Source organism: Labrus mixtus, chromosome 6 (genome assembly GCF_963584025.1).
Source record: "Labrus mixtus chromosome 6, fLabMix1.1, whole genome shotgun sequence".
In the NCBI taxonomy this organism is placed as follows: domain Eukaryota; kingdom Metazoa; phylum Chordata; class Actinopteri; order Labriformes; family Labridae; genus Labrus; species Labrus mixtus.
The window spans coordinates 21,105,596-21,249,774 of NC_083617.1; the positions used below are offsets into that span (position 1 = coordinate 21,105,596).

General features: G+C 40.2%; 4 protein-coding genes and 2 long non-coding RNA genes across 10 annotated transcripts in view; 3 read left to right on the forward strand and 3 right to left on the reverse strand.

Annotated features, from left to right (window-relative positions):
• Positions 1-28,340, reverse strand: part of opn4a (opsin 4a (melanopsin)) — a 42,686-nt gene extending 14,346 nt beyond the window's left edge. Inside the window, exons 1-2 of the mRNA XM_061040452.1 lie at positions 28,132-28,340; positions 511-653 (exon numbers count right to left, since the gene is read on the reverse strand). Of these exons, the coding sequence (XP_060896435.1) occupies positions 511-653; positions 28,132-28,317 (329 nt within the window). The 5' untranslated portion in view covers positions 28,318-28,340. The remainder of the gene's footprint in view (positions 1-510; positions 654-28,131) is intronic.
• An 18,350-nt stretch (positions 28,341-46,690) lies between these two features.
• Positions 46,691-50,856, forward strand: LOC132975707 (prolyl-tRNA synthetase associated domain-containing protein 1-like). Its single transcript, XM_061040455.1, has 4 exons — positions 46,691-46,913; positions 48,122-48,247; positions 48,354-48,443; positions 50,331-50,856. The coding sequence occupies exons 1-4, from the start codon at positions 46,833-46,835 to the stop codon at positions 50,541-50,543; spliced, it is 510 nt and encodes a 169-aa protein (XP_060896438.1). The 5' UTR covers positions 46,691-46,832; the 3' UTR covers positions 50,544-50,856.
• A 7,526-nt stretch (positions 50,857-58,382) lies between these two features.
• LOC132975710 (uncharacterized) lies at positions 58,383-84,854 on the forward strand. Of its 2 annotated transcripts, none has more exons than XR_009673294.1 (2): positions 58,383-58,671; positions 84,597-84,854. It is a non-coding gene; the product is annotated as an uncharacterized LOC132975710 (long non-coding RNA). The 2 variants fall into 2 exon arrangements; XR_009673295.1 differs by lacking the exon at positions 58,383-58,671 and adding an exon at positions 72,754-73,255.
• Positions 84,855-84,950: 96 nt separating this feature from the next.
• usp54a (ubiquitin specific peptidase 54a) lies at positions 84,951-120,460 on the forward strand. Of its 3 annotated transcripts, XM_061040434.1 has the most exons (21): positions 84,951-85,484; positions 94,057-94,149; positions 94,237-94,371; positions 94,569-94,682; positions 95,491-95,573; positions 96,868-96,970; positions 97,093-97,239; positions 99,146-99,295; positions 101,865-102,033; positions 102,355-102,546; positions 103,514-103,648; positions 104,809-105,493; positions 106,062-106,186; positions 106,436-106,600; positions 108,072-108,191; positions 112,050-112,233; positions 112,750-113,639; positions 114,095-114,192; positions 114,556-114,669; positions 116,327-116,603; positions 117,664-120,460. In XM_061040434.1, the coding sequence occupies exons 1-21, from the start codon at positions 85,305-85,307 to the stop codon at positions 118,269-118,271; spliced, it is 4,767 nt and encodes a 1,588-aa protein (XP_060896417.1). In that variant the 5' UTR covers positions 84,951-85,304; the 3' UTR covers positions 118,272-120,460. The 3 variants fall into 3 exon arrangements, with proteins under 3 accessions (XP_060896417.1, XP_060896419.1, XP_060896420.1); XM_061040436.1 differs by lacking the exon at positions 103,514-103,648; XM_061040437.1 differs by lacking the exon at positions 116,327-116,603 and having other exon boundaries at positions 117,664-117,885.
• Positions 120,461-122,885: 2,425 nt separating this feature from the next.
• Positions 122,886-144,179, reverse strand: part of LOC132975709 (uncharacterized) — a 106,480-nt gene continuing 85,186 nt past the window's right edge. Inside the window, exon 2 of the long non-coding RNA XR_009673293.1 lies at positions 122,886-124,380. This is a non-coding gene — a long non-coding RNA (uncharacterized LOC132975709). The remainder of the gene's footprint in view (positions 124,381-144,179) is intronic.
• mmrn2a (multimerin 2a) overlaps positions 123,055-144,179 on the reverse strand; it is a 34,323-nt gene continuing 13,198 nt past the window's right edge. The window contains exons 5-11 of one of the 2 annotated variants that reach the window (XM_061040439.1): positions 137,646-137,897; positions 131,174-131,640; positions 130,507-130,746; positions 129,943-130,407; positions 128,182-128,542; positions 126,470-126,988; positions 123,055-125,963 (exon numbers count right to left, since the gene is read on the reverse strand). In XM_061040439.1, coding sequence (XP_060896422.1) covers positions 125,560-125,963; positions 126,470-126,988; positions 128,182-128,542; positions 129,943-130,407; positions 130,507-130,746; positions 131,174-131,640; positions 137,646-137,897 — 2,708 coding nt within the window. In that variant the 3' untranslated portion in view covers positions 123,055-125,559. Of the gene's footprint in view, positions 125,964-126,469; positions 126,989-128,181; positions 128,543-129,942; positions 130,408-130,506; positions 130,747-131,173; positions 131,644-137,645; positions 137,898-144,179 lie in introns of both variants that reach the window. The other variant, XM_061040438.1, reaches the window with a different exon arrangement.

Here is a 144,179-nt window from a genome sequence, read left to right on the forward strand (position 1 = left end):
ATCAGTGCTGCAGCTCAGTGATGCTACTTTATGCTCATAAGGTAAGGCAAGTTTATTTATAAAGCACATTTCAACAACAAGGCAATTCAAAGTGCATAAGGACACAGAAATTCAGTTTCAGCAAAACAATGAGACACAGAATCAACCAAGAGGCCTGTGTCGGTTTAAAGCTGCCTTTTGGATGATGCTCATAAATAAACAAAAGTTTTGTTTACTTTCAACTCAGGAAAAAAGTTACTGTTTGTATCCCTGACCCCTCACAAATTAGTTTATTTCTCCCAATGTGCACATTTACAGTAAATCAGTTAAACCAAACAGGGACCCATATATACTACACTGTCAACCACATTTCTATAAAACAATTTGCATACAATACTTTGCTAGTTAAATATAACTAACTGCAACGTTCTATATAAAACATGAGAAGTTGCAGTTTCTGCTGACTTTCCATAATCGACCGAGTTTGAGAGGAAGAACACGACCATAGTTGGGCACAGAAAGTTGTCTTACTTGCAGAAAGCGTATATAACCAGGAAGTTGCCAATCATGCCGGTTATTCCGATGACGAGGATGACGGAGCCGATGGTGTAGTGGGCGTGGTCAGGCACATCCACTGTGGGGAAGGGATTAGGGGCCTGGGGTGCCATCGCCACCTAGAATACCAAACAGGAAGTGACGTGTTAATGTGATCAAGGTTGGTAACAACCACAGTCCTTGAGGTTTATTTTGCAATGTGACAATATTTCAACAAAATGAAGATGTTTAATGGTCAAAATGACGCTGTGTTCATTACAGCCACAATATCAAAGAATTACCGACAAAAACCAACATGCTTATGGTTTATCTACCTATTGTTTTTTCTCTATAGGGATATAAAGTTTAAACTCACTGCAACACGAGACAAATTATCATTTTAATATACTGAAGTGACATGAAAGAATTAGCAGAGATTAAAAAGTCCTTCCCATCAAAGACATTTCTATTCAACAAAATGATAAACCTTCACGTTCACAGACCTCCCTAATCACCATCCTAATTCCTTTTCAAAGACTAATATCTCCACAGACCCACACATCACTGTTTCTAATTAACGTTCTGCCTCACATCTCTCCATCCTGACTCCCTGTTGCCACGCTAACTGCATAAATTACTCCACTAGCAGCTGAACCATTAGGCAGACAGTTAATCAGAGATGGAGGTCAGTTAATCAGACTGGGAAGCAAACTGGAGATTTTATCAAATTACCTACAAGATCTACTCTAAAATACCTGATCTGCTCATTCTGCACCGTATCATGAAGCATGAACAACTCAGAGTGTTCTATAGATTATGTTGAATATCTGGTTTAAAATATCAGCAGGGCAGGCAGACTTAACTGTTCCTAATTGGTGATGTATCACTAAACTGTATTAGGTGAAATCAAATGTACTAAGTTCACTGTTATTAGACAATCTTTCACCTCACCCCCAGCCATAACTTAATAGTGTTTCTGCAGTATATTTGAGCTGATTAAACTTGAGCAATGCAAATATTGACCAGGCACCACCCAGCCAATCAGAGCTCAGCATCTGTGCGGATTTATAACAGGCATTCTTGTGTGACGTTGATGCTTCTCGCCTCCTGCAGTGACCCATGAGGAAAAAAGCGACATCTGGTTTCAAATGTGTGTTAAGCTGTTAACGCTCAGAGCTCCGAACAGTCAGCTTATTGCGAAAAGAACCGGTGAAGGACGCCCTGACGGGGATGGAGTCTGATACGATGTGACAGTGACGTGACCATTGACGTGATGCAGCAGGCGACAAACAAGCAGACAGCGCGGCTCAAGGACACGCAGCCATCTGAAGGCAGCCTCACCCTGTGAATCAGCACGAAAATCATTTGAATAAGAAACACACATTACAGTGATTCAGTGAAAATGTATCACAACCTTTTATTGTGCTGGACGTAGAATCATCTACTTATGTTTGTAAATAAGAAGACCACAGGTTGCACTGTAAAAACCATGCTTGGTTACTTGTCTCTAACAGGGTTATAAACAGTGTGTTTATTAAACTCAACAATTCATTTTCTTAGATATAAAAACTTATCAACAAAAAAGGCAGCGTGCAACTTCAATATGGTTTATCACTCCTTTTCACAGGGTAATTCCATTGTCCACCTGTAGGAGGCTATACTCCTCATTATATGGTCTACACACAGTATGGTTTTAAAGATTTCTATATACCTGTAAGTAACAACACCTGTACCATTAAAGTGATACCATTACCATGACTAAATGCATGGATGGGTTAAACTAAACTGTTTCTGGATAACAAGTAAAGATAAAGTCACGCATCCTTGTAAAGTCGTTTTCATGTATCTGGTTTTAGACCTGCTTCTCTGCTATAATTTCATTATTCATATGATTCAAAGTCTGTTGTATTTGTCAAGTAAGGAATCATAAAAATGTAGTTTAGAGGTTTTTACATAAAAGAAAAAGAAAACTGCAAAACAAAAGTCTGCTGCTGTGTACAGTCTCTGTCATGATTTGGTCTGTTTAACTTTTGTATTTCAAAGTTTAGGTCTTCTTGTTTTAGTTTAGTCTTTAGTGTTTCCTGTTTTATTTTAGTATCCTCGTGTATCTCTCTTTTCTATGGTTAAATTCTTGAGTTCTCTGTGCCTTTAGTGTTTTGTGTTTTAGATTGTAGTTCTTGTCTCAAGTGTTTCTTGTCTGTATTCCTGCCTCTGTCTTTCCCTCCAGTGTTGATTGCCCTCATTGGCTTCACCTGTGTCTTGTTGGTCTCACCTGTGTTTGATTACCTTGTCTATTTAGTCTCTGTGTTTCTTCCCTTCTGTGTCAGATCATTGTTGTATGTCGATCTAAGTTGTCCCCGTGGCCCACAGTCTCAAGCTGCTTTGTTGCGGCTTGCGCTTTCTCACTCATTACCCTATTGTTTTACGATGAGAAGGCAGACTCAGAGGTCAGAACTAACACCTGTGGGAGTGTCACCAACCTGTGGGAGGGCTTACATGCCCTTTGTGATGTCATAAAGGGAAAATCTTCAAATGGCCTGTTTGACCACACGTTTACCTGAAAAACGGAGCAGGCAAAAGACGGAGAGGATGGACATTTCTCATAATTGGGGGGTTTGTAGGCTGGCAAATGTTCGAGAAACATGGTGAAGTGCATTTTGCATAATATGTGACCTTGAACACTTATTTTGGGAATCATGAGCTCTATACGCAAACTTGCTCCTTCTTCTTGGATTTGTGCATATATTTGGCTCTTCTTCTTTTTCCCATAAATAAATCCCATATTTATTCTGGTTTGTGTTTACATAGACACAAAATAAAAACACAGAGCTGCTGGACAATTATTGGTGACAAGGAAGTGCAAATGTGCAACATGTAAGCTAAGGTGCCAGAAAACATCATTGTGTAAAAGAAAGTGTTAAGCATCTTCCTTCCGTCTTGGGCTGTCTCGGTAGGGAAACATTCATTATTGAAATGTTTTCGGTCTCGTCAGCAGCCCTCGCCTTCACTTTATGTTTTGCTGTTAGGTCACAAATCTCTCATCGGCTCAACTGTGGCGTGTCGGGAGGAGCGTGGTCTGTCACAAAGGATTCAGAGTTTCAGCTTCGCCCACCACTGCTGCCTTTGACTCGAAGCAGATCATTAAAACTGTCTGCTTTCCTGAGCCTCCACAGCCCTCATGGATCAAGTTAAAAGGATTTCTCCTCCATCCTCCTCTTTTCTCTGGTGCTACAGGCAACATTTTTAAAACCATTATCTTGAACCTGTTATCACAGAAAAACTAAAATTCTTAATCCAATCAATAAATATCAACGACCAGGTGTGTATTCAAGCTATTATGTATAGATGGCTTCATGAAAACTGCAGTGACTAAAGCTTACATGTCGGATCATTGTGTTCCCATTAGTGATCACAACCTCAGGCAGTAAAGAAATGAAACTTTTGTTTCCTCAAGATAACTGTATGACCTGATTACTTCTGTTGAAAGCAGTAAAGACAAGAAATATACTGTAATAGTCTAAAACTTTAAAGCTGTGAGTAGTTTTCAACAGGTTCTGAAAAAGGCTGAAATCAATACTGATGCCTCTTTGTGACCTACAAAGACAAACGCAACCATCAGGGACAAGACAGACAATTTTGATACGCTCGTCTTTAATTTATGTGTCAGACAAGTGGTTATCAGTTTTTTCACATTTTATCTTAGAAAGATTCTCAATGAGTGATACATTTGAATTTTAAAAGAAAGATTTTCTCTTAATTAACACTACATTGATATGTACAAGACAAGATCAGCAAAGAAACAACAGGTACTGCTTTCTCCACAGGGGGGCACCACAATCAACAAAAACTGAACGTTCCTCCAGGAGCTTTAATCATATTTCTAAATATTCACTCACTTTCATTCTGTACTATATTGTAGTGATTATGTCTGCTTTAGCAGCGTATCCACTCGACTTGAATTATTACAGAAAGAAAATCTTTCTCATATCTAAATGAGGCTCAATGAAGATTCTTTTAAGCTAAAGACAGATTTTTTAGAATCAGAATCAGAATCTGGGTTTATTGCCAAGTACATTTACACATACAAGGAATTTGACTTGGTGTATTGGTGCTAAACAATTAACAAGGAAATAATGCAGAACTAGCAACAACTTAAATAATACAGTATAAGAAGCTATTACAATATATAAAATAGATTTAAAAATGTGAAATATAAAATATAAAAAATAAAGATAAAAAACACAAAATGTACAAAAGTACATTAAATTTTTTTTAATTTTATCCCGATAGCTATAACAATGGCAAGCTTACAGAAACATTGATTTGACATTATTTAGATAAATAAATCAACATTGAATTAAATTAAAGTAATTCAAATGTGTCAACCATAGATTGTAAATTATAGTGGACAAAGCCTTGGTGACATCACTCGTTATACTGCAAGGGGCTTTGCAGTCCTACCGATGGCGGTCGTCATTCTGCACTTACACATTGGCTTCATTTTTCAACACTGGAGGTTTGTTATCAACAGGCATTGCACAGAGGCAATACACAGGATGTAGACTATAGAAATAGATTTGATTTATGATCAACTACAACATCAATAGTTTCTTTATCAACATCATTAAGGGATACTTCACCCGTTGAAACATGAATCTGTATTGACATTGGGTCATACATGTAGTAGAAATGTGAAATACATTTTGAAGTTGGTGTCTTCTTGACCGAGAAAAGGCAGAAAGTGTCTTTTTGGCTCATGTGGATGAAAGACACCAACTCCCAGAATGCACAGCACAGTAGGCCACTCCCACTAAGGTCCTCTATTTACAGACATTACACATACGGCCGTTTCCTCAACTGATTCTGAGATTTCTTCCAGAAGGAATTGGCATCTTGGAAATTCCTGTCAGAAAACATTTTTTGTGTCTATAGACAAACAGTGAGAGCACCAACACCACCAGTCCGCCCCAGCTCGAGCCGGCCCAGGCTCCTCGTCCTCACTGCCGCCGACAGGCAGGAGACAGCAGCCACCTCGCCGCTATATTGCGGCTCGTAGAGATAGCCACGAACATCCGATTCAAGCACAAGACCTTCAAAATCCCCTTCATCCATATCAGTTTGAAGTTGAAACATAATTTTTTCGCCATTGTCGGTTCTTATCAGCTTTCTCCATAGAGCCTGTTAGCTTAGCTACCAAGCAATATGGCGGATGTTAGGATTTGTTTCTGGGAGTGAGGTCCCACCCACTGATCTGTGATTGGTCTGTAGCCTCAGTGGTCGAAAATATGAGGAATTAGCAATATCACTCCCGCTAACCGCAACAGCTTCCGATGACGCAAAATGACGATTTTTGCGTCATCGGAGTCTCCTTGTCAGACTTAAAAATACAAAGATTTCCCGTCTCAGGGGAACATGAGGGCGGGATGCACGACCATTCAAAAAATACTACCAGCTTTCTAATGATACAAAGCTTAATGCAAATTGGTGAAGTATCTCTTTAACAACATGATAAGATAGAAAGGGACTGCAGATCGTATGCAGTTTGGTAACTCTTTTCCCCACCAAGCAACTACAGAGTGTAGCTTATGAATTTGTAAAGTCACTTTAGTTGTCAGACAGACAAATACAGCACAGTTAAAGGCAGAATATTTGCCTTTAACTGTGCCTCAGAGATTGTTCCTCTGGTTGTGGAGATCGAAAGACAAATTCCACATTTTTTAGGAACGAGGATGACCATGGTGACCTTTTGTGATGTTTTGTGTCTTAGAATGAGAACTCAAAAAGAAGTGATGATGCAGATGCATGTAAGTTCAAGGTCATCACAGCACTGAATGAAACACTGATGCCAGAATGATGCTGATGGATGGACATGAGATGAAAGGGGTCACAGTCAATCATTTGAATCCTAAAGGACGAAGTGAAATGAAAGACCATGTGACCTCAGACGTCTGCTGGGAAAAGATGTAATATGCCCATCTCCCATTTACAGTTCCACTTTCATGTACTCTCTTTAAAGCTTTAAACACAATGTCTTTGTCCTGTCACACTGTTCAGACGCTGTGCAGACTCTGCCATTAAGCTACATACAGACTGCTAATGGCCGTATGGGGGAGGTTGTGCCTGCAGACACTACTCATGGACTCAAAAACAGTTCAAGCTAATAATAATATAAAGAATTTAACATAATTGACTAATTATAATATTATGAAAATCATAAAATGTTAAAGGAGAAAAGTGTAAGATATCTACTGAATTAAATCATAAAATGACCTTACTATATCATCAGACATTAAGGAAACATGATATGTTGAAGTGCTGGCTTCTCTGATATCAATTCAGCAGCCAGTTTAACTTCCCTCTAAGTTTCAATTCTGGTCCGGAGTGGTCTGATTTTGTGTTTACCAGAGTGGTTTAAAGGCAATTTTGGACACCCCTCAGTTTACCAGACAACTGGCAAACCAGCAGGATACATTTTTGAGATGCCTATGAAAAATTGAGAGAATTTAGTATGCAGATTTCAAGACAGATGCAGAGTTGGCTAAACACTGAAGCTACAGTGTCTTCAACATGCCAACCTGTAGGAGCATCGACTCTAGGAAGGAGGGGTGGGGGCCCGGAGGAGACAGCTCTCTTCAATGTTCAATTTAGACCACGGTAACAATTTTAAACAGTACATGTCAAAGTTTCATATTGCTCCTTTAAATATTAAAGGACAATCACTTTACCTTTTTGTTTATAAAAAATAAAATATATAATAATAACATGTTTTTTAAGTGGGGTCAATGTATTGGTAAAATTGCAATTTTACATTTTTGTACAGTTTGAACATTTTTTTATTATTATACCACAATTTAATTGGAAAGCATTTTATGACATATTTCATTATTTCAATTTTTTTGTGAAGTACTAGTCATCATCATCCACACAATTGTATTCTTGTTTTGACTAGTATTTGTCATACGAACTACAGTCTTGATTGTTGGGGTTTGAGTTTCAGAACAGAAAATAATGTGAAACTATTTAGTGTCCTTTTGAAGTAAAATACATCAAAAAAGACCAAAAACTGATAATTAGCTGCTAGGGTTCATTTAAACATCTGCGAGGTCAATAAAAGCTTTCTGATTACAGATTCAGACCTTGCTGTTTACATGGACACCAAGTAAAATGATCTCATTAAATATGAGTTTATTCATCCAACATTTAATCAGAAACCGTTTTGACGTCTAATCTCCTACAAATAGAAGAAGAAGAAGCTGTTCCTTTTGCCCTGGGTTGTAAATAAACACTGCTGTCGCTGCATGCCTTCCAATCTCAGAACCCATCTGCAATCTTACATCCCTCTGGGGACGGATGTGTATTTCTAAATCATTACAGTGAAGCCAGCGTATTAGCGTTAAAGACTTCCAGGTAAGACGTGCTTTTCCTTGTGGCGTTTACATCTCCAACGTAAACACCATTAATTCTCTGTCCATAACATCCCTGATGAGTGCCCATTCATCTGTAAAGCCAACAGGCGAGTTCATCAGCAGCTTTACTCTGGCTCCCTTATGAGCCTGAAAAATAAACTGTTTTTCTTGTGATTTACTTTCAATTAACCAAAATGAAATTTGCCGAAACATCATCGTGATGCAGATTTTTAAAAAGTAAAATGTCAAGCTTTGGCAGCTCTGTCCTCAAGAGGAGAAGAGAACCACAGAAAATGCTTGTTTGTTGGGGCGCTGATGGCCTAACTGTTCTGTTGCACCCCATGTGAAAGTAAAAACTTGTTGCAGACCGGCTCAGAAAGAATTATTTTATTTTGATTATGAAGAAACAAACAGATCAAGTGTTTACATAGATACTGACCTGATTAAGAAACAGCACCTCTCTGGATCTGAACAAAACTGGGCGGCATTGAACAGTCTTCACTCTGAAGTCTCACTGAAGCATTTTTGTTATTATCAGGCTATTATTTGGATTATTAGGTGTACATATGTCAATTAAGTAGCTACAGGACAAAGTAGGACGCTTGTGCTACAAGATGAACATCTAAGAATATGATTTTTTTTGCTGTGATTGTCTGTTGAGGAAGCATGAATCTCATATCTTTCTTTGCCAGATCGTTCAACCATTGGTATATCATTGATGTAGCATTATATGCAGAACATCAATCAAGAATAAATCCTCAGGGTGGTAAATTGAGTCATAACATCCCTGCCTTTCTCTTGTTGTGATGGGGTTAACTAACATTAATAATGTGTGAAACCATTGAGTCACAACATCATGGTCATGTTTCGGCGCTCAAGCCATTGTGCTGTGAACGCAGCTCCATTTTACAACACGTGTTTGGAGGCAGAAATAGCTAATCTTCCCTGAACTCGATCACTGTTTGCTCACAGCAGGAAGGAATCCATTTCTACTTTGATTATGTAACTCAATTACACCATGTACCTTTTCTCTATGCAGCTGACCCAGATTATGGCTCTCACACTGTAATTACAGGCGTGTGAGAATCGCTCTGGATGTAATTAAAGTTTCCACCACTGGATATTATCATTCCTCATCTCCTCTCTTTGAGTCTCCCCCCCCCCCCGCTGAAGTCATCTGAAAGACGTGAAATCCACTCAAGCTGAAACTAACCAAGACGAGGCTCTAGGCCTGAAGTTCATCAGGAGAAGCTTCATCTGGTTACTTAGAAATGAAGACAAATCTCCAGGAAACCATTCAAAATACAGCGCAGTAGTTGGTGTCTTTCAGAGTAATCCTGGCACTGATCCAAGCTAACGAGTCATCAAACTTGGCACTGGTCTGCCTCAATTTGCTGTAGAGGAATTTAAGTAAATCTAGACACAGCTTCTGGAGAAAGCAGGGGAACTAACCAAGCTTTAGGCACCTCCTAGGGATAATATGATCCCAGACATGACAGCACTTGGATTCTGATGCTTCCAAAAGGGCAAAGTTTTGTAGGTTGTGTTAAGCAAATAATGATTGAGAAAATACGCTCAACTCTTTCAACGTAAAACAACTGGGTGCTGAATCCCGAAAAATGTTCAAACAAAAAAACCCCATTAAGACAGCACTCCAAAATTGTATTTGAATTGCCACTGGAACGTTTCGAGCGGACACTCATCTTCAGCATGTAACAGGCAATTTTGGTTGTGTTAAGCAAATAAACACTAATTATTCTGTAGTCAGATTACAATCGCCACAAGGGTTGCTGCATTACTGTATATTGATGGAGACTGATAACGACCATGTAATAGACCCAGACAGCTGAAAGATTTACAACACCCATTTTAATATAACACTGCATCATCAGATCAAAAACAAATGATCAGCTTCTTCTTCTGAGCTTTTTCACAGATCTTCTACTCACAGTAAGTGCAAAAACAGAAACCACAGCAAATTTATACAACTGCTGTTTGCCCTCTTCTTCAGAGCACTACTTTGTTTCCAGACTGCTGGTGTTTTCAAAATTAGAAATCAGTTAAATATCCAGTTTATTGCTTTTTGCTTGGTTTATATTTCTGTGAACTTTACATCATTCAGGTTCGACTGTTGCTCGAAAGATGACGTGTGATGAACTTTTTTCAGGCAGGTGGAGGAGGTGAAGGATTGTGCATGTCCAGGAGAAAATTTGGAGCAAAGTATTAAGATACAGCCAAAGGAAAATAAAAACATGTGATGCTCATCAAGCAGCAAGTCAAATCAAATCATTTTTATTTATAGAGCCTAAATAAAAAGTTTGCCTCAGAGTGCTTTCTGTGTCTGGAGTCACTGTCTGCCTGCTGTTTGTATTTTAAAACCTTTGCAGTCTAGATAAAGCAAAACATTTATATTCTATCTATTTGAACAGCAGAAGCATTATGTAAAGAAAATGCATTTTACTATAATACATTTCAAAATACTTTATTGTTTTGTTCTTTCTGTAACAAAAACACAGGTGGCCCTGAAAGTCACAGGGTGTTTTTTTCAAACTAAATATTTTCTGTCCTCTACTGGCCTTTAGCTACAGCATAATTTGTGTCTTGACTCACTGCAGCCACCACTACAAGGACTTTCTGTAGTACCAGAAGATGCACCTTAATTTCTCCTAGTGCAACGACGAAACTTTTGAAAAAAAAGAAATTGGATTGTTGGAGAGGTTTGTGTTGGTATTTGTCCGTGTTGGTGGTGGTTTTTGTTGCTGGTTCTTTTTCAGCCTGCCAAAGGATTTGTATTGCCATTTATTCGATTGCTTGGGGTTTGTGTTGCTAGTGGTTTGTTTGTGCTTTACATAGTGTACAGCTACACATCTACACACACTTACACACACACACACACGGTCACACTGGCCAGGACTAACCGTGCCTAAGCACGATTACCTCTTGTACATAACGTCGTAATACAACACATGCATGCTTTATGTTATTATGAAGCGTGCTCAGTTTACAAACAGGCGGAGTCCTCGGGTGTCTGCGGCTGCACATCAGAGAACAACTCAGAGAACATAACAGCTCAGAAATTCACCATGTTAGTCAGATACAGACATGAAACTCTGGATTTCTCCATAATGAAGGCTGTCAGCGTTGTGTTCCCGCGTGCTTGTGCTCGTGCATGAAGTGTACCGTGCCGAAGCACACCTCTCTGAAGTGTGCCAAAGCCAAGGAAGTGTACCGTGCCTGAGCACAGCACGGAGTGGTCACACTGGCCAAACGAACTGGACTTTAGCGTTGAAGCGTGCTTGGGCACGGTACGGATGGCCAGTGTGACCGCGCCCTTGCAGCTTAGTGTTGAGGGCTTTGATGGACAAGGGGACAAAGGAATTTTTAAAATGGTTGTTCCTACCTAAGGGTACCTGGTATCGTCTGCCTGAGAGGAGGAGCTGGTACTCAGGGTGGGGAGAACTTGAGATAGGTCTGCAATTGTATTTTGTGCCTGTCTGATTATGGTTTGTTGAAAAATATCCTGGAGGCTGGGATGTTGATGGACTCCCATAATTTGCATGGCTGTCTGTGTGAGTCTGTTGATTTGGGCCTTTAATTGAATAGACACATTTCCAAACCATGCAGAGATACCATGAATAAAACCAAGTCAGAATGGAATACAATCAGGTTAATAATATGCCATTTGAAACCAACACCAAAGCTTAGGGATATTACATTCTGAAATGTAATTTATATTGTATGTAATTTATATTAAATGAACTCATGTTTTCTGTTCAATGGTGTTGTATTTCTGAATCGTGATACAGAAGCACATACCGTATCCACAGAACTGTGTTGTCACAGGGACTTGCAGGAGCTTTGTTACCTCTGCACTGTGTCATAAAATGAACATGCTACAAAGGTGATGCATCGAAGCTTATCAACAGTACACATACAAAAAACACACGCCATTCACAAAAATTGTGAAGTACAGTGTACCACAATCAAACTCTGGACAAAAGGTCTGAAAGTCAAGTGCTCATGATGGATAGGCCGGATCTTTGTAACATAAGTAAGGTCTTTTACCTGCTCTTTTGTAATGTTAACAGACAAAGAGTAAGGTATTTTACCTGCTTCTTGTAAAGTGTCTCGAGATAACACTTGTTATGAGTTGACGCTATACAAATAAAAATTGATTGATTGAATTGATTGAATTGAAGTCAAGTGGTTCTCACAATGATAGAACACAAACACTCCACAGCAATCTGCTTTGAACCGCTAAATAACCTGCACAATTCACATAAATATAGCCACATTATCAAACTTAGACATGTTCCATGTGAAACACACAGCTGATATTAAACAGGATCAAACAAGATCAAACCATGAAGAAAATTCAAATCATCAGCTTGATGGGGCTTCAATAGAGTGTGTTTGTGTGTTTGACATTTTGTCCGATCTCCACATTGTTCAAAGAGCTGTGTGAGGATGAGCTTCTGGGTTATGACAGGATGTTCAGCATATAAAAAGAAAGACTACACTTTTACGCAATTATAACATAAGCTACACTTCGATGGTCGGAGGCTATAACTGAGAGCTATAACACAGAGAGCAATTGACTGAAAGAAGCATGAGAATAAACTGTGTCATTGTAAAGGGCATAAAGCTGCTGAAACATCTGCTATAATTAATCTGTTTTCTTTCAGACAGCCATAAAATAATGATGCGTTCAGCCTACTGTAGCCTCACTGCTCACCATATGCTGACTTGATTATATTGTTTTTTTTATAACTAAAAAGATCCAAAGATAAAATGCAACTATTTACATCTATGTTTACTTCTTATTCTTTCCCTTTGCTTCCTCTCTTCCTCTCATTTTCTCAACAACTCTAAAGCTAAAGTCTCTTAAATTATGTCTTCTTGCTCCTCAGTTCAAAGTGGAAGTAGTCACGGACCCGTCATGTTAAGGAGCGTTGCAAAGCTGTCATAACTGAAAGAAGGAGAGTTGTAGTCTTCGGATGTACCTCCTGTCTACCTTTTTGATTTCCTACCTCCTCTCCTTCCTTTCCTTGTCCTTTGTAGCTTTTTATACTTTGGGTTTTACATTTTGCCTAATGATTAATATCTGGCATCATGTCAAAACTTCAAACTCTGTAAAACCAGTATAAACACAGGAAAGTACCAGAACATTAATTTACTTCTACCGATATATATTTGGAGAGCTTCAGAACTAATTATCTGATGATGCTCTGGCGCAGAGGTACATGGTGAAATTTAAAGAATCAATCACAAATTATTTTTTGCTGTGGAAAGAAACCATTACTTGCAGCAGCTGCTACTTTGAGATAATGAGCCTAAAATTGGTGTTATCAGTTCAAGAGAGAATGAAAAGGATTTGTGTGTGTGTGTGTGTGTGTGTGTTGAGAGACATTTGTGTGTCCTCTTTTCATCATTCAGCCTTGAAAGCTTCCCACGCCACAGCTGACTGAACTGCTGCATCACATGACAACAATTGACTTTACATGTGTGCACGCACGCTTGAGTTAATGGTCTCTTGCACAACAGGCGTTACAGAACAGATTCAGGCCAGCATTTGACCCTCAACAAATCAATAGGTCCAGCAGCAATGATTGGAAAGAAAGAACCATTTTCTGATGGGTTCATAAAAACTAGAATATAAGAAATCTATGTTTACTCTCTTTAATCTTGAACATAATCACTCCCAAAACAGATTTAATTGCACTTAAAGAGTATTTGGTCATCTATTAGAGATTTTTGGGTGCCAATACCATTTGCAGAAAAGCCTTTTTTTTTTTAGCCTTAAAATACAGGATTGTGTATAAGCGTTACCACTTGAAATATAATCAGACATCATGTTTATACCTGGTTATCAACTTGCCTCACCATAAATAAATGAATCTAAGCTGATCCAAACAGAAGGGACACAGGATGTTGTGTTGTTCTCGCAAAAAAGAAAGTTCAGAGGTCTCGATAATAAAAGTTAAAAGTGACGTACCCCACTTCCCACAGAGCTTGTGATCTATAAAAACGAATTTCAAAATTGAATAAAATCTTTAACACTACTGCCCGATTCACATCATCATAATCATACAAACACGCAGTTGTACTGAAGTAAGCATGCCAAGTATGTTTTCTTAGTCTTAAAAAGATTACCGTGTCTAAGCACATTAATGCCAGCTTCATACAGCCCTCACATGTCACCTGCATAAAATCTGATTTGAATCTTTATTGGCCAATTTTAATGGTACCTGTTAAAATGTCTGTAAATCCTTTACTATAGGCAAAATCCCTCAAAATGTGAATACATTAAGCAGCATTTGTTTAAACAGAAAAAAAGTGACCATCACACAGATTAAAAAAATGTAAACTTCATTTTTAATAAAATTAGCCTTAACTTGTTGTTCAAGGTTTTATTCAGTGACTGTAGTCTAATATCCTTTCAGTAAGTCTCTTTTCAAACATGAGTCATAACTGTCATGTTAATAGCCCTCTAAAGTATAAATATCCTGAAAGTGAGATCAGGGTTATTTACTTTTTGTTAGCAGCTACCTGACAGATCTCACACAGAGACTCAGTTCAAGAATCAAACTTTATTTACATGTAACTTCTGCTTCAGATAAACTGATGTAGAGATCTGCATTCTGAACCTACTGAGCCATATAAATACTTAAATTTACTTCATCTACAAGTCAAACAAGACTACGTCTGCAGCCATGCCAGACCTGTAATTCTCATTACACAGCAGGAAACTAAACATCTGGATAGATGAGGTTTTTTTTCTATTCTTAGACCCTCAAGTTGTCTGGTTTCAGACATCTGTATGACCACCCACAGCTTTCATTTTCTCTGCCATTTAAAAATGTACTATGTTTATGATCTGAGGGTTGGAGAAAAGAAGGAGTCTTTATTAATATATGCCTCTGAAAGAGCTACACAATGTCTTCAAGTGGGCCCCATACCTCCACCTGTTAGGCCCACCACACCTGGGGGAGGCTTAATAGCTCCGGGGTCCCATAGCCACCCCCCTCCATGCTAGCTCTTAGCATGGAGGATACCCACCTGCAGAACACCCAGCGTTAAAAAAATAAAAAACTATACCTGGTGCCAACACTACACATGAAAATGAACTGCAAAGAGAAGACAAGGAAAAAGAGAAAACAGAGAGAAGAGTCTGTAGATGGATGTAGGACAGGAAATCCATAGCCAGGGTGAAAAGCCTGTTTGGGCTCTACCCCACCTCTGCCAGATTGGGCTGTTTCCCCTACTACTGTACCCCCGTGTTTGTGGTGAATTAAAGAAATAAGAGAGAGGAAAGAAGTGATGAATCTTACCTTTTTTTTGGCCCCAACTGACATTATTTCTCCAAATCTCTGACTTGTTTAACTCTTACATCTAACACATTCACAGGGCAGCGGGAGCAACTTTGGGTTAAGTGTCTTGCCCAAGGACACATCAGTCATGTGGCTGCAGGAGCTGGAGATCGAACCATCGACCTTCCCGTTGAGAGACGACCGACATTCGAACTGAGCCACAGCCGAACCTGTGAGATAGTTCATCATGCTATGAACCCTCTTCAACATACTTTTGCAGCGAAAGTTCTGCATGCATCCCATCAGCCTCAGACCACATCTTCAGCATCAGGTCAGCCTCCAGTCTTCTCAGTTTGGTCAGCCTCTTTTAGTCCCTTCAGCCTCAGAGGATATCTTCAGCCATTTCTGTCAACCCCATTCTTCAGCTGGATTATCTTTTTTATCCCATCATCCTCAGATGACATCATCAACCGTCTTCCCATCAATCTCAGTCTTTACAGTTCGATCAGCTTCTTCAACCCATCACCCTCAGACGACATCATCAGCAAACACCTCCACCACCAGTGTCTGGACTCCACAGGGGGATAGATCTTGCTGCCGCTCTGGACAGACATCTTTGATCACCCTATATTTCTGTAGAGCTCAAGCAGGTAAAAGATTACCAAGCATTGAGCACCACACACTTCAAGAAGATAGCAGATAAAAGTGAATGTGCTAATGTGAAGACTGAACTGATATTCATCTTGTGTACAATATCCACATTAGCACACTTATTTTAGACCAGCCAGGGTCTAAGCTGGACAAGCTGTGAATGCATGTTTTAATAGCTCTGCCAGATCATCTACCCCTCCAGCTCAGATAGATTTTAATCGGACCTGAATCAAGTCAGGCCAGACAAAATTGTCTAAATACGGGAATGATCTAAGTGACAATGAGACCTTGATAAACCAAGATGCCACCATCAAAACACAGACAGTAGTAAGTAAGAAGTACTTTGGTCTGCACACATTGACTGAGCACCTTGGAAATAAAAAAATAACTCTTAATAATAATAATAATAAGCATTTGCACTCAGCGGTGAAATCAACGTTCCCAAATCTAAATGCTTTCAGAAAACAGTAACATTTCCTTGAACAGGTAGACAAGTAATCAATAGTAAAAGGACACTGGATGGACGCAGCTAATTGTTGAACATCACTGTCAGATCAACACTGCTGGCCACAATTTTCTCTCCTTTGAAGATCATAACTGAAAAAACATCGGTTTGCAGTTCGCTGGATTATGAGCAGGCCTTTTGAACCTGACCCATCTATGAACCTCATTCCTCAGGGAAGTCAGGACTTTGTAATAATTACACAAGCTTTATGACACCAGGTTCCTTTGTTGTAAGAAAGATACTAGTTTTTCAGGCCAGAGGGGGATTATTTACAGATTACCAGTTTGAAAAAGGTTTTAGATTTTAGTTTTGACTTGTTCCCACGTCCTCTATGGACCAGTGGCTCCATGAGCCAAACAAACCACAGACTCTGGGTTCAACAAAGGCAAGACAAGCCATTTTCTGCTTAACACTTAAACATCTAAAAGTATTAACATGATGATACAACTTTAACAGGTTGGCACGTGTTGGTTTCTCACCTCCAAAATACATCTTTGGACTAACCTCGGACGCTCATGTTTCGAAAACAACCTGTCCGAGCTCACATCATCCTGTTCATTGTGTCTTTGTTTGCTTATCATTTGTCGTCTCGGTTTTATTTTCTGATTAAAGAGCCTGACAGAGAAATGCTTTTTGGAGGCCAAATTCAAATCTGGAAGTGTTATTGAATGTCTCAACATGGCCGGTTATATAAACTGCATCATTACATGACACTGACAGGAAACTTAAATACAAAAAGGAAGGGGAATAAATAGATTATGTGTTTTTGACTTCTACAAGTTAGCTTAATTGTAGTCAAAGAATGGAAAATAAATGTTTAATGAAATTTGGATGAAGCTCAACAGGCACAAAGTTTATGTATTTAGCTGGACAAAAACATGTTAGCACCTCTGGTTGTTAAACTTTACATGCATATTTGAAAACGTTGCTTTTATAGTTGATTTCAGTTAGAGTATCCACTGTGGGTGAATCAGACACATTCTCTACTTTAGTAAAAGAACCAATGCAGCTAGAGAATGCAATTCCTGAAGAAAAGGGTGCAAATGCTGCATGATGAAAATCAGATGCTGTCCTCCTAATGCTGAACGAATTCAGTAAAAAATATATGAAATATTCTAAGTACTGTTCGAAAGGCTAAAGGTAAACTGAATTGCTGTAAATCAGAGTTGAATGAAATAAGTGATGTATGAATCATGTGACACAGTTAAAGGAGCAAAGTTTTGAATATATGAAACTGAAAACTTACTTCATAGATTTATAGTTTAACCAGTTCTGCATCAGTCTTGAAACCTTTTTATGCTCTAAACTCCGTTGATTTTTTCAAAGGAATCTCCAATATTTATCTTAGTTTTACCATTTTTCTGGTTGTGGAGCTTATTAGAAAATGTTTTTAGGTCGGGTAGAATCAGTTATATCTGATCCAGTTCACTTGCCTGCTTCCATCGCTGCAACACCTGTTTGTTTGCTGTTTGCCTGGCAAACCAAGGGACGAGGGACAAAACAGCCGTGTTGGGGTGCCTTAAAACCGTCTACTTCTCTGGTCTACACAAATAAAAACCATTCGGCACTGCAATTGACGCTTTAAAGGAGGACATACTGGCTGCTGTGTTGTCGACCAAGAAGCACTTCAACATTGTATGTTTCCTTGATGTCTGATGATATAGTAAGGTCCTTTTATGATTACATTCAGTAAATATCTTACATATTGACCTTTAAAGCCCCTCCACTCTACTTACGTGATTTACATTCCACACGGTTGCCATTGTGTAAAGAGTATGAATTATATGAAAAAAGTTGATCAAGGCTGAAAACTCAAAGGGATGTGTGCTTTTTAAAGCTTGAATGGAGTTTGGATGTGATTGTGTGAGGGAGTGGTAAAAGGTTGAATATAAGTGTTTGAAGGTTTCAAGATAAACTTAAGAGAGAGTAATGAATATGAAAAGTAGAAGCTGACCTTTCCTATTTGTGCTGAATATTATGTTTAAAGTTTCTATGTTACAAAAGGAATTTTGTTGCCACAAAAGAGAGAGAAAAACAGACCAGGCATTGGTGCAATGCGCATCGTGGGGAGCTTGGTGGAGTTTCAGTCTGTGTCTATTACTACATGACTTGCCTCAATAGACCCCGTCCCTGTTCCTGTTCGACCGGGATAGACTTCTTCTGAGAGGTGCATGTGTGAACAACCACATTCAGGAGGATTCAGGGGCAGTCCTCCTGAGCGGTGTGTATTTGCTCATATTCCGACATCATCAGATCGGCCTTGGTCATGTCGACATGGCCCAGGGAGGGCCCAAGGCTTTGTCTGCTGTAAGGTTGTCAAAATTAGAGTTGCAGATATTCACTTAAATAATTATAGCACATGATTTCTGGATAGCTTATTTTAAAGGTCTATACATAAAATTGTGTTAAAATACATATTTCCTCAACAGAAAAAACTTAACTGCTTAATTGCCGTCTAACAGAAGATCATATTATATATATGAAAAATAACTGAAGCTACCAAAAAATGACTTAATTAGGCGCAACATCTTCTGATGTATTGTGAAGTAGAAGTTAAAAGTAGAAAAAAACCTGCTTTTCTGAAAATCCTTCCAGTCCCAATCTGTCAGTAATCCTGTTTGAGATACAGGAGGTTTGGCCAACAAAGAGTTAAACAGCAGATCCTTTGACGCTATAAATCCAGACCTCAGCTTCATCTGCAGGGAATTATCTAATGACACAGAGTTTACCTCCGTTTTATATACCCCATGGCCTCAAATCCCTTCAGCGTGTGTGAGTAGGTGTGCGTTATATGCTATATATTTGCTGCACATATTTCCTGCTATCATTTCATCTTTTCATCCCTGCAGCCTGTTTGCATTCCCCCTACCTTATAAAGACTTCTTTTGTTGTTGCTCAAAAATGATTTCCTGAGCACCATGAATCTTTTTCAGCCTCCAGACTAAATAACTAATATGAAAGAAGTTTATTTTTCCTTTCATGATCCACATCAACGTTTTTTCTCACAAGAGGTCTGTATAAGCAGCAGAGGTGGAAGGAGTCCTGAAAAACTGTTCTCACGCGCAAGTACTCTGACAAAAAGACAAAGTAGAGAATTAGTTACTATTTAACACATAAAGCATCAATAGCAGACATTCAATCCTCAATGTTATAAACACATTGCTACAATTCCAATAATTATGATAAAAGTATTTAAATGAGGCTTAACAACATTGTATTTACAAAGGGGCTGACAGCCTCTCCCTGATGTACAACTCTATACATTGTTCCCTCTTTAAAAAAACAAAGGCCTAAAAAGCCCCCAAAATACATTTTTTAATGGATTGTGCTCATCTGTACAGCGACCCTACACTCACAACTTAAATATTGCCTTCTTTTCACTGGGACTCTGCTCTCTGAGATTTTTAACAGCAGCACATTTATTTTATTCAGTTCATAAGAAACCATTCATCAACCAAAGCTGGGAGGTTTTTTTTTCTCGTTTTTTTTTTTTACAAATCATTGAATTAGTGGTTTTGCACAGTAGTCAGAGAGGCCTATACCTTAGATCCACTCCACTCCTGTGGTGTCTGTCGATGTGGTCTGATAAACAATAAATGAGGGTTCTCTCTCTCCCCCCCATCTTTCCAAACTGAGTCAGTAGAGTCAGTTAAATGTTGAAGAATCCAAATTAAGATTAGAGATATAACCACTGCAGTAGAAGATAAATCATTTTGAACACAAAATTTCCCTTGTCAAGTAGCAAACGCAGTAATACTGAGACACTGAGATATAGCCAACAGCAGGTAGGTTGTTCTCAGCATCCTGACAGAAGAGATGCGTTTAAGAGACCTTCAGCCTCCTGCTATGCTCCCCCAGCAAGCTTCCACTATAAATACATGGATAACTCCTCATTTAAACTCCTGTGACCCAGCAGGTTCAACACGACTGTCAGTAGTAAATAGAAACATCATCTGACAGAAGTTAAGGTTCAGGTTCAGCAGAGTTACTCTTTTTCAGCACAATAATCTGAAAAAACAGAGGAAGAGAGTAAAAGCCTCTACACAAGACTTGAAATGCTCATCGGCGACTAATCCTGATGCTGCTCTGCTTTTGGAGCATAAGTTAAAGAAACCGAAGCGATTTAAATTCACTGAAAGTGTATTATATATGATAACTCATAAAAGGTAAATTGACATACTGATTGAAAAGTAAATGAGGAGAAAGTTAGCTTGATAACTGTAAGTTAGCTTCTCCCCAGCTCAAATAGCTCAGTATTTGCTTAAAAGCACCCAGACACTGATTTGTGGAAACGTCTCCGCACTTATGGTTCATGGAAACTAAAGCCCCTAAAATATATGCAGCATGGTAGATAGGGATGTAATCCAAGCTGCACACATACAGGTATGCAAAACATGCACACGCACGCGCACACGCACACACACACACACACACACACACACACACACACACACACACACACACACACACACAACCATCTTCTATATGCAGGCGGACAGCTTAATCATGTCTTCATATATCAGTTTTGATAACAGGGAGTTATTTTGTGTTCTCTGTCGGGTCTCTGTCATGATGTGTCCACACTTCTGGTTCAACTCCAGGTCAACACAAACCTCGTCCTGGATCAGAATCTGGTTGGTTTCTCACACTGAAACTTAACTTTAGATAAAACAAGAAGCTACTTAATTGTTCTGGAGCAGGGTGACAAAATGTTTGCTTATGAGAAATGACAAGCTACGATTGGTCGGAGACCAACATATTATTTGTCATGCCTCTCAGCTGAGTTGATGTAAGTGTTGTTAATGTATTTTATATTCTGATTTGAACATAACAAGTAGGAACAGTAGAAGCAGTGGTATTACCAGCAGGATTCATTCATAAATTAAGATGTATCTAGGATCAAACTTGACTCTCTTCTTTAATATTCTGACTCAGGACTTTCTGGTGAACTGTAGAAACAATCCTCTGTCCCATTTGGTTTGGAAATTATCATCAAATGCTTCTTGCCATGTAAAGTTGCCGAAGCTGTTCCAAGTGGTTACCATGTAAATAAAAACAATAACCTCAGCAGAGGCCGAATGTTAGACGTGAGGCCAGATGTTTGCCAGCGGTATCAGTTGTGTCTCCTACAATGACAGGAGCTGAACGTCCTACAACTGAACGTCTGCAGAGATTCAAATAAAAAACTAAAACTTGCTGCTGGATCAGCTTTGGTTCATAAATATCGACTCCAGAGACTTTGGGGAAAGTTTGGGATCCTCATAAGGAAATGATTCAACTACATGATAGAACTAAAAGAAAGTCTTTGATTTGAGCTGTCAAGGAAATAGTATTAGCCACCTCCATCAGATTAAGCAGGTGGAGGTGGTTATCTTTGGAGAGGCATGCAGGAGTATTGAGCATTTCATTTGGGAAACAACAAAGCTTATACTAAAGTCAGAAAAAATAAAGATCAAATTTGGGTCAATTGACCCTTTACACATTTATCATATAGCATTGTGCAACATAGTGGCTGCTTTTACAATGTCTAGGCTGTAAAGGGTATGAGATGTATTCAGACCCAGAAGACTGTAGACTTAACAGTAAGTGATGATGTAATCACAACATTTGATTCTTATGTTTTGCCATGCCTGACTACTTTATAGACTGTGGGGGTTCAGTGCTTATAGACTTAAGGGTGGACATTGGGATTGGTCCAGTGGGATCTTTTATTGTCTCAATGTCTTCTTCTACAATAGTTTAACAGCAACAACTTAAGACCTCAAAGAGCCAAACTTTGAACTGAAATAACAGAAGTGGATGGAAACTTACATACTGTATATCAATTCTTTCTTCTACTTTTCTGAATGTCCTGATATCATTTGCATTACATTTGATGGAAGCCCAGGGGAGGGTTTTGACTGATTAACTCGTTAACTTTATGCCATAAAACTGGCACAGAAAATTGTAATGGAACCACTTCCTGTGACATCATTGTTAGGGTCGTGGTAGTGAGGGAAATATGCCATAAAGATCAAGTGGAATTTAGATGCAAAATGTTTTTAGACAATATTTCTTCACGTGCACCACACTTGCACCTCGTGTCACTTTTGGACGAGAAAGCTATTGTCATAAATTGAGACCTCCTCTTTTAATATGTTGTGTTTTAGACATTAAGACAGCAGAGAAATGTCATCCAAATGCCATCTGTACATTTCACTGTGACATTAACTTGTCACATTAACCCACATATGACTGACTGCTGGTTACAGTAAACAATATTAGATTAGAGTTGTCTGCTGACATACATGTCATGTGTTCAAGCCCATTACCGCCTGCAAGCTCAACCGCCTTGTTTAAATGTACTCCATGTTTTTTATTAACCCGAGCTGCATAATGTACCTATTAACTGTCAACAATTACTTTATTGTATTTTAATTATCAATTATTTTCTTTGGATATTTTTCTAAGTAGTAAACAGTCCTGCTTGTTTGATTGCAGCTTCCTGAAAAGGAGAAAGACAGAAACCAGGAAATAGTCACATTTGATAGAAAACTGAATTCATTTTGATTGTGCACAAAAGACATTTGAGGATGTCATGTTTGTAAAAAATGATCGGCAACAAACAAAACAAACATCATCATCAGTTGAAGACAGTCTGACTAGTTAGAGGGTAAATCAAACTGATTGAATTGCTGCTAGTTTTTTTGTCTTTTTGATGAAAGTGGAATTATCATAATGAATAATTAAACATTTGGGAGTCACTGTGATCTGATTCATCGGGTGGTTTTTCGTGATTAGTTAATTGTTTCCTGTTTTATGTTGATATATACTCAGCTCTCCTCTCATTTCAATAACTCTCACTGCTCTTGCATTTTTTCTGCCTCCATGCCATGCCCTCATTAGTCTCTCCTGTCGCTCATTAGCTTTCCCTCCATTATGTATTTAGTCTGACTGTCTCCCAGGACCATTCCAGTAATAAATATCCTTATTGTCTTACACAGCTTTTTGAAGGCGGAACTGTTACTCCTGGAAGTTCAGTGTGAAACTGGATTGTCACTGGGATGTCAAAATTTAAACTTCGATGTGATATTAGTAGAGATGAAAAAAATATCAAACCTATTATTATACCACAGCAAAATAAAAACAGAGGTCCCCTTCACCTGCAGGGTAATTTCTAGTTTTTAATAACCAGAAAAATAATCTTAATTGTAAATATAGCCTGAAACATTAGCAAATTATTTGTGCAACTTAGACAGTGCTCTCTCTTGTTCACTAGTTGCCTATTTGGGTTAAAATTCTGACTCAATATTTTGAGTTTTTTCAAAGCTTTGGTCCTTTTATATCCTTTACATTTTGACCATGTAAAATGACACGCTGGGACAGCAATATGACAGTGAGATTGGGTTCTTTGTAAAAGAGGATATGACACGATGGAGCTTGTCACATCTTCTTAACTACATCTGCAATAACTGCACAGCACAATAATGAGCAGACACGTCTACTATCAGTCCTTTCCATCTTTGATTGTCTTGCTACCTGACGAGTACGGTGGCCGATAGGGGTCAAACGCTCAGCAACTGATGAAACGACATACATTTAGAAAAACGCGCAGCATATATAGAAACGCTGCACATTCAAAAGCAAATGCAAACTACCACAACAAATGCAAAGGCTGAAACGCGCTGCAAAGACACAAACATGCTGCAAACGAAACAAACGCGCTGCAAATAGGCAAAACAACTGCATAAGCATCAAACGCGCTGCAAGTACAGAAACGAAACTTAAGTCAAAACACACACAACCAGAAAACAACAGCAAACACAGAAACGCTGCAAGTTCAGCCTTAAACCGAAGTGCTCCAGGCCTGTAGGGGCGCTGTGGAACTGTTTATTTACGAGAGAGAGTAAGAGAGACAGCTAGGAACAGAAAGTTATGTTTAGATAGGGAAGTTGTATCGTTGAAGACACAGGATAACTTCACTGTTACCGAAACGCGAGTCCGACCGGGATTTTGACATCGGGGACGAGAGTGGGGTCCGAGCAGCCCCGGTACGCCAGGAGAAGCCCAGCACCATGTAGCCGATGGTCCCCCAGGAGTCAAACGGGACGCGCACCGTTTTTAAATTATAATAGAACAACAAACGTCCCGTTTACATGGTGCCGGGCGTACCGGGGCTGCTCTCATTGAATCCCCCCTCAGGTCGCTCACAGATGCGGGAGGGAGACGGGGAAGTGGATTTATTATCTGAACACCACCGGAGCCGTGTATCGCCGGGGCTATGCCCCACTTTCTATTGTGCGCAAACACGACTTTATAACATGTAGAGGGGAAAACACAAGTTTGAGAAATGAGGTCTTGTTGAGTGGGAGCCTTGCTAAGTTGGCTGCCCGGCTACCGGCACCGTTGCCCGGCTTGAGTAGGCTACGGGACTTCCATCTGCCAGGATTTTGAACTTGTCAGGCCCTGGGCAGAGGGCTCTCCGTGGGTGAGGTGTCAGTGTTTGATGACAGGGAGATTAATGTTAAACTGTTGCAAAGAGATGAGTTGCAAAGGGATGGCGAAAGGACGAAGTGTCAGGCTGGTAAAGCGGATGCAGAGGGATAAGTTCAGCTGGAGCTAGCATTAGCGCGTTTGTGTCTTTGCAGCGCGTTTCAGCCTTTGCATTTGTTGTGGTAGTTTGCATTTGCTTTTGAATGTGCAGCGTTTCTATATATGCTGCATGTTTTTCTAAATGTATGTCGTTTCATCAGTTGCTGAGCGTTTGACCCCTACTGGCCACCGTAGACGAGTGTATAAGACGATTAGCGAGCAGAAAAGAGTATTATACCTTACTTCACACTGATTTTTCTAAAGTTGAGGTATAAAACTTCAAACATCAAATGTCAATTTTGGCTGTATTACCTTTTTCAAATTTTTCTTTAATTGCCTTTCATCCTATCTTTAAAAGAAGTGATTAAATCCTACAAACATACATGCAGGGTATATGATGGAGCACAATATGCAGCCAACTATCACCACACACACACACACACACACACACACACACACACACACACACACACACACACACACACACACACACACACACACACACACCCACACAAACACAAGCTGGGTGGAGAGAAGACACAGAGGAGAGTGACTCTCTACATCTCTGAATCTGCATCTTTGTGACAGATGGAAGCAGCCGAGCCGTGACTTTTCTGCCAGGCTGAAGGACAGGTTTGAACCATTTGAGCGGTTAAGTAAATACCAACCTGCACGGCAGAATATCAACACAGATTCACTGTCACAGCAGCAAATCTGATAACAGCCAGCCCACAGAAGCCCCCCAGAGACCCGCAGGCTATTGTTAATTTTATGTGACTGAAAGTGCTCTTTCACAGTGTAGAAATACTCCGTTAGAAGACAAACATATAGCTCCGATTATCAAGAATCTGAAAACAGTGCATAACTTAATTGAATGAACTTTACTATCGTTACTATCCACCATGGATATTAGTTAATTTTGCATTTTATTTTGCAATGCAGCTTGGCTGTTATTCCTCACAGCGACAGTGTTTTGGTTTCTTGGAAACGGAAACATTTTGAAAACAGAGTGCAAAGTTTTGAAAACGACACTGCTAAAAACACTGTTCCTTTTTGAAATGGTGCCATTACATGCATGCGCAATGCACTTCCAGTCAATAGCCATGTGCAAGTAAATGGACGACTACAACTATTGTGGATGGAGAGTTTTGTTTGTGCTGCTCACTCCAAGTCGACATTTATTTGAAATTAACTCTCTATGTAGACAACCCCACCTCATCGTCAGGCCACACGAATATTTGTGTGTTAACTGTTTCTGTATGTTTTACCTCACTGCTCTCTGAGGGAAGAGTATGTGTGCATACGCTTGTTGTTTTATTACAAAGTCACACTGCCAACTTGTGGCCTGGCATGTATACTACAGCGTTTTCAGAATTTTTTTCATAATGTGTTGTCGGCTGTTGTTATCAACAGACCAACGGATCTCGTTTAAACGAAGCCTTAAACTCAGATGTACTAATTACTAACCCTGTTTGTCTATACATATCTCAGGCAGTCTTGAATGGTGATGTTCGTTTAGAACTTAATTTACAGAAGAGTTCACTTTTGCTGTGGTTTACATTGTGGATGTATTGCATTATTCTTTGTGTTGTGTTCATTAACATCTTTTTTGAAGCAGCAGAGGGAGTGCAGTCAAAGACAAATCATAAACCAGCCAACACACAACTGCACATAAAAACCAGTCTCAATATAGCTACATAAATGAAGACTGGTTTTGTCCGTCATTTAAAAAGAAGCAACCAGGACGGCTTTACAAAACAACACATGCACCAGTGTCAGATCAATACAACATTTGCAAATGCATGGATGGACATTCTGTATGTAAGTCATCAATATATGTTTGTTCAACAACAGGCAGCGGCAGTCGATACCAGACACACAATTTGATCCTGAGGAAGGCAGGAAACGTGCAGACAGCTGTGTTATCAGTCCTCCACCGATCACCTGAACATCCTGCAGGCCCACACAGCTGCCTCACCACTGGAGGGGAAAATAAAGTCGACCTTTCAGGTGTGAAGCGTGACGTCTGTGCTGCTCTGTGTCGGTGGAGCTGGGTGATAACGCAGGAACATTTCTGCACTGACTCCTGCACCCCTTTATCCGTATGTGTTTGTGCATGTGTGTGAGTGTGTTTCCTAGTGCAACACAACAGCAGTATAGCTTCAGACACATTTTTCATTCTTGTGCAGCTGAGTGTAAGAGTTATGTGTAAGTGTTTCCATGTGGCTCAGGAAGCTTGTGCAGTTTGTCAGATAAACTAAGCGAAGCCCTCAGAGGAGAAAAGTTGCATCCATGCGTTCATTCATGCTGATGAGTCCAAGAGACGCACTGTGCTGTCAGCACATCCCTCTGGATCTCTCGCCCACTCGTTCTGTTTCTCTTTGAGAAAACGCTTTTTTTAAAACGCTAAATGGTATGCAAATGAAGCATCCTATGTTTTAACAAATATGTCATTGGTTGAAAAAAAAAATCATCAAGTGTCATCCTTAATGAAACACTGAACATGAAATTATCAATAATCGTTTTCAGTTAGATGTTATGCTTACCAAAGTGAATTGGGTCACCGACGTTTGATTTCATCTGATCAATATGAAGCCCATAGCCTATGACCTGATGATTTAGTCAATAATAACACGTGATAGTAGGCCCATAGGCTATGTCATGCCATGCATATCAGAGGGAGGGAGCAAGAGGATGCATTAATCAAAAATGTCTAGAATTTAACACAAATAGCCTATTAATAAGAGAGCTTGTCAAATTCAATGTGGATGATGTCAATATTCATTTTCCTCCTGGGAATTGTAGGTTGACCTGTGATTGTTTTCAAACCAATTGTATTCAGCATCATTTAAATACCACATTTTTCCTTAGGCTAGCCTACCTGGCATTACCTATTTGCCTACCATTTAATCAGATTACTGCCACATCTAAAATACATTCAAAAGAACAACTAGACTTAGAAAAGAGCTATAATTTCGCTGCTGTCTGTTAAATTGTGTTAATAGCCTAACAACTCCCTCTGGGTTTCAGTGTCGCCTACTCATTAAAAGTTATTTACAAATAAGCAGGTCAATATTAAATTGAATAGGGAGTTCGTTTCCAAACTATTTCTGGAAGTGAGCAGTTTACAGACCTTTGGAAGAGAGACACAGCGCTGAATTAAACAGTGACTCACCGTCGGGGCAGCCGAGGCGGGAAGCTGGAGCTCCTCGAGCCGGTGCGGATCCACCGCCGACCCGTTGGTGCTCCACGCGGATGCTGCTGACAGCGCCAGGGTGCCTCGCGCAGTGCAGTTCACCTCGCTGCACGAGATGATGCTCTGCCGCGCGGACGGCAGAAGCGCGCTCTTCCCGCCGTCCATCCTCCTCCTCCTCCTCCTCTTCCTCGCTCCTCCTCGGACTCTGCGTGAATGTGGAGAGAAAGAGAGGCATCGTGATTGACAGGTTCAATTATTACAGGTATTAGACAAAAATACATTTGTATTAATTTATTGAGCATGCACATCAATAGACCCTGACATATGGTAGTAAAAACAAAAAAAAGCCTATTTATTATCCCTTTCTAGTGCCAATGTCCGAACAAACTAATGCAATTTACAAAATGAGACCTTTTCCTCTCTCAGGGTTTTTTGTGCCTTTATTGTAGGGATATGATATACAGTCGGAAATCAGAGAAAGAAGTCATTTAAGGATACCTTTCCGATAGAAAAGGACAGCTGTCATTAAAAGTAAAACATCAACACCAATATTCCTTCAAGTGTTTGTGTCGGCATGTGTCCCCCCACCCCCCCAAAGCTGTTAACCTAGGGGAAACACTGTGAACAAGCTAATGTTCACTTTGAAAATGGAGCCTGCTTAAGTCAACAACTCTTTGGCAATCACCACAACAGAGTTAAACACAGAGTTAAAGTGTCTATGGGTAAAATAAATAGCCGTTTATATTGCCTAATTGGTTTGTCGACCCTGATTAAAGCTATAGTTTGGGCACTGGAGAGGGGAAAGGGTTAGCAAACACCAATTTATTACAGCTGCGCCAAAGGTCATTTCAAAAGCTGGCTTACCACATGTTCAAGATAATATTTTCCAAAGTACAAGATTACATTTGGTAACTGACCATAGTTTTTTAATTATCAGATGAAAAGACACAAAGAAATTTGCAGACAGTGGGAGTACAAAAGGTGGCTGAACAACAAACACATGGTCTTCTCATCACAACGCTTTCTAACGTGCGGATGAAGCTAGAAATGATCCTGACGCCTATGAGTGACACCACAAACAAATCAATGCTTGACAAACACTGAGTGTGTGTTGGTTCACTGGTAGACTCAGTTGTTTCTCAATCGGAACGTTGGTGGTTCAATCCCAGTTCTTGTCCTCGGGCAAAGTTCTGACCCTGAATTGCTCCCAGCACATGTTAAAGGGCCCATATTATGCTTTTTCTGGTTTTATATGCTCTTTAGTGTGTTTTCCAAGTGTCCTGTGCATGTTTAGGCACATCTATGTGCAAAAATTCAAAGTCCGCGGAAACGCGGCTTCTCCTACGTCCTCCTGTTAGCTGTAGCATTAGCTGCATGTAACGCTCGGTTCTAGCCCCCCTCTATAAAAATTTGTCAGTGCGACGTCTTGTCAGTATGAGATCACTGATCTAAGTCCATTGGCTCGTTGTGGTAAGCCGCTCATGTTGCACGCCCGTTAACTTCTGTAGCACGCCCACGATATGCCGTAGCCTGCGGTAGCACAGTAGTGCTAAGGTGCTAATGTTTTTGCTCCCCGGCCCTCGGAGCCAGAGTGGCTGAGCAACTGACCAATTACGGCAGAGCCGACAGGCCGACCAATCAGATCAGACTTGGCACACGTGGGGACTCTGAACGTGGGCACTTCAGAGCCTTAGAGAGAGTCAGAAGCGAGCCGGTGCATGGAGCGGCAGTACATGAGAACAGACACTTTTTTCGAACTTTATCTATTGTGAACACACTTTAGTAGGTACATAGATTAAATATATGAACCCCAAAAAGGGTATAATATGGGCTCTTTAAGGGTATGAATGGAATAAGTTGTGGACACGTATATCTTCCTCTGCCATCAGTGTACAATGTATGAATATGAGTGTGAATGGGTGAACAGATATGTAATGTAAAATCACTTGTTTGGGGCCCAACTGGGGCCGTTAGCATGAACTTGTGTGCACACACATAAATAAATGAAAATAATGAATCTACCCTTTCTATCTTCACTTATCATATCAATGTAAACGACTGAAACAAAGTACTTTGCAGATTTGAACTGTTATGCCAATCACTGTTAAGAGTGTTGGACTACTGGATCCGCCCCTGTAGTTCATAAGTGATATTACTTGAGTCTGTCATTTAGGGATGGAGTGCTAGTTTGAAATAAAACAAATCTGTTGGTGTTGAGTTAGAATGAACGTTCCAGGCTACATTTAGCACCATAACACACCAAAAAACTGTCAAAAGACAAATTGTATTTTGGTCAATTGAGGAGTCAAATGCATTAGTTCCATTTATTTTGCTGCAACTCCTAAAAAAATATAGAAGTTTGTATAGCTTTTACTTTATGAAAGCAATCGGCCCCATTCTTTTGAATTGTAATGGATCAAAACCAATATGCAAATCAGAACATTCATCATGTCTGGATGTGTTTGTCCAATTGATCCCATTAGACCACTGGACCAGGCACACTGTGCTTCAGTATGATGAGTGAATATTGAACACTAAAGGCAGTGTAATGAAGTATCCTGTGGAGGTGGATAAAGTTAACCCTGCAGGGCTTCAGAATGAGGAAAATAATGAGGGCGACAGGCAAAAGCTGCTGATAAAGCTGCTGTGAATTATAACACTCAAATCATTCATGTGAAGCACTCAGTCAATATTAGATACATGTTGAAAATTTTATTCAGTTTTAATGTAGAAAGTTTGGGCAGTCTGAGGAGGAGCATGTTGGCTCGAAATGACACTACTTACTGTAATAATCAATCTGTTGGCATGAGCTCCTTGGCAAGCGTTTTTTTTTTTGCTTCTTTGTGAAAGTTTGGGCAGGAAAAAACTTTGAAGTCCACTTCCTTCTTTATTGTCAAAATGGTTGTCCATAATAAACATTTTTATCAATCACTAATAATGTAAGAATTCATACAGATCCATAACTACCATTTTATGAACCCTTTCCTAATGGAACCGGTCATGTTTAAAGAATCATTCTTCTCTTGTTAGATTTTGCCTGATGATGTTTACATACCAACATTTTTCCCTGAGTTCACCAGCTGTTTGTATTAAAAGTTGTTAAGATTGGGGCACTGGAGAGCTAGCTGTTATGTCGACCACCCCATGTATGGAGGCTGTAGTCCTCCATGCGTCCAAATCTGATCTCGGCCCTTTGCTGCATGTCATCCCCCTCTCTCTCCTCCCAACAGTTCCTGTGTCTATGCAGCTGTCCTGTCTAATAAAGGCAAAAAGACCCCAAAATACAACAAAAAGGGGCGCGCTGGTGGTGCAATGGTTAGGGCGCACGTCCCATTTATTGAGGCTGTCATCTCAAGCAGGCAGCCCAGGTTCGCATCCTGCCTGTGGCCTCCCTCCCGCATGTCATTCCCCACTCCCTCTCCCTAGTTTCCAACTGCATCCACTGTCCTATCTCTCTCCATAAAGGCACAAAAGCCCAAAAACAAATCCAAAAAAATCCCCCAAAAAAATCCAGTTGAATAAATGTAGACAATATAAAAAAGTATTATTACTATAACACTGTACTAATAAAGAATACTTTGTTATGTGTACAGTTAGATTAATGAATGCCTATGTCTGAGTAGGAATGACTCAATGCTTGTTTGTATTTTAGATATAGGCCTATACTTTTATGATGCAAAACCATACACACATTTTTTATTTAATTCTGTTCAATTCAGTTGTTGACCATGTAAAGATTTGGCCAAATCATACATAAAAAATCATGTCATTTTTTTTTAATATCAGAATGTTTTGAATAAAATTAAAAGAACATTTTCATACAAAAACTTTTGATAATGTTACTCCTCCTCTTTTGCAAATCACTTTTTTTTGCATACAACTGCATACAATCACCATGAGGGTTCAACAAGTGATCTATTTAAACAATTTTCTTTTTTCCATTGTGTTTGTCTGAAAAATTCAGCTATTTTTATTTACAATATATTTACTTATTCAGCTGCTGGAACAAAGACTCAAATGGCACTTTTTGGTCAAAGCCTCATTGTATCATGAATCACATTGAGTTAAAACAGGATTTTCTCTGTACCTGAACCTGTAGAAGACTGAAGTGAAAATCCAAGACCCAGACCAGGAAACGATCGGGACCAAAGAAAGCAGAACCAGAAATAGAAGTCTGCTGCCAAAGATTGAGGAACCTCTGATGGCAGATGGGAAATCAGCTTCTGGAGTGTCTTAAAAAGTTCTAATGGACAGAGGAAAGCAGCATCCAGGTATGTTCGTCTGGCTGTTCTGGAGGCGCTGAATTTTTTTTCACCTGCAAGAAGCTCTAAGGTTCAAGCTGGACAAAAATAAAGCAAACCAATGTGAAAACCACGACCTGCAGCTCCAAACGGTGTCCTGATGAAAGCTAGAAATATTTAGTTCATTGATTCATAAAGGGAAATATTCATCTTTTGTCTTTATTGCAGAGATAAATGCTGCAGGCAAGGTAAGAGGATGATAGGACGGATTAACACAGGTAGACACATTTATAAGAGAGACAGAAGCACACACACACACACACACACACACACACACACATACACAAACACACACACACACACACACACACATACACTATGTGGGTCTTTGGGTCAGCGCTCTGATGAAAAGTCATCATGTTGATTATCTACTGACCTGCTGCAGCTTTGACATCACTCACATCAGGGAAATGACGAGCGGAGGACAAACTGTCTCTGATGAACAGATGATTACAGTGTGTCAGGTTTATGGATAAACTGTGAACTCTCAGAGAATCAATCAATCAATCAATCAATCAACTTTTATTTGTATAGCGTCAACTCATAACAAGTGTTATCTCGAGACACTTTACAAGAAGCAGGTAAAATACCTTACTTATTGCTATGTTACAAAGATCCGGCCTATCCATCATGAGCACTTTAGCAAAGCAGCAAAAGGTACAGTGGTAAGAAAAAACTGCCTTATTAAAAGGCAGAAATCTTCGGCCGGATCCCCGGCTCATGACGAAACAGTCTTCACAGGCCTAGACTGCGCCGGGCTTGGAAAGGGATAGGGGGAGAGATGGGATAAGATGCAGGAAGAGGGATAGAGAGCAAGGGGGGTGGGGGGAGGTAGACCGTCCATCAGCAATCCGGTGGGGAGGGGAGGGGGTGTGGGGGGGTTGTTCTGGCAGGCCGCCAACCCACGATCCGGTGGGGAGGGGGTAGGTGTGGGGTGGGGGTTGTTCTGGCAAGCCGTCAACCGAGAATCTTTATGGACGCCAGCAGAGATCACAATGAAAAAACATTTAAGCTTGTGTGGATGCAAAAATCTACCAAGGTATAGATCTGACGTTACCGAGCTCAGATACTACTTTGATGTTGCTTCACTGAGTTTATTTAGCAGTTACAAGAAACATGACAGATTTTTGATATAAAACTTCATTAGGCAATAACACATTAAACTTACCTACAGCATTCAGTTCAAAGGAGACATGTCTGAACGTTTGGGGTTTGTTGAAGGTTGAGTGTTCGTTTGCACAGAGCAGCAGATGTCTCTCTGCAGGAGCCTCCATTCATCTCCTGCAAACAAGTTTCACACCTCAAACACCAAGTAGACAAAAAACAGGTGTTTTTTTTTTACAGTACATCAGGTGAGGAATGTGAGGCATGTGAGAATAATTTGCTTACATAACATATTTGTTTACATAATAGAAACACATTTTGGCAGGACCACAGCGAGGCTCAGCGCATGTTATGAACCCTAACTACAGAATCTATGACTACATGCAACTTGTGGTTCTATCCCTCGTTCACACTTGTCCACTTCCTAAATGGGCTCCAACCAAGCAGCAACCTCCGGTGTTGAAAAAAGACAATGCAGAAGTGCAAAATCCTGCAGTTATCCGAGGGTCCACTTGAGGCTGGCTCCAAGAGCCCGAGAAGTCACACACCACATTCAAAAATATCAGTTTTTACAGCAGAATTTAACATGTTTACAGCCTTGTACAAAAAAAAGATATTGGTTCTGATTAGTTATTGTCCTCATGGGCACACACTGTACAGCGGTTATTTTTTAATTACGCATCCATGTTCATACTTGTTATCAATAGTTAGTGCTCGTAGCTGACCTGATTGACAGACAGAAAGTTAGGCTGAGACAAGATCTTGAGCGTGGCGGCTGCCACCAATAAGCCTTCAGAGCCCCCTGCAGTAACAGTCACTCAGGCTTTGTCCATTAATATTTACAGTCTATGGCTTCACCTTAGTCAGAGAATGCCTGAGTCTCACGTTGTGTATACATTTAGATTGAGGGCAGACATTAGCATCCAAATGTGCTCCTTTCTCGATCTTTAGTGTGCAACATGCCTTCAATGCTTTAATAAAAGTTGCAGGAGTAAGTAGTAAATTAAAAGAAACACAACAGCAGAAGTAGAGGAAGTAGGGGCTTGTAAGGGATGACAATATCGAATGCAGAGCTGTGGTTTATGAAATCATCCTCCCATATGCGCCCTGATCCTCCAGGTGAGTCAGTGCAGTGTGGAGGGTCTGAGAGATGGCATCCTTTGAGTTACTATTCAACCTTTCAACATAATAATAAGAGTCCAAAGCGGCAGGTATATGGCTTTAATATGTGAGATGATCTGTCTTTTTAAACACTGCATTGGTATTGGAGTAAGGACAAAAGTCAATATTCATTTAGCTGATTTTTTTCTTCTTCTGCATTGTCACAATGATGGTTGGCTTCAGGAATCCAGGGACGCTGGCCAGAAATAGAGACGGGTTAAAGATACAAGTGAATACCTCAGCCAGTTGTTTCAGAGCAGCCCTGAAGTACTTGTCCTGGAACTCCATCAGGGTGTACAGCTTTGTATGGGTTATCTTCTGCAGAGCGTGCTGTGCTCAGTGTGAAAGATGCTGATTGCCTGTGGCTGGGGGTTGTCCTGTGAATGAGAGGTCTGTATGTGTTGGTTTAAAAAACTGTGAGAGATGATCAGATTTTATGAGTCTTCCCCTAGTCACCCTATCTAGTTGTGTTTTTTCCCCTGGTGGGGCACGTGTACATGCTTAAGGACTTTGTGAAACACAGTTTATAGATTCACCTACACTAACATGTGGCTGCTGTTGCTTAGTGGTAGGGTAGGTCCTCTTTCAACCAGAAGGTCAGGGATCCTCAGCTCCTGTAGCCACATGTTGATGTGTCCTTGGGCAAGACAATTCATCTTGCTGCTTTAAACATTTCCCATTTACCTCGGATTTCCCATAAAATGAAGGCACCGTCAGGGTGGGCATCTTGCTGTTTTGTAGGAACACAGCTTTGCTAGGACTAGCATTACCTTGAGGAGGGACGTATACAGCCATGATGAAAACAACAGAGAAGTCCCCAGGCAAAAAATTACACAAGAGGGGTATATTCCAGATCAGGGAAATAGAAGCTGTCTCTTGTTATTGGAGCCCCAGTTTAAGTTAAATGCAGAAGCCCCCCTCACTTGCTCTTATAACAGAGAGAGGGTGGTTTGGTCTGTGTGCTTTAGGTCTGCTACCTCCACAGCCTAATCGGGAACCAACGCACTGAGCGCCAGCATATTTGGGAAAGAGGAAATAACTAAATTATTCATCTTATTGGAAGGTCTTACGTACAATAAACCAAATGTCATGACATTTCAATGTCTCATACTTCCACAAGGATTTGTCTTCCTTTGATATCCTAAACATGGCCAGTCGGTCAAGTTCAGTGACTGAATATGTTGAGGTGAAACTAAAACTTTAAACATGTTAATTTCTGCTGTGAAGCTGGACATCTCATCATCAGGAGGATGTAAGAGGACTGACTCATTTATGGAGCCAGTGACCATTTGAGGAATTGCTGTTTTTGGCACTTCAGCGTTGGCTTTATTAGTCAGTATCAGAGAGGCTTCTCTCATAACGTGTGTGTGGTGGGTCAATGACTTTAAACAATGTTTTGTGTCTTCTCTTTAATTAACTTCTCAGCAGGTGGCGCTCTGTTGAACTCATGAATAGTGGGTTATGAGGTGTGAGAGGGGACCTGCTGCCCTGTAATTCAGTATGTACTGTAGATCTTCCTGCACAGCTTCAAAGCTGGAAAAGAAAACACACTCATATGAAACTATGTCTGCAGGCATTCTTTGTTCACACAATCTTGTAATCCTTTTGCCGCCTTTTTGTTTTATGTGAATTTTAAGCTGATTTGTTTTATTTACAGTATTTAGATTTAGATTTAGACTTTTATAAGCATTTAGTGGTCCAACAAACAGTGTTATTATTTTTTTAAAGGTTTCTAATAATTATGCTAAAAAGAGAAAAATGAAAGAGAGTTTGCAGGTGAGGAGTTGCACCTTCTTAATAGTATCTTAACAGTGACCCATACATGTACAATCACAATCTGTGTGTGTGTATGTGTATGTGTGTGTGTGTGTGTGTGTGTGTGTGTGTGTGTGTGTGTGTGTGTGTGTGTGTGTGTGTGTGTGTGTGTGTGTGTGTGTGTGTGGCACTATCAACCACACGCAGAGTGTGATGAAAGAAAAGAATCCCAGAATCCATTTAATCACCGGTTAAACTGATGGAAGCTGAGAGGAATGTAGGGCACTGAATGATTGACAGGTAGAAAACACACAAGCAATGTTCACAGGAATTAAGGAACACACACTAAAGTGAAGGTTGCTTTTTGAACAGGGTGCTGTTGTCCTTATATTGAAGTGTTGACAGCCGTAGACGGATCAATACGTTCAGATGAGAGTGACAACAGTACAATCGATACACAAGAGAAACTACTGTAGCTCACTGCTCCTTCAGTTTGTGTTGTGTTTGTCCCCTGAACGTTACCTTGAAAAGTGCATGCTATTGTATGTGTAAGAATACAAACATATTCAAGGTTTTTAATCCACTTAACTGGTTTTGAAGACGTTTCACTTCCAGTATGGCCAATTGGATGAAACTTTGAATTACTATGACCTGGATGACTGAGAACCAACACAGACAATATAACCATACAGATTGTTTTTATAGATGTTTTTTCTGTGCATTTTAGAGTATTGCTTAAAGTCACACTTGGGTCTGTGTTATTCTGTCTTTGAGTTCACATTCTTTTTGAACAGGACAGGGGGTGTGGTTACTAGTCACACTTTATCCATTAACATTGTTTGGTCTCCATTTTCACATTTCCTGAGTATTTTTTTGTTGATAAAGACAATGAAATGTCGTTCAAAACTGGTTCAAATGCAAAAGTTTAACACCAACTATATGAAGACACAAATTAAACAGATGTGTTAAGACTGGATTTCATGGCCGGAATCTGCTTCTGTCATAGAATTAATCATACATTTGCGATTTTCAAGATGCATCTCATATTTTATAGCGACTAAAACGACTGTGCATCACAGTCACCAATGAAAAACATGCAACGTGGCTTCTAAATCACAACTGCCTGCAATCAAATTAGCCTACTACATTTCTTTAATACCTTTCACCTGTCAGGTATTAAATAATGACATAAGCACCCTCTGTGTGGGTCAGAGCTGCAAGGAATTAGCTAATATGACATTTTATTTAGATTACCTTTTTTTTTTAAAGGCTTTATATGTGATTTTTCACACGTAAATATAATAGAAATCAAGTATATCCTCTGAAAATAACTCTGTGAGTCATGACTGTCTACAAGGGGTGTAACACCCGAGTCCCACTGTCTGTGATGTTTTCCAAGCTTTCCCAGCTGTATCTTCAGTTTGTTTACATCGCCGGGACGGCCGGCCAGCTCATCCCCCAGCGTATAAAAGTTGTTTAATTGAGGGATTAGAGAAAAAAAGAATAACATACTGTACTCACTGCTTAATTGAATAAGCGTTTCTAGATCACGCTTATTTCAGGTAAATTTACATGCAGTGTGAAGATACGAGCATAATAAAGCTAGCATGCTAACACAACAATGCACCGCAAGTTGTTTTGGTTTCATGCTGGTGCTCAAGGGTGACATCAAAAAAATGTTGGGATCAAAAAAAATTGCATATTAAGCCTTTAAACTAAGCATATCCTATTAAAGAAATGGTTTCTCCATTGCAAAGCTTATTTCTTTTTCTTTTTGAGAGAAATCTGATATGCAGTGAATGATGGAGACACAGACCTGATGAAGCTGAATGTCAAATATTGGAGCTCCATGACGTTTCTTCATCTCAATAAAGAATAATTTCCACACATGTGGTGTCTCTGTCGGTCAGGACTTCTGCCTGAGCGCCAGTCGACGCAGAGAGCAGCAGGAAGGAGTGTGTGTGTTGTGTGTGTTGTTTTACTGAAGCATAGTTGATTAATTCAGGAAACTCACTGAATATTAAATTTAGCAGTTTTCCTTTGTCACAAGCACTTTTCATGCAGACAGACTAACTAATACAAAACAGATTAACTCTCTAATGGTCTTCTTATGGTCTGAGGTCATGACCTTTTTTAAATGTATTGTTCTAAATTTACACAAAGCTGATTTGAACTCATGCCATGTTGCAGAAGTCAATAACTGAGACTTCAGTTTTGAAAGAAGCTTCAAGCCAAAATGTTATGATTTTTTCTATGCTACTTGTAACAATGGGCAGCTATGGCTCAGCTGGTGGAGACCGTCATCTCTTAACCGGAAGGTCCAGGGTTTGATCCCCAGCCGCATGTCCGACGTGTCCTTGGGCAAGACACCCCAAGTTGCTCCGGCTGCCTCGTCGGTGGCGTATGTGTGTGTATGAATGGGATTAGTTACTTCACTTTACAAAGCAGCCTCTGCCATCAGCGTTCAAATGTGTGTGAATGTGTAAAAGGGCTGTGAGTCGCCAGAACAGCAGGAAAGCAATTTACCATTTAACATACGTATATGTATTCTTTTGTGTCTTCTATTTTTGGATTCAATTTCCTGTGGGACCATAACCCAGTTCAGGTTCTGTGTTTACCTCTTTTAGCTTGACTTTATTTGTGTAAATCTCCTCTGTATGTTCAGTTTGCACAGTTAATTGCAGCAGATGAGCCCGTTAGCTTTTATTCAATCAGCTACAATGGAAGTCTAGCTGCTCTTTATCTGTGAGTTTCTTTCATATTATTTGCAGACAACCTATGAACAATGCATCACTATGACGAGGAGATGACACTGTTTCTTGTTTAGTTTCTGACTGCCCCCTCTGTAATTGAAATACAAGTGTGTGAAGGTCATCACAGAAAGCAGGTAAACAAATCTTCATTGAGATTAATGATTAAAACTATCTGAGAATCAGTAGCCCAATCACTTGGCTTCCAGTTACAAATCACTATATTGTACTGTATATGTTTTCTGTCAATGAATAACATGTCCATATAATGTTAACCTTTTTTTTGCTTATTGTAAGTAATGATGGCACGTTGTGGTTCTTGAAGTCGCTTTCTTAATTGATAAAGGCAATATAAACTGAGTTTGTGAACTCCCAGTTTAGTAAAAAAACAAAACACAAACAGACTTTTATAAGAGCAGACACATATGTTGATTTTACAATTTTTATTTTTATTCTGACACTTAGAGGAAGAACTATAAGGTCAAGCTACACAGAGAGCAGACTAAACAAATATAATACACTCAGTGCATTGATCCTAAGACTTGAGATATACCTGCTGACATTCAGCCAATCAGAAGTGATTAAGCTCTGCAGCATCACGCCTGCTGTTTCTGCATCAGCTGCCAATCAGGCTGAAGTCCTATAGGCTTACTCTGTCTGACTCTCTCTGTGTGTGTGTGTGTGTGTGTGTGTGTGTGTGTGTGTGTGTGTGTGTGTGTGTGTGTGTGTGTGTGTGTGTGTGTGTGTGTGTTGCTTTCATGAATATCACAGCTTAATTAAGTAACAGCAATGCAACTGTTACATGTTAATGATTTTGATTTTGGAATCCAAAATCTGTTTCTTTTCCTTATCCAGATCTGTATTGATTGTATAAAGCATGGGCATAAAACACACAACAAATATATTCATTAATGTAAATAAACAATACAAAGTCATAAACACACATTCAGAAAACAACTGCAAATAGAAAAATGCTGCAAATCCAGTCTTTTCAACTGAAGTGTCCTATGCCTATAGGGGCACTCTGTGGGACAGTTTACTATTGACGAGAGAGTGAGAGGATTCAGGCACTGAAAGTTTTGTTTAGATGGGAAAGATTCATCATTGAACGACACAGAATAATGTCAACAGCAACAGGGGTATTTAAAGCGACTCCGGCCTGGATTTTGAGTTCTGTTGCTTGCAGCCCCAGGATGCCTGGAGCTATAGCGCTAGCTGTGGGGCTAATGAGCTCTGTTTCCCATCCTTCTGCCCCAGCTGTCACAGTCGCAGCCTGACCCAATGTGCTTTTGCTATCCCCTGTCAGAGTGCAGGTTGAAGTCGCTTGTCCCTGGCCATTAGAAAGAATGTAGGTTTAAAGCAGTTCTGAATTGGCTTCTCTTTTGAAGCAACAGGTTAAAAAAAACTCAAACAGTCTATGGTCTTGACAAATTATTTTGATCTGATACGTTACAGCTAACATTGTAGGAGTCTAAGTTGCCTGCAGTGTGAACAAAGTCTCGGAATCTCTAGTTTAGGTTTTATTGTGAAACTGTATGATAAGCCCCCCCCCCTGCCCAAGCAACACCACCATCTCCTTCTTCTGTTAGTAAAGCTGCCAGACGTGTGGGCACCGCTGTATCAGATAACTAACAGTGAGTGAAGGAATATAATTTAGGGGTTGAGTACTTGGTTGTCGTAGTCATGGCCAACCCCTATCAGTGCAGTTGTGACTGCTGTCAGGCTCAGGTTATGAGCTAAATGTCTGTACGTCTACAGAGATACAGAAACTCCATCACAAGTACAGAGAAGTTAAGTAAAAATGGATTTGGGTATTTTTAAACTCCAATGTAATTATTATTTTGACTCTGGGACCAAATCAACATTAATGTAGCCGTCATTATACTGAGGACAAGAGTAAAAGTCCTCCTCCTGCTCTGTGTGGGGTTCTGAATTTATTCAGCTCCCTGCTATTTGTTGTCTATCAATATGCTATAAAAGTATTTCCCTTCGAAGGTTATTTCTCATTATTTTCTGTTCCTTATGTTGCTGCTGTAACTTCTCTTCAGCTTTTGTTCAACAAGGAAACAAGGAGAGAGCTAAGTGCTAATGAGAGTTTTTTGATAACACCATGGAAACAATATAATAGAAAGCATGGAAACACACACACACACACACACACACACACACACACACACACACACACACACACTGTGATGGTGTATAAAGCAGAATATACTAAACACATAGCAGCACTCACAAACATACAAAGATGTGTCTTCACCTTGAAAAGAGAATCATTGTTATGAGACACAGATGGAAAACACAAACAGTGCTGTGTTGAGGTGGGGGAGGTTTTCAGGTCCTTACAAAAGTTAAGCAAACACTATACAGTAAGAAAAACATGCATGTTCACTATGCTAAAGTCCAGTATAATGTCTAAAAACTACCATCATACCTGAGATACAGGGTCCCAACTTTTAATAAGGAGAGACTGAAGCACTCTTTTGTATACCAGTCCTATAATTGAACGGCCACAAATAGATATGTTAGTTTTGAGCATTCTGTAAATAGCTTTGTTTGGAGAAAGAAAAAAGGATTCCAAGAGAAGTTAAGCGTATTTCTTTCTCACTCATTGAATCATTACGACACCAAGTGTGAGACTGCTAAAAAAAAAAAAAAACAACACAAAATGAAACTTCCTTTCAGCTGAAGAAATAAGTTTGGTAACCTGTTTCTTCACATTGAATATGAAAAGAGTGAAAACCACAACATTTTACAAGGGCTTCACACCTGTTGCCAGAGAGAAGACTTTATAGAGAGCTCTAGATGTCAGGGCTTAAACATATTCAGAGCAACACAGAGATCAAGTTGTTGGAATCATCCTGAAGTACAAAAAAAAGAAGACGATTGAATTAAGAATCGATTAGAAAAAAGCATTAGTGTGTTTCAATACAGTTTTGTAGTTTTAAAAATGGTCTACAAAGATTGACCTCTATATACAGCAATAAAGAATCTATCGGCAGCAATGCATTCTGGTAAATGTGGTTAAATAGTAATCAACACCTTGAAGCTCACACAACTTAATAAAACAGAATCTCTGTTCAGGTTACATTTTAACTTATAAATACCAATCAGGTAAATTTCACCTCCATTACCATATTTGACTGCTCCATCATCAGACAGCAGAAAGGACTGATAGTTTCTGATGTAATCTGAGGATTAAGATTTCATCTGGTTCACACAGAGCTGGTTTCACACAACTACACTTTTGGCCCCTTGATGCTGCTTTGACCCAAATCTCACACAGTTTCGTAATGCTCATTTACTAAAAGAGCGACGGGTTCAGCAGGGACTTTGACCTTGTGTTCTGTATCAAACTGGGTCGTTGTGCTGAATTAATGCTTCGTCCATTATGATCAGCCGGGTTTTATAACTCACATCATTCAGGTGAAAGTGGGGCGTGTGTGTCTTTGTCATGTTTTGTTACAGGAAAACTGTATAGGCAGAGGTTGTGTGGGAGTCTGTGTCACAGGGTCATGATGGGAAAACAGTGGATATATAAGTTATTATCTTTTACGCACTGAAGTCTCAAACTGAAGAGGTTCCTCAACCATTACAATCTGCTCACTGCATCCGGCTAAATAAAAACATGTACGCATAATTCTGCACTGTCTGCCAGCAAAGCTTGGCAAATGATGTGAGAACTTCCAGATTAATATAGCTACAACAGATGTTATAACCGCTAAAACGAAGAAAAGAAAATATGACAAGTCATATCTCACCCTCAGCTTCAACTGCACAAAGGTGGATAACGAAGAGAGACTACAGTGTAGTGTAGGCCTATGTTCACAGTGAACCGCTGCTGCCTCACCTGTCATGCTGACAGCTCTTTAATCCCCGTTGGACAGAGCCTCTCTGTGTGCAGTTTACATGTTCTTCCTCCCACAGTCCAAAAACATGCTCGTTAGGTTACCTGGTGCCCGTAGGTGTGAATGTGGTTGTCTGTCTCTTTGATTGACTGCTGTCCAGTCCTGGGTGTACCTCGCCTCTCGCCCAATGACAGCTGAGATTGGCTCCGGCCCCTTGAGACCCCGAAAACAGTCAAAGCAGAGAATGGATGGATGTGTTGCTGCAGCACATTTGCACTTGATCACCAGCATACATGACAGTACATTTAAACGTTTGTTGAGAGTGGATCTGGGTCCTTTCCACAATTATGGAAAACAAACAAGATGTCCCAGGTACTGAATTGCCTCTCAACCTTGACTCATGAACTGTGAGCAGGCCTAGGGCAGCTGATCTCAGAGGTCTTCTTGGGCAGTATAGGAAGTTAAAAGCTCATTTAAGTATTCAGGTGCAAGACCATGTAGGGCTTTGTAAGTTGTATCTGTTTACATCACATCGAGATGGCGCCGAGGACGGTCGCCCCGGTGTGTTGGTGCGCGTTGTTTTGACTGTTTTTGTGCATTAACTGCGTTTTATGTCAAGATACACGGAGCTCTTTCACCAGAGAAGAGCTTATGAATATAAGGGCTACAACTCCACCGAACTTATTCCCCACTTTTCTGACGGAATCCGTGGAATTATTGGATATTCTGGTCAAAGGTGACCTCACCTTTGTCAGCGCTGTGAGACGACGAAGACAAGGTGTGCGTCTCGGCCGGCGCGGACTGAGCACAGCTCTACCTACCTGACAGGACTCAGTAATCAGTCCTGTCCATTGAAAAGGACAGGACTGATTACTGAACCTTGGGGAGTTCCATTTTCAATGTCAACTGATTCTGAGCAAGCTTTCCCAACCCGCACCTGAATTGACCTATGATTAAGGAAGTCTTTTATCCAATAAAACATTCTACCCTTAATACCTGCATCATGGAGTTTGATAAGCACACCCTCCCTCCACACCAATCATATGCTTTTTCAGTATCTAAAAGCACTGCCAGCACAGCTTCTTTGTTGATTATTGATTGTTGATTGTTGATTATTGTTGATTTTGAATTTCCCTCGGGATCAATAAAGTATCTATCTATCTATCTATTGCTTTCCTAATGTCCTGATCTAGAACCGCAATAGAATCTATAGTACTTCTTCCAATCCGGAAACCGTTCTGATAGTTTACAAAAAAAAACAGTCTATTTCTCACCATATCACCTTACACAACACAGATGTTAAAGCTATTGGGCGATACGAGGAAGGAGAGGATGGATCTTTACCTGGTTTTAATATTGGAACCACTACTGCATGCTTCCACTTTGTTGGCCTCCCAACTATAGTTACAGAGAGCAAGGATCTCATCACACACTAAATCTTCTAAATGTTTAAGCATTTCATAGCTTATTCCATCTTGGCCTGGAGTGGTATCCGCTCCAGCCTGCAGTGCATCTTTTAGCTCCCTCAGAGAGAAAAACACATTATACGACCTGTTTTCTTCACTTTCATGGTTCAATTTCCATTCTTCTGTTTTCAGGAATTCCTCCCTGCTCTTAACACCCTCCTCTCCCAGTGATTTTGGATTGTGAACATCCTGAAATGCCTTAACAAACATATCTGCTTTCTCTTTGCTACTAGCAGCCTCAAACTGTCCATCTTTAAGGACCGGCATTGATGTTCTTACTATTTTCCCAGACATTTTGTGTATTCTGGCCCATATTTGCTTGACTGGGGTATCAGGACCCAGTGTCCCACAAAAAATCCTCCAACACTTTTTTTTTGCATCCTTAACAGTCTCTCTTTTATACTCAACAGCATTCTCCTGAGTAGGATTATTACGCAAACATTTAAACGCTTCCTTCCGCTTCCTTCCAGCTTTATTACAGTCCTTATTATTATTATATTGTCCCTGAAGCAATTCTCAATATAATTTTAGATATCATTGTGCTCATCTATTGATCCATTGCTATACACTTCCCCTATAGCTGCTGCTGTACCGTTCTTAAACTTTTCCCATTCAGCTCGGGAAAAATCAAACCTTTTAACACCATCATAACAACCCATAATCAGTGATCTGCCAAACCTACTCACAACAGGAAAGTGATCACTGCCCATAGAATCTTTTTCAAGAACATGTTTCAGCCATGTTTCCTGGACACATAAAAAGTCAGGTTTATCCTGGCAGTCACAAACTAGCTTAATATTAAAATATAGAATATTAAACATCATCTAAATTCTCAATGAAGTCACCATCCTCCATATCCTCCCCTTCCTCCTCATCTTCCCTCTCACTGTTGCTTACTGATATCTGACTTGCTTTCATGAACGGATGCAGATCCTGAGGCACATAGTCCTTCACACTTAGGAATCTGACTGCTGCTCCAGACACAAACTTGAATATGTCAGACCTTGACTTCTTTTCCCGAGTACCATACACAACATCGACAATTAAAGCTAGAAGGGATTCCTTATTGATTACAATTTCATCTTGATTAACAACATCAGGCTGAGGCAGATTAGACACCATGGGTCCATCCACAGGCTGTTTTCCAAAACTGCTTGAGCTGCGGACCCCTTCCACTTTTTTTAGTGCATCCGCATAGGAGATTTTATGCTGATCTCTGACTTCCTGAACCTGTTTTGCCTTAACAAAGTGGCAACACTCTTTAAATGAAGCCATATTTCTTCCTCCACAATTACAGCATTTTGGAGCTGACACTTCACAGTTCTGGATATCATGATCCTTTCCACATTTTGCACACCGTCTGTTTCCCTTGCATGATGCAGCCATATGCCCATACCTCTGACATTTAAAACATCTCAGTGGTGGTCTGCGAAACTCGACTTGACTTGGAATGCCAAACATCCAATGAACACCCTTGCTGGCAGCAGATTGCAAAGGAGGTTGCTAGACTCATGAGTCCATTAGAATAAGATATAAAAAGCAAGCAAAATAAAAATAAAAATAAAAACACAGGGTAAAAAGACAGACAGACAGACAGACAGACAGACTACTGTTTGCACTGATTTCATTTTCATCACCTAAGGTTGTCACTTTATTAAAAGGGTCATTAGAAACACAGAATAGAGAGTCCATAATTGTCCAGATTAAACTGCAATGTATCCAGTTTTATATAATTAAAATAAAAACGTAACTTGTTTCCAAGTGCATCTGTCTGTCTGTCTGTCTGTCTGTCTGTCTATCTGTGTGTCTGTCTGTCTGTGTGTGTGTCTGTCTGTCTGTCTGTCTATCTGTGTGTCTGTCTGTCTGTGTGTCTGTCTGTCTGTGTGTGTGTGTGTCTGTCTGTCTGTCTGTCTGTCTGTCTGTCTGTCTGTGTGTCTGTCTGTCTGTCTGTCTGTCTGTCTATCTATCTATCTATCTATCTATCTATCTATCTATCTATCTATCTATCTATCTATCTATCTATCTATCTATCTGTCTATCTATCTATCTATCTACAGCAAAATAAAACATTCAGTCCAGCAGGCGGCAGCAGTGCAGAGGAAACGAAAACAGCTGCAGTAAAATTTGGTAAAGAATAAGAATTTCTCTTCTTCTACGGCCAGCTGTTTCTGTCCGTCCACGTCTCGTCTACCTCCATAGACTGTATATATATATATATATATATCTTGTTATTAGTCTATGTCCAAATCTTCTTTCCATTTGAACGACTTTGTTCAGACACATTGATTGAAAATGTCAGAAGGACTGCGGTCAGAGCTGGAGAAATACCTGGAGACTTTAAACATCCAGACGAGCTGCGTGGAGCACCCGCCGGTAAAAACACTGACATGCAGCCAACACAGAATCATCAAAATAACTTTATTATTGGAGTATAACTCAAGGTGACGTTTATAAATTAACGTTTTTGTCTGGGAGATTATTACAATGATGGATAACTCGATACTTTACGTTTTAATATTAGACTTAGCCCATTAGACTATTTTCAAGTTACTTATTATATTAAAACATATCTGTAGACACAGCAGGACTCTTTGAGGTCCAATGCTATAATTCGACGATATCCAAAATCCAGACTGGAATCTACTGTTGTTTAGTATTCGTTGAGACACAAGTATGTTGAGACACTTGAACGCATCAAATAGTTATTTGAGTTTAAGAAGAATTTCTTTACTTCTGTATTAAATGCCGAATAAACATTCAGATCAATGGAAGCTGGAATAGGAGTAAGATTGGTTTCTCCATTCATGTATGTGCACAATGATTCCTTTTTTTGTTTTGGTATTACATCAAAGTGTGTAAAATGCACAGTTTTATTTTGTCCTAAAAACGTGTTGTATTGGTGCTGCAGATAATACGTAGGCCTATGTCTGTGTATATTACGCAGAGATCTTCCCCTATTATGCATGTGAGAGTTTTTGTGCACTGCAGTCCTTAGTTTAGAGAAGTCTGCATGAAGTTTCCTTAAAACCTGTCCGACACTCTGCTGCACGTACCTGCTGTGACCTGCAGGGGGAGTCAAAACACAGGTGATGTTTGACCTGCAGCTTCACATGTTGAGGAGTCTTTCACATTCACACTGAAGCATTCCTGCAACATAAACAAGACGCTCAGATCAATGAACTGCTGTGTTCCTTTGTTCAAACGTGGTTGTTCTTTATTTAAATTATTTCAAATGAAATAAGTCTCAAAACTTTGTATATTGTCGTTAAATCCTTCGGGTGGCCAGTTAGATAAAAAACAAAAATATTCACAAATATATGTAATGACATCTGACTTTGTGTAGTTTTTGCATTTTTAATTTTGAAGTTAGTGTGCCTACTTTAAAATTAAATTAAATTACTCCTTTTGACAGATTGTAGAATAATTATAAGATTGATCAGAAATGACACATCATTATGTGTCCAGAAACGCAGAGCTGCATTACATGATGCTTAATGCAGTGAAGGGTACATTGTGTGTTCAATATAAATGACGTCTCTGCTATTGTGCTGACACACAGAAATGGTTTCCTCCCCCTGCAGGTGTTCACAGTGGAGGAGATGATGCCTCACCTAACAGAGGTGAGCGGCGCTGTCACTAAGAACCTCTTCCTGAAGGACAAGAAGAAGAAAGGCCTGTGGCTGGTGTCTGCACGCCACGACCGCCAGGTCAGCTCACACCATCGTGCCCACTATCACAGGAAGATTGACATTTTCTGACCTCAGAACGGTCTCTGCATTGTTTTGTCCCATAATCCTCTCTGTTCCTTTGCAGGTGAATCTCAACGACCTCGCCAAGAAGCTCGGTGTCGGCAGCGGCAACCTGCGCTTTGCAGACGAGGCAGCCATGTTGGAAAAACTCAAGGTAAAAAAAAATGGTTCCCTGTATGCATTTTATCTTCTAGAATATCGAGCATATTCTTTAGTTACCGGTTGTTCCTCAGGTGTTCAGTAGAATACCAGGAACCAATTATCTCTATATCTGACCAAAGGTTAAGAAACACACATCGCCAGTGTGTAAAGATAGATGATTAAACGTTTGATGGAAAATTGCAATCCTGTTGGCACCCACTGTAAATGAAAAAAAAGTCTTAAACATCAGAGGGAATCTCTTCACTGGAATCTTCAACCTTTTCTGTGTGATGAAATTGAATCAGTGTAGTCAACTGAAGACAAATCGCCCTCACTGATTCTTTACCAGTCGAAAAAGTCAGCAGTGCCTTCATGTACCAGGATGCATTGAATTCAAGCGGCTGCAGCAAGCCTACCAGGGAGTGCACCGACCGCTGAAGCCAATTTTACATGGTGGTCGAACCTGATACTGCAGCATCACGTGATGCCATTGGGCCCAAAAATACTTTTTCCATAAGCAAAGGAAGCTAGGAAAGGGACGTCTATACCTCGGCAGCAAATACATTTGTTTGAGGTACGTTGACTTCCCAATGTGATCACTTAAATAACCCTTATTAAAATCTTTAGGTCCTAAAAGTTTTAAAATGCAATCATATTCTAATTCAGAGATATTTTTGTAAACATAACGAACGCAGATCAGAGCCAAGGCACTGCGACTGCAAGTGCTCATGCTCTGTGGGCCCAGTGAGAGAAAGATCCGGGTACATTTACATGCCTATGTGGAACATTTCTTGCTTCATGTGCCACTGAGCAGCTTTCATTTGGATGAATGGGGCTCCGGGTTGAATGCTGTATCCATTCTATAATACATCCATGGGCTGCAGCCCAACAAACTGTGACAGGAACGAATACAGCTGAATATTCAGTCAGCCAAAACTCTGTGAGATGTAACCTTGCTCATGACACACTCAGTTATAGTATTCACTCTGTTAGGGCGGCAGTAGCTCAGTCTGTAGGGACTTGGGTTGGGAATCGGAGGGTCGCCGGTTCAAGTCCCGGCGCAGACCAAGTCCGGAAATTGGTCTGGTAGCCAGTCCACTTCCTGAGCACTGCCGATGTGCCCTTGAGCAAGGCCCCGAACCCCAAAACTGCTCTTGAGCGCTCGCTGTGGGCAGCCCCCTCACTCTGAGACCTCTCCATTAGTGCATGTTCATAGGATCCTGTTTAGTTTCCTGCATGTGTGTGTATTTCGGCCTATGTGTGTGTAGTTGTTCATTAGACAGAGTGTAAAACTGAATTTCCCCTTGCGGGATTAATAAAGGATGAATTATTATTATTGTAGTGTGTAGTTCAGTTGCTAAGTGCAATGTTGCTATACATGCAAAGGGGGTGACTGGAATCTGACAACAACCTCATCCAAACTGCCGACCTGTAAGAATTGTGTGCAATTTTCTGTGATTAACTCTAAAAGTTAAAGATAAGGTTGGAAGTCTGTGAAATTTGTCCTCTGACATTAAGTTAAAGCTCTGACAAAAACTATCTAACCCCAATTTCTTATGATCTCCATCGTCTTTACTGGTACTAGGGTGTATAAAAATAAAAATTATATCAGCCATACATGATGCATCCTTAGCACTGGTGACATTATAATTGCTGCATTATGAGTGTCACTGTGACTGTCAAGTTTCAGGTCAGAGAAATTCTCTTCTGCTGGTCCACCATGTTAGTTTTATGACTATATAAGGCATGGTGCCTCCTTGTCTTATGGTCCACTATATGAAATATTTAAAAACACACCTGGTAGGAAAGTTCTGATCGACAACAGGCTACAGATGTAGATTTTTTTTTTTTTTAAGTTTAGGTTTTATTTGGATGATTTCCTTGATCCATGTCTTCTCAGGTGGGTCAAGGCTGTGCCACGGCTCTCGCTCTGCTCTTCGATAAGGATCAGAGTGTGAAGTTTGTCCTGGACCGGGACCTGGTGGAGGGAGGTCACGAGATGGTCTACTTCCACCCAATGACCAACGCTGCCACCATGGGGCTCCGACCTGACGACCTGCTGCGCTTCCTTAAGGAGACGGGACACGAGCCGGTCCTGGAGAGCTTTGAGTAGAAGGGAAAGTAAACTGGACCTGACTAAAGACTGGAAACAGGAGCAGCCTGCAGGGACTAAACCTGGATCTGAACTCATGTTAGAACAGAACATGAAAACAACCAAAATAATCAAGCTGAGTGTTTATTGAGACACTCATCCACAAGCTTTTATTTAAAACAAAAGGGGAACATTTGTCTCCTTTCCTTTGATTACAACTCTGATGAAAATAATGTTCCTTTTCATGTATAGACATGTGAGCCTCAGACGTTTTTTATTCTGTTTCTATGTAATTCTGTTTCTAGCTCAGTAAACGACAACAGATCCCACTGAACATTTCTGATCATTCTCTAAATCCTTTCTTCTTTATGTTTATGTTGGTTTCTCTTCAGGCCCACAAACTTTCCATTTAAAGGACCAGTGTGAAAGATTTAGGGGGCTCTTTCTGGGAGATTTGTGGGCGCAGAAAGGAATAAAGTTGTTACTCTTTCAAATCAAAAAACAAAAAAGCAACTTGAAAATTAAAACAGTCGTTCAGTTTTGTTGAAGATTGATAATAAGTTGACAATTTTATTTAGCAATACATCTTAAATATATAAACTCACACTTCATTACTTACACTTTTACAGTCTAATGAAACCTAATACAAAATCTCTTGAATTCATTCTGCCTTTACAATCATTCATTTATTTATTTATTTAAATTAGGGACAGTGCACATTAATGAACATAAAAAAAGTCTGTGAGGTTTTAATTTAGTTTCATCTTCATCATTGAGGATGAAGTTGTGATGAATTAATTTACTGTCCAGTCACTGAAAGGCAGATTATAAGGAAGCTTTTAATATAATACACCTTAGTGAAACACCACCAACCACTACAATCTCAATAATAAACAGAAAGCACATTTTTCTTTCTTACACCATCAAGAAAAACTCAAAGGTTTTAATAATTAATTAATTCAACCTTTATTTTACGAGAGATGAGAATGAGATACAAAAACCTCTTTTATAAGGGAGTCCTGGCCAAGACAGCAGCCCACAAAGTTCCACATAAATAATAAATAACACACCATAATGAACAAAACATTTTTGTTATCTTGTGTCTCAAAGGAGGGATGAAAACAAATGAATCTTTAAATCGATGTGTGCACTGTTTCTGTTGAAGGAAAGAAATACTGATGACTTTTTCCAGGGAGTACTTCCTGTTCAGTCCTCGTTTAAATTCACCATCAGATGAGGTCACCTCCTGCAGACCGAGCCGTTCAGGAAGTGACATTAAAGTAACAAAGGAACGATGGAGCAGAAACAAGGGGAACATGAAAATAAATACACAACCTGTAGTTGTATTCAACTACATAACACGGAGACTTTTTTCTAAACTTTTTTTTGACTGGCCTTGTTTTATAATTCTTTTAGTTAAGCATTTTCATCTGCTCAAATATTTGTGAGTCTTGTGTAAATTGTCAGTGGACAAAAGAGCTGCAGAAAAAGCACTAAAACCCCACTCTGAAAATAATCCACTACGAGTAGAAGTCCTTTATTCAAAACATGTAGAGTTTGTAAGTTATCTAAATGAACTTAATGTTAAAGTATTGATTGTAACAATGATCCTGTCATTACTTTATCTGATGGTTTTGGATGAATACTGCTGCATTATATTACCCACATACATGTTTTAGGTTCTGCTAGTTGAAAATATTTCATCAGCTTCTTCATATGTCCCAGTGTATTTCAGAGCTGATCCAATCAGGTGTTAAAGAGCTAAGAAGGAGGACTTTTTGGTGAAATGCATTGATTATCTTTAAAGTAGCTTTAGCTGTTGTGTTAATGTAGTGTAGCTTTAGGATATAGTTGACTACAAGTAGAAGTATTCAAGTGCCTTGTACTTGTAGTCTTCTTGAGATCAGGTATAACACAAGCACTCACGAAGAACTCAGCTATCATTTTTTTTTTCTGAGAGAATATCCTGGGGTTATTCAAATGAACTGCCTGCAGCTTGTCGGTACTGTCCTGTCAGCTCGGTGCAGCTCAGTGTGATGGTGAGCAGCTGACTGCTGGCGTGCTGCAGCCTTTTCTCCGACTGCTCACCGGGGGCGTGTCCGGACTTTTCTGACAGGGGTGGCCTAACTGGGTCACTGATTTATGCAGGGGTGTCATTTTAATCAATGAATTCACCCGGTCTATCTCTTCTACCTCTTATCATTTCTACTTTTACATAACACAAGAGATGGCAACATATACATCATCTTAGTTGAATTCTTTAAGCACTCCAAAAGACGTTTGTCTAAAATCACAATTTAACAAACTCAATAATAGAGTCAGTCACTATTTCTGAAAATGTATTAATTCTCTCTGATTTTGTCATATCCAACACCTTCAACTGCATTTATTTGTATGAAAGTTATAATATACATAAATAGACACATTCAAAAAAGGTGAGATGAGTTAGTTGTGGGTTATTTTTTATTGGCACAAAGCACGTTGTTATTTATGTATATCTAAAATGCGACATAAGCTCAAGTTTTCCCACAGTGTTGCAAACCCTGGCAGCACATACTCATAAGTTTCAGTTTCCTCGGGTTTAGATTGGACAAGACTGGCCCGTAAACAATAACAAGTGAACAGGGTAGCTTTATGTATTCTGGATTTAAGGAGTTACATTTAAAAGTTAATGGAGTCCTTTTAAAAGTCGTGTTTTACTTTGTGATTCATGCTCGCAAAACAGAAATCTCTTCAGTTGTTAAGAATCTCAAAAGTTTCATTCCAACTGCAACTTTACAACAACAAATATTACTCTTAACTCCATCTCTCTGCTTTGCACGGGTGTGTGTGTGCATGAGTGAGTGCTCTCTCTCTCTCTTTGTTAAGCTCTCTCGCTCCCTCTCCCTCCCTGCATTCTTAATGAGAGTGTGTATTGTTGCATTGTTGTGTAAAATTAGCAAATGAATAAACGTAACATACACAGACACTCAGTTCCCAGGCATTCTTTCACACAACGTGTGTGCGTAAGTTTCGGAATAAGCCCCCCCCCCCCCCCCCCCCCCCCCTCAGATCAGATGGTTTCTTTGAGTGACAGGTTGATTCTGCTGGCTGTTTGTTAGGTGGCCTCTCAGCTAGTTTAGACACAAAGCTAAACCTCTCAGCCTCGTGTGTGATTGTGAAGAATTTTCATGGCAAGTATCAGACAAATATGTCTTTTGGTTTATTGTGCTAACAGGCTGTCTGAAATGTCTTTGCTCTAACCTGACGAGGAAAATTCCAGTATGTTTTTGATATGTAGTCACTAAAAACCATCATGCTTGGCCTGTTAGTTAGTTAGTTAGTTAGATAGATAGTAAGCTGGCATTTACTCACTCACTAGCACTCACTCACCACCCCATCCAAATGTGGTCATTTCTGGCTTAAAGAAACCAAGAAGGTCACAAAACTTCACACTTTAAAATAAAAGCATACCCAAACCATGGGCAGTATCCACTAGTTATACAGGCTACCCCATACCAGTCCTCTGAATGTCCTGTGAACTTTCCATGCGGATGGAGAGAGGGTGAGAGGCGCACCTTTCCTACAGTAGTTTTGCTCTGTTTCTCTCTCCGTCAAATTTAGTCTTTTGTCGCTCACCCTCGTTGTTCATCTGGTTTCCATCAGTTGTGGTCCTGAGATGCAACTCTATCGTTTTTTTGTCTGCTTCTTCACAGGTGAAAAGCGACGTCTGATAAAATTAGAAACTGTTGTATTAATGTAGTTGTAGATGAAGTTATGCAGAAAGAACTGTTTTACGAAGCCAGAGTGAGCAATATTTCCCTAAAAGTAGCCATGGCAGCCACATAATTAGCTGCAGCTTTCTTTTGATAACAGAAAGTGAGGCTCCTGAAGTGTTATAAAGTGTGCTCACTGCGCAGGTGCATGGCAGAATAGGGTCCTTAAAAAACATTCTAAAGTTGTAATCCTGCTAATGATCTAGTGTTGCTGAACTTTACAGACTCTGTTGTGTTGATATGCTGATTACATAACTCAGTTTAATGTCTTCCAAGCCTGCTCCTCAGAGGATGAACACCCTCAGGACAAACATTTCATTTTTAGCTCCTCTGCTGGTTCAGACTGTGAGAATAAAGGAAAAATCCTCAGGCTTTATTTGTTGATATTGTGGCTGTAATGAACTCTGCAGCCTGTAGGGGACGCCGACTGTTTGTTCCTCTTTCTGCAGGCGTTTCGTCTCCAGAATACAGTTAACAAGAATATAACCCTTATCTGCTGTCTGCATTTGCATATTTATTTCAGCAGTAATTGGTGGTAACATGTGAGTGTGTGTGTGTGTGTATATACGTGCGTGTGTGTGTGTGTGTGTGTGCGTTGACAGCCCCGGCAGGTTTTCTACAATAATAACGTGGTTCATTTTCAGCAGCCTTCGGAAACTCTCAGCCTCATTAGACACAGAGAACCTCACACAAAGATAATAAAGTTTTGCCTTTGTGTGAGGCTGCAAGGAAACAACCCAGGTCAGGGGTCAAAGGTCAGAGGTAAGACAACCTAAAATTGTCACTTCTGCATGTTGCTGTTGAGTATATCCAGCTACACTGATTGTATTGAAGTCTATGAAAAAATGTGCCGAATTCTCTCTGAAATGATTAGCTCAGCAAATAAATGTCAAACTGGCAACATTATCCAATTATGAATCATGTTATAGATCAATGTCTCAGACCTTAACTTTGAAGAGGCCAATGATTTGTCAAAGTCTGCTCCACCATAAGTTTACATTTCCTGTTCAGGCACCCTCTGTGTTTGGCATTCAAATCCCCCAACACTTACAGGATGATCACTTGTGTTAGTAAAGGACACGCATATCCATTCTGGAAAATTTCTAGAAGACTTTCGTAAAGTCTGCCCATGAAATTTCCAAAGTTGATATTCACTCACGTCCCTCGCAGTCTGAAGTTTTCTCCTATGGGACGAGGGGGAGGGTGGGGGTGTCTCAGGAGGCAGGGCATTACTTAAAAATGACGACGCAGTCATAATGCCAACCTGATTTCTAAGATGGCGGGAGAAGAAGAGTCTGACACTATCATGACATGTTTTGCCTTTATTTCAGTGTGATGTTTAATTCAAAATATTTGCAGTATCAAGGAACAAATGGAAAAAAAAACGGCGCGCAAAGAAGGGTATGAAGCATCTTGACTACGTGCACAGAGATGGCACAAGTCAGGCTAAAACGTTTGCCTCTTTCTGTTTACACATGCAGCTCACCTTGAAAACTTCACCACATTTTCAGGAGTGTGTGGAAGTGTATATACAAGTTACAGTATATGGAAACAGGAATCAAATCTGCAGAAGTTGTTGATTAGTTAAGGAGTGAGCAGTCAACCAACAGTGACAGTAATACAAGTTCATTCCAAGATTGTGACTCTTCGCACCAGAGAGAGGAAGTAGAGCATCCACAAATTGGCTGATGGGTCCCACCAACATGTAGCTGTAAGTGGGTACATTTATGCTTTGAAGTAAATGTATCATCAGGAAATATTGTAGGCTGTGGCACTTCCTGCTGTTATTTGACGGAAAATTATGAAATGGGATGTATCACTGTGCCTCATATGGCAGCTGCTGCTGTAACAATCACACACACACACACACACACACACACACACACACACACACACACACACACACACACACACAGTAAATGAGGTGGGGGCCTCCTGTGGTGAAGTGTCTGATGTGTTTTAATGGAACTCTTTGAGGAATGTCGGCCGATGTTTTAAAGATAAGCTGCAGACTTCTGAGTCCACACAGACTGTACTTCAGGGAGACATCAGCCGAATGTTTATAGATTATTTGACCACTTATTGTTTCAATAAATAAATGAATTGTTGTTTACTGTGATACCGTCTTGAAGCTGAATCCGAAGTCTTCAGGTGCCTTGTTAGAAATAACCAAGTCTCTCATGATTAAAAAAACATCAAATCCTTAATACAAAAAAAAAAAAAAAACAGGATGAAAGTGTGTGCCACCCATCTGTTTCTGTGCCATCATTATGACTACAACCATGCATTATACAAATTATGGATTCGGTGTATACCATGGTTGTGTGCTTAATTAGAGGTCAAAGTGATAGTCTAGCTTTTATTTGAATTATCCATCAAACCATACAACACCACCTGACTTTCCAAAGGGTTTACTTTATAGCATTGTTAAGCATGTCGCAGAGACTAAAGGTACTTTAAATTAAAACGCAGGGTTATACATACAGCTGTCCAGTCACAACATTTTTCATTCATTTTTGAACAATATATGGATAAAATCTCATTCCAATCATGATGCTGGGTTTGTTATAATTTTGTTAAATATAGAAAATCCTCAATTTACAAATGATTTAAGCTGAAAATCTGTTATTACCCTCAAGAAATGATAAATAATAATTAAAAAAAATCTATTTCTGAAATGGTATAGTAAAGACAGGCTGCTCGCCTTGTTATTTACAAACTATCAGATTTGTGTCCAAACATTACAAACCTGCAAGGCTGTATTAAAGAAGAAGGCCTAAGTGAAATATATTGGTATTGGAGAATTCCAACAAAAAAAATGATCAGAGACGCGATCCAGTATCGGGGCAGGTGGTCATTGTAATATTACCCTGTAGAGTCATGGCGGGCTTTACTTTGCAGTGAAAGGTGTATTGCATGTGACAACAAAGACATTTCATAAGTATTTCATCAAAAAGTTTTACACACGCTACAAATGGTGAGACTTTTTCTGTTGTTGTTGTTGATTTGATTGTTGCTCATACAGTAAATTAGTCATTTAGTTCTCTTACTTGTTAATAGGTTCCACTATTAATACACTATTAATTGATATTAACTATAAACACAGAACTCTCAGAAAATGCTCTGACTGACTTATGTGCACTTTCTTTTCATGAGTTCCACTAAGGTGAATTTTTTTGCACAGATGATGATTTAGGGTGAGACATATAGACTTTATAGAGCCAGCAAAAAAACTGCTTCCTAATATCTACAACATAACTCAATAAGGAATCTGCTGAATCTGTGCTTTTGTATTTTTGTGAAGGACCCGATGGTGTTCACAGCTTTATGTCAGGTCTAAAAGATCACAGAGGGAAATCTGAATATTAGGGGAATATTAAGTTTGATAGTCTTTCATCCTGAGACATTTAGCAAGCGTTGTTGTTGGATTTTGAAGAGATCTGTGCTAGAAAATGTATTTGTTAAAGGTTGTATTGTACAATTTGTAGGCCGGGACATGTATGTTGCCTGAGAGTATTCATTTTAATGGGTGCTTGTGACACTTTTAGTCTTTTTTTTAAAACACATGGTTCTACAGTAATTGACATATTTTGCCCTTTTCTTTTTTGCTGAATATTATTTCCCTCCTGTCCTGTTGACCTTCATGACAGTTATTTCGTTCTCATCAAGATGTTGGAGCAGTATTACACACTTTCTTTGTGAAAAACAGAATATATCTTATTTAGTCTCTCTAACAAGCAAGCTGAATTCAAAAATGTCTGCTTATTCTTCATCATGTTTTTTTCTGTTTTAGTTTCTTAATTTATTTTGAGATACATTTATTTGAAACATTTTAGGAGGAACATTAGAAACTGCTGTACAGCTCCTGCAGCTCCTCAATTACTAAAAGGTGGAGTCATACAAGAGACATTCAGCAGAAATTATACAGATCATTACACCTTTAATGCATCTTTAGATAATCCTTCTATCCCCAGCGGTAGGCTATCATTATTGTTAGAAAGAAAATCACCTGTTGTTTCTGCCCTGAAGCAGTAGCTGACACTTCCCCTTTAAGAGATCCAGGAAGTGCTTGTTAGCGAGGGGGCGTTGGTGGGGGGGCTGGGCTTCCTGGTTCAGGGGTGGTGCTTTGTGAGGAAACAGGTGTGTGTGCTGACGGGGATGATGTCATTCTTTGGCTGAGTCACCTGGGAGACGGCAGCTGAGCGGACCGTGGACAGAGAAAAAGATAAGAGAAGGAGGAGGAAGGAGGAGGAGGAGGAGGAGGAGGAGGGAGCTGCTATCATCACTCCTGTCGTTTATTCCTGAAGAGGTGTCGGTGTGAGGAAGGAGTCCCAGCAGAGGAGCAGGAGGAGGAAGAGGAGGAGGAGGCTATTTGAATACTGCTGATTGTCAAGGTGAGAGAGAGAGAGAGAGGCAGAATGAATGAATGAGAGAGAGAGAGAGAGAGAGAGAGAGAGATAACGTGTAGTTAGATAGTAGCTTACATTTATCTTTTCTCCTCTCTGTGGAGGAGCCACCTCACCAAACTGAATTCATTTTATGGACACTTTTACCTACAGGCTATAACTTGAATTGAAACCTCTATTCATCAGAGGGCCGTGCTGGTGTTGCATGTTTCAGCTCAGTTAATGCATGTGAAGGGCCAGAAGTTAACGGACACCCCTACTTACAAGTTTCTTTTAATTTCCCTTGAATACTCCCCCCCCCCCTTTTTTAGTGAAATGCTTCAATCTCATGCCAGTATGTGAATTCTGGAGCTGAACATGAACTCATTCGCCATGTGAAGTTTCACCTCGCGTTGGATCGAGCATGATAGTGTTTTGTGTGAGTTGATGTTGGTATCTGTGGAGACATGAAGCTTGTTGGCAGTTCTGTTGAAGATTGACGAGGAGGAGGAGGAGGAGGAGGAGGAGACAGTTTGAGAAGGCTGTGATTTCTCCAGCTGTACTTTTGGTAAAGTGGTCAGTTCTCCTTTGGTTCTACGTCACTCCCCGTCTCTAGTCTCCCTTCTGGCTCTGAGTCTGTAGATGAACGCTGTATTTGTTGTGTATTCAGTTCACAGTTTAGATCTCATTTCCTAAGCCTTGAAATCTGACCCTTCAACTGATTCACCTGCGGCGACTAGACGGTAATAATGAAGTCACTATGCCAGAATTTGAAACTCCTGCAAACTGTCTTTATTCGATAAATATATTGGCAACATTCCAGCACCGATATGCATTTACAATCTAGAGTGCCACCCCCTCTGTTCTCTGTCTTCTGGTAAGACATAAACGCCTAAGTATTTATGGGATGCTGCCAAATGGACTTGAGTAATGTCATGTTTTTTTTTTTGCTAACCTGTGAATTTGAACCAACATTCGCTCCTCTCTTTCAACTTGTGGCAGTTGTAGGGGAAGCCTCTGTACACCCACACAGGTGTTTTGAATTCATCTTGCTGATAAGACCAGGAGGAGTTTGAAATAGCTGGTCCTGTGATGTAATAAGTACCGACAATGATGATAACAGGTCAACAGGTCCTGGCGAGTAGTAGCCTATCTATCATTTTGACAACCTCAGGCTGTATGCAAGGGGAAACTGCTAGCTTAGCTTAACCTAGGAGAACATTCACTAAACATCCTGAGGCTAAAGCGGCCCTATTCAAGCCAAATGTACAAACAAAGTTAAGGCACAACACAGTATTTCCAGTTTCATGTAGCCAAAGTATAAAAGTAAATACAGTTAGTAGGAAAAAGCCGACTCAGTGAACAAGAACCATAAGTACTGTACTTAAGTAGCCTACAGAACTTTAGTCGATGTTGGTTAATTTCCTAAACTTCTTTTCAATCAGCCGACACCAGACTTCCTGATTAGCTTTCTGTTAAACTCCTTTTAATTTTTTGTTATTATTATTGAGATGTCTGTCTAATTAATGTCAGGCTTTTACATAGTCTAGTTTGAGTATTCAAGTACGTACTGATGCAATAGGAGGATTTAAACACGCATTGGACTGTGGTCTCCTTTTACATCTGAGGTATAGTTTCAAACCTTCCCGGCTCCTCAGATGTAAATATTGGAGTTTGATTAAATTCTTCTTGAGAATGTTCCTTCTGCCAACCGTTACTTTCTTTACAAACTGTAAAGATGCACATGTTCATTTCATGCTAATATTAGTTAGCCTTTCTATTTATATTTCCATTATACAGTATGTTAGCATCATGTTATGGCACCTCATCTTTATTTCATACATGTTGTTAGTGCAAGGCAACTACATAGACTTGTGTCACAGCAAAGGAGCAGTGTTTTTTTCCCCTTTATTTTCAGTTTTATAGTTATATCATTTTTTTTTAGAGGACACTGTTCTGCCAAACATATCATGCAGAATAGAGGAGCTTTGTAGGTAGCACAATAGTGACAAATAACATGAAGATGTCACATTGTGCTGTGTGTCTGTTAGCAGCAGGTTTAAAGAGGCGCAAAATGTGTCAAACAGCAAAGTGCAAACAGGTGACCAACAGCCTGCAGACACCCTGACACACACACACACACACACACACACACACACACACACACACACACACACACACACACACACACACTTGCCCCAGGCTGTGTGTGTGTGTGTGTGTCAGGGTGTGTGTGTGTGTGTGTGTGTGTGTGTGTGTGTGTGTGTGTGTGTGTGTGTGTGTGTGTGTGTGTGTGTGTGTGTGTGTGTGTGTGTGTGTGTGTGTGTGTGTGTGTGTGTGTGTGTGTGTGTGTGTGTGTGTGTGTGTGTGTGTGTGTGTTTGTTACCATCATATGACTGGGAGAGTAAACAGTAGATGTAATATGGGAGACGGTGAGAGTGATGTCATGCAGGAAGTGGACATAGTGAAATAAGAGCACACAAAGTTACACACAAACACACACACTAACGAGGTAACTGTATCATGGTGTCTCATGGTAGTTTGGTTAGTGTTCAGCTGCTTCAACCAAGCTTTCTATGCTTGATTTGTGTTTTTGTCAAAAAAAAAAAATCAGTTCCTCGTTTGATGTGAGAGGAAAAATTGATCCACTCACTTAAACTTAAATTTCACTAAAAGGCGACTTTGTTGAATTCCAAACTGTTTATTTGTCATGTTTGTTGATGTTGAATAGTCCCTGTGAGCCAATCAGACTGTTGTGCTGTATAAACAATATAAAGCACAAAATCCTTTCCCAACACAAAAACTGAAATCTTTCAGAAAACTCCACCTCCTGCATACTCCAGACTTGATTAGCTTACTCAACGATTAAATATCCCCACCCTCGCTAGTTCACCCCAGAGTTCCTAGTAAGTTAGGTAAACTCATCATAATTCATGTTTTTATTAGTTTAGGCCTGCAATGCCAGTTCAATGTTGTCTCTAAGCTGTAATGATGCCCCTACCACTCTCTGAGGCTCTTGCTCTGGTTACTGACTAAAGCCATAATGCTCTTGCCAGATGTAAACCAGCAGATGTAGACAGAGGGCGTCTTGAAGTGGGGAGTGGTTTGGCAGAGTTTGAACTAGAAAATGGTGATACAATTTTATGTGTGGTTGTGTCAGGTAAACCTGGAATATAACGACTGGAGCTGAAGGTAACCTGCATTTACAGTAGATGTCAATCTGCAAGGAGGACCAAGGCTGGAAATGTCAACACAGCTTAGGTTAGCCAGAACTATTTTGACATAGATAACCTGCAGATGCTGTCTGTTTTTAGCTTTGTTAAATAAGTTGTTCTCAAAATAAATGGTTTTCCCTGTGTGTTTTTTTTTTTTTAACTTCAGAGTACTCACTAGTCTGAATTCAAATTTGAATTTAAGTCGATAGGGAAATTAGTTTCATCCCTACTCCAGGTCCCGTAATCTAGACCAGTGTAGACACAGTTAAATACAGATATATATATATATATATATATATATATATATATATATATATATACAGGTGATATGATGAGCTGAGGATTGAATCAAAGATAACTGACCAAGGCTTACAGTAAACCTTGTTTGTTTAGGTTACTTCACAGTTTCCCTCATAGTGTTTTTTTTTGTGCAGCCTGCGCCCACAGGCACGATTAAAGTATTTAATTTAGTTCTTTTGGATGATGGATTTTATTCCTTTTTGTGCCTATGTACCTCAGAGCCATTATTGGCAGGTGACAATGTCATTGATCTTTAGTTTGATCCTTAAGTTTTTTACGCCTGTAAAAAAGAAAGTGTTTTCAGACTGGTTTTTTGGTGACTAACATACACAGCACTTTTAGTCACAAATGTGCACGGACACTGGAAACGCTGTGTAACAGTTTCTCTGAAGTCTTATAGTGGTATCTTGTGAAAAACAATAACAAAATGAATACAGTTTGATGACACTCTGCATTACTGTGGTACAACACTGCCTCTCTTCTCTGCTGTTTACATGACTTGCTGCTATTTGTCATACCAAGTCACTTTAATCATCACTTGCAAATCTCTGCAAATACTGTCTCAATTCCCTGCATAGTTAACTTCCTCATTCATTTTGTACTTGTATATACCCCCTGTTTTTATTTTTATTTATCTTATCTATTCTGTTTAATGTGTATTTTGAGCTTTCTTGTCTGTGCTGCTGCAATGCCCGAAAAAAGTATTATCCTATCCATTATAAAGCATTGTAGGATCATGGGGTTGTTTTCATGTTTTTCTGTTGTTATAACTGTATATTCAAAGGTAAATGGCTGCTTACATTTTTTTTTTACATGTTTTTTTCTGAGGATCACTGGTCTACCCCAGCCTAAAAGCTGTATTGGTTGTGGACATGTTTTATTTTAGTCCGTGGGCTCTGGGTCATATCTCAGGCTCTGTCCGTGTGTTACAAGTCTGTTTATCATTCTATGAAAAAGCTATGTGGATCAGAAACATCAACAATGTATTTGTATTTAATGGGTTTATTTAACAGGGACACATGCAATGAACATTGCTTTTAATGTAAATTACAAAGTAGATGCCATGCATACAGGTTAGAAGGGGTTAATTAATGATAAGGGATGAATGTTTGTATTAATACTTTGTTCCAGAAGAGTCAGATCCCAGGCTGATTTTTCTGTGTCCATTTAGTGTCACAAAGCTCTCTACATGTTGGTTTAGGTTATGGCACATCATATTCATCCTCTTTTAACCTCTGGTATTATAACCTTTTCTTGTCTCATTTGGTTCAACTGTTTGTTTGCGTTTACCAGAATCAGCTCATGTGGTTGAACAGATTTCAAAGAGCAATAGAAAATCTTTCTTCAACAATAATTATCAACACAAACAAATGTAAACAGTTTGCTGAATATCTTCCTCACACTCTGAGGCGTCCTCTGGTGTTCCTCGTGTGTCCTTGACAATCATGATACAATAAAAATGTACAGTTTGTCGTTACCTTATAGTGAGTGCATTAAACATATTGTGTAAAACAGGTCAAACTTGTGTTACTCGAAGTTATAAGATTCAGCGATCTTGAGAATTTTTCGAGGAAAAACAATTAATGGCATCAAACCGATTTAACCCACTATCTGAAAGTACTTTTTCTGAGCTAAGAATAGAAGTAAGAAACTCAGAAAACACAGACAAAATTTGGCCAGCTGGACCAGGAAGTTCATAAATAAAATTGAAATAAACTAGCCTGCTAACTTTAGGAAATTGTTGGTAAAATTAAATTAAACAATGTTCTGTCACCTTGAATACGATGACATTTTTAAAGGAATGAACCCCCACATTTTTAAGAAATATACAACATATGTAAAGTTGTTCTTTGATGACCCAAAAGAGCAATTTGTAACTCTGACATGTAGCGTTAAAAAATGGGCACTGCAGTCCAAATTCCAAACATTGGAGAGAGCTGCATTCTGCCCCCTCCTCCCTACAGTCGATGTGCACGCAGGTCGCCATGTTGCAGACACGATAGCTTCAGTGTTTAGCCAGCTCTGCATCGGTCTTGAAACCTTTCTGCGTTCTAACCTCTCTGAATTTTTCAAAAGAATCTCCAATATTTATCTTAGTTTTACCACGTTTCTGCTCAAGGAGGTCAATGTATGATTAAATTCAGTAGATATCGTACACATTGATCCTTTAATGCAGGTATGTCACATGTACCTTTATTTTAAGGGTCCAGGTACTTTCCCCACTGATCACCGTGAAATCTGCTTTTGTAATCAGTGTTATACACATGTCTTTGTTTGTATTATTTGTTGTTTAGAAGTCTTTAAAAGTATTTAAGCAAGAGTAAAGCAGTTCACACACACACACACACACACACACACACACACACACACACACACACACACACACACACACACACACACACACAGAGTGCAGTAATGAGCAGGAAGCTGCAGCAGGTCAGCACCGTTTTGGGCTGTAGACTCTTTGTATTGTAATGACAGCAGCTTTTTGTGTGTAATGTGAATGAGAGCGGAGTCTTTGCTCTCACTTCACTGAGCTCTTTGTTCTTCATTACAAAATCTAAATCACTCTTCCATCAGGAGCGAGAGGAACAGTGACCATCAAACAAACTGGGAGGACATGGAAATGACTCACTGTTGTGTTTGAAAACAAGATCTGACAGCACAAACTGTTCTTCACAGTCCGTTATACAACCATCGCCTGTGATCGGAAAAACAACAACACAGTCATCAGAGCGTTTCAGTAAACTGCAATTAAGATGAACTCATACATTTCAGTGCTGATAACGGTAACAGAGGATTTTTTTAGTTTGTGGCAGGTTAATTATTTGAGTTCATGTTCGTACATTTCATTAAAAACAAAAGAGACAAAATTATAAAAAATGTGATTTTTGTCTGCATAGAAGGGATTAAATTAGGATCAATTAGATGATACTTTTTTTAATATAAAAAGTCATAATATCAGGAGTGACAGTGGTAATTTGACATGTTAATATATGAATAAATAAGTTAAGAATGTAATGTTGTTAAAGTGATGGATACAACCAATATTAAATATTATTACTTTATTGTCATGAAATGACTTTTTTCCTATGAAATTACCACTCTATCATATTATTGTATTCAAATATTACACATTTAGCCGGGATGTAAATAAATAAATGTTTGGGTACTGTATAAACTTCTGGGCAACTTAATATCAGACAGTAATCTGCCTCAGTTTTAATAATAATGCAATGATATTGTATTAGTCTTTTTGCTAACAATAGCGAACAGCTCTTTACTTTTTGAAGTAGAACTTTTTCACCAAAAATTTAGAATTTAAATAATTCACTTTTTATAGCATTATCACTTCCTTTAGTGAAAACATGAGAACAAGGTGATTATTAGTCAGAAAAACTTTTTTGTTATCAAATATGTTACATTTTTGGCTCTAAATTAATTGATGCACTTTCAAAATAAAAGCACAACACATTTCCCTAAATTATCTTGTACCTCTAGCAGGTACAAGCCTCCATCTGCTTTTAAGCTGACATTTTCTTTTGCTGTTGTAGACCTCTATTCATCTTAACATGCTCCAACAATGTCTGTCTAAGTGCTGTGACCTTTGACCTTTCATGTTGTTGCTGTTCCATAGCTCATTCTGCCTGGTCCGATCCTGTAAAATGTTGTTTTGTTAATTTCCCCTCATGGAAAAACAGAAAGCAGGATCTTCTCCAATTTTCCGATTATAAACCATAATCTTTTGCCAGTATACCCAAGTTTGTGAATGGAGTGCAAACTCTGTACGTTGATAAATGCATCTTTTAACTGCTAAGATAGATTGATATTTCAACGCTAAGTGAATCAGAATCATAAGTCACATTAATATTGGCTCAACAGAAGCAATATCTCACTGAAAAAAAAAATGAATTCAGAAATATTCTTCAGTTCCTTTTGTCAAAGCTAGCTCACAAAGTCATGTTAATCATGTTCAAGTTTGCTAATTATATCTGGTTGAAAAGATGTCAAACCAGCAGGATGGATTGGCTTCACAGTTTAGCAAATCTAGTGAAGAAACTGGATCCAAAATGAGTCTGCCGACTAAAGTCTGTGACCACAATCGCTCCTCAAACAAGTAGTTTTGGTTGCGTATCAGAAACCAGTCTCTTATTTATGTTTCCAAGCATCATCTCAGAGTTGTGTTGCTGATATCCGTGAAGGTCAAAGACTGATGAACCATTTAGTGTTTAAAATCAGAGGATATGTTTGACTCATAGCTTCTCAACAACTTCCTTCAGATTTTCTTAAAGCTCCAGTGACAAACTTTCCGTTTGTGTCGATTTTAGCTGTCCCTTGTGGACAAAGCAGGGCCTGTACTTTTTTTGAATCACTGTATTACTCGCCATCTGCTGTGGAAAATGCTAAGAAAGGATGTTTCTTTAGTGTGCTGTTAGTCACTGCTGTTTCAGACAGAAAAACATCTTTATGCTGACCTTTTTTGTTGTTGCCTTGTTAGATCATATTGAGACATCAGTATTCATATCAATCTGTTTTATAACCTGCAAGAAAACTACTCTCAGTGGCTTAACATTTTTGTCAACAAATTCATGTGCTTTGTTGACCTTCTGACCTTCCCTTGTGGCGCCACCCTCAGGACAAACATTAGACAGATGTTTTCAGGGGTTTTCTGAGTGTGGTGACAGCTTATCTTTACCAGATAGTAGCCTGTTTTCTAAACCTGCACCAACAATGTGAGAAACATACACAGTGATGAACGTCATCACATCGTCGCTGCTGTCTTTGTCACCCGGCTGTGGAAATTCTCACTAAGGGGTGGAAACAGGGCTGGACCTTTTCCACAGCTGGAAACTCTTCCAGAGTAGACGGCTTTAATATAAGAGCTTCAACTGTGAAATAAATAGTAAAACACTAAATAACACTGTTATTTAACCGGGCAGTCCCATCCCATTCTGTGCAGGTTCATTCACAAACCAAAAGGATTTAAAATGTGTAAAGTGTAACATTAATCCAAACATGCTGTAACATTCACAGAGCACAAACATTAGTAAATTACATTTCCTGCATGACCTATGTACACACACATCCTGGCATGTGAGTGTTAAAACAAGCATCCATCTGACAGTCACAAGACTTTCCTCCTGCTTTTTCTCAACATGCTGCTGTGATGCTGACCACACTTCACTTTTACTTTCTTTTACCTTATTTTGAAAAAATCTTGATGTTTATAGGCACATAGAGGATCAAATTTAGTTTATCAAACAACAACAACAACTCAAAGAGGTATCAGGGTACTTTAGTACTTAAATATTGTTTTTCTGATCTACACAAAGAAGTCACGTCATCACCGTCAGGTTGCCAAAACTTTAGGAAGTTGCTGCTATAACAGTCAAGACATTTCAATCAGGAGAGACTTAATTGAGAATGAACAATTATTTATTTACAATAAATGTGCAACAATTTAATTTTGAATGTGCAAAGTCTTTGGGGGATTAGACTCCATCGTGACGACTTCCCACTCGGAAGGTAATGAAGCCGACAGCAGGCTAGGAGACCCCCCTATGGAGTCTAGACACTGGTGGTGGTGAAGAGGAATGGAGGCTATGATGAACCTGGGTGTGGACTCTGCTGAGCTGGAATGGAGGTGACTGGGGCTGTGGTGGGTTGCAGCGGTTGCCCCGAAATGACAGAATGACTGTGGAAGAGAGAGAACTGTTTTAGCATTTTGCCGCAGCAAGATGATTGGTTGAGAGAGTTTGTGCCCGAATCTGGTTGGTTAATTACTTAAAGAATAAACGCCCATTATCAGCTGATCACCAGAGAAGGGAGACAGAGGAAGTAGTAGGGAGATTGTTTTAGGTTGAAGTGAAAGGATGAATGAATGAGTGGAAGAATATAACCAGTCTTCCTGTCTGAACTTACGCTGAGCTCCATTTTCCAGTGCATGACTCAGTGGAAAATAAATCAAAACATGTTGTCCTTATCATCATGTGCAGATTAAACAAGATATAGATAGTGGTGATTGGTGAACATTTAGAGGTGCTGACAGGCACATTTTGTTACAGCTGTTTTTAGTCACTCAACCATTTGATCACTACTGCTCTTTTTAAACTTACAGGACATTTTTTCTCTGACATCATATTGAGGGCAAAACTCAAATCCTGTTACAATGTCAAACTGCTCTGTTTAAAGTTATCCAAGTTGGATTACACTGTATCTTACAATTACTATCATTTCCCTGCTTACCGGATTGATGTACAATTGAAGAGACAATAAATAGTGAACATTTAGAGGAAAATCAGGCCACGTTAATGGTTTAAACATATTTAATAATCCATAGCTAATGTAAGACAACAGCTAACGATAGACGTTACCCACTGCCAAGCCAACATTTACTTTTTTAAATATATATATATATAAATGATATACCTGAAAGATGTAAAACCTTGTCTGATGTATTTAACTAGCTTCAGGTGATGTAGGCTAGGAGATGGTTGAAAGCTAACATGAGCTGTTGTGCTTTAGCTGCCTTAATGACTTTACAAATATACTCTTTTGATAGCTCTAATGACAGTCACAATGGCTTAAGTTAGCATTTAACCAAAAGCTTAAATTGCCGTCAATTAACCAACTGGGAAGTTGTACAGTGTTACATCAAACAGTAATAGTACTGTCATGACTTTTTATGGCTGAAGGTATGTTATCTGGTAAGAAGCTAAATGCTAACATTAGCTGTGGTTGAACCATGGCTAATGGGTTATCATATGATTTTTAAATTTGAAGTAAGCACAGTAACCCTCCTGATTTTTATCATCTATTGTCTTTTCAGTTGCCCATTTATCTAGAGGCAATAAAATGATAATAATCATCAAATTCACTAAATCTGTTAGACTTACAACCTGGAACACAGCAGTACGACATTATTACAGCATTTACACATTCAATGTCCTCCATGTGGATATGGTCAATTTTCGAAGATATTTCTTTAGTCACAATATTTACATATATACAGTATATACATGTGTATCCAACCACTATGATTGTATTGGATTTTTTTTTTTACATCTTTAGACTTAAAACAAGCATCAAGGGTTTTGTACAGTAATTTGACAGAACCATTGAATATACAGGAAAGGACCAGTTACTTTGGTCTCCACTCTCCATATAATATGTCATCCAACAGATGTCTGTTAGCAGTGAAAAACTGTTTATACTAAATAATACCTCTTTGTGCTTCTTACAACTGTATTTAGACCCTTTCAACCCAGTTCTGCCCCGTTTGGTCCTGTTCAGCCCTTTTTTATAGAAACCAGGCTGAAGAGTTTACAGCAGAGGAATGTTTGAGGGCTGAGCTGTGGTTCCAATCTGTTCTCCACCCAAAAACACATGAGACTGACTGCTTCTCAAGTTTTATTTCATTAAGCATCATACATTTATTTTTAACCACAGTTGACTGTGTGCCATCTCTCTCACATATTTCACACTCTTATTTGTTTTTCTTGGGCTTCTTATGAAACGTTGTTACCCTGGGAGATTTGTCTTTATAAGAAAAAACTACTTATTTTGTTTTTTATTTGGAGGACTCCTGGTGAGATACATTTCCATGTCCAGGATGGAATAAGTTCAAATCCTAAATGTGAATTAGTCTGAAACCTCTCAGAGCATATGAGAATGTCGTTTGTTTTTTAAGTTTATTTTATTGGCTTTTCATGTCCTTTATTTTGGAGGAAAGGATAGAAATGGTAGGACATTGGGAGGAGAGAGTGGGGATTAACACGTGTAAAAGGGGTGAGGATCGAAGGCGAACCCGGGCCACTCGCTTTGAGGGCTACAGTCTCCCTTCATGGGCACCCAACCCAACTACTAGGCCGACAAGTGCACCTTCATTTGTACATTGCAAGGGGAGTAAGTAACGGGTGCAGACCAAAATATCTCTGAAAGCTACAACCAAAAATATCAACAAAACGCATACAGTGTGCTAGGTATGCAGATATTTGGCTGCACATAATTTAGTAGCCAACACTTACCATTTCCACAGCCTTGTTATTTTCTACTGATGTGAAGCAGAGGAAACAGACAAAAGAACAAATTACATTTAGCTTAGGCTATAAATGAGTCAGATTTGGTATGACATCCAACTTATGTATTTATCTCACTCCCAAAGAGAGAAAAAAACATCAAATATAATTTACTACACAATTTATTACAACAGTTGAACTACTCCGAGCATACCCCTGTTTTAATGGCTGCCATATGTTTATTGTTGTTGTTGAACTACATTGGTTTCCAGCTGTAAACTCATCTTATGTTAAATTGTCTCAGTGACTAAAAAAACATAAATCACTAATATTATGTGGTGATGAACTTAGTTGATTTTGAAACAGTCTCAGCTGTAACAGAAGCTAAAAAGTGAACATATTGGTTCTATAGATTTGTAGAAACATTTCCTCTTTATTGATAGCTGTCATGCATTTAAACATTCAATTGATTTATATGATAGATATTTAAAAGTATTTGACGTATCTTAATCATTTGAGCAAATAAATATCATCTGAATGATTCCCTGGTATGTATGAATAATTATCTATGACGAATGGCTGTACAGTGTGTGTATCAGACCTTCTTGATAATGAACATGTTGATTCCGAACATTATGAGTCTCTGTAAATCTGCAGTGTGTGTTGTGGCAGGCTGCGGTGAGCTGACTAGTATTGATCCACACATGTCCTCCTGTGTTTCTAATGTGATCAATACCCTGATCAATACAGCAACACGCGTGCGCACACACACACACACACACACGCACATCACATCTTCAGCTTGACTGCTCACTGCGGTTCACAGGTTTAACCCCTGAGTGTCTTTATTTCAACATCTCTGCATGACACAGATACCACCACACATGCATAGAGGCCCACAAGTGATGGTTGAGCAACATTACTTTTGTAATCGTCATTATTTTATTTGAAGAAAATGCTACTGATTTTATCTTTAACAAGTTAGAGGTAAGGGCAGAACTTTAAACACTGACAACCCCACTATGACCATAAAGAGTAAGGACTCAAAAGATTAAAGGCCATGTAGAAATTAAATCACAAGAAACGTTATTGAACTGTCGGCAGGGTCATTTCAGACCTTAAAACACACTGTGACTCATTTCAGCATCAAGCCGTCATCAGGTGGACAGATGAAGTTAGCCTAGAATTTTCTTGTGATTGTACCTCACAATGATGACAGGAAAAATGATAATCCTCCACATTATTAGGGCTGTTTTTCTGGGTTCATAAAAAACACTTTTTAAAGTTGCCCCAAATCTTATTGAGTATGACGCTGGAGCTCCAACCATTAGTCAAGCAACCTCTGCATTGATTAAATGAAATTAAACATGAGATAACTGATCAATAATTTCAGAATGTTTTAAGCAAAGTAACTTTTTATCAGCTTCTTGAACTAGGCACCTTCTTTTTCATTTGTGACTCTTCATGTCTCTGTTTTACATTGACAAGTAAGAATTTGAATCACAGGAAATTGTAATAAGCAATTTGACATTTTATGCATTTATGAAGATAATTTGCAGCAAAGAACTGTTAAGCCTAGCTGTTGAAGGAGATTAAGTAATGCTGTGGTGCTGTAGATTCAAGAGTAGGCGTTTTTTTATTAAAAACTTAAATATAAACAGTAGTAGAATTTACAGTTATATTGTTTATATTACTTCTGTTGTTCCATTATTCATTATGCACCTTATAACTTATCATTTAGTATTTAGCCTACTTGCACATAGTTCTGTATATATATATTTATTTCTCGTTTACTGCACATAGTTATGGTTACATCTGGTCACTACTGCACATAGTTCTGATTACATCTGTTTACATCTGTTAGCCCGATCACTGTCCACTTATATCTACTCTTTATATTTAGTATTTTAAGTTAAGTTTAAGCTTTAAGTTGTATTTAAATTGACACTTTATATTTAGGTTAAATTGTTTCGTCTACTTGCACTGTTGTTAATTTACTGCTCTGTGTGCCTTTGAATTGCCCCCCGGGGACAAATCAAGTTTTTTGAATTGAATGTATTTAACAAATTAATAAAGCATCTGTTGTATTCCAAGACTTGGTTAGAATAGCAGACATTTAGGCTACTTAAAATGTAAACACATTTATTTTAAAAACATTATCTTAATTTGTATGAAAAGCATTATAGTGGAGCATTTTCAGTTTTGTAATAGCGGCTCAGTAAACCAGTTGTAAATGATGTGCTCTACACACACACTGACATGTTCACACACAAACACACACACTGACATGTTCACACACACACACACACACACACACACACACACACTGACATGTTCACACACACTGACATGTTCACACACACTGACATGTTCACACACACACTCACATGTTCACACACACACACACACACACACACACAGACATGTTCACACACACGCACACAAACACACGCACACACACACACACACACACACACACACACACTGACATGTTCACACACACACACACAAACACACGCACACACACACACACTGACATGTTCACACACACACACACACACTCACATGTTCACACACACACACACACACACACACACACACACACACACACACACACACTGACATGTTCACACACACACACACTCACATGTTCTCACACACACACACACACACACACACACACACACACACACACACACTGACATGTTCACACACACACGCGCGCGCACACACACACACACACACACACACACACTGACATGTTCACACACACACACACACACTCACATGTTCACACACACACACACACACACACACACACACACACACACACACACACACACACACACACTGACATGTTCACACACACACACAGACATGTTCTCTCTCACACACACACACACACACACACACACACACACACACAGTGCTGCAGGTAGTGACTCCTCCCCCTCCATTCTGCCGCTTTAAACACAATAACCGCCGCTTCTGTGGAGCTGTGAACAAACTGGCTCTCGGTCGACCGGGATCCTCGTCTATTCTCCGGTTAACGGGACCCAGGTGAGCAACTTACATTTAGCTGTTTTTACGTTTGCGTTTGTGCTTTGATGATGTCGGTTGATTTGAAACGCAGCACCCCCGTTACTCTCATTCACCGGCATTAGCTCATACTACGCTGTCGGTACCGGTTACAAACAGGCTTACAAACATAGTGAACCACACGCTTTAAATATGCGTACGGATTTTTGGTGTTATTGTCTGAACTAGATGAGAGAATAGTGGGTTAAAACAGAGCATTGATGCTGGTTCGTCCTCATTGTTCACCGTGAAGTTTGCTGGAAGTGATGTAATGCAGCCCCGGTGCGTTGTAGTACGAGGAGCGAGCACTGCTGCACCGGACTCCGTTAAAAAAAACAGCTTTTTAAATGCCACATCTCTTGTTAGCATATGGTGGTGGGTGGTGGGGGGGGGAGATGATTTGGCCTTGTGTGCGCTGGTACATTTGGCACACAGTTAACACATCATCATCATTCCTTTTGAATTAAACTCAACACCTTACATGTGTTTTTCATCACCGCTTTGGAGGAACACAAACAGGAGAGAAAACAGACGAAGCAGCTTTAAAAGTGACGCATTTTCCTTTTAAGTAAGTGTCGCGCAGTGCTCCTAATTTCTGCCGATGTGAAAAAGAATACCTATGGATTTCTAAAGCACCATGTGATATTCTTCAGTGAGCCTACATTGGCAGGTGAGAAGCGAAACTTGAATGTGTTAAATCGAATAATGTAGTTTGGTGTGGTGCAGGACTGAAAACGTAACCGAATGTAGTAAAACAGAAGATGTTTTCATTGAAGAGGCATCATGTGTATATGGTGAGGTAACTTTTATTAAATGCAGATTTTAGTCGAGATTCATGAAATAACTTGTTGATCACACATTCCTGTGTGCAGACTCAAGTTTTGTAGTTTACTCTTGGATATTAAGTTTAATTCAGCGATTTCCACTTGAATCCTAATAGCTCACGTTAAGGTTTAAATGAATGACTAAACAGATGATAGTAAAACCTGTCAGTGGGGCAGTGACTCCTGGTTGTGAGATGAATGACCCACCATCAGTGATGCTGTGATCTCTCCAGGGAAGTTATGATGGGAAGTGATGTGTTGCTCTGGATTCCCGTGTTTTGCAGAAAAATAAAGCGTTTCGCAGTGCTTTAGTGCAGCCACTGAGCTTTAAATTAAAGGGACGTTATTCAGCAGGATTCATGGGAAAGTAATGTGTTGAAAGAAGAGGAGGAGGAGCTCCTCCCAGTCTGCATGATTTACTGTTTATTCACTCAGCCGATGGAAGCTGCTGCCTCTGTGAGGAATGTGAGGGGGGTGAAAATTAGAACAATACATTCACAACAGGGGATGAAGCGGAGGAGAAACAACCCAGAGTTTCTCCTGGCTTTTACAACCTGGAAAATAAAGTTTGAGAATTTGACGAGGGGAAGTGTTTGAAATGGTAGCATCATTTTCAAATGAGTTTTTAGAATAATGCATAATGCTTGGGCTGTAAATATAGCAGTGTAGTTTCTTTTTATATAATTGTTCATATGTTTTATAATGACAAGGAAATAAATAATTATCTTTAACATATTCTGCTGTTGGACACCTAGCATTTTACAAAACAGACACTCAGTGAACTGATCAACAGGTGTTCAGTTTTTCCCTTTGTTTATGGTTTCATTTGAACTTCGGTAATATTAGCAAAGAAGTCCTTAGGAGTCTCTTCCTTTTTTTTGGTTTATTGCTATATTGAAATAGTTAACACACAGTAACAGAATAATACACACACAGACGTGAGTTAACACACAGTTAAAGAAAACAATAAACACATTTAAAAACAGACTAAAACACACTTAAGTTAAATTTGGCTGCTAAGCTAAATACAATCCTTAACCTGGTTAAATAATGTAGTAAAAAAAGTCAGTGATGTGGCTTAAAATACTTGAACTGTTCTCACACTAAACTCCGGTAATATTCTGAAATTTAGCAGCTCAAGCTTCCTTATGTTGCGGTCTTTAAAGTAACATCTGGTGCTTCTTTGGCAACCATAGACATGGCAGCTCTGTCATGGCAGCCGCCACGACAATACACGTCCCGTTACAACCATAAAAAGAAGGATTTGTCAGGATTTGATAACTGTAACAAAACAAAACAATATAACATGGGTTTAGTCATTTTTTAATTCATTTCAAAAATGTAATGTCAACATTCTAAAAAAAATCAACATGTTACACCTTTAACTATTTCCTGCCGATTTAATTACAACAATGGCCAGTGAGAATGTGATTTTAAAAAAATGATTTGCTGCTCTTTTTAGTGGAATTACTTTGAGTGCCAGTCACTGTGATGTAGAGACCCAGAATATCGTATCTGTCCTATGTGGATGATGTAACTTAAGATTCAGATCAACTTTGTTATCTTGCACCTTAAACTGAGTTTGGTCCCTCACTTCAGAAAGAAGAAGACCTCATAAAACTGAAGGTTAATACAACGTAGTGCCAACAAGACCTTTACATATTCGTAATAGAAACACATGAAATCACTTGGTGAATGAGTAAGTTCTTGTGAAAGCAGCCAAGGAATGAGAGTTCTGTATCTGCTTCTTATGAGTCAAAGTCCTCCTGTATGTAGGTATCAAATGATTTCCCCCCACACACACACCTGTCTCTACTTCAGTGAGAATGTTTCCTCAGTCTGAGTCAGAGTTCATCTTTTTGGTATGAAGGACCAAACAGCATCTTTGCGCGCTGAGCACAAAGTCCCCAGTCTGCAGACCAGAGCTGAAGTGTCCTTGACTGAAACCAACAGCTCGAGCCATCGACTCGTCTGAGGGTCTCAGAGGGAGACGACAAGAAGCTAATTCCTCCTTTCACTGGGTGGATTTAAGTGATTGAAGTGCTCCACATTCCCAAATTCTGCGAGTTATTTTGGTGCCGTGGCAGCTCTGAAGGGCGGCTGTATATTCATGAGCCCTCCTTTTAGTCATTAGGCCCCAAATCTTCCCCCAGACTGGCTGCCAAGGAGGTCAGCAGCGAGAGCAGCTTCAGCTCCTGTGCCCAGAAAACATCTTAGAGAACATTTCACTGAGTGATTCTCTCCAGAGTTTAGGGTAAAAAAAATGACACGCACAGATTAATCTTAAGACGAGTCCTCAGGAAACACACTTTAATAACAAGGTTTTATGTTGTTGTGCATTTCCAGGCTTCGTTTTTATAGATATTAATGCTTTTGAAAACAGTTGTTTGCTAGACAGTACTGGTGTCGCCTGCTGAAATCAAAAATCAATTAAAAGCTGATTTCAAGCTAACCAATAAGTTGATATATGTTGTCTAGAGAATCTGGATAAAAATGCAGAACCTGCATAGACAAGGGACATGTTTTTGGGTATCGGTAGAGTTCTGGTTTCTATTTGCAGTCCAAGTTTCACTGTCCGCTTTTTGTTTCAGAAGGCTTTGATAGTATGGACCTCAAACGTTTGTGATAAAAGCAGAAGAGAAGAAATGCATCTTCCATCTTCATGCGTCAGCTTTTATCTAATAAGAGTTTTGCTATTTACATCTGCAATATGTGCAGCTAACAGTCTTTTCTGAAGTATTGCCTCTATTCAAACTAAATCTTTTTTCTCAAGTTTGTAGTGTGACTGTTAACACTGTTGAAATACTTAAACACTGGGTTCACTGGAAGTGTATAAAAGTTTGAAGTCACTCCCAGAGTCTACAGTGTTACAAGACTAGCAGATGGGTTCCAAGTTGGTTTTATGATATTTTCAGTTTATGATTATGGTATTCTGGAAAGATAGTTCATCAAAAAAGTACAAGAAGACACATTGGGTTGTAGGAAACTGTTAAAAGTGTTTTTCTACGACCTTAAATTGTTGTACCTTATGGCTTTATAGACCAGACTTTGACGAACAGAGTAAAAAGGCGTTTAGCTTAACTGCAAATAAAAATGCCTCGGGGGGGGGGGGTCATTTAAAAACCCTGTATTGAACACTACAGTGTCTGCCTCTGCCTACTACATTTCTCAAACATGTGAAAGCCTTCAGAGTAAGTCACATTATGGGAAACCGAAAGCAATGAATCAAAATGATACCACAACAGGGGGCATCGGTAACGTAGTGGTTAGTGCGCACCCTCCATTTGCGGAGGCTGTGGTCCTGCAAGTGGGCGGCCCGGGTTGGAATCCGACCTGCCTCTTGTCCCGCATGTCACTCCTCACTCTGTCTCTCCCTGATTTCTGACTCTATCCACTGTCCTGTCTCTACAATAAAGGCATACATCTTTAGTTGTACAAGTTATCGAACAGTGAGAATGTTTTCTGTTATTGTCTGAACTGCATCATTCATTTAAGTAATAAAGGCTTTAGTGGCCTAAATCTGTGTGAAGGACAATCCCCCATCACGTAAAACCTTTGCCATTGAATTTTTTCAGAGGAGAGCAAATTCTGTTTCCTGTTTATACGGGGTCTGATTTAACAAACATCAGTTTTCAGGCCTGTCTGATCCCATGCTGTTTTGCAGGATATCCAGTATTTGTTGACAAAGTTGGCATGAATAAAAATACAGGAACAAGTTGGGCAGTTTAGAATTGTTGTAGGTTTATAACAAAGGTTTTAAAACTTTGGCGGTACCGTCTGTTTTTAACAGTGAATAGGGGTGTGGTTAATAGAACAAAATCCATTGAAGTGGAAATCAGATGACCAGTCAAAAGTTTGATATAACATTGTCTAGAAGTTGCTCAAAAAGTAAACAATATTATTTTCTTGATAAAGGATCAGATAATTATAGTTACCTTTTAGAAGGTACAAGATACTCTTTTAACCTCTATGTCCTTTTTTACCTTGGGATGCCAATTGCATCCAGTTGAAAGTTACAGGCGTGAGGCAAAACTTTCTTTGAACAGGCAGAAACCTCGAGCCGAACCAGACTCATGATGAACAGCCATCTACCGAAAATGTTTTGGGCTTGGAAAGTGGGATAGAGGGAGATACAGGAAGAAGGAGAGGGATAGAGACAAACAGAGCAGCAACAACAACAACAACAAAAGATTGAAAAAGACTGAACAGTTTATTATCATTGGTTATTGCTAATGGTACACATATTTCTAACATTATCACTAATGTTAACATTAGCAACAGTTCTGATAATAAAAGGGGGATGACTGATTATGTTAACTAGAGGTTGAAGTTGATGCATTAAGCTGTATCAATGAATCCTGTCAGTGACCTTTGGTGCATGTTGAAGTCATGAAACGTCCAGTAACTCAAAAAGTGCGCCGGCAGTCAGTGCAAGATTTTCCTGCTATGCTCACAATATACTGTCCTTTGGTAATGACAAAAAGTTGTGGTTATTAATGTGGAGTCAGTCAGCTGTGAGGCCTACAGTTACTTACAACTCTCTATAGACATATCAATCTCTCTATAGCTCTCATCTCTGCTGCCGCATTCTGTCTCTGCTGGTTCCATCCCAGTGGTCCCAGTGTTTCCAGTGTGTCCAATAGTATCTCAGCCATCCTGCATAGTGGCTGCATAGAGCCGGCACTGAGTCAGCCTGGTGAATTAGAGGTGATTATAGCACTGTCTGTTTGCGTTTGTGTGTAATGCATGTTTTGTGTGTGTGTGTGTGTGTGTTGTGTGTTGTGTGTTGTGTGTGTGTGTGTGTGTGTGTGTGTGTGTGTGTGTGTTAAGCCTCTGCGACAGACTGTCGTTTTGTTATATAACCAATTTTACACATAATCAGCCTCAGCGCTCTCCAAGACAGGAAGCGACCTCTCACCAGCTGAACCAATCCTTACTCTCTGATTGGCTAGTCTGCCATCCAGGTTCACTGATGTCACCTGTCTCTCATTCTCTTTTAAAATATTTTTTTTTGTGTGTATGATGTTGTTATGCTTGAAGCAGGTTTAAGCGATGAACATTTCCTGTAAATGAAAAATATTTAGCAGAGTGAAGTCTCTGCCGACTGCAGCCATAACAGCTTGAATCTTTTTGGAGAGGTTACATTTCTAATGTTCAATGAACCTGTTAGAGGTTGTAGAACGTTCTCTTTACAAATCATTGTTGATTTTATGAAAGCTGTTTTATTCATGGAGAAACATGCTGTTGAACCAAAACAACAATGACATCAGGTGTCTCAAGCCTGACTCACTGCTGCTAACTAGTAGGGTTTGCGCCTTTGAATTTCTAACATTCAAGTAACCTTTAGTTTATAAATAATCAAGACGTTCATGCAACCAATATCTTCTATTATAAATCTGTATTTCTCATTTCATCGAAGGTAACAGATGCTTTTGAAGGGCCCGTATTTTGTTTGTGTTTCCACTTCCTGTGGAACTTTTGCGTCAGCACTTTTGTAAATATTTGTCACTACATCTTCGTAGGCCGGCATTCTTCAACTATAGGCCTGCTTTTGGTGCTTGAAAGAGTACGCCACCACAGGCTTCAATTAAGAATCATTTTCAGGTTGATTTTCAGTTTTCTGATAATTTCATATTCTCGTTTCTTTAGCAGTAAAACAGTGACATCAGTCATGTTTGTGTTTTAAGCCGTCATTTTGAGTTTGAATGTCACCAGAGTTTTATCAAAGGTCCATTTCGCTAATCCTACAGGCTCCATAAACCCCCAAACTGCCTCTCACTTGTTCTTCATTTGACACTTCTTTTCCTTTTAATTAACATTTCACTGGTATTTTGTCCGACCCCGGGACCCTGGTGTGTTTCTGTGGGATATAAAAAGCTGTAATCTTTCAGCAGGAGCAGCTTTAGAGGGACCATTTTCCCTCCTCTCTGCTGAGATGAGATAGCGGGTAGAAACAGCTTCTCCATGCTTCATAAATGTCAGCCAGACGTTTTGTCTCCATTAAGCTGTAAGCTTCTCACATCAGAGTTCATTGAAATACAAACACGTTTTCCCTCTGAGGCTAAGAAAAAATGAATAAAGAGCTTTTAACTCAATGATAGCAAGTGTTACAGGCGTGAACCACGCATCAGTGATGTTGTGAATGATCTAACACAGTTCTTCTTTTCCTGCACTGATATTAAGTTAAGACCAAATAACTATCTAGTGTCGTAAAAGAACAATATGTTGTAGAATCTGCCCCCAGCTGCAGTTAGAAACACACAGAAGTTCATGTATTCCCCCTGAGTGCTGAACTAGCAGGAGTGACGAGGGAATTTAAATTCTTTCAAATGATATGGAATGATATATTAGTTGAGCTTCAAGGGTGAGCTTTTGATCAAACATATTTAGTCAATTCAAAACAAGAGCTGAACTAAATGTACGCTGGTTGAGGCTAATAGCAAGAATCAACCAATGAAAAAAAAGGCCTCACTGCACTTTTGAACTTGAGTGAGAAAGTCACGTCAGGCTGTGTCACTAAAGCCAATCTACACTGACAATCTCCTTATGTCCTGACGTTGCATCAGAAATAACAGATCCAAACTCAATTAAAAAAAAAACAAGCAGTTTAAAAGTTGTTTGCGTTTTGTATTTCACAGAGGCTTGTCAGCTTTTCTGAATCTGGATCATGAGTTTATTTCAGCATCCTTTTCTCTTCTTTATTGGCATTTACAAAAAAAAAACAAATTTGTCTACAAATCCTTTTATTTTGGGTTCACACTGCTGTAGTAAGCCAGATTTTAGTTGACACTTGACTTGCTCGATAAAGTGAAACGGCTTCTAAAAAGAGACAAACGGAAAGGATATCCGCAGCTGAAATGGAAAGCCAGTAGCAGTTGTCCATCAGAGAAATCCTGGCACTGATCTGAGCTCACAGGTCATGAAACAGGGCGCAGCTCAACATCAAGTTGCTGCAACGACATCAGAGTTAAGCTCGACACAGTTCCTGGAAAATGAGCGGTGTGCACTTTGAGAGGATTTTATTAACCCAGTATGACAGCTTTTGGTTTTTCTGACATATCTAACAGCAGGAATTAACACAGAAGAACCTGCGCTCAAATTCCTCTGAGTACCACAACATTGAAATGTGTTTTGATTTGTGTCTTATCAAAGTTTAATACACTCATCATTTACCAGAGATGGTCTTAAGCCCGAGTTTGATTACATTTCTTGCATTCTGATGTCGCCACTTCTGAGATCAGTTTTAAGTAACTAGACGACACATTTAAGTCATTGGACAACTTGCTATAAAAAAAGCTAAAGTAAGCTACAGCTTGGCCCATTTGTTTTTCATAGGAGGAGAAACTTTGCAAAGATCCCACTGACAAAATCTGAGTCCAATTGTGGTCTCCTTCACTTACACTGAGATTCTTTGGTGTAAGTTACTGAGTGTAAGTGATTGATTTGTTGTTGTTTATTGGCTCACAGAGACTAAGCAAACATAAACAAACTAAGCACATTAAAATTTGAATAAAGAGAATCAGAGATGAAAAGATGATGATGCGTCTTCTGAGAGCAGAGTGGTGTTTACCTCCTTCCACCATTCATCATTCCTCGAGCTCAACACACACACGCTCACCCACACACAGACAGTCTAATCCCGTGAAGGCAGACACAGTCTGATCAGGCTAATCCCTCGTCACCTCCCTCTGCTCTGACCGCTACTTTACCTCCCTGTGACTGGAGACGGGACACAGGACAAACACAGACAGACATAACATTAGGACGTAGACAGAGAGACAGAAAAGACATCATTGTCTTACTTCCTGTTTCTCTCAGTTATTCCCTGACTCGTGTGGGAGTCTGTTCATTCATTTATGAATACTTACTTATTTACTGTGCAGCTAAAATGAGGCGAAGAGTTTAAATAAAGCAAGTTCTGAAGCTTTAAACTCAGCTTTTGGAAAAGCAGAAATAGATTGACTTCTCTGAACATTTGCTAAGCATCATGGGAGTTCTGACACGCGTGAGGTTTGCTTTCAGGTTGCTGTTTCAAGTCTCAAGTAAATGTTGCAGATCTGAGGACAGTTAAATGTTACAGCCTGGGTCATCTGAGTCAGGCTCAGAGTGATGAAGTGCAGATAAAGGCTGTCCACAGATAGTGTGTGTGTGTGTGTGTGTGTGTGTGTGTGTGTGTGTGTGTGTGTGTGTGTGTGTGTGTGTGTGTGTGAGATTCTTGTACTATTCAGACTGCTCGTTCAAGGATATTAACGCCTCTGTGACGTCTCGCCCTCCCTATGAATGTCACAGAGGCTTAAAGGGGGGCGAAGGGATCCCACCTCTGTGCTGCTGGAAGCCTTGCAGGATTGAGACAGGATAATTAAAATAAAATTAGAATTTGTTAGCTTGATGCTGACACATGATGGAAACTGCCATTAAGAGGCTTAAAGATTTAGCATTGCGTTTGGGGTCTTTGTGTCTTAAGAGAGGTCTATTTTAATTTACAATGTAAAGACAAAAAAAAAAAAAATCTGATATTATTTTGTGTTAAATGTATTGTCAGAAAAAGTCTTGAGAGGTTCATCAGGACACGTAGAGAGTCAGGATAATAGAAACACTGAGTGGTCGAGGTAGACACAGAATGAGAGGAGAGTGAGACAGGCTGTATATGCTTCCGTCTTCTGTTGTGACTGCAGTCGTGTGTTTGCCTGAATCCTTCCACTGCGTGCAGAAGCCTGAAATTATCTCGGAATGAGGTCTTGAGGAGATTTAAGGCCTTAAATGCAGTTATTATGTGTCCTGCTTTTTCTGAGAACTGTTCATTATCTGCTCCGCCTGTCTGGAGTTCAGGCTTCACATTTCTTCCCTGGTGATTCTGATTCTTCTTTCACAACTTTCCTCAAAATCCAATGACGAAACCATTTTTTGATCATGTTTTTCATGTTCATTTTGATTCCCAGCTACAGATAAACATCACGGCTACAGTGGAACTCTCACTATTGATCACCTGCACAGCTGGAATCAGAGCTCTTTATCGGGGCCTGAAATTAATTTCAAAATCAATTCTTGACATAGGGAGGGATTTACATTTTTTTTATTTGTTGGGTGGGGCTGGGGTTATTTGTTAGCATAAACATAAGGAGTTCTAGCTTGTTATGAAATGGACTCAAATTAATAATGATGCCTCTTTATATGACCTACACAAGGAAACCAGACCATCAAGGAAATAATTGATTATTTCTGTCGATTCATTTGAATGCTTGCCATTGTTGGGAACAGGTTATTGTCAGACGAAGGATTTAACTGCATGCAGGAAGGAAGAGCCATTGTTTACATTTCCACAGATAGATTCAGAGTAAGCAGTATAATTGAAAAAAAGACAGCAGGATGATTTTCTTTATGGTTGAGTACACTTCTTATGAGTGTAAAGGTCGGACAAGATCAGACACATGATAAGGCAAAGCATTTAGTTTAGAGGGGTTGACAGAATCAACATAGAAGTAAAGCTTCTGGCTGTAGCTTTACATGTTGGTATACTCAGTCAAATTATCACTCCAGCTACATTACTCTCAATTCTACACATCATATCAAATTAGACAGAATGGGAACAATCTTCTGATAAATACATTTCCCTAACGTGCTGTTCAGATTCAGATTCTTCTATGTGACATACAGAGGCATATTAAAAATCATTGTGAATGTATCCAGGAATTTCCTGCATTATTACTGCCTGACTTGTTGGAATCAAATATCGTGTTCACAATTCCTGATATTCCGTGATAAAATTGAGGCCCTGCTTTATCATAACCTCTGCAAGTCAAAAGAGGCTTTGAATTTAGTCCCACAGAAAATCTGTAATCGCTTTTCAAATGAGCTCCTGAACTCAGACAGAATGGCAGAAAGTCCATTTTGGTAAAAACTTAAATGAACAATTTGAATGATTTTCTCTTAAATGTTTAATCCACCCGTCATGTTTCTACTACTGCCTGGGTCCAGACATGCAAGGATTACTATGAGGCAGGCCCTGGGAGTTGATAAAGGCCTCTCATCCCTCCTATAGAGGAGGACACCAGGACTTAAAGAGAAACAAAACTATTACCACAACATTTGTAGTATTTTCTGTGGTTGAAGTTGTTCTTTGGTGTTGTTTTCATGTCTGTTTGAGCTTCCTCAGATCCTGCTCATGTTGATTGATAAAATATATCAGCAGGAAAATTGATGGGTACGACTTGAAAGTGCGAAGGCAATGTGATACTCAGTAAATTAAAAAATATTTCATGAGTTAAATTCAAATATGTTGTCTCCCTAATTCTTTGACCATTGTGAATGTAGAACAAGGTGGTAAATAGTCCAGTGTGGTGTTAGATGTTGGTGAGTTGTTGTTGTTGTTTGCCAAATGAAACCCACCAGAACATCTCTTCTGAACATTTCCTGTGCACAAGATGGTGTGACTAAAAAAAACTAACACAAAGAAGAAAAAAAAACACTCAAAACGTTTTTTTCCCCCTTCTCCTTTTCAGATCTCTCCTGACTGACTGTTGAGTGGAGCTTTTCTGCCAGGCTCTAACCTTTGACCTCAAAGCTGTACATCCCCCACTGGCCCGTCTGTGTCAGGACCTCTGCTGTGGACTGCTCTTCTCTTACTGAGGCTGAGCGGTGGTGTCGATGAAGAGGACGAGGTGCAGACTTGGCTCAGCTGCACGTGTTGGAGTGTGAAAGGAGGGCAGAGGTCATCACACCTGCACCATATGGACGCAGGAAGGATTATTCCTTGAAAACTATTTGAATTCCTAAACATTTTCCCCATAAAGGTTTTTCAATCTTTAAACTACGGACATTCGTGATATTAAATTGAGGACATCAAGTATTTATTATCTTAGGTCTTAAAACCTTTTGAACTTTCTAGAGCTATGGCAGCCCACTAATCTGGGATATTTTGGAATATGTGAACCCAATTTTTACTGTTCAGATATGTGGAACCTAGAGATCATAACAAGCTGAAGATCGTTAAATCGTTAAAGTTTCAATTGAAGACTTATTTTCTTATTCTGGGCCTTAATATTTTTGGGCAACAACACTTGTTTTGAGAGTTTTCTTCGTCCTCCTCTCGTCTGGAGGATATGGCTCTGTCTCTTTCGATACGAGAACGGACCACAGGAAGTTGACTCCTGGAGGGAGCGAGGCTGAGAGACCCAACGGGAGAGAGGGAGAAAGAGAGAGGAGGAGTTATGTCGTGGAAGAGGAACTACTTTGCGTCCGGTGGCGTTGGGAGCGGAGCTGGTGGTGGCAGCAGTGGCGTTGGCGGTGTTGGGACGATGAAGCCTCGCACCATGACTTCCATCGCTCCCAGTAAAGGGCTGAGCAACGAGCCGGGACAGAACAGCTGCTTCTTGAACAGTGCCCTGCAGGTAACACACACACACACACACTGTCAGTAGCAGTATCTGTCTCTCTGACCTTTGACCTCTGTAGTAAGTTTTGTACAGTTTACACGACCTGACCTCTCACAGAGTACCGTTTACAGAACACACCATACAAGTCTCAACTCCTAAAAATTAAAGAAAGTTCACAGTTGTAGGTGACCAAGGCCTTTTGTTGCTGTTTGGTATCAAAACAGGTTTTAATATTGTTTGATTTAAATTTTTTAAATTCTGGTATTGTGAAAACTAAAATTCTATATGACATTGTTTTGATTCAACATCACGGCACAGTAATGTGTTAATGCATAACATGTTCTTGGCTCCTCTTTTACATTTTCAGTAAATTATGTTGAGTATTGCAAAGTGTCATTATGCACATCCCATCGTGATATGTATCATGTTGTCCCCCCCCCCCCCCCCCCCCCCATGTAACATCTGGCCTTCATCGTAAACATCATCCCAGAGACATGTCACTTGTCGTCCATCCGCCAAGTCCGCATGAAAGGTAGTAACTGAGACGTTAAAGGGCAGGACAGGATCACTGTTAAATGGCGGAGTGTATCGATGGTTTAACTTTGTCACGCCGCTGTTGCAGATTCGTAATAAAAAAGGGCTAAAATTGATAGTTTATTAAGGTTCGTCTCGACTGATGAAACGAAAATCTAATTTTTTTTGGGGGAGGCCTTAGTCCCTACCTTTGTTACCTAAAAGATTCTTCTCAGTCAGTAGCTCAATCACTGTATGCCCACCCAGTAGGTTTAGTCAGAGCTGCTCTGCTTTAGTGTTTCACAAGCTTTTCTTTAATACATGACATTTACAAAATAAATGTATTTTAATTCCCTGCTTAGCCAGTGTCAATGCAGAGTGAAGCCGAGGGAAGTGATCTTTAAGGAGTTTCTAAACAGCTGGCTCCAATCATCACCTTTGAGGGAGTAGCACAAACGAAAACAGACCAGAATAAGGGGGAGTTGTAAACATTTACACTGCTAGACATAAACATGTTAGCATGCTGACATTAGCATTAAGCTCAGGGCAACGCTTTGCAAAAGTTCACATCAAAGAGCTGATGGCATGACTGCTAACTCCTGACGTACATAACATGCACTAATGGTGCTTAAAAATCACATTGTGTGTTAGAAGGCATTTTTGTGAGTAATTACATTGATTCTCTGATAAACTGACATCACTGTCAGCATGCTTGTTCTGCAGACCGATGCTTGGAGCCCCACAAATCTCTTTAAACTGCAGTTCCACCACATTGCCTTTGAGCTAGTCAGTCCTCTGTCTGGTGAACCGCAGTCAGACAGACGACTCCAACATCTATCTCACACTCACACATAACTACCAGTCTGATCACTCCTCCGTATCCTTGTGAGCCTGTAATGAGCGTGTGCAGCTCCAGAGGCTGATCAGCCTGCAGCACCTCCCAGACTGCACATCACACTCATTCATGACTCATCGTCTTTTCCGAGAGGAGGTGGGGAGGTGTGTATTGTGTTTCTCTACCAGCCGCAACAAAAGAAGCTGAGACAGTGTGTGTATGTGCATGAGAGTGATAATTACCAGAGTTGATGGTAGAAATGAAGGCTGACTCATTAACCCTGAGGGGCGGGGCTGCTGAAATGACAGGCTGAGGCTGACGAGGAAACACTCATTACAGCATTTAACTGAAGCTTACAGCCACAGAGACTTAGGCTGCGATCACACTTCAAGCCTAAATGCTCAATTCTGATTCTCTGCTAAAATCAGATTTTTTTGTTTGGCTTTTCACATTGCTTTTAAATGTGGCATGTATTAGACTCTGGTGGGCATCCACATATGAATAGTCCAAATTGCTCCAGGATACATTAGCCACAACTAGCATAAAATAGCCAACTTCAGAGAAAGATGTCTTCAGCAGAGGTACATGTTTAGTATTTAGCTGCCAGGTTTTGATAGTAATAAACATTTTTGGAATTAATAGCACAATATTTTTTTACTGCCATGATTATATTCCCCAGAATGATTAGAACTACCAAGCCTCCTTTTTTTGTTTAACCCACTAAATTCAAGTTGTCAATACATTTTTTGTGATCTTTGACAACAAAGAAAACGTCATAATGGGGTTTAATTAATTTAAACTTTCAGGATTAAACTCTACATAAACATCTGAAAATAGTTTTTCTGTTTCTGTCTTAAGAGTAAAACAAGCATGCAGTACCCAAAACACTGAAGAACATCAAACATGATAGGAAAGTTGTGATGGCTGTCCTTTGTATCTGAGGTTACTATAAGGCACATTTGTGAGAGCGCATCACTGACAGGGTCTGTCCTGCATGAGACCTTTGTGGTCCTGTGTAACATCATGAATACAGTCAATAAAAAAGGCTGCATCAGCCAAGACTGTCACAATAGTACACTCTAGTGATGTATCTGCACAACAGCTCGGTTACACATTTACCTTTAAAACCTTTCACTTCATACATGAAAATAAAATAAACTTTATTTTTCAAATTCTAAAAATATCAATCAAATCAATTTAAACTTGTCAGCGTCTCAAAAACAATAGCCAGTTAATAAGAAGTACAACTTTGAAGGATTAAAAGTTACTCTTTCATAACATATTTCATTAAATACACCCATTGTTTCCATAATAAACTCATTTTAACTATTACTTTTTCCATTAACTGATATATATAATTGAATACGTGTAGACATTGTTTTTCCATAACGCAGTACTGACACAGCTCACTGCTGTACGTTGTCGAACACTGTGTCTGACTGTAATCCTGCATTCAGTCTGAGCGCAAACTAGGCCCCAGGAATCAGTGTGCCGCCCTGCAGCATCTGAATCCCTCCTGAGCCCAGTGTACCGTGAACACACTCACTTCCTCATGACTCCTCTGCACCGGCCAACTGTAAAACTTCACCAGCCTGACCCCCAACAGCACCCCCGCCCTCCCCCCTCGACAGGCCTCTGGCCCGCCGTCCGTTCATCTCCACTCGTCACTGTTGGCTAACGTCAACCCCAAGTGATCAAAAGGATTGTGTGCCTGCAGCCAGCTGAGCCGAGATGAGCTGAGAGGAAGCGGCATGGTGTGTTGTTGGATGAGTCGTGAGGAGGTTCAGCAGCTACGACATGTGATGAAGAAAAAGTGAAGAGGCAGAACATGGCGGTAACAAGCAGCTGAGGCTGTCAGCTGTTCACATACCTTCATCCTCTTCTTCCTCCCCGCTGCTCAGGAATGAAGCAGTCTAAGAAAAATCCTCCCAAACTCAAATCTCCCCAAGAACTGTGTTTAGGTGTGGGATGAACATGGATACAGGAATATATCATATCCATTGCAAAAGACTTAAAATGTAGGGCTCCAAACAGATTCCCCTAAAATTTGATTCACTGCGTCACAGAATCGCTGAATCATGATATTATTGTTATCATGGGCCATGTATCGTGTAATGATAGTGATATATCCTACCATACTGACTTATATGTCAATCGGCCCAAAACAGGATTAGGCAAATATCTGCAGATAATATATTTGGTGTAATCTTTAAACTAATTAAACTTTTTTTTTTTGCCATAACGTACAAACACACATTATCCAGACAATTCCGTTCATAATAGCCCTCATCAGGGTTCAACTGGTGTGTTTTTAAAATATCGTTACGATAAATCTCATCTGTCCTCAATCAGGTTTTTGATTGATTTCCTTCAACAGCTGCTTTAGACAATCCATCCCAGTCTGTGTTAGTTTTTGTTGCAGGATGTTGCAGATGTGAAAGAGGACAGCTTGTGTTAAATAGCAACTTTTCTTGAACGCACCTCCTTCAGATATTTAAAAAATGAGTTCATATTCAGGGTGCAGCCACCCCTGCTCCCAGCTGGTGTCACATAGACGACACTCTCCCCAATGCTCACTGCTCATTATGGCAACACACTAATATTCTAATATTATACTAATATTACACCAGATGTGTTTGAGTCACATTTAGAAGATGGCCATCTGAAGCCATGTTCATATATGAGCTCTGGACATTAGACTGTACTGACTGTACGAGGAGGCTGTCAGAGTGTTTTAAACACTTTGGACATTTGCGTTCTCACACGCAGCTTTTCAGGGTGAAGTCTGGATCAGTTCAGAAGTCCAGTGTACACGGGGGTGGTTAGGGTTGGGTTAGGGTTAGTTTGTGGGACATCATGTGGTTTTATATTATTAGGTTTCTGTGTGGGTCAGGGACCTTAAATGAACTTCTTCAATATGCAGTTCAATCACATGTGATCAATGTGAGTTTGGCAGAAAACAGAAAGTCAACTACACTGATTTTTTTTAAAGCAATCCTGGGCAGGAAAGCAATATATTTTCCTCCTGTCTTGTGTGGTACAGTTACTGAATCACTGGTGCTGAGTATCTATATTTTGAGAAATATGGAGCTTTTATTGTATTTCCCTGACTTGCCCAGGAATCCCCATCTCTAGTTGTGATGTATAAACCTGCAGCAGGTTTCAAGTCTCAGCACAAAAAACTCCAGAGGTGTTAAATGAGGTTATACATTGAATATTTTATGTACAAAAGAAAATTCACTGCTATCTTTTACAATTGAAAAGTTGTGTTAGTCTTAAAACAAACATTTTCTGGTTGTTAATTTCGTTTTAGTTTTTTTATTTGCTTTAGACATCAGTGAACTGAAAATATTTTGATGTTGGTACTATTATATAAAATGATCTGAAATGGTTAAAAACATAATCTGCAGATACATTGGTGAAAAGTAATCCTCTGTAGCGACCTTAAATCATCGACCAATAACCCTTAAAACAACAGAAAGATTACTGATGGTTGTTTACTTTGTGCTGTAAACATGTAAGGTTTGTTACCTGCCTGGGCTGCTCAACACTGCAGCTTCCTCCTGCGGGGACAAAGCAGCATATTGGTCCTGGTGGGGGGGACAGGAAGAGCAAACAAACACACCCAAAGTGCTGACCCTACAGTATGTTTCACAGAGGACGTATGTCCCATGATTCATCATATTCACACCTCAGAGCTCTCACTCACACACATTTGTTGGTGTTTTTTCTTTTATACAAGACTTGACATTTTAAAGAGGATATTTTTGAAACAATTCCATCACTGAATCTTCTTTTTTGCTTATTTACGTATATGTGTTGTGGTGTGCTGTTTTCATCACAAGCATTATGTGGGAGGAACTATTATTTTTGAACCTCAGTCTTTAAATTACACAGTCAGAAGCTGTGATGTCATGAGATTTATTTAAGGTGCTCAGATACAAAAGTATTAATTTGAAGGGATACTTGATCCGGCTGTGGCTCAGTGGTAGAGTCATCGTCTCTCAACCGGAAGGTTGGGCGTTCGATCTCCAGCTCTTGCAGAAACATGTCTGATGTGTCCTTGGGCAAGACGCTTAACACCAAGTTGCTCCCGCTGCTTCGTCAGCGGCGTATGAATGTGTATGAATGGATTAGTTACTTCTGATGGTCACTTTACATAGACATCTGCCATCAGTGTGTGAATGGGGGTTAATAAGTAGGTGAGTAGTCAGAAGACCAGAAAAGCGCTATACAAGCTCATGTCCATTTACCATTTATCATTTGATGTTTTCTCTCTCTTTACTAAAGTCAACTAACAGCTTATTTCAAACCATGTATCTGCTGATTGTTCACTCATTCACTCATAAGTGACTGATATATTCTGTAGATGCCAGAGTCTAATGTCACTTTCTCACACTTCTTCTTTTCGTGTCTCAAATGTCCAAAACACAAAGAGACTGATTTCACTCAGATGAAGCCGAAAAAAAAAAGATGCCAATCCTCCATTACTAAAATAATTGTTGAATTTATATGAGCCCAGTTCTGTTTATGAACTTTGATTTATGGATCAGTCCTTGCAGCTCTTGACTTCTGTAATTGTCTACATCCTAAAACGAAGTCCAGTGTCTGTCTTTTTGTTGTCCCTCTCTCTAAATGTACTCGAGTTTAAGTTAAAAACAATAATCAGCTCATCTCCAAACATTGTGAAGGGAGCTTTAAACGTGACTGCAGGGATTCAAACAAACCGACCCCTCTGACCTCCAGACTGGATGTTTTTGAAAACCCTTCTCATAAATAAACTGATGAAAACATTCCTGCATGTCTGAATTCCAGCCGCTCAGCAGGAGAGATTTCATTTACTTATGTGGAGATCACCTGAAGATGAAAGTGTCATACTGTGGTTTGAGTAGAGACGTAGAGACTCAGACACAATGTGTTCTTATGTTACATAATGATTTAATGATGCAGCTTCAGCTCAGTGACGATGTGAACTATTGCTCCTCAGTTTGTGTTTGCACTGATGTTTCTGATCCTGTTATGAAACTTCTGGCTCCCTTCACGCGCTGCCGTCACAGCTGCTTAAAATCCTGCGTGTGTGTGTGTGTGTGTGTGTGTGTGTGTGTGTGTGTGTGTGTGTGTGTGTGTGTGTGTGTGTGTGTGTGTGTGTGTGTGTGTGTGTGTGTGTGTGTGTGTGTGTGTGTGTGTGTGTGTGTGTGTGTGTGTGTGTGTGTGTGTGTGTGTGTGTGTGTGTGTGTGTGTGTGTGTTGTCCTTCATGGCTTTGGATTGATTCATGCAGGCTGAACTGAAGCTTCGGCCCATAGAAATCCTTTCAGAAGCTGGTACAGCACCAGTTCTACTTGACTGTACCTGAACCCTGCCAGAGCTTTATATGGCACGTCACAGTTGAATCAAATACCTATTTAGGACTCAATGTTAGCACAGCCAAGGTTTGCAGCTTTCAAAGAGCCTGCTTCGAATGTCTTCAAAATGTTATCTAATAGCGTATTATCAAAATAATAATGTCATGTTGATGCACTTGATGCAATTGAACTGATCAGAGGTCACGGCCATCACATTTATCTCCCACAGTACAGGCCCATTAGCATCCAGTCAGCTAATGGTTGATGAAGGTTAACACCTCACTGAAATTCACTCCTCCTGGTTCTGGTCTGTTTCCTGTCCAAACTGAGTGCATAGTAACAAAACTGAAGAAAGGAAAATGAAGTTATGCAGACTGACAGGAAACTTACTCCTATTTAAAAAGTAATTATGCAAATTATTAGTTCAATCTGACCTCATATCTGATCAAATATAACAAACTATTGAAATTGCTCTCAAGTACCTTAATCTTGGGATCGTTTCTGGTAAAGATAGTTTCTGTAATCCTGTTTTGATCTCATCACTATAAGCAAACAAAGTAAACACATCGTCAAAGTCTGATTTTTTTTTTTGCAGTAGATACTTTTCATAAACCAGCAATGCTTTCTCTCTCAGCTGCACACATTCTAGCTAGTGGATGGAGGCCTGGGTATAATGGCCATGCTTTCACACCATTTGAATGCAGTAAAATGAAGCTCAAGCTTGTCATCATCTACTCTTAGATAAACTGGTGCCTGCTGCACCTGCTGTTTGGATTAACTTCAGATTCTGGAGGAGCATGTTGCCAACATGAGTTTTGTCTTCAACATAAAGAACAGCAGATAGCTTTGAACACCCTGAGTTATAGCTTATATGCACTTATTATTGCACATTGCATGCCAAATCCTGAAGGCCAATTATATGTTTAATGCACTGGCTTTGATTACTTTTTTTACTTTTTTATTAATTATTTATACGTGGCTCTCACTCACGCACACACACACACACAGACACACACACATTTACACAAACACACACAAAAATGGAGAGCCAAAACTCATCAAGACATTTGCTTTGCCTGAAGAATCAAACATCATGTTCTGTCCTCCTTTTCCCTCTTTTTTGTCCCCTCATCTCTCTCTCTCTCTCTCTCTTTCAAACACGCACGCAAACGGCACACACACATCAGTATCACTTAAACACAGTCCATCTCTCTCACACACTCTTGTCTTTGTCACGCTAAAGTTCAAATGGTTTGGTGAAGCAGATGGAGAGAGTGATGAACACAGTGTGACACGCCAACACAACACACATACACACTCTTCCATTTCTAGTGATTTTGACACATCTTCATCCTCAGGTCACCAAGCTAAAAAAGCTCTCTGATTGGCTGCAATGTCAGGTCAGTGATTGGCTGTGAGCTGATTTAAAGGCATCAAAAAGCCCCTTTATCGAAGTGTGAGCAGCTGCTGCTGTTCTGAGACGCACATATTTTTGGAATCTTACAATCTGAGTTCTTATCGTCTCTCTACTTCCTCCAGCAGAGGTGATCATTTTAAACGGACATACTCGATCTTTCAAGATAGTTCTACTTCTCGCCTGTCTTCTAGCTCCACTGCAGAGTCAAACGAAGAGAGGCTGGACAGAGATGTTTTTTTTTTTTTTGAGAATTTCTGGGCAAATGAAACAGTCTGCTGAGAAGATGTAGGGGTCAGATCTTGGCACCAAATGGAGCTCTGTTTCTGATAGAAAGTAGTGGTGGGGTTTTCGTCCTCAAATTTGTCCTGCCATTATACAGTTGTGTCATTTATCTTTTCATTCAATTCTAAATGTGTATTTGTAAGCGTTTGTGAATGTTCTTTGTGATAATTTACTGGTGTTCTCTCTCTGTCTCGCAGGTTCTCTGGCACCTCGATATCTTCAGGCGTAGTTTCCGCCAGCTGACGACTCACAAGTGCATGGAGGACTCATGCATTTTCTGCGCTCTGAAGGTGAGTAAGACTGACTGATATCTGGAGATAGTCATCGACCAGCTGCCCGTTTCTAACCTCTCTGTCCATCTGCCTCTTGTTTTGAAGAGCATCTTCGCTCAGTTTCAGTACAGCAGTGAGAAAGTCTTACCGTCCGATGCTCTTCGCAGCGCACTCGCCAAAACCTTCCAGGACGAGCAGAGGTTTCAGCTGGGCATCATGGACGACGCCGCAGAGTGCTTTGTAAGAAAACACACACACACACACACACACACACACACACACACACACACACACACACACACACACACACACACACACACACACACACACACACACACACACACACACACACTTTACCTGCCTTACCCAGCACTATGAAAAATAAACACCAAGTATTTAAGGCGCTCGTTTACAGTCTATGCTCTGTGTGTTGTCAGGAAAACATCCTGATGAGGATACACTTTCACATCGCAGACGAGACCAAGGAAGACATCTGCACAGCGCGACACTGCATCCCCCACCAGAAGTTTGCGATGACGCTGTATGAACAGGTGAGAAGGAGACGTGATCTGAGAATGAAGAGTCCTAGAATTAGAAGTGAGGTTTCCCCAAATTGGCTAATTTTATTACCAAATTCCCTCTTTGTGTTTTCTCACTTAAAAATACTTTGAAAGACCTCTACCTCAGACTTTAGAAGCCTAAGTAACCTAAAAAAAATCACACCAACCTCTAGGGTCTATGGTTTGTGTTTCAATACATTGGTGATATTTCATTTAACCGTATGAAAACAGAACATCTATATACAATCATCAATCAAATTAGATAATTGTTTGCATAATCCTGTTGAAAATAGAAGTGTCACTTCTTGTTGCAGCTGAAGACTTCATGTTCTGTTTCATCACAGAGAATGTTAGTCATTGCAAAGACACAATCATTATTGATCATAATGATGTTGCTGACAGTAGGCAGGGGTAATAAGCGATCTGGCTGAAGCAGATATTTTTTTGCATAATCCCTTTAATTTGAGCTAAAAATAATGTTAAGTATATATCCTATATAAAAAAAAAAGATAGCTGAACATAATTACCTTATGTGATAGAGAGGAACAAGGTTTTCTGTGTTTTGTGCATTTTGGTTTAGAAAAGAGCGAAAGAGGGGGAGCTTGTTGGTTATAGAGCCAATCAATAAACCATCATCTGACACTGATGTAGCTTTTTATCGTCTTTAATCTTTAGGCATATAACACACTACATATTCTCTTTAAAATATTCCTTCTACAACATAATATATCTGTGTACGTCTAGTTAAAGTATTGTATGAGAAGTTTACCTTATATCTGTGTGTGTGTTTGTGCGACAGTGTGTATGCAGCAGCTGTGGAGCGTCCTCAGACCCTCTGCCTTTCATACAAATGGTCCACTACATCTCCACCACCTCCCTGTGGTAAGTGTGTTTTTGTGTGCGTTTGTGACTGTGAGTGTGTGTCTTTGAGAGTGTGTTTGTTAGTGTGTAACTCTATATTTAGATCTTGTCTCAGAAAAGGTAAGTTCAGGCCACACCTCCCCTCCAACTACTGTCGCTAGGTAACCTGCCAGGGTCACCAAGGCAACCCACTCATTTATCATGGCTACTGAGATGTTGCTCATAGGTGCTAATCATGCATCATGCATACAGGTGATTCATCCATCAAGTGGGGAAAAAGTGTGTGTGTGTGTGTGTGTGTGTGTGTGTGTGTGTGTGTGTGTGTGTGTGTGTGTGTGTGTGTGTGTGTGTGTGTGTGTGTGTGTGTGTGTGTGTGTGTGTGTGTGTGTGTGTGTGTGTGTGTGTGTGTGTGTGTGTGTGTGTGTGTGAATAAGTTGAATAAAAGTTTACATTTTAAAAACTCAGTCAAGTATTAACAGAAAATGCTTTAAAATTCTCTGTTCAGCATGTGTCTGGTCTGTCTCGTTCACACTGCTCAGACAGTCTGCGTTTACTTTCGCTTTTCCTCTAGCGTAATGCAAAATCACTAGTGCTACAGTACAGTCACAGTCTCATGACACATATGGTCTGTTTTTTAGTATTGCCACATTTACTTTACAGATCCAATCATTTTTATTCCCCTAAATGGTTGGAAAACGTTTTGACTTTCTTTAAAGTAAAGGCTGCAAGAGGACCTGCTGTACTGACGTGAGTCAGCCCTTTTAGATCCAAATGTAAACTAACAACCCATCATTGGATACAGGTGAAATGTAAAAGAAAGGTATCATAATGCTATGCTGCCTCTAGTGGTCCAAAAATGAAATGATGACTGTGAAATGGCTCAAGTCTACAGTCAGCAGTGCACTAGTTAATAATTTAAAATGTTTAACCATTTATTTAACAAAGTAACACAATATGTATGCTCCTTTGATGTTGCAATGTGCTGTATTGATTATCTACCCCAAAACAGTATGAAGATGAGACTCATCAATTCACTGAACGAAACCAACTCTGAAGAGATTTCCTCTTCTGATCAGTTCACTAAATAAAGAGTCATATTTCATGTTTTTGTGGGTTGATGTAGCTTCTTTACTCCTGTTATCAAACCACCACATAATCAAAGTTGTTTCTTACTTATATCCTTTAAATTCCTTGAAGTGAACCCATTAGTATCTGTGTGTTTTCTTTCTTTTTAAAATACAATTGAATTCAAACTTCATGGCTGTTTAAGTCAATTGAGAAAGGAGAGATCACGTCTCCTCATCTTCTTTTTCAGTAACCAGGCAGTGAAGATGTTGGAGTCGAGGGAGAAAGCAACTCCTGGCATGTTTGGGGAGCTTCTGAGAAACGCCAGCATGGGCGACCTGCGCAGCTGTCCGGTGAGATATTTTGTTGGTGTCCATTTTTACAAGTCAAATAAAAATATCACAGTCACAGTTTCTTAAATGAATGAATTTGAACTGCTTCATACTAATGTAAACGTTGTCCTCCTCCTCTTCAGAGTCAGTGTGGCCAGCAGCTCAGGATGGCTCGTGTCCTCCTCAACAGTCCAGAGATCATCACCATCGGTCTGGTCTGGGACTCTGATCACTCAGACCTCGCTGAAGACGTCATACACACTCTGGGAACCTGCCTGCATCTGGGGGATGTAAGACATTTTTTAAACTCTCTGAAAAATATACTTCTCTGGCAGACAAGGGAGATCGTTTAGCAATGTAGTACAAATGAATCAAAATCAAAGTGTTAAAGGATTACCTACCATACCTCACGTAACCTTTAAGTTCAACCTTTTTTGGGGGATTTGAAAATATTTAAAGTAATTAAAAAACACGTAAAATACAAATGTATAACTATTCCAAACAAACCATCAAAACATTTCAGTCTGCTCAGGAAAAGCAAAAACAAAGAAATAACAAAGTGTTGAGAAATATGTTGGTAATGTTTCCTCACTTGTTTTGGTTCAGTATATTTTCAGTTTATATTATGTAAGTAGATGAACAAAGTTCAGATTTTGTACATTTTTAATTAAATTGCTTTTAGGAGTTCTTATTGTGAACTGACTTACATAACATTTTCTTTAATGTTCTAGGGATGTGGAAATGTAGAAAACAAAACTGAAAACCAACATTACGATACACAAAAAGATTGTAGGCGTTAGTGGAATGGAGTGGGGAAAATATTTGAGAAGGCGATGTGAGACAACACCTCTAACCTACATGAATGTTTTTTTGGCCCGGGGCCGGTTAAGAGAAATAGTAAGCTCCTGTCACACACACAATTATATCATACAGATCCAGAATCTGCACACACCAGAAAACACACGACACAGACACGCTCTCCCTCTCACTCGTTCTCTCGCTCAGCGGGTTACATGTAAGCGATCAAACACACAAACCCTGTTGTAAGGGCTTGACATGCACAAATGAGTTCCATTCTTAACACCTACCGCAACTGCAGAGGCTTAAAACAATCACAGCACCATCTATTCAGGTAACCTAACCTGAATCTTAACCAGGGAATGGAAACCTCATACTTATGCTGTCCATGGTTGATTATTTCTGCGAACAAACATCTGCAACAAAATATCTATTTCAATGACCTGACTAACAAACTGAGGGAATTCCAGACAAGTAACACAAAGTAAGTGTTATAACCACGTCACTGAATTCTCACATGGCCACATGAGCAGAGAAACAGTGAAGGGGATGTGTAAACATCTATCACCTTTTTGAAGAGGAATATTCTTCTGTCATTCATGGTGGTGGAATATTATCGTTATTGACCCTACACAGTGGTTAGCTGACGGTGCTAAACTTCAGCTGCAGTTAATTTCGACTAATTCCTATTAATAAAAGTCCAGCTTCCTCCTTTTTTCCATCTCTGTTCATAGCTTTAGTTTCTGAGTTAGACTGCTGAAAGATTGTTTGTTACTATAAACTCTGAATCTCCTGCCTCCGTAACTGCACTTGCTAATAACAGCAGTCTAAGGGGTTTTTCCTGTAATTTCATGAGTCCTGACTAATTACAATTTTGGCTGTCGTATGACCATGGCCTCATCTGATTGGGTTATTCTCTTACAGGAATAATAATAATAATACTTTTTCAATAAGGGATGCCAGCTTAAACAGGCATCCTCTAAGACGTGACCGAAGCGAATTAGATCACAGCCACCATCATTTCACCACACGTCTACCACGTCACACATAGAGGGGCTTTGTTTCACGGGTAAAATAAGAAATCGGGGAAGATCAGAGATGGCAGCAGCAGCAGCACAGAAGAATGATCTAAACTATTATACAAAGTGTTTAATTTTTAGGACATTAGTCATTTAATTGATATAAGTCTGAAAAACTGGGGAAGCCTGGCTTAGCTTCTGGGAAAAAATGCCACTGGAAGACAATGGTAAAGCATTTCTATTCTATGGTTGTAAGTGTTTAACACTCACCTGAACAAGCACTTTGGTAAATATCAGTGTCATCAGCATACAGTGAAAGAAAATAGTTTAGCTCAGCTTCTTTGATGAACTCATCTTTTGTGTTCTTCTCTCTCTGCAGTTGTTTTATAGGGTGATGGAGGAGAAGGCTCGTCAGGCGGAGCTCTACCTGGTGGGCATGGTGTGTTACTACGGGAAACATTACTCCACCTTCTTCTTCCAGACGAAGATTCGAAGATGGATGTACTTTGATGATGCACACGTCAAGGAGGTATACTCAGTCATGCATGATGTAACATGCAGTGCTTGGTAGTGTTCAGGTTGCATTTGTGTCACAGATGTTGATTATAAAGTCCCTGGTTGAAACTTGACTTAACGATCTGTGGACGCCTTCCCCGTCCCCTTTTTCACACGAGTCACACCAGTTAGTGAGGGTTTTGTGCATTGTGATAATCACTTCTCAAAAACATTTAAGGTAACAATTAATTGAAATGGTTTAACACTAAGTAAGTTCAATTTAATGGAAGCGTGTGTTATGATGGATTTCCCCTGCTTTGGTGCAAATGAAAGTGACAGCAGGTGCAATGGAAAGGTATTGTAAATGGGCCTGTGTAATATCATTATAAAGTCACCATGATGCAGACTTGATGAGTGAGAAAAAGGATGAATGAAGTCCTATCATAGGATAAATCGTTATTCCAATTCTATTTCTTGGGTTTATGTCTTGTGTTTCAAATAACAGCATGGATCAATGAGCTCAAAAAAAGACATTCAATTATCAGTTGACAAAGGCAAAATCTGACCAATCAGGTTCCATTATCTAATCCATGGACACCCCTACTCTGTAACTATTTGTTCATCATTAAATCAGCAAAGAACATTGGTCTGAAAACTATAACTTCAGACGCAAGCCATTGTAGGATAAAGATAGAGCTTGCGTTGCCATCAAAGCAAACCACAGAAAGTTTGTTTAAAACTTAAATTACTATTTAATTATTATGAACTTATTTCTGTTGAATTACTGTGTTGCGAAATGGCATGTGGTAGGTATCATTTTGAATTCATACTGAGAGAAGCATGTGTTATTAGTATTAACTTACAGTTGTGTTGTTTCTTAACGTCACAGTGCAACAGATTTTATTGAAGCTATACATCATTCAGAACTTAGTTATAGTTCATATCAAGGCTAGGATAATTCTGAATAATCATATAGTAGATGCAACAGAATAAATCTTTTTACACTAGAAGCACCCCCTGCTTGTTTATCTCACTGTGTGTCCTCACAGGTAAAGAGGCACAGACGTTTGACGTGCCAGTTTAAGGACAGGAAATGACCTCATGTTGTAGTCTGTGCTCTTTCTCTTCCTGTCCATCCTAGCTCCTCTCCTGTCTCTCCTGTCTCTCCCTCTGACCTCCTCCCTGCTCTGACTGTCCTCTTCTTCCCCCTTTTCCAGCCTCCTTCTGTCTCCTGTTAAACTCTCAAACTGAAATTAGTTTCTCTCTCCATGTTATGCTTTGTTTTCTATTATTGCTGCACTCTAATAACAGTGTCGGAATGAGATATCACATTCCCTCTCTCTCTCTCTCTGTCCCCCTCTCTGGGCTGTTTGTAAAAACAAGGATATCCCTCCATTGTTTATCAGTACAGCTGGACAGAACTGAGGGTGTGGTCTGAGCACACGCGCACACACACACACACACACACACACACACATATCCCACCACAGCCGACACTTTTGCCCACGCTGCACACTTTCATTTTATATCTATCTTCCTCTTGAACAAACACACATTTTTCCACACCCAGCGACACACGGTTGATGGACAGGTTGTTTGGATTTTGTGACGTCTGATTAGGTCGAAGAGATGGACATGAATGTGGACTTTTGGAAAATGGAGTAAAGGTTGAAATAACAAACGGGAGGATTTCTGTCGCACAAAAAGACAAGCGGACAGAGGGCAGGAAGCCTGACGCAGCAGGCGCTGCAACAGCCTCGAACATTTCAGCTGCTGTCACTGTTTTACCTGCTGAGCGGTGCTATCAAGGTGAACTACATGTGTTTACTGCTGCTGTACTCCAGCTTCTTCTTTTTCAAGACGTCTGCCGGAAAGTTTGGTTTTAATCTTAAATATCTTCTATATGTGAGCATGTGACATCACTAGGGCTGAGTTGGATTTCAGTGTTTGAGTTTGGTTTAAGAAGTGAATCGAGATCCAGGGCGGAATGGACCAATTTACATTTGAATTGTTTAAAGTCTCCTTTAAACTCGATTGGGTTCCGCTTTATTAAATAATGAAAGAAAGTAATGAAAGTAACAAAGAACATTGAACTTTAAAAACACAGTGGACCCGGGGTCCAGAACATGGGCTGCAGTTATGTTTTGTGAATGATTGCAGATAAGGATGATAAAGGCAAAAGATTCTGCTCGTTAATTTTCTAAATAATGATCAATCACTATGTTTATTGGGGATCCTTAGTAGAATAAAAACAATAAATTAAATATGTTCACTCAAATCATTATCATAATTTCTTTCATGCTCTTTAGAAAACAAATGATGCCACAGTTGTTACTGACAAAGCCTTTTTCTAGGTTTGGTTTTTATTTTTGTAGTCATTCATATCTCATTGTCCTCTAAGCATCAAAAGATGGTCTTCACCCTTTTGGAGTTAGAGACCACTTTCAAAATGTTTGCTTATTGCCAAATAAAAAGTGTTTAATGAGCTTCAGAGCTTAGCACCATCTGAGGGACTGTATTTCTATGTTTGAGTGTTTGACGCATTATCAATTATTTTTATTGACAGTTGTCCTTTCCTGCTTGTCCTTGTTCCTCCTCTGCAGATCGGTCCCAAGTGGAAGGACGTAGTGTCTCGCTGCATCAAGGGCCACTACCAGCCTCTGCTGCTGCTCTACGCCGACCCCCGTGGGACTCCAGTGTCAGTGCAGGACCTTCCCCCAAGCTTCGATCTCCAACAGCTCCACAAGGCTTGTTACGACAGCGAAGATTCGGGTAACTACAACACAGCTAGGAGTCGTAGTAGTAGCACAACAGCAAACTTTCAGGTAAATAAACCAGACTTAGTGGTACTTGTTGTAGTGGTGGTAGTTCTTTGACAGATGAGTCTGAGGTAACTCAAAGTCAGCTAACAGTTGCAGAAGTAGTGGTTGTTGTGGCTGTTGTTCTTGTAGCAGAAGTCTTTAATTGTCGTAGTAGCAGTGTTATATAATATATAATCTTTTAGATTTTGTGTGAGTGTTTTTATGAGCACATGGACATCTTCACTGACGCCCCAACTTGTGTACTAACCCATCCCTGCACCCCCTCAACCAGGCCGTGAGCAGTCGATCTCCAGCGACACTCGCACCGATTCTTCGACGGAGAGCTACTCGTACCGACAGCCCTCCCACTCACACCATGAGTCCCTGGCCAGTCACTACTCCTCTGACTCCCAAGGAACTGTCATCTGCATCGAGCGCCCGGACGGACCCTTGCACACCTCGCTCTGCAGCCTGGATACCTTAGGTGGGTAACTGGAGTGGCCTGAAAGGTCTTCTTGGTTGAAAAAAAACAAACATTTAAAAGAGTTGGGTAAAGACAGGTCAGGTAGATAGTGTAATGTCATACTGGTTATGATTGTTACTATGGTTCTGTTATTGTTTTGAACTGTAAAAAGTCAAATAAACTCATCCCTACTAACTAACCCTGTTCATTTTGTAGAACCTGTTTGGGTAAGAGAACTTGTAAACCTGTTATCATAGTTGTTGAAGCTTAGAATTTATTGCATCATACATTCTCACCATAGCTCCACCTATTTTCAACCTGTGCTGGTCTTGTCATGCAGAGTACGGTAATTAAAAACACTTGTGTGCGTGTGTGTCCACGCACTTTACAGCAAAAGTGGTCGTACAAATAAGGAGTGTGAAATCATCGAGAAATTGCGACAGCCACTTTTTCACTCCACATCAGAGGATCAATTGAGAATTTCATTGGTTGATTAACAATAATTTCCAGTGGCAGCTTTAATGCTTTGACTATTTACTATATTCTGGACTGAGGGTTAAAATCAAGCATTAGAAAGACTTAAAGGGCCAAAACAATTCCTGAGTATCCAGACTCTAAAACAATGACATGCACAGTATACCTCAGGTGTATATGTTATACATGTTTCCCAAAAATATCTAAAGAGATTTTCTGAAGGAAAAAAAAACAAGAATTGGAAGTCATCTTGTGTGGTGTCAGCTGCTTCATAAACCACAGGCCATCAGCTGTTTGTTCTTCATGTGGTTACTAAGTCACAATACGTCCTGCTTGGCTGCCTTCATTTAAACTCCCTTAACATTAGATTGGAGCGTCTTATTTTGAGAGGAGAACAGTCACTGAATTTAAAACGAATCAATCTTTCATATTCATCACCTCCTTCTCTGTCACTGTGTGGAGCAGTGTTGTGATCATGCTGTAAACATCTGTTGCCATGCTTCTTGTTGCTAAGGCCACGCGACGGACAGTGAGCAACACCAATCTCTGAGGAAGGGAGGCGGGGCCGGGGATAGGAGGCGGAGCTCTAGCCGCCACCGGCGATCTAAACAAGACAACGAGGCCTCGTCAGCCGGTTACCACAGCGAGGGTAGGCGGGATTTGTGCAATTAATGGGCTGGGGGCTTTGGACAAAAGGGCCAATCACAGAGCAGAAAGAATAACTGTAGTTATTTTGAGTTTTAGTATTAAAAGCCAGAAAAATATAAATCTGCTTTTAGTGTTTCTTTAACAAACACTCAACATTATTACCTGGCTAATTTAAGAACTAATTATACTATACCTATTTCTATTACTACAACTACTATACCACTACTTAGACATAGGTAATGATAGTATTCTAATAAAAAGGAAAAAGAAGCACAACAAGTCTTGTAATAAAGATTATTATAATACTAATATTATAATAATGAGGATCGTTTTATTAACTTTTTAAGGTGTATCACAACGTTCCTAACAGACTACGATCAGATTTTATAAATAAAACAAATAATTAATAAAAATAAAAATACACAGGTACAGTTCAAACATCTTAACAGACTTAAAATAGGATTACAACAAATAAAACCGTAAAGTTTAACAAAAGTAACCTGCAAATAAATACAATTTATAATTGATATTGTAAGATTTAAACATCTATCCTAAATATCTGCTGGACTTTTCTTAAGCCAGTTATATGGCCTGATAATATTCTTGTATAATAATTTTTCCCAGGTCATTTAATTTTCTAGTTTCTAGAAGCAAACAGTTGCATTAAAGTCAGTCTTTTTAGAGCGAACCAATGAGAAACCTGGACATTTAGGAAGTTAGATAAAAGGTCAAGTTCTTTGTTGATGCTTTAATTTGGGCTTCAAAAGTTCCTCAGTGGTTTAAAAAAGATAGAATCAAAAAATAAAAGTCGAACTCAAACGAAGAAGAATAACTTGTGTTGCTGATCTCATATCTTTAGTTTTCATTCATAAATCATTCTTTCTCTGTCTTTCATCCAGTCGGCACGGTGATGTAACATTACTTGTATTTTTACTCACTTACCTATTTTGTCCTTCACTGTATTCTCTCCGCTCTCCAAATTTCACTTACTTATCTCCTCCTTGTGTGTTCTTCTTTTATCTCTTCTGTCCTCCTCTCATCTTTCTCCTTTACTAATACTAATTCTATCTATTTCCTCTCTTTTTCTTTACTACTTCTTCTATCTCCTCACTCCTGTTGCTCTCTTCCCTCCTTCTCCCCTCCATCTTTCCTTCCCCACAGGTGAGACTTTAAAGGAGCAGAAGGTTCCTCGTAACCTCCCCAAACCTTCCTGTTCCTTCTCATCCTCAACCAGTCGCCTGCGAGATTTAAGGGAGACCATGAGTAACATCATCCACAACAGACCCCTCTCCTCCTCCTCCTCCTCCTCTTTACCAGCTGCTGTCCTCGCCGAAATCACCTCCACGACCAACAACCACCACCACCCTGCCAGTGCTACTGCTCCATGCTCCTCCTCCAATAAACCCCAAGACTGGGAGGCCGAAAGCACCAGCAGCGAGTCCAAGTCCAGCTGCTCAGGGGGAGCAGGGTCAGGGAGGTACCGACCAGCATGGAGGCCACGAAGGGAGGCTCTCAACATTGACAGTATCTTTACTCGGGAAAGGCGCAGGCAGGCGGGGTACAGCCCACTTGGAGCCTCCCTTCCAGACGACAGTGGAGCTGCAACCACAGTGGGAGCAGACGCCTCCCTGCCCGGCCAGGCGAGGGTGGCATCAATCAGGCCAGGCTCCTCCTGGACTCTACCCACTTCCTCCAGCAGAGGAGCTGGAGACAGACTAGGAGGAGCAGAGCTGCCACCTCCTCCTCCCCCTCCTCCCAGGCTGATCCAGAGGATGGAGAGTGGATACGAGAGCAGTGAGAGGAACAGCAACAGCCCAGTCAGCCTGGACCTGAACCTGGTAGACAGGTGGGAACAATGAAGTACCTCATCAAGTTGTTGTTTTTTGAGCAAACTGAGATTGCCTGCAGTATGAAGCAATTGAGTATTTGAAGTCTTGAATCAGAAGCATCTGAGTCTTCTAGAAGCATTTTTTGTTAGATATAACCCTAACCCTTAAATTCAGTAAGCTAGTCCAAAGTTAAGGAAATACTCAGAACAGTCAAAATTGAGCACCATACATTTAACACGACTTGACACAGGAGCACTGCGTCTGCAAGTAAATATTGTCAAAGTGGTTTGCTGAGTGTGGCTAACATTAGCAGTGGTAACACCCCAGCCTTCAGTCCTCCTTTAGGTTAACATCCACAGACTTCTCTACGCTAAAATATTCCATTTGTCCACTGTGCTGGTTTACATCAGGGTAGAAGAACAATATGGCTGAATGGAAGTAGCCATAACAGGAGCTTTCTCTGATATTCATCAGTTAGATCATTTATTGATCAGAAGCACTACGTGTCACTGTGGCTGCTCGCCAGAAATATAACTTTATTTAGATTTACTCAAATGAATCTTTTGGTGCTTCTCTTCTCTTCAGGGAGTGTGTTGTGAAGAAAGCTCCGCCTTCTTCCTCTTCTTCAGGACCGGCATGGAAGAACTCCAGGTCAAAGAGCAGCGGAGCTCTCCTGCAGGAGCTCAGCTCGTCCAGCAGGGGGAACCTTGGTATGTCACATCTGTATGTGTGTTTGTGTCTCTGATTTTTGGGCACAATTAGTATCAAACAATTGTCTTTTCATTGAACTTCTGTCACGATGTCAGCCAGACGGACAAATCAGATCGATCTAAATGTCTCATGAGAGCCCTGGTTCACAACCGACTTAATCATGACAAGACCTGTGTCATCAAGTGTTGACACTAAAAACTGTATTGTTACTGTATTTTACTATATTGTCTTTGTTTGTGTTTCTCCAGCGCCCCCAGCAGGCCGTAGTGAACTGGATGAGCTGCAGGAAGAGGTGCAGAAGAGAGCAAGGGAAGAGGAGCAGCAGAGACGGCAAGAGAAGGAGAGGGAGGCAGCGCTCGGCTTCAACCCCCGACCCAGCAAGTACCTGGACCTGGACCAGCTGCAGATCCAGGGTACAAAGAAACACACACTCTTTCACACACACATTCCTTTATGAAGTTATATCAAGAATGAACAAGGCATCATGGGAGATGTGGTTCACTCAGTAACAATAATAATAGCATTCAGACATCTTATACAAAGTGTGTACTTTCCCGTGTGTGTGTATCTTTGTGTGTGTCTGTGTGTGTGTCAAACAACAGGAATGTTCCTCATTGAGTAGCTGAAAGGGCCGACTCAGCAGATACACAAAAGATAAAATGGCTCACACAGTAGTGAAGCCTGTGTGTGTGTGTGTGTGTGTGTGTGTGTGTGTGTGTGTGTGTGTGTGTGTGTGTGTGTGTGTGTGTGTGTGTGTGTGTGTGTGTGTGTGTGTGTGTGTGTGTGTGTGTGTGTGTTGTGGGTGGATGGGAAGGAGGGGGTTGAGGGGCATGTTAGGTTATAGAGATGTTTACATTCTAGTGTCTCCAATGACGTTTTTAATGGTACTGGTCAACAAAATCAACAAAAAGTAATTAAAATTACTGTTTGTGGTAAGTTCCTTTTCTTTCTGGCTTTTTCTTTTCTCTTTCCATCAACTTCAAACACTAGAATGCTCCAACAGGACTATGGGCAGAATTAAATGAAATGAAAACTAAATTCTTTCTTCATCTTTAATATCAACATTGAGTTTACTTACAACCGACTCTCAGTGTAATAATTTCATCTGGTGTACAAAGCAGAAATAACCACCTAGAGTTTGACCAGCAAAACACCCTCAAATATGTCTGGATCGGTCTAAAATCTTATAATGTGGTTGAAGTTTTCATTTGCTGCAGGCGTGAATAGCCTGGATCCAATGCTTCCCTCAACATAAAGGTATAGGCCGAAGAGGGTTGTGAAAAATAAAAGGAGCATATCGAAGCATGCTTCTCTCAGCATTAACTTTGATCTACACAGCAACATTTTCAGCATTTCAACATTTTTTTTGGTTATGTTTCAATTGAACTCCTCCCATAAATAAGAATTTTCTTATTTGTTTGAAGACGGCCTTAGCTAAAAAAAATTGCAATTTCAAGTTTTTTTATAAATTAATACTGCAGTCCCTTTATTTATTAATCTCTGAACATTTTCTATCTTGTATTCCCTTATCATACCGATGGCACATTTCTTGTTTTTTATTTACCTGGTTATTACGGTTTATTTTTATCCTGTGTTTTTTTTTTTCAAAGGTTACCCTTTTGGTATTGAGCACTGTTCTCACTCTATCATGTCTTGTGCTGTTGTTTTTTTGTGTGGGTAAAGGAAGCGGACTCCCTCTGTAAACGTACCTTAATACTGGAGAAAAAACAGTTTCACTCAGTCAGTCACTAAGTTCTCTTCTTAAAAATTCAATAACACTCAGTCACCTAAAACACAGTTTTTTGGCCAGCAGCCCAGCCCCCGCTTTAATACGCTAAATGTGTTAATGCTGTGTGTTTGTCTCTCCCTGTGCTGATGCTGTAGGTAAAGGTGATGGCTTTGAGCGATGTGTGGCAGAGGCGGAGCTTCTACTGGACCAGTCGGTGCGTCTGGAGCAAGCTGGGGAGGTTGCCGCTGCACTGTCAGCTGTCAACGAAGCAGTCTGTAAGCTCCTCCCACTCTTTTTTCTGACCTCACCTCCTCAATTAAGCACACTCACACAAATTAAGAAACGTTCACAGGGGTTGATTCATAAGAGTGTTGCACAGCTTTTGTACCTGCTAAACCTGAGCGAAGGAGACGAAAAGACACCCTCATATTCACAAAGCACTCACAAAGGGTTAAAGCCACGCCTGCTCTCCAAGGTTTGTTTATCCCTTCTCTTTTTACAACTGTAATAATCAGTTTTAGACTTTGGCTGAACCCTGAAGCAGTGGAGCTTTTTTTCAAATCAAAGTAGGTGATAATTCACAACCATTTCTAATTAATATTTTCCTTTAGTTCTATTAACCTGTATAAATTCAACCTATATTACCAAAAAACATCAGTGAAGAGCCATAAAACAAATAAACAGTGAACTGTGGGATTTCTGAGCTCTTGGGTTCTAGAGTAACAGGGCAGTAGTTTAATTTGCCTGGATGGCAATATTAGATGGGACATGTGTTATGGTTAAGCTTGTTAGTAAGTTTCTGTTTGTTGGTGATGCTGAGTGTGTGTGTGTGCGTGAGAAAGTGTTTTTGACGATGTTTGTTGAATTTTACCTTCAAAGGATTATTTTCAGTCTGTGCTTATGCTGACATCAGCAGTTTTTTTTAAATAGAAGAGGGCAGTTGTCTATGCACTGAGATCATTACAAGCCTCTCAAAAAGTTACATTACTGTGAGACCGACTCACTTTGTGAAAACAAAGTCTGACCTCTGATTGGGTAGTATTCATCAGAAACATTCAGAAACTTTCAATAGCTGCTTTTCTTCAAGGCTGAATCTACCAGACGATAAAAAGTTTGTTCAAAACACAGAACAAAATGCAGCCTGAGAGGAACCCAGGAAGGAAAAGGAAGAACTTTAGCCCGAAAGTCAAAGTAAGGTCGCTGTGGGGAAAAAAAAGCAAGCTCTTATAACTTAGAAAAGATGGAGCCGCTTTAATTCACTGCTTAACAACGAGATGGAGCAATGCTGGAGAGAGACGGATGAGGAGTTGCTGACCAGCAGAAGGAGACAAAAAAACAGCTGGAAAGATAAAATGCTCAAATGGAGCTTGTCATGAACAAGTGCAAAGAGCTGGAAAGACAGCAGAAACCCACCTCAGAGGATAATCTCTCCATCAGGTTTAAACTTAACAGTAATCATGACAACAATTTTACTTCTGCCTGACCTAAAAATAAATATTCTCTATTCTCACCATGAAAAGCCTACCTTTGTATTATCATTATTTTTATAATCAGTGGTTAGATCAGTGTATGAAGCACATGGGCACCTTCCTGTACATGTGTGGAGAAGGTCTGAAGGCTTTACGCAGCAAAGTGATACATTTCTCACATCTGTCGAGACATGACGTCACATTAAAAAGAAACCCCTCCCCATCCAGCTCATCATTTGTATGTGGACAGAATTGAGCTTGGTCAGGATGAGAGGTGCAGACTGCACAATGCGCCACACAACAAGACTCACCTGCACAGAGCAAAGAAACCTTCTGGGCCTGTTTGTGCTTGAATATCATTAGCCTATGTGAATCAGAACTCAAGATGGAGTAGATAGCAGTGGCAAGTGCTTGCTGCTATCTATTCTAAGTGAATGTTGCCTCACAGTCTCTTATGTTTACCAGATAAACACCATGAATGAGGTCGCCTCGCCCCCGCCCACTAACCCCCTGCTTGGTTTCTAATGGCAACCACAGGCATCACAGTGGCCTGCTGAAATCTGATATCAACAACTGAGACTCCAACTTGTTTGTGTGTAACATTATTCGTACACACACATTTAGACTCCCCATACCTCAATCTCTCTTTCATTTCATTTAATCTGTCAATCATACTTACACAAAAACTCACACACACACACACACACACACACTGCCTCATCCAGCAGACTGTCTTCACTGCATAACAAACTTAGTCATTTATTTAAAAGAAAAACTGACTTAAAAACAGATCAAATGCAAAGACAGACAAGATGATTAAAGAAAAGCCGTCAAAATAATTACATGGACACAGCAGGAAAAGAAAACGGCCAGTGAAACTAGCTTCAGCAGATAAACAAACCTCTTCTTGTTCAAATAAAACTCGTCACAGCATCATCATCTTCCAGAAGCCGAAGTTCTGATGAAATACGACATGGAGAGGTACAACAATTGTCAGACACGGAGAACCCGCAAATAATGATGTTGGAAAGTTTGTATGAAAGTTTCAGAAACGGTTCCAATGTCATAAGTGACATCTTCAGAACACAGAGTTCATGGGAGTTTCTTCAAGAACAACAAACATTTGAGGGCTATGAAGCGATCTACAGTCAATGAAGCGATGTGACAAAAATAGTTAAAAATAGATGATGGTATTGTGAGAGCTGTATGTTTATTAATAAAAACCATAGACACAAGAGATTTGTGAATTTCACTGTTGCCCTATTTGTCAGTGTTATGGTTCATTTTAAAAGGATGTTGTTACAGGGGGTTTAAACATGGACATCACTGCTTGTGTGTTCAACTAAACAATATAGAATATATCTTGGTTCCTCCTGTGTTGGGGGTGCTCCAACTCTGAAATAGGAGTTATACATGCCCTCACATCACTGTCAAAGAATGATGGTTCCCAGGTCTTCCAGTGTGAGAAAAGGGGATGGATTATTCCAGCCTCCAATCCCAAAAAACAAAGATCCTTTCATCTCCTGAATAAATAAACTCCCACATGACCCCACCATAAAAGACGACCTTAAATGAAATTAGAGATAAAAATGGTTGATTTGTGCTGCTCTACCAGCAAATCTAAAAGGTAACAAGGTTAAAAAAAATAGATTTCTTAATAACCTCGCAGTGTAAAAGAAAAGTGCTAATGGAAGATATACAGGGTTTACAAGAAATAGTTGGTATTTATTTACCTTTCACATTTATTCAGTCTTTAAATAAAGTTGAATAAATAATAAATCTGGAAACTGACTTACTGACTGACTGACTGACTGACTGAATTACTGACTAGGTGACAGCTCAAAAAAATTAGAAAATTCTAACAAAAGCTCTAAGACGCCAGAATGATCCTTTTACTTTACTCCTTTTATTTGTGTATTTATTTAAGAATAGGGACAGAGCACATTAATGAATATAAACATTTGAATATGTCAGATTGTAGCTTTAGGCTAACTTCAATCTGTAGTCACTTGGCAGGTTGGTGGTACACAGGTATACAGATTTACATGAATCCACAATGACAGGCAAAAACAAACAACATAAGTTGTACTTGAGCTGACAGAGACACATATATACAAGCATTAAAAGTGGCTGTGTGATGTCAATGGGCTTAAAGTCCGTCTTCCGGAGGCAAAGTGCCAGAGTATTAAAGTGCAAAAGTGATGATTATGAAGTACTGGTGTAATTGCACATTTGCCCTGGAGCCTGTAACTTTAAAGTGCTGGTGTTATAGCCCTATTCCACCGAATTTGCATGTTGATTCACATATTATTACACTAGGGTTAGCGTATGAGTTTGTCCTAATATTTCTTTTTAACTTTTTTTAATTTGATGTTTTGTCTTCATATCATTTCAACATTTCATTTTTAAGAACCAATTTGGTTGGTTTATCTTTTAATGCATCTATTTCTCATGTCTACCATCCCATAAGAAACACACGCACCGTCATGTTAGCAGTCTGATGTTTAGTTTTTTGGTGTATTTGTTTTTAAAGATTTTTGCATGAAATCATCACAAGTTAATTTTTGCATCTTTTTCTTTTTCTTTCCTTTTTTCTTTCCTCTCTTTGTTTTCCTTTTTTTCTTTCTGTTGTGTATTTTCTGTTGTCATGTGACCCGGCTGCAGCTAAACTGCAGTTGGTGGCGGCTGAGGGTGGAGCTAGTAGTTTCAGCCGGCTGCAGCGCTGCATGAGGAGAGCACGCAATCTGCAGCAACGCATGCAAATGCAGCAGCAGCAGGACTCAGAGACAGGGACACATCAACCAGAGCAACAAGAGGAGGAGGGGCAGCAGCTCCAGGAACAGCCCAGGTATCACCTGTAGTCTGCTAGACCACTCAAAAGTCTTGTTTTGATATGTTAACAATATTTCAGCTGTAAAGGCATCAAACAGATTCTTCTTCTGCAAATGCTACCCTGCCTTTAAATCAAAAATCAAAATCCTTCTGATACCAAAACACATTCCATCGCCTATGAACTCAGCATTAATGTGCAGATATCTGTTTATAGAGATTAGGTCTACATTATACCATCACAGGAACATTCAGAGGGTGAGCCATGGTTAGAGATCATTGACACTTCCCAGGAAACACACACACACACACACACACACACACACACACACACACACACACAACCAGCTGGTGCTCTTGAATGTAACCATCTGCTCTAAACATGCTGCATTCATTCCAAAACACACACATAGATGCACACAGACACTTTCTTACACCCCTCTCTCTCTCTCCCTCCCTCTGTCTCACCTTCTCTCTCTCTCTCTCTCTCTCTCTCTCTCTCTCTCTCTCTCTCTCGCTCTCTCTCTCTCTGCAGTGAAAAGCCTCTCTCGCTCCAAATACTTCTGACTGAGAGACAGGAGGACCAGTCATCTGACAGTCTGGACCAGCAGCCTCGGCCTCTTTCTCCCTGCCTTGTTAAGCCCCTCCCTCCCAGCTCAGTTCCCTCAGACTCAATCATCGGGGTTGCTGCAAGTTCATCCAGGGAAGAGAGCAGGACCAAGGGCCCCTGCTCCCACTTTGGAAAACCGCTCACAAGCACTGGGTCCCTCCCGGCTCTGTGTGTGGACCCTTTGGAGCAGAGCTCTCTTGAGGACTTGGCTCCACCCCCTGCACCTGAGGATGCGGACCTCCCTGCTAAGTGGACCAGAACACCTCCTGTGTCTATTCCAACAAGGGAAGCCCCCCAACTCAGGCAGTATTCACAAACCCCATCACCTGTTGACTCCAATGACAGGTGTCATCTGATGATGAAGGAGGAGGAAGAGAGTTATAGACACCCTCAGACCACTACCCCCCACATCGCCAGGCTAGCCCCGCCTCCTTCCACCAATACAACCAGGAACTGGTCCTGTCTAAGCCTGGACCATCCTGATGCCGTTGATTCCCCTGTTGACCCACCACTCAGCTCACCCCCCTACTCCCCACCAGAGTCCCTCTCAAGTGCCCCCCCACCGACTGTGAGCTGGCCCGGTCTAGCTCCCTCCCTGCCCCCCAGCCATGACTACAGAGCGGCCCTGCCTGTGGAGCGCTGGGCAGAGAACGTCAACAGATACTACGGCTCCCAGAATGCAACAGTAGGAGGGGAAGCAATGCCAGATGAGGAGCTTTCAGAGCTGGACTCTCTGTACCAGGCCAGTCTGCTTGCTCCCAGTATGCCCCGGGGCAGCCGAGGAGTAAGTCCTCAACCGACCAACAACAAACCAGGTAAGAACTTCATACAAAGAGTTCTTCTGAGTGACAGATCTCTAAGAACAGAAATCAAAGATCAAATAATATCTTTAAGTCTTCCAGTCCTTTCTTCTTTGCCATCATGTCTTTCACTTTGAAAGCCTTCCTTTACATGTTAATTTGAGCTTTTGTTTTATTCAGGAGAAGTTTGCATCTTTCAGGAAGTAAGGCAACAAGAAGGCAGACTGGGCGTTCTAAAAATGCCATTAGTGTAAACGAAATCAATTTAAAGTGTTTCTAACTTTTGATTGTTGGTGAAATGGAAATGTTTTAAATACATGTGGCTTGCATCTGCGTCTGTCTGTCTCCGTTAGTACAGTCATCACCTTGCTACTTGGAGAAATGTAACCACGTCTGGTACCGTTTCTAATGTTTCGTTTGTTCCTTAAAGTGTTGTGTTGTCGTGTTATATTAACGGTGTTTGTGTGTAGGTGTCCGGAAGATGCTGTCAGGACTTGGACGTTCCAAAACACCTACGGCTGAGATCGAGAGATACGCCTACAGAACACCAGTTACACCTACTCATAAGGTACAACTGACTGTGTGTGTGTGTACATGCGTTTGTTCTTTGTTTGTTTCTCTGTGTGTGTGTGTGTATGTGTGCATGTGTGTGTGTGTGGGGGTGTGTGTGTGGGTGTGTGTGTTGACTGGTGTTTTGTTTTTACACTATGATATGTGATTAAATTGCTGAACAAATTCCATGGCTGTCAAACTGCTGAATAATCTCAGTTTCAACACAATGCTCTGAGGTGTTGGAGTTCAGAATAAATATATTTTAAATCTTGCTGTTGTTTCAGTCTAAGGTCATTATTCTTTACTTGTCATTTTAAATAAATGTAATAGCGCAGAGAACATAGACAAAGTCCAATGGTGACATCTGTCCTCTGTGCAGCCGCCAGGTGAAGACGAGAACTACAGCGCAGAAAACCTGCGACGCATCGCCCGCAGCCTGAGTGGAACTGTCATCGGGTCACGACCGCAAAACCTCGGCCCCTCCCGCAGCTGCGTAAGTCACACACTCACTTTCAGCTGGGAAACACACCAGATTTTATTTGAATCACATCATTAGCAACACGTGTGTTCAGCTGTAAGTCATTGTGTGTAAACTGTGACACCTGTGTTGTGATGCTTTTTAACTTCTGCCACCTGTGGGTACCATTATGCATCACAAGTGTGTTTAGAGTTTTGCAAAAAAAAAAGAGTGAGTGAGATTTGCAAATTGTTCTTTACTCTGTTAATTTGTTGAAGGTTTTGCCCAAACACTGATTAATTAAAAAAAAAAGGGTAGAGGCCTTTGAACATTTGATTCAGAGATGGGATTTGATATTGTAAATAACGTTAATAGGACTCAAAAGAAGACATGATATCAGTATAGTAAAGGTTTCCAGGGCATGTAAGCTAAATTAAGATGATCTACTGTTTATTTTTTTATTCATTTTGCATCTATATTTATTTTATTTAAAAGTGTCAACAAATGGGACGTTCTTTTGTGTTATTTGAGTTATTTTAGGAGCGTCTTCATTGACTTAAGAGTTGAACCATTTCTCTGGTTTATAAAAAAAATATGTAATAACTACATGCAGCATGGTTCTGCAGACCCACAGTAACTGCTGCTGGTCATATTTAGCGCTGCACATGTCAATAAGCGTGTGAGAAAGCCTGTGAACTGTAGAACTCTGTTCGGCTGTAAAGGTTTCCGTGTGAGCCTGAAGCAGAAGCCTGTGTTTCTGTACAGAACCTGTCTCTCTCTCTCCTCTTTGTTGCCGCTGGCGTTCAGCCATCTTATATTCAGCCCCCAGGAATCGCCTCAGGCCCTCGCATTAAAGATTGATCTCTGATTTAGTTCTTCCATTAAGCTTTTAACCTCAGTGCTGGCTGCCTGATCTGAACCGACAGCCGAGGTCTGACTGTGGATATCTCTGTCGAATCCTCCCAGCTCCTCCGTCCGCAGGAAGAATGTCAATGTTTACTTCAGCCAGAGGATTTGATTCTTCAGCTGAGTGTTGATTGTGTCTGTAGCACAGCTGCAATACTCACTGAGACATTACTACTCACACAGGGGCAGATTCAAAGAAAGAACAAAGTGAGCTCAGACCCGTAGTCAGTGATCCTCATTAATAATTCAATTATGACATGAAGAAAAGCATAACATCAGATAAACTCAACAAAATCTTGTTGCTCATGACTTCTAGATGAGGGGAAATTCAACTTCTCAACAAAAATATACCATCTTAGATTGTATATGATTGACAGAAAAGGAAACTTGTATGTTGTTGATACAAGTTTTTTTTCTACTCCTTCAGTTTTATGTTGTGTCATTTTTCATGTTTTTCCCTTCATTATGTTAACTATGTTTTCATTTTATTTTTACCCCCTTGCTCTATTTTTTTCTTAATTTCCCCATCTTTTCCTTCTCTCCTTCCTTTGACTCACTTCTTATTCTGTATATTTCTTTACCTCCTTTTGTCTCATCTTATTCCCCCTTCTCATTTTTATCTAATACATCTCTGAACCATCTTTTACTCTCTTTAATTTATTCACTCTTTTTTTTTCTTCTTATTTCTTTCTTCTGTTTCTTTCTTCTGCCTCCGTCATCATCTCTTCTCATTTTCTTTTCCTCCTGTGTTTTCTTTTTTTCTTTCACTCCTCCCTCTCACTCTTAGGACCCCCCTGTTCCCAGACCCCCCCTCAGACAAGCCGACCATCACTCCTCCTCCTCCTCCTCCTCCCTCCGTCGCCCAAGCACCTCATCCCTGCACCTTCCCTCCTCCTCCACTACCTCCTCCTCCACCTCCTTTCCAGCAGATCACTCCCACCACCACCTCCAACACCACCCACCCCGACATCACGGCCCCTCAGCTCCCGCACCTCCTCCACAGCACCCTCTCATGCAGACATCACGACCCCCAAGCTCGGGGCTCTCCTCCTGGGGACACTCAGGTAACCTGTTGGCCCTTTCCCCCCACCTTCACCAGCACCTCCACCTCCACCACCAAACCTACGATGACCACCATATTATTGTTTCACACTGACGTCTAAAACCTGTTATGGTTATTTTTCCCACCACAATTTAGTGATGTATGACTTGGTCATCGCTGCCCAGGACTCAACCTGTGCAGGGTTTTCTGGAATGAAGAAATTGTTTTTTATTCAATGGTAGTGACTCGTCAATTTAAGAAAGTTATGCTTCAAGCATTCCACTGCATTATCACCTGTTTAACTCTAAATAACATATGATTGAACTACACTAACCTAAAAGGACATTCTGCTGCCTGGTTGCTTAATAAATAAATAAGAGTAACACAAAAGAGCATCAAACATACATGAAATAATCATACATAAAAAAACATAGTGTATAATCAAATGTGAAGTATGAAGGTTTAATTCAAAGAAACTGCGCCTAAAATAGAAGTATGATAAGTGACAGAGTAAGTTAAGTACAACAGGAAAATAGGAGTGGCATTCAGACCCAGAATGGAAACACTTCTGACCATCATACCTTTAACGGTTCTATAAATTACTAAATGAACTTAATGCTGTACTGAAAAAAACATCAAAGCTAACCAGTGATACCCTAAATTCATTAGTAATTGTTTACAGATTTAATAGATCGAATGGAAGTGCGCTTATTTTCTAATTAACTTCTATATTATCAGAAATGATATTTAATGTGGGGCTGCCCCCTGCTGGTCATTAGAAAGAATGCAGGTTTATGGCATTTCTATTTCACTTTTCTGCCTCAGCCACCAAGTCTACTTCTCATACACAAATATCCAGATTCATTAACCTGAAACCACCGCCTCCAAAAGAGGCTTCAAGTCAGTCACATCTCTTATTGGTCCCTTTAACAACTTGAGCTTCATGTTTTTTGATTGTTTGGTTACCTCTGATTGGCTGAGGGAGAACTCTGTTCAAGGCTCTTCTGAGTTGTGTTTAAATAGTTTTTCACAATCATTTTTCTCCTCCTCCTCCTCCTCCTCCTCCTCCTCCTCTTCCTCAGGACCTGGATCAGGAGTCCAGCAGCAGTTTCTGGCTGTGTCTGACAGGCATCAGGCTCTCTCGGGTCAAAGCCTCCACAGTGTCGCGATGAGTTACGGCACTCTGCCCCGGGCTCCTCGCCGAGCTCTGCCTCCCTCCTCCACCTCCTCCCTCCCCCGACCACGTGCTAGCTCCGGTCCTTCCCCCCCTACAGGTCCACAGAGTCTCTACGCTACCCTGTCTCACCCTCGCCGCTCTGCCAACACCAACGGTCACTACAGGCAACCGTCACTGCCCAATCCGGTCAACGGGTCCTCCTGCTACGCTCCACATCCCCACAGGGTGCATGGAGAGGGCCCCCCCCAGCCACTCCGCCTCGACATGCCCCCTGAGACTGACTGGCGCAGGGAGGCAGACTACAGGACTGTCCAACCTAGTTCATCATGGGACCCCCGCACTGCTCGCCACCACCAGCCCCTCCATCGCACCAGCTCCCATCAGCCCCCCACTACCCGGCCCCTCAGAGACCCCCACTTCTGCTCACTGTGCCAGCAGCTTCCTGCTGAGCCGTCACGCCCCTACTGCAAGTCCTGCGGCGCTTATGTGTCTCGGTTCCGCCCTGCCAGCTGATCATGACCCCCCCCCCCCCCCCCCCTGCAGATCCCAGAGAACAAGAGTTTTGTATCCATCATAACAAAAGGGTTAAAGTTTCTGTTCTGTATCTTTGTGCCAACACGTCATTTTAACCTCTTCTGGCTGTGAAGCCCCGCCCCCTTGTGGAGTTAAGCTCTCTGATTGATCTGCAGCTTCATCAGGGGAACAAAACTTTCTCTGAAACTTTCTTAGTTTCAGTTATTCAGTTTAGTTTCCACCACAAGAAGCAGTCGCCTGAAGTGCAGCTAAGACTCTACATGGCCCGCCATGTACATGGCCTCCCCCCCCCCCCCCACACACACACACACACACACACATATGCAGGGTCACTAAATAAACAATTTAAGAGAGAGAGAGAGATCTATATACAGAAACCGTTGATGAATGTCTGCTGTATTAAAGCACATTTAGATTTATAATGGAGACAAAGCACCAGAACACAGACGCTGATCGTGACACAAACAGCTGGTGAACTGAGAGCAGATCATAGTGACCTGCTGTCTGTTCAACTGTGCACCCTCAGTCTGATCAAACTACAGACACATGGAGGCATAAACACGTGTTTTAAACAGGAGAATCCTGAGAATGATTATTTAGTCAAACATTTTCAAAGTTCAAGCTTCTTTTAATAAAGTCAGTAAACTGAATATTTTTTCATGCTGGACGGTTGGTTGGACAAAAGGACACTTATCAAAATGTCATCTGTAATTGATCCTTTCTTTCTGAAGTTTAACATGCCAAAAATGAATCTCTTGATAGAGAATCAATGAGTTGCTGCAGCTTTGCCTCAAATTGTGTAGCTTATTATTATTTTTTTCGAAATTATCTTTTGTTGTGTGTAGTTTTTCTTTCAACCAACAGTCCAGATCACTGAACATATTCAGTTTGCTGTCATAGAAAACGAGTGTAGGGATCATGTTTTAGTAAGATAATGACTCTGAAGTTATGATCAGAAAGGTTGCCGATTAGTTTTGCAGTTCAACACTGACATGTGATGTGTCTGTTATTTGATCTGAAGGTGTGAAGTTGAACAGACGCCATGTTTCAGCACCACAGGTATAAAATATATCTTAAAACAGTGATAACATATTTATTATATCTATGAGCTGAACCCACAGAGCTACAGAAGATCTAAACAGGCAATGAAGGACGTTAAAGACACGACAGGAAGTAGAAAAGCTCTTTCTTCTGTGTCTTTCTATATAAAACTACTCTACTTATTCCTCTATTTATTTTTGTAGGTTTGTCGACTGAGTCGTGCATATATTAACAAACTATTCTACCTGCCTAACCTGAATATACTCTCTATAGACCTCATCTACTTTTCTAAAGCTAGTTAGTTGCCTGGTTTGGGATGTGAAGCCTTCTTGTATTCGTTAGAGGATTTTAGATGAATAACTCGAGCTTTATTTTGACAGAGTTGCAGCTAATATTCAGCATGATGTTTTCAAACGTATTCTAGCCTTGAGAGAATAACTCGACTGTAATGTAATGATTATATATGCAGATCTTTTTAGTGCAGCGACTCGGCTGCATGTAACTCGACTTTAGTGCACTTCAGAAGTGTTGACGGTAGATTTGTTTTTCTGCTTGTTGCTCGTTTTGTTTTGACATCTCTCCCGTTGTTCAGGGAGACGCCTCTTCTTATGTTTCTGTACTCTTAAGTTTGGTTTGTAAATCATGAAGGAACAGGTTAAAAAGCAGAATGCTGTTTGATAACAGGTTTAGTTTAAACTGTCGCACTGCCAAGAACCCACCCGGCTTACCTGGTGGTAAAGGTGAGCTAAACAATCTCACCCACATCTGGTCTGCTAGCATTATTAATATCATGATATAATTATTATAAAATAAAAAGTATCATTTAGTCACCTAAGATTCAATCATGCTGTTGCTCCAAACTTCCCCCTGCTCTTTGACTAACAAAATATTATCTTTTCAGAATAAAAGCTCAGATCAGACCAGATTTATTATATTAATTGTATTGATCCATTTGAAGGCTGAACATTCATTCACATGAAGAGAAGGTATTTTTCAACATGTTAAAGTTATTTTTGTTGTTGCTTTGCCAGATTTTATTTTCTTGATTTTGGTATATTTTTGATGCTTATTTTTCTACACTGTAGACCTAACAGAGAAGATATGATGATTAAAAGGTATAAAGGAAATCTTCAGAGTGTAACTGTCATTTTTTTTCCTGTTGCTCACATTTCACACTTCTGATATGAGACACAAACAGTTTCATCCTCTGCTGGTCCCAGGAGGTTTCTCTGGATGCTGAGGCAGTGTACACAATGCTTACTGCCCAAAATAGTTATCCAGTGTTACCCTCAGAGCTACGCATTTTTTTATGAATTGTAAACGACTTACGTAAGTTTATAAGTTATAGTTTCTAAAAACCCTTTTCACACTAGTCAGTGCTGCTCTGTGAGCTAACGTTAGCTGCTCTTTACAGATCCGTACTGGATCAGTGATGTTATGAGTGTATGTCTTTGATTTACCAAAAACATCCTAACAGACTCTTCAGAGTTTGTATAAACTCAATTACATGTTTTATATCGTCAAGGATTTGGAAATTAGTTCAAATATGCTCCTTTGAAAATTGTTTGTCCAGAAACACCAGATAAAGTTAAAGATATCTTATGGAAACCAGAAATCTTTATATGTTGGTCATTTACTTCATCGTATTTGTTTCTTGTCTCCTGGACTTTAACCAGGAATAATAGAATCACAGGAAATAAGGGAAGATTTCATTTTGCAATGACAACAAAAATATACAGTAAAATTGTTTCTGTACCTGATGCAGCATTAAACATATGAAGAGCGGATAAACAAAAAGATTGATGCTGATAACATTTATTAAAAAAATTGTTTTAAGGATTTATTTTTGGGCTTTTTATGACTTTATTGTAGAGATAGGAGAGAGGATGGAGTTGGGAATCAGGGACAAAGAGAGAGTGGGGCATGAAAGGAGCTAGGTTGGACTTGAACCCGGGCCGCCCGCCTGGACGATTATAGGCTCCGTACATCGGGCAAACACACTAACCACCAGGCTACCGACGCACAGAATGTATTAACATTTAATACTATTTTCTAAATGGAACATTTACAAATCCATCACAGCATGAATGGAGCTCCCTCGAGTGAAGAAAAGGGGGGCGATTTCGTACGGTATCTGCTCATCGCCCAATTTTTAACTTCTCTTTCTTAAAGCACAAACAGAAAGTAAGCTGGTTAATGAAGTGACAATGTACAGGGACTGCTGTAGGTATTCAGTAAACTTCATCTGTCAAAAAATCCTTTTGTATGCAAATGTAATCATAAAACAGGTCAGAATTTAGAAATGTTTTACTTCAAGGCAGGGTTGGTCATTTTCTCCAGATACTCTTTTGAAGATTTTTTAAATGCGTCATCTGTAGCGGTTTTAAGCATGTAAAGACTTTGACCAATGTCTGCCTCGAGGTCCCAATCAGATGAACCAATCATGCCTCCCTGTCTCCCTGCTCGTTCTCTACCCCTGTGAGCAGTAAAATAGTCACATTTTAAACGTGTATTATGATACAGTTTAGTGTTTACTTACCGCTGAATGAGACATGAGACGATGTATTTTCTACACAATGCAAGTAATGAGCTGAGGTCCGCTTCTGTAGCAACGGGGCTCGTGCTCCAGCTCGTGTCTTTAGAGGGAGCACAGAGGGGAGAGGGTGGGTGTTGACGGAGCACTGAGGGAATCATGCTAGTTTTCAAAAATGACCAACCCTGCCTTTTATAGGGTATACCCTCAAAAGTGCTTGAAAATTGCTTTAAATTTTACTCTTAAAAAGCTACATCCCAGCAGACAAACTTTTTAAAATGCGGTACAATTACATGTTTGTCTCCTCCAATCTATAAATGTTGTAGCTTAAAAGCTGTAACATTTCAGTGTATTTAATGTAACCAGTATAAGACTCTACTACTCCTCTACATCTCACAGGGAGCTTTTCCTTTGCTAAACTTTTCTGGCAGATCTAGTTAATTTACTTATATATATTTGAACGTAATAACATCTGTTCATCAACTAAAATTTTGTATTGTTAAAACTTTTTGCCTTTGGACTGTTTTAGGAAGCATCTGTGTTTTTGTTGTGTCTTGTAATGTCTCAGATGTGTTGGGGTTGTTTTCAGGTTCACCGTATCCCCCTGAGCTTCTTACATGGATTAATGTAGTCCTGCGGTGTACCAACCTTGGGGGCCAAGACCGTTTCAAGGGCCTCTGTAATAAATCTGAGGGGCGTGTCCGATGAAAAACGGGAGAGGAAAGATGGCAAAAAGAAATTCTGTTACAAGAATCTGATCTTGATTTATTCTGTTGGATCACTGAACACTTTCATAAATAATTCCATGTGAGAAATTTGGAGAGATTTGTTGACAACAACTGAAACATGAGAAGTTCAACAAGCCAAAGAGGGTTGAAGTCACGAGCTTAATCTTTCAAACTTGTTTGTACTGTCAGATAATACATGTGATAGATTTAGGAGGAAAGTAAGAGATGTTCATAAAGTAGGACAAAAAGTGAAATACTCAAAACAGTGTTCTGGACACTTACACTCAAAACTCATAATCAAATGTTTATTTTGAACATTTTCTTTCTCCATATCAACCCGAGATAAAGATCTGGGGTGTACTATAGGTATATGGTGTTGTACTTCATTTGAAATGTGGAAGAAAAACAAAGTGACTCCATGTCTCTTGCTGTTTGCAGCATTATAACATCACACAGAGACTTCTGTAGATAAAACTTTTATTAAGTTACAGGCTGGTCACGGTCCATAAGACTTTAATAGAAACACATTCATCAAACGGCTCGTCTCTCTTATATAAATATGAACTATGTGGTTTATCAGAACTTTACAAACATTACAGATATCTAGTGACTTCACTTCAGAATATGTTCTTTATGTCAAGAAGAAAACTCCCATGAAACACTTTGATAGATGAACAGTATCCAACGAGTACTGAAGATGCATACTGATATGAAGACATGTAACACTTTGAACCCTGCTCAGCCTTAGATAGGTTGGCCTGACCACATGAGCAGCTGCTACAAGAAAGGTTCATGTTATTGTATGGGGCGGCTGGGGCTCAGTTGGTAGACCGGAAGGTCGAGGGTTGGGTCCACAGCTCCTGCAGCCACATGTCTGATGTGTCTTTGGGCAAGACACTTAACACCAAGATGCTCCCGCTGTGTATGATAAGTATGAATGGGGTTACTTCTGATAATCTCTTTACATAGCAACCTGTGAATGGGTAGGAGTGACCTGCAGTGTAAGAGTGCTTTGAGTATAGTCAAAAGATTAGAACAGCTCAAGTCCATTTACCATTTCATACACACAGGAATCTCTGTATGTAGGACTGTCTTTCCAATATCTGATGAACGTTTAATCTGACATGTTGAGTGATTTTGTGAGGTAAAAAGGGGAGTGCAATATAAAGTGTGAAATCCATCGGATGAACATTTTTGAGAATACTGATACCAACACTTCTGGGATCAAAGCAATCGGCCAGCTCTGATCGAGCACTGCACTAGTGACGTTTGAAAACTTGTTGTGTTAATCTCAGTAAGTGCAAGGCAAGTTGTGGGGGCAGCAGACAGCAGCTGTAGACCGAATACAAATCTTGACCATGAGGCCTGAGCACCACACTCTCTATGAGTTAACTGATGCAGTCAGACGTTGAGTGGACGAGTTTGTGAGGGAATAAGAGGATTGGATGAACAAGTGGCGTCCCAAGTTGCCTCGACATAAGCATCAACAAGAAATAAAAAGAAAGGGACCCCTCCTTCACTATGTATTTGTATTATGTGACAATGAAGTATTCATACATTTGAGGAAATTTAGATCATGTGAGGACATTTGACTGAAAATACTCAAAAGACAGTGAGAAACCAGATACTGTCGACAACAATTATCCTTCAAACTAGATTTCTTCCCAATATTGTATATGCTTTTCTTGTTAATATTTAGTGTGGGTCAGAGCAACCGGGTTTATATGTCACCAATTTTGCCACTAAGTCTGGGAAAGTCCCACAGGAAGGTCTTCAGATATGCAAACTTAAAGGCTTTATATGTGATTTTTCACACTTAAAATATAATAGAAATCAAGTATATCCTCTGAAAATAACTGTCATGACTGTCTACAATGGGTGTAACACCCGAGTCCCACTGTCTGTGATGTTTTCCTAGTTTTCCGAGTCCTATCTTCAGTTTGTTTACATCGTTGGGATGGCCGGCTGACTCCTCCCCTCGTGTATAAAAGTTTTTTAATTGAGGGACTAGAGAAAAGAAGAATAACATACTGTACTCACTACTTAACTGTGTTTCTAGATCACGCTCATTTGGGTTAAATTTACATGCAGTGTGAAGATACGAGCATAATAAAGATCGCTAGCATTAGCATGCTAACACAACAATGCACCGCAAGTTGTTCTGGTTTCATGCTGGTGCTCAAGGGCGACATCTGCTGGATCAAAAAATCGCATATAAAGCCTTTAAAGAAAGGGCACAAATTAAAGCTGAAAAGTTGTCATCAGATTCCTAATGAGGACTTCTGTACTGAGCAGGAACACAGGCTAAAACACTTATACCTCTTAACTTCTAAAGCTCACTGTTCAGCACATCATTATCTCATTTCTCTAAGTTCTGTGTTTTACAGTGTTTTTGTTGTTGTTGCTGAAACTGTTTCTTGTTGGACATAAATCATAGCATTGACCAAAAGCAATTGAACTGGCAACTCGCTCTACAGCCAATGACGCAGCACCGAGGTACTGACCTGATGGATTTTTAAATCCCTCTTTTTTCTTTGTGACCTTTAGAGGTCTTCTGTGTTTTTGGTCAGACTGGCTGTTTCCTGCTCTTTCTAGTCATTATGCTAAGCTAAGCTAACAAAATACTCAACACAGCTTTACTTGAAGTAATTAGAAGCTGAACTAGCTGCTCTCCCTTTTGTCCACTGGTGTGAAAATTATGAGGTCTGACTAAATATTTTAGTTTGACACGTTTTTGAGCTAAATATTCTAATTTGATGGTTGAAAAGGGTTTTAGGGTTTCAATCCCTCTTAGTATAAAATCTTCTGTTTAATATGCCGTATGGTGCTTTGGAATAAACCTCTATGAAGTTAAGTTATATTTCATTTCCAAAAAGTCAGTCCAACCCTCTGTGTTCTCTGTGATTCTGCCCCTCCCAGAGTCTCTGATCAGTGTCTATTGTTGAGCTGATGTTGAGCAGCGCCCTCAGGTGGTCCGGTGGAGCAGCAGTGAGGTGAACACATTGTCCTCTGACTCCGCCCACTCTCCTCCCTTTAGTTCCAGCCTCAGCTTCTCCCCCTCACCCAGCAGCAGGAGGCTCATGCTAGTGACCAGCCCTGCCTCCTTCACCTCCTGTTGGTGTAGAAACACTGGTGCTGCTCCAGACCCCCTCACAAGGAGCACGTGGGCGGGGCCTGGCCTCAGGTCCAAGGTGAGGACAAACAGGTAGATCCCATTCACAGGAGCAGTGAAGGTGCCGGTGTCAGAGTAAATCTGACCCAGGTTTAGAGAGGCTTCCAACAAGATGACACCGTTTGAGACACTTCGAGGAGATCCAGCCACAAGCAGCAAAGGGTCTTCTGATTGGGTGTACAGGACGGGAGCAACACCTGGACAGAAAAGTAGGGTCAGGAGTCTAGAACCAAAAACCAAAACCACTTCTCCTGAACAAATTAAAATGGTAATCTTTTATTTCTTACTTAAACTCTGTTCTTTTGGCTATATGCAGCAAGTTGGCTTAGCTTAGCCCAAACACTTGAAACAGAGGGAAAGAGCTAGCCTGGCTCTTTCCTCAGTCAACAAAACCCACCTACAAAGAAACTTAAGAAATTACTTTCATGTCCAATATAATTAATTGTATTTGATCTTTTACAAGGGATTATTAGGTACATTGGACTATTTCCTGACTGAGAGCCTGCAGTCAAAAGTGCAAAGAAAAGTAAGAAAAGCAATGAATTTCTGTTTCAACAAAAGTTTTCCAGTACAGATTTTTTTTTAAATAAAAAGTCACTTTATCAGATGGATTAAAATTAAACTTAACATTTATTAAACGTTTTTGCAGTTAAGTCATTTAAGGAGGTCAGTAATAAAAACTTAGTCCTTAGTCTTCACTCACCCGATGACTCCCTCCTGCTGCGATGGTGTCCTCCTCTTCCTAACCCCTCCTTCCCTCCTCCTCTCTTCTTCTCCTTCTTCCCGTCTCTGTTCTTCATCAGCTGCCACAGTTTATCGAGCTCCAGCGTGGCGTCAGATCCCACCAGCACGTCAGCATTACTGAAGACGTTTTTGAAAACTCTTAGATGGTCTTCTAGCCCTCTCTTCAGCCACATCACCTCTGCCTGCAGTTTGGCCTCCACACCACTGGGAGGCGCCATTCTGTCTGTAGTGGTGTTGTGGTGTTTCTCCTCCAGTAGGAGCACCTTCTGCCCCAACACCTCCACTGTTTTCTCCAGGTTCCAAAGATCGCTGCCATCTCCTCCATGCTGTGGGCGCCTTCCCTCAGGGTGGAGGAGGAGCTGCCGCTCTCTGGCTGGAACTCCACTGCTGCTCCTTGTGCTGCCATGAAGCCAGTCATCAGGGAGGAGTTGGGAGGAGGAGAGGGGCTGGTCAGCAGAAGGTACCTCCTCTCTGCCTCCTAAAAACACAAACATCAGTGTAAAAGGGGGAAGAATTCCCCAAAGAAGGGTGGAAATGCAGTTTTACGAATGCCTAACAAGACAACCTCACTTTTACTACTCAACTCTTTGGGGGTCTAGATCTACATTTTGTGTCAATTCTATTTTCTTTTTGCCATCAAAACTGTCAGGAATTTTTTTTTAAAAGTTTATATGTATATATATATATATATATAAACCATGGATGACTCAAACCAAAAGCACCTTTCCAAACAAGCATACATTACACTTCATGAAAAGAGTTAAAGAGTGGAATACAGAAAAGATTAAACTCTCTTTGACTCTTTATTTCTTCTTGAGTGCATTAGTGCAATTGGTAAAGATCAGAAATCAGTCTGAAAGCACAAATGGTTACAGAGGACAGAAGATGTGTGCTTTGTTTTTGTAGTTCTCACAGCTGCCACTAGATGCTGCTAATTAGCTCTGTTTAAATAACATAAGCTCCAAAGGATTGGATCAAGACTTCCATGAGTATCATTTAAAGTTCAGAATTAAATATCTGAATGAGGCAAAGTATTAGAGTGACAAGTACTGTGAGTACCTTTTTACTGGGTATGAGACAATTTCAAAGTAATGCTAAAGCCTCTATTTGTCCTAAAATGACAGCATCAGGAGGAAGACTGAAAATTTAAAGAAATTCTTAATGTCAAATCTGTCCTATCTGAAAAAAGATTTCTTTGGAGAATATTAATCCCGCACATAAAGGACAGAAACAGTGAAGAGATAAGACGTTCTGCTTTAACAAGCAGGTTAGACAAGTTTTATAAGAAAAATAAAGTTCCTCCTATGAGACTCAAAATGTAGAATGATATTGATAAGATAATTGGATTTTAAACTGATTCATAAATGTGTTACATCTCAGAGCAGGTAAAGTGGAGCTCATTCTAATGAATATACATGCTGCTATGTAGTTTGATATGTGAAAACATACCAGGTTTTTTTGTGAACTCTGTTTAAATGATTTGATTTGTAAAATAACTACAACTGTCAGGTAAATGTAGTGCTGGTGAGGTATAAATAATGAAGTAGAGGTATCAAGAAAAGTAGAATACGTCATAATTGTACTTCTCCACAGTGCTGTGTTAAAATCCATGATTTCCAGCAGTTCCTTTGTTATGGATTAAAGGTAAACCTCCTTGCAGGTTATTCATACCTGGTCTGTTCAGCAGCTCGGTGATGCTCAGGTTGAGTCCTCTCTGCTGCTCGTCTAGGAGTCTCAGCCGCTCTTTTAGGACCGGGATGGAGTGGGCCTCCTGGTCCTGGACCGGCCACTCCAGGAACTCCAGCACCTCCTCCCCAAGCATCAGCTCCAGCACGTCGCTGTGTCTGATGGCGTCTTTCAGCAAAGAGTTAAAGGAGCCAGACAGGTGTTTCATCTCCTCCACCAGCTTCCTGTCGGTTGCCTTCAGACCCGAGACCTCCACTAGACCCACGGTCACCGAGCTGCTCAGCTGGTTCAGACTCTGCTCCAGAGTGCTGGTCCTGCTCTGCTCCAAGGTAAGAGTCTCCTTCACCTGCAGGATGAGGGGCAAACGAGTGATCAAAATCAGGTAAAGTCTGCATGTGTCTGTCTACATGGGCAGACTAAAACAGACTATATATATATAGAATAGTTTGTATTAAAGAGACAGTACAAAGTCTCGTATTGCTCTGAGACTATTAAGACTATTTTCTGTGGGGGATGAATCCACATTTGGGGATCTGTATTTTTGCATTGTACGTGGATGTGGACTGATTTTGAATGTTCTGATGCATTGATTTGACTCTGCACATGAGATTTGATTAAGAGAAGAGTATATATAGATTTCAATCTTAATTTCAATCTTGTAAAGCGGCTTAATGTAGTTTTATTAAAATTGAAATCTATATTTTGTGTTTCTCTAATGGCAAATATTGTTTTTTGTATTCTGAGGTAAAATCACAATCTAAGTGAAAACCGGTACCAGAGTTTACTTTTAACACAGCATCTTTAGTTCTACAACGTTTTTTGCAATAATTCTTTAAAAACAGCATTTGTCATGAGTTTATTTCGAGATGCAGTTTGACAAAATGAACATTATTCAAGTTCTACTACATAACTACTCGTAGTGGAAAGGTTCTACCTGTGATGATGTTATTTTGTGTATGCAGTTCACTCATTTTTCTTTGTCAAACTACTGATCAAAAATTAACTTTAAATTGTAGTATAGTAGAGTAGAGCTGTATGCCCCAGTTTGCCCTAAGTAAAGTCTAAAAACACCAGCAGACATGGTGAAGAAAAAGGTTCACGGTGTTATAGGTTCAGTTTGCTGTTAAAAAAACGACAGACAATGTAACAAAGGACATCCATTAGTGCACACACTAGTCTGCTACAACAGTCTGAGGCTTTCCTCCAACAGTTGCCAAAGTTTAATTCAGGGCAGCACCATTAGTTTTTTTGTAACTATTTTTACTCATTTTGTTTTCTATTTTTTTTTGTTGGGGCTTTTTGTTCCTTTAATGGAGAGATAGGACAGTGGATAGAGTTGGATATCAGGGAGAGAGAGTGGGAAATGGCATGCAGGAAATGAACCACAGGCTGGATTTGAACCTGGGCCGCCCGCTTGGGAGACTATGGGCTCCATACATGGGACACGCGCACTAACCACTGCACCACCAGCGCCCCTTTGTTTTCTATTTTTAACATGAAGACGTTCAAACAAGCTAATTATAATAAGATTATAATAAGAACAGATGTGTCCAACTACTTCTAAGAGAAATATCAGACTTTTAGCTGCTAAATGTCCAGCTTCATCAGCTAGTCTCTAAGTGTCTCTTGGCTTTTTGCAGTTTATTGTCTAAAGACAACGCCATGAGAGCAAAATATTTCAAACATAGTTATTAAAAGGAAATTATAAATTATAACCAAAAAATGTGAACAGATTTTTTTTCATACCTGCTGGAGGCCTTGTTGGAGAGTCCCCACCGCTGGCTCCCAGTCGCTGGCCCCGCCCCACTGCCCCGCCCCTCCATCATTGTCCTCATCCAGGGCTAATCTGTTCTCATTGGCCAACTCAGTGACATTGGCCAAGCCCCTCTCCAGTTTAGCCACAGCCGCCTTCAGGCCCTTGCAGTCACAGTCTGTAGATGAGTTGTGCTTGTAAAGGATGGTGTACAGATAGTCCATGTCCACATCTATTTCCTGCAGCCTCACGTCCTGCAGACTCAGGTTCCCCGCCAGCTCACCCACCCGCCTCAGCACTACCTCCCTCGCCGCGTCCACTTCCAGCCCTGTCTCCATGTACTGGATCTGACTGCTCCTGGCTGTCTGGTTGATCTGCTTCCCAAGATCCGTTAGGTCCCGCCTCAGCAGCTGCACGTTCCCTGAGGTCACCTCCAGGTCCTCCAACAACCCGTCCACCTGAGGAGCAACAGGTGCAGAAGAAAGAAAATATTCTTTAATTTAGCATTTCTATTTTTTTCTCAATTGTTCAGTTACTATATCTGTAGATGTATTTGCCTTCACTGTGTTGTTGACCACCATGTTGTCAAGGCGCCCAATGGCCTCCCACAGTGACGAGGTGTCTAATGGCTGCAGCAGGATGGGGGGAGGCAGGGTGGGAGGAGGAAGGCGATCCTCCAGCTGATCCTCTAGCAGATCTTCCAGCTGATCCACCAGCGGATCCTCCAGTTTATCCTCCAGCTGATCCTGATCAAGCTTCAGCTCAGTAAGTGTGCTGTTCATGGCCTGCAGGCTGACCTGAGATCAGAAACAGGTGTTAAATAACTGTGACGAGAGAGTTGGATTACTATTGTAAAGTAAAATGAGTAAATAAATATGCTGGCTACACTTTGCCCTCTTTAATAAAACATCCCAAAAAAATGTAACACTTTTTGATTAAAAAGAAAATACTTCTTAAAAAATAAAACCTTTTGGTAATATTCCTTCTTGTGATTTAACTACTGGTAGCATTTTATCACATATAATAGATTTATCAACAAAATCATGGATGATAGATTGATAAAAGAAAAACCAGTTATACAAACTTATATGTCACCTAATTAGTCTTTTTTAGTGGCGGGTGAATATTTTAGAAACTATGTGAAACTGGTAACATTTAATTAAAGCTGTCTAATTGAATGAGTCAATAAATCATTTTGTAGTAATTGGCAAATGGTAATATGACCTGTAGCATCTTCTGTTGGCGTTTCAGCTTCAAGTCAATGTCGGTCTTGAAGCTGGTGAGGTTGTAATGCAGCATTACATGCTGGTAGTGCAGCCTGTTCTCCATCTCCCTCTGTTGACTCTCCAACTGCCTCCTGACCTCCCTGATCTGATGAAGCGTTTCATCCAGTCTGGTATTCAGCCGTTCCTCCGCTGCCTCGTCTAGCTCAGGGACATCCGGGGGCTCCGCCTGTAGCTCGGGCACCAGCTGACTGCTCTTCAACTGGGCTACATCACGGGACAGGTCCCCCACCTGATGGCTCAGGTGCTCGAGGGAGTGGTTGAAACCCTCCAGGATTGGCTGCAGCTTTGACATGACCAGTGCCATCATATGGGGAACGAGAAGGGCGGCAGTGGCTTCAGCAGTGGCTTTAGCAGTGGCTTCAGCAGTGGCTTTAGCAGTGGCTTCAGCAGTGGCTTTAGCAGTGGCTTCTGGGTAGGGGGTAGGCAACCAAAAACAGATAACAGATTGAGATTATTTTCATGTGAAACATTTTGTGTCATGTGGAGAAGAATGGAGACATTTGGCCCTCTTTCAAAAGGATCAGGATTGGTTATAGAGTTATAATTGCAATTCAGAATCATAAAAGGGGGAGATTTATGTTGAAACATACAGTCATATATCTTGTAGTCTAATAAACTAAAAATGTAGGATTTATTCCACTTGAATGCTTCAGCCAGCAGCCGGAAAACTGTAATGGAAGCAATGTGATTTATAACCAGTCAGTGCCATTAGATTAAGAAACAAAAGTACCTCATAGTTATCAGGATTCATCTTCCGGGAATGTCAGACACAGATTTCTTAATTTAGTCGCTCCAATATAAAACATGATTAAATCAAGTTTTCCTTGCAGCCACCCACACAGCCCTTCCTGCTATAAAAACACAAAGCTAATCTTAACAAGAGAGACAACTAAAACACACACACTCCCTGCAGAGTTGATTCTCTTTGGGGACCAGAAGTAAATGGGTCGGCTCTAAAATGAAAGCAGTTTAGTTTCCAAACTGGAACATAAACACAACACAGCCTCTGCCTGGAAAATCACCCAGCTCGGGAACAAAACCACCTAAAAACGTCTCAGAGCGCCGTGCTGCTGTTTCTGTCATCTTTGAAAACTCTGATGTTGATATTGTTTCACTCAGGGGCATCAGGGACATTCAGGATACAAGTGATATGTGTTTCAGGCAGGAGCGACGCTAAGAGACGTTATATGTTTCTGTTAGTGCAGCAGAGGCCAACAGACAAATACCAGAACACAGACCACAGGACGCGGACACTCCAGATGGACCTCATTGATTGGAGGTCTATGACCTCTCGGGGCTCTGTGGATCCATCTGATCCTCTGTGTTGTTGTTGTTGTTTCTGGAGTTTGAAACAAACCAAACTGTGCCGACATTTGCTGCTATTTATCGCTCTCAGTCATCAGAATAAAATACTCTAAATAAGGGAGCTGAATAATGGGACTGAAAGTTGTTTTAAAAGTTTAGGTATTTTTTTTTAAGTTTCCTTTTTTAAAATCTTTTTACACCTTTTTTTTTTTTAACTCTTTCCCCAGGTGAAATGTCAATTTATTCATAAAAAGCATGAAACTCGGTAGACTGTTGTAAAGTGTGGGACCTTGAACCTTGAACATTTCCAGGGACCGAGTCTTTCGAAAAAAAAGGCTTGGCTGTGACAATGATGGCCATATGCCTATGAATTATATTGAACCAAATCTGCTGAACTAAGCATGATCTTGGATGGCCAAGACTAAAAAGAGAAAGCACACAACATCATAAAGTGTTCAGGTTTACACTTAATGTCAAATTCAGTGAGTTTGTGACATCTAAGAATCTGCTTTTTATAATGCGATGTTAGTTGCATGTTACAGTGTTACAATTCACTTAGCAGACACTTTTATCCAAAGCAGCATACATCAATGCGGGGATAAGTGTCTTGCCCAAGGACACATCAGACATGTTGCTCAGCTGGGGATTGAACTCTCAACCTTCTGAAAGGCAACGACTCTACCAATTGAGCCACAGCCACCTAATGTATATTGTTTCCAAGGCTTATACTTTGTAGATGAAAGACAAAGACAGGAACAAATATTCAATATGAGCTTAATGATTTTCAAAATATTATTCAGTGGACTCCTTCTCTCACACAGGATCCAAAGAAAGCACTGGAGAAACATTAGTACTTTGCTCCAAAATAAATGTGCCTTAAGTGATTTGTGTGCTCCAGTACTTTCTTTGGATCCGTCCTGAAAGAGTGAGTCCACTGAATTATTTTAAACATCTGAGGTCCTTCTCTGAGTGCACCGACCTCCTTTTGTGGAGTGGCTGAAGTGCAAGAGCTTCCTTCTACTTTAATGAGCGTAGTGGTTTAAAGAAAATTTAACTAAGAAAATACATTTTGGCTGTTGAGGCATGACTTGAATCTGTTGGCAAATGACAAATGGACTAATGTCCCTGTTCTCAAACTACAGTGTTGTTCGCTCCTATGTTCTTAAATTGATGAATGCAATGTTGTTGTAAGCTGGACACTCGTGCCAGTGTTCTTTTTAGCATTAGCATTAGCAAATGGCCCTTATAATGCCCATAAGAGGGCATGAGACTATGTGCTATGTGCAAGGACAGCCAGACAGGTTTGAAAATAGAAAGACAGAACAGTAATATCCTAAACTGAGTAATTCATTTAGCATCATGTCCCCTTTACTTGATGTGATAATACAGAAAAGGTATGTTTGAGACACGAGCACGAGGGGGAAATCCCATCTCGTAACCGAGACTATACTATTAGAGACCACTGAGGCCAACTCTTCTGCATACAAAGTAGTTCATTCGTGAAATTGTAATCTCTATTAAAGGAGGCATTAGGCAAAATAAATGATTCACCTTTGGCTGCCACAAGTCGATTTTTAAAAAGTTGGTTTTCTGTACAAAATGGAAGTGAACACTTTTGATTTTATGACCTGTCCTCACTTCTTCATACAGCTGTTTGAAGGTTCTGACTTTTCATCTTTGTTTTCAGGTTAACATCAGGCTTTGGTTCAGTTAAGGGTTAAGGGCTCAGGAATGTACGGTGGCCTCACAGGTATAGAAATTCAAACATGAGTGTGTGTTTGCCTCAGGTCACTGCTGTCACCCTCCCATAGAGACACAGTCCAGACGCACACACAGACACACACATACAAATACACACACATGCACACACACACACAGAAACGCGTGACCTCAGCCTCTTTCATCACAACCTGTTTTCGTTACGTTAAACCAAACTCCCTTTCCTCACATGCTGCAGGGGGATGAGAGGTCAAAGGTCACTCTACAGTGAGGCCACACTGCGACAGGAAGTTCAGGTCACCTCCTGCTCCAGCTGCAGGAGTGGGGTGGGGTGGGGTGGGAGGTGGGGTCTGCAGGGGCGTCTTGAGGTTGAAATCCAACACAGCGTGGTCAGCTGGTAGTGTTTCTATCTAATGACTGTCAGCATGATTTACTGAGGCTGGCAGTGTCAACTTCCTGATTGGACAGAAAAACGTCTGTGGGTTTGTTTGCTTCTTCAAACGTTTTGTTGTAAATGTCACAATTTGAAGGTAAGACGACACTTTAACGAGACTGGACATGTGGTCAAAACAGCCTTAAGGACCTGGAGCAAGAACACAGAGGAGTAAAAGGATTTTTAAGTCATTTTTACTTGTGGATTTTTTTACCTCATGATTGAATTGCATGTCCGTTTTACTGAGCTAATTCTTCCTTAAAGGAAGGAATTAGAAGCTTGGTCATAACTAAACACACAGATATTGCATACTTTTTGAATGCAGCACATGTACACTTACAGAGGAGATTGTTTATGAAAATAAATATCCATCAGCCACTTATCGAAGCAAAATCATCTATTTAAAAACGTTCAATCAAAGTAATGCAGTGATAGTTACTTTCACATCCTCTGGTATAATCAGATTGTGTGCCGCTGATGGTGTGATTCTTGCAAGTGAAAAATAAGCTAAAAGAAAATGAAACTTAACAGATCAGCCTAGCAGCATTGTTTCTGTTCTGTCTCTTTTATGGCGTAGCAAAGATGCCAGGAATATTCTACAATTCTACAATTCACTTAGCAGACGCTTTTATCCAAAGCGACGTACATCAGAGAGTAAGTACAACACAAGCAAGGATCTAGAAAAAAGGGAACAATGTCAGTAAGAGCAAACGATCAGCTCTGAGCTTTAGCTCATAGGTGTTGTTTTTTTACATGTGTGGTTGACAGTCATTTTAGGCAGCAGCACAGACCATAACATCAAAGAAAAATGTTTCCATTTTTGACAAACCCAATGGCACGAATCATGTTTGGCCAGGCTAAAAATTCCCTTTACTTTTAGTTTGAACACACCATTCATTAGGTCCACTCCTTTCCTCACTCTCTGATACATATCAACTGGTGTTTCCCCAGCACAAAGGCAAACATAGCTTCACCGTAAATAACTCACATACTCATGTGCTTTGAATATTGCTGGAACACAGAGGAATAATGTGATGTGTACACAAGTCAACAGAATTTAAGCAAAGGTCCAGAAATGTGAAAATAATATAAGAGGGCTCACAGAGGTTGGATTAAGTCCTTTCATTATACAAAGATTGGTTTTGGGTGTAACACGATTCAAACCAATCAGAGTGTCAGCTCTCATTCCTCTTCAAGAGCCCAGGTGCGCCTTCAGGCTGCTGCGTTGATTTACACACTAGACTTCAGTTTGTATTCTCAAATAGACTGAAATCCGGCCAGCTCATTTAACTTCTCTCCTTTTCATTGTGCCTCTGAACACACACAATACACACAGAACACTGTATGAATTATGTTGATGGCACATTGAAGTTATAATTCACTTCCCACAACTTCAGAAACCATCAGCGCTAAAGGAAACAGGAGACGGTGTGCGGAGACCGAGCCCCAACCCTGCATGAAACCTGCAGCCGGCGGAAGAGGAAATGCGAAACGAAGACGAGGGATTCCCCCAACCAGGAGTGTCAGCAGAGCAGCTAGTGTCCGCCAACGCTACTTCACGCAGGCTTGGGTCAGTAGTCGGCGAGCTAAGACCCGGGGAAAACCGTGAGCATCCCAACCTGGTTGTAGGCGGCACTAAGGCACATTAAAGGGCTGAGGCGACGTTATGGTCTACTTGATTACGTAGAACACACTACTCGCCAAAGTTGTTTCTGTTTTCCTCGGCTCTCTCTGAAGAAGTCAGCGTGTGGCGAGCAGCGTGGAGCAGTATCGGAGCAGCTTTACAGCCGTATCAAGTATGCAGAATTGAGGGAACGTTTCACCTCAGACTTGGACTCTAGTTGGACTTTGCTAAGTAGTATTTTATTGTTGAAGCCGTCTATAGCACTTGTCGCTTGTCTTTAGACAGTATATTTATTCATTATAATTTTTCATGGTTTCATGGTGTTGTTTGGCACTTTAAAAAAAAAAAAAAAATTTCCTCTTTTATTACTATTTCTAAAAGACTGTCTTAGCCTGGCCACACTTGCCGTCTCTTAGCCCTCAGAGTAGTCTGTTATGAACTCATGTATGTATACCTATATTTATGTATATATATGTGTCCTCCAATAGCGAGAACATATTGACACTTTAGACTTCAGACCAGGTTTGAGGTGTTCTACGGCACAGTTGGTTTCTGCGTACTCAAGATAGGAACGCACCACCTTTGCGCCTGACCAAACCTCGTTTTCTGACAAACACAGCCATGGCAATAACAGGGGCACAAGATTGCTTGCTATCACCATGTGGGAGCTTGGCAAGAAAATTACATCTGTGTCATGTGGAAAATGAGAAAGGCTGCTTTGCGCGGGTAGTGAAATAGGGCCCTCGGTCTTTATTAACTGAGGTTGATGTTTCCTTTAAGGATGAAGTCATACTGGCAGTGAGGCCAATGGTCAAATAGAACAGAGGGCTATGGGAACCTAAAACAAGCCCCACGCACAGGATGAAGGAAGAGTGTGTCAGTGTGTGTGTGTGTGTGTGTGTGTGTGTGTGTGTGAGATATAATGGTATGTTGGTCTAGTGACATAAGACTTATAATAAAGTGTCAGCAACCATCTTATTATTTTACACAAACACACACACATAACATATGGAAGTCCAAAGAACAGAAGAAAGACAGGATTTCCTTAAGGGAAGTGTGTGTGTGTGTGTGTGTGTGTGTGTGTGTGTGTGTGTGTGTGGGTGGTTATCCGTCGTGTCACAACATAGGAATGGAGCTTAGCGTGTGTGTGTGTGTGTGTGTGTGTGTGTGTGTGTGTGTGTGTGTGTGTGGCTCAGTGTAAACGTCCCCTCTAAGGATGTGAATGAGACATCAACATGCTACATAGCTTGTACACAAATATTTAAGGGAATTATTTTTGGAATAAGTGATATGGTGGCTACACGTTACAGTGTTAGAGGCATAACTCACCATGCAGGTGGTGTTCCTGCTGCCGTCCTTTGTGGGGATGGTCAGGATGGCTGGGACGGTCATATGAGTTTGCAGTGGGGTTCGATGCTTGATGGGGGTTGTTGGCAGATCTTGGGTCCAGGCCTAGGTGTGTGATGTTGTGCTGGTTGTCGTCTGCGTAGCCAGTACCATACGGCGAGCCGCCAGGTGCTTGGTGGTCGTTCTGTTCGCGATCTGGGTCGACGTGCTGCTGCTGGGTCATCGCCCTAACTTCTGCAACACACACAGGTGACAACATTATTACATATTTATTGTTGAGTACATTTAAATATTCATTACTATCCTGATGCATATTCTACAAAGCAAGCTCAACATACCCAGCTTATTTTTTGGTTAACTTCCTTAAAAAACTTTAACAAAAGAGATTTCAATAAGTGGTCACAAGACGTTGGATATACATCAAACCAGGGTATCCATGCGGGCGCGCAGTGTCTCGAGATAACATTTGTTATGAGTTGACACTATGCAAATAAAAATTGATTGATTGATTGATTGATAAATGCACTATATGAACAATCAAAAATATAGACAAAACTGTTGTCAGCAGTGTGGCATATTTACAAAATAGAGCCAAATATGAAATCAGAGCCAGAGTGTTTTGTTATTCTCTTGGCACTCTGGCCCTCCTTCCCGAACATAATCTGCTGCACAAAGCTCAGGGACATTTGCATCAAGAGAATTGATTGGTCAGTATTGGTGGTGCTTTGTACAGGCTTTCTGTAACATAGCCTGCTCTGGAGCAGTGAGAGTCACAATGGTGATCAACGCTGTTATCAGCTGTGTTGAAGAGTTTTCAGGTGTCTCCACTTATTTCTGACCATCAACTAAGAAAGCTATAATCATAATACTAAATGTTCCTTCAATGTGCACACTTTAGCTATCTTCATATAAACCTGTGTAACTGTATTTATCATTCAATTTCCTGTGTTTATGCTTTAAGAACATGTTTTTTGGTCCAGCCAATACAGCTTCATCAGACAGAGAGCAGTGGAAGTTAAATAAACAGGTAGAGAGTGAGACAGAGGTGCTGATGGGAAACAGGCTGATGTATTTGGGAATCTTGTTGCAGTGTTTCCTCAGTTTTTGTTCCGCTCTGAGTTTATTGTTTAACTCTCAGTGAGTGACAGAATCGGAGCGACAGCAGGAAAAAGGAGCTCCGTATCAGTGACCTGCAGTCAGCGCAGAAGCACATCAGAGCTGCATCTGCAACAAGAAGCGGAGGAAGTCCTGCGGTGTCATGAGATCTCATGGGTGAAAACATTTTTGGCACAGACTTACGTTATCATGATATTGTGATGGTTTCCGTTTGAAGGGTTTTCAATCACAAAGATGTTAAAAACCTTGCACTTCTCTTAAAAATGTGAAGAACTGATTTATCTGCAAATAAGGTGGTTAGGACATTTATGTTTCCCAGAGAATAAACTCAAACTATCAAGTGGGCTAGGCCTGCTCATGTTTCATGTAGCTCCATTCTTGACAAATCTTCTGCTTATGTTCAGTCTCAGAATCATTGTCTGCTGCTGGGAGAGAAGACTGTAACAGTGAAGGACCCGAAACAAAGGCTACTTCTTTGATGTTTAAATATTTCTATAATGTCAGATGACAATGTCTTACATGACTGTTGGTTGTGTTGGTGATTGTTGGGTAAGTGTTGGCTGCCTTTGGTACTGATGAACCTCCAAATAATTATGTTCAATTGTGTTATAGAGGTGATGACTCACCCCTGAGGTGTTCACGTTGTATTTTACGGTGTTCCTGTTATTGTGTCCAGTCAGTTTCTTCTGTTTTCATGATTTAATTGCATCGGCTTGAGCTTGCAGGAAGAAGGTTCAATCAGAGGCGTGGTGGGAGCAAACTGTACCATGTCGTGGTGTGTGTGTTTCTAAATGCCTCTTTGTTTTCCTTTCTTTGTTAGATCAAACCTCTAAAGGCCAGAGGTCTATTTTAGTCTGATATCTACCCAAAACACCTACTGTTTTGATTCACAGTGTTCTCAGTGCCAGTGGTTAAATTGTTCATGTTATGTACTCTGTATGTTTCCTGTGGTACTGAAGAACTTCTCTGTAGCTGAGATTGACTCTTCTGTCTCTACTCACCTTAGCAGTGTTAAAGAAAGCCCTAACATAAAAGTAAATGTGTTTTTTTAAGCATGAGTAACACGTTTTCTAATAGCTTTATGGTATGAAATATTATAGGGATACAAGGTCGTCATCAACATCATTATCAATGATGATGATGAATTTGATGATGACAATGACAATATACAGTATAAGCTGGTTGTGATGCTGATTTGAACTCTCAAGAACATCTGTCGATGTTGATGACGATAAATTAACTTTAAGACATTTTTTTTTTTTAAAGTTCTGACTCTGTGCACTACCTGTCAGCACCTGTGTTTGATCGGACTTAAAGGTGTTTTATAGGACTTACTGACTATGTTTCCTCCTCTCTAGATTCTTGCTTGCGTTTTTCTAACTCTCTGATGTTTGTCGCTTTGGATTAAAGCATCTGCTCAATGAATTGTAAAAATAGTGCCAGAATTTACAGAATATGTAACAATTAAATCCAGGTATATTGCCGTAAGACCTGTCACAGTCAGCCGATGTCCACACTGCAACATAGCAATGAGTTCCAAAGACTTGGCTATCTCTTTTACATTTTCGATAAAGTTTCCTTTGTGTATTAAGTTGTCTCATATGCCCAGCTAAATACAAACACTGTTAAACATGCTCTCGCTCTCTCACACGTACACACACTCATCATCCCCAACAAACACAAGCTAACTTATAAGTTCCATTATTGCAGCCAGAGGTCAGTAGCTATTTCCAGCCACCCTTTTCTCTCGTTCATTTCTTACACAATAGAAGAGGGAAGACACATCAGACAGGCATGCCTACCGTTGCCATGGTGCTTTCAGATGCTGTCCGTCAGTTTGTGCAGGCAGAAACAGTGAACAACAAAGGCCTGAAGTTGGGGAATAGGTTCTTGGCTCTGCTCTCACTGTACGAGTGTATGCAGTCATATGACCAAATTTACATAAATTCATTCAACCATTCTGGAGCAGCAGATTGGGCCTTGATTGACCATTGTCCCCGCCTGTACAGTGCACGACAAACTAGGCACGTCAGGCTAAGATTTGGCCCCACTTCAAAATCAATTACACAACTAAAAAATGAGGTCATAATTGGCCTGAAATTGCACAATGTATGCCTGGCTTAACTTGGACAGCATCCTCTTCATGTTCAGAATCCAGCTTAGCTCCTCCCCCAGTAACTGAGCTGCCTTAATGAGATTGTTAGCATCTCTCTGAAAACAGCCTCATTAAAGATAGTCTTGCAGAAGGCTCTCTCAGTGACACCCAGGAAAGTCCACTCCTCCATCGGTGCATCTCTCAATATATTCTCTTCTGCTTATCCAGGGGCCAGATCACCATGGTAGCAGGTTAAATAAGCTAGTCCAGACACTCCTCTCCAAGGCATCATTTTCCAGCTCATTCTGGGACATCATGAGGTCTTTCAGGCCAGGTTGGATATATAAGCTCTGGGTCTACCTTGGTGTCCTCTCCCAGTTGGACATGCCTGGAAAAACTCAAAAGGAATTCACCAGCAGAAATCATTTTCAGTTGCCCAAACCATCTCAGATGGCTCCATTCGATGGGAAGAATTAGTAGAGAGCCCAACCAGACTTGCAACCACGATTCTGTTCATTTACTCAGTACATGAACTTCATTTCAAAGGGCACGGACTGTGAAGCAGATTTGGCTGGTAAATTGACAATATTTTCTTCTGGCTCATGTCCCTCTTCATCACGATGTCTGCAACACTCCCAACTCTGCAGTAATCCAACTGAGAATCTAACAATCCTTTTTTTCCCTCACTGTATTTCAGTAAAGCGCAAATACCTCTTCCTTGGAGGTACTGACTTAACTTGGCTGCAAACCAACCCAATGTGTGCTGGAAGTCAAAGTTTGATGGATGTGATACATGTATTAACTGAGGTCCCTTAACCAGGCACCTCATGTTTACTCCTTATTAGGCCAACTACTTTTCTGTTTAGGCTGATTTGGTTGATATCTTACAAGCCAAAGTTTAACAGAACCAAACAAACAGCAGGTTGCTGCTATCCAGCACAGTTATGGTAGGAAGTTTAACATTCTGTGATTCATGTTGTTACATGTCTGGAGCAGTGTGACAATCAGGACGAAGCTCTCAGTCGAAGGTCATATAAAAATGCTGTCCTTTAGTAGAGAGAGGTCCAAACACTGTTTATCCACCTCTTTACATCTGAAACATCCTTCACCAGGACCACAACACATGATCACAAAGTGGTCATCAAGCTCCCACCCGAGGGCCAACCACCCAGGGTTAAAGTTAAAACAAACAGAACCCTAACACAAATCACAACCTTTAATTCATCAGGTCACAGTTAGATCAGATTCATCTACCACCATGCTGCTCTGACCTCCTCCAACAGCATATCTGTGTTGGCTGATGACAAACCTTCATTAGGACCACGACGTACTTCCCCTTCTCCACTGTGTGAGTGAGTCACTGTGTTTACAGGCTGAGGATGTGGGGGGTGGTTGACCCTGGTGGTGGGTCCCAGAGGAGCAACTGGCCCACACCCTCTTCCCATGGGGGAGGGTGATGGAGGGAGGTTGGACCTCCTCCTGACCTGAGCTGAAGGTTTATCGATGCTGAGCATCACAGCTTCCTTACTTTGTTAAAGAAGCAAGAATGAGTCAGAGCGCTCTGACATATTCATATTTAGAGGCTGGAGGTCAGGTTTGTGTGTGGACATGTATTACTCGTTTTGTGCGGACATAAATCTTTGTGGGGACTCCCCAAGCTTTTGGAAAGCCCCATAAAAAAATCATTACACCTCTCGGGACTTGGTAAAAGGATTTAACTTGGGGTCAAAGGCACAGGTCTTACCTTAAGACAAAATATTGAGCACATGCTGTTTAAAGAGTCAACAGACTGGGTGTGATGAGTAGACAATCAATCAATGTGGTGAGTAGACAATCTCAGCGCTGTTTCTAAATTCAAACATTACACATACACAACTCAACCTCTACTTTATCCAACCAACTTTATTCATTGCAATGCAACAGGCTCATGAAATTTAGATCACACTTTCAGAGGGCTAGATAGGGCTGATTACCTCTGAATATAGTAAAATACTTTTTAGAAACAGATTAGAGAAACGTTTAGCTGTAAAAGGAGACATGTCTGATCTCACTAAGCATAACTCAGAGTTGGGACAGTGGACACATTTGGCCTCCAAATATCCAGTTTTAAGCATTAAGGTAAGTGTACTTCAGGAAATTCATTCAAGTCAATGTAATGTCCTATGAAGTGATGGAAACACAACATGCATGTGTCTGTTCCCAGGCTCAGAAGCAGAGATTTAAGAAAACAAAGGAGGAAGACAGATGGATATTTGATTCCTATGTGTCAGACATGAAGTTTGAAGCTTGACTGGGGTCACAGCTCCAATATCACATTTTATGAGCACAATGAGTATCACATTCTGAAGTTACATTGAGCTCCAGGAAACTGCTGTGTGCAGACAATGAAACACCGTGTTGTATACCATCAATTTACCTGTATACTTTGGTCCTTTTTGAGAACAATTTTACAAAACCCTGCTCATTTTTTGTTGCAAATGTGATTCAGTTTGATTAGATTCAAGTAAAAAAAAATATTCTGTTTGAACAGGTTTAAACTATATGCTAGCTTCAGTCAATCCAAAGTCCTGCCTCTGTATTGTGCATGTGCAGTTGTGCATGACAGCCAGGTAAAGCTCTTTGTCTGCACACCTACTGAGACCAAGAATTAGTCCTCAGCATCAGACCCTTGTTCAGCAAGCTAACCGATAAGAACAAAAAGACAACCATTGAGCCAAATAGCCAAAAACTAAAGTAATTCATTATTTGGGGTCAGGTTTTCAGATTTCCTTTGGGAATGTGTTGAGGTTTTAAAATACAAATACCAAAAGAGTAGTTCATGAAATAACTTATTAATAAGACTCACAGTCTTATTATGAGTTTCTTTACATCAAAGTAATAGTGCCTCAGTGTTTGTGTAAAGAGACGTGTGCCAGGGTTAGCCCATTACAAAGTTATTAAAGCAACAGCCCGGCTCACAGTTAACAATCATCTACACTCTCTTCCAGTCGGCTACACTAGCATCCTCACTTTGATCACAAATGTGCTGTGATGATGTCTTTTGTTCGTCTGAAGGTGACAGGGTTGGCTGCTGCTTTTTGTTTACCTCATTTCCTCTTGTTTGGGATAATTGGTCATAAACATTTAATTTCTTTGATTTTCTCGAGTTATGTTTTTCATCGTCCTTGTCAGATTTGTTTCTTTGGACTTTGCCCACCCTGAAGTTAAATCACCCTCCATGTATTTATTATCTGACCCTGTAAATAAATTCAACTCTTCCTGTACTCAGGAGTCTCTCTGATGCTGCTCTCAACATGGGAAATAAG

Excerpts from the sequence above, each read along its gene's own strand:
- LOC132975707 (XM_061040455.1), top strand. The coding sequence starts at position 46,833 with ATGTCAGAAGGACTGCGGTCAGAGCTGGAGAAATACCTGGAGACTTTA. Across the intron at positions 46,914-48,121 it reads GCTGCGTGGAGCACCCGCCG|GTGTTCACAGTGGAGGAGAT; the intron begins GTAAAAACACTG and ends CTCCCCCTGCAG. Across the intron at positions 48,248-48,353 it reads CTGCACGCCACGACCGCCAG|GTGAATCTCAACGACCTCGC; the intron begins GTCAGCTCACAC and ends GTTCCTTTGCAG.
- usp54a (XM_061040434.1), top strand. The coding sequence starts at position 85,305 with ATGTCGTGGAAGAGGAACTACTTTGCGTCCGGTGGCGTTGGGAGCGGA. Across the intron at positions 94,372-94,568 it reads ACGACGCCGCAGAGTGCTTT|GAAAACATCCTGATGAGGAT; the intron begins GTAAGAAAACAC and ends GTGTGTTGTCAG. Across the intron at positions 102,034-102,354 it reads TTACGACAGCGAAGATTCGG|GCCGTGAGCAGTCGATCTCC; the intron begins GTAACTACAACA and ends CCCCTCAACCAG.